This window comes from Microcebus murinus, chromosome 17, assembly GCF_040939455.1.
Source record: "Microcebus murinus isolate Inina chromosome 17, M.murinus_Inina_mat1.0, whole genome shotgun sequence".
Lineage (NCBI taxonomy): Eukaryota > Metazoa > Chordata > Mammalia > Primates > Cheirogaleidae > Microcebus > Microcebus murinus.
The window spans coordinates 9,581,806-9,725,984 of record NC_134120.1 but is presented as its reverse complement, the minus strand read 5'-3'; the positions used below and the strand labels follow the sequence as shown (position 1 = coordinate 9,725,984).

General features: G+C 31.5%; 1 protein-coding gene and 1 non-coding gene across 2 annotated transcripts; both read right to left on the bottom strand.

Annotated features, from left to right (window-relative positions):
* Positions 1-62,328: 62,328 nt before the first annotated feature.
* CDH19 (cadherin 19) lies at positions 62,329-135,546 on the bottom strand. The gene is made up of 12 exons (XM_012748393.3): positions 135,399-135,546; positions 122,201-122,504; positions 118,513-118,807; positions 109,045-109,164; positions 104,422-104,586; positions 103,152-103,336; positions 102,354-102,607; positions 93,425-93,546; positions 83,422-83,543; positions 72,062-72,179; positions 69,753-70,004; positions 62,329-66,125 (listed from the first exon to the last, which is right to left on the bottom strand). Exons 2-12 carry the CDS (start codon positions 122,390-122,392, stop codon positions 65,635-65,637), a joined length of 2,316 nt encoding a protein of 771 aa, XP_012603847.3. The 5' UTR covers positions 122,393-122,504; positions 135,399-135,546; the 3' UTR covers positions 62,329-65,634.
* On the bottom strand, positions 91,349-91,475 carry LOC142861795 (U6atac minor spliceosomal RNA). Its single transcript, XR_012912943.1, has one exon. It is a non-coding gene; the product is annotated as a U6atac minor spliceosomal RNA (small nuclear RNA).
* Positions 135,547-144,179: the final 8,633 nt, after the last annotated feature.

The window sequence follows — 144,179 nt, the reverse complement described above, 5'->3', positions numbered from 1 at the left end:
AGTATCACAAGTTACATATACATCAGGGACCTCGGGTCTGTTGATGTGACAGATTTTCTTTAGAATTTTCTTCACCAAAGACTACCACTGCTTCTTTGAAAGCTGTATGCTCACTAAAACAAAAACAGAAAAGTATCATTCATTTTTTAATACAAAATATTAAGGAAGTACAGATTTTTTAGATACATGGCTTGAGTCAGGGCTATAAATGTGCCCATCACCTGAATAGTGTTCCTTGTACCTGTTAGATGGATTTTTTTGTCGTTCCCCTTCTCCTAAATTTCCCGATTGATTTCTTTTGTGTTCAGCATTGTCCATAATATTTTTCATGATGACTCTAGAGAATAGTCTATGAGAAACAACTCCACTTGGTATAGTCCTGGTGGATTAGAAAAGAAGCCATAAGCTATTGGGAGTGGGTGGCAAACTCTGCTGCCCTGGGATACACGTGAAGACCCATTGCCACTTGGAGGGGAAAGGAGAGAAAGACTTTTACCCCTGGACAAGGGACAGAAACTATGAAAGGTCACCTATAATTAGAGTTCTCCTTTCACTGGAGGAGGAGTTGGATCACTGATATCAGTCCCAAGACCCAAAACACGTTGGCTTCCTAAGACAGGGCAACATAGAACCGCCCTCCATATAATCAGGCTAGCAAGCAACGAGCAGCAAGCATCAATAGTCTACTACTGGGAGAGAAACAAATGCATAGATAAAGACCCATTTTGAGGTTCAGGCACACAGAGAAAGTCTAAAGCAGGGAATGCCATTTAAAAAGATTCTTCAACGAACCAGCTACCACCCTAAACACAAGTTAACAGTGGAATAATTTGAAGTTGATGATGCTCTGAAACGACGACAAAACTCAAATCCAATTCACTTGCTGACTAAATTAGTTCAATTCCTCACACTTACATTCTAGCAGAATATGCATGCACATTTCCAATTCTAAAATCAAAATACAAATCATACACTAAGATATCTAGATTTTGTTAACAATCAGAAAGTTTAAATAATTATGATTAATGTATTATACTAAAGGCTCTAGTGTAAAAGTGTCAAGAATGCAAGAACAGCTGAAGAATTTCAGTAGAGAAATAGAAACTATAGAAAAAATCAAATAGAAATGCTAGAAGAATTGAAGCAGAAATGAAAAGTGGAACAGGCAGATCAATAGACTTGACACAGCTGAAGAAAGAATCAGTTAAGATAAATAAATAGAAATTACCCAAACTAAAACACAAAGAGAAAAAGAAAAAAAAATGAAACCAGCAAACAAAATGAGTCTTTAAGAACTTTGGAAAAATTTCAAACAATTTAACATACTTGTGAATAGAATTCTAGAATCAGGAGAGAGAATGTAGTAGAAAAAAACTCTGAGCATGTAAGGTTAAGAAATTTTCAAAAAGAATAAATGAAGTCAAACTGGATCCAGGAAGCCAAGCAAATTAAAGAAGACAAACATCAACATACATACACATATGTTTGGCACACACACACATAATGTTCAAACTGCTTGAAAGGCATATTATATGAAAAGGAATATATAATGTTTAAGTCATAAGGTATAATAGATGAACATTTCCAAAATGTGGAAAAATCAGTAAAGTCCCTGCCAACACAAAATTCTACATATAGTGAAACTATTTTTCACCAAAAAATAGAAACATACATTTTCAGACAAACAAAAGAGAGAATTCAGTACCAAGAGACCTGCACTACAAAAATTCTAAAAGAACATCAGGTAAAAAGAATACTAAATGGAAATATGAATCTGCAGAGAGAAATGAAGATCAATAGACATGGTTAAAATAAAGGTGAATATTAAACACATTTTCTCATTTTCAATATCTCTAAATAAAAACTGAGTATTCAAAGCAAAAACAGTACCCATGTGTTGTATGAAATATTTGAAAAGTAAAACGTATAACAGCAATAGCACAAAAGATGGGAAGAAATAAACAGAGAATATACTTTTGTAATATTTATATATTACACATGAAGAAGTATAATATTCATTGCAACCTACACTTTGACTAATTACAAAAATATATTGTAAACCCTAGGTGATGATAACTTAATAATAAAAAATCATGAAAAATCTAGAAAAAGGGAAAAGATGGAAAAAATAGTATACAACTATCAAAGTAGCAAAGTATAATCTGACTGCTTCAAAATTTCTTTAATAGGCCGGGCGCTGTGGCTCACGCCTGTAATCCTAGCTCTTGGGAGGCCGAGGCGGGCGGATTGCTCAAGGTCAGGAGTTCAAAACCAGCCTGAGCAAGAGCGAGACCCCGTCTCTACTATAAATAGAAAGAAATTAATTGGCCAACTGATATATATATAAAAAAAAAATTAGCCGGGCATGGTGGCACATGTCTGTAGTCCCAGCTACTCGGGAGGCTGAGGCAGAAGGATCACTCGAGCCCAGGAGTTTGAGGTTGCTGTGAGCTAGGCTGACGCCACGGCACTCACTCTAGCCTGGACAACAAAGCGAGACTCTGTCTCAAAAAAAAAAAAAAAAAAAAAAAATTTCTTTAATAGTAAATGATATAGTCATAAAAAATTTGCATAAGAGTAAAAAAGTAAAATATAGTACTGTCTATATTCTGTGCTAATAACTTCTCAAATATTTATAGGATACTGATATATTTTCTTCCAGTTAGTTCCATGTGCTCTAACTTGTTTTCTGCTATATCCAGATTCTTGAAGTGCCCAGAATATTACATGCATTCCATAATATTTAATGAGTAAACAAAAGAATAAGCATGTAAATGTTTTAAATAAATAATAATTTAATCTTGATAATTACTACAGAAGAAAACATTGATTGCTTTTAAAATTTATCTACTATACAAAGGTGATTGATAAATTTACATTTTGCCTATAACTGACACTTTTAATTAGCATGTGTTTTGTTGCAAAATACACAAAACAGTGGCATCACTCCAGCAAATGTATGGAAAAGGAAGCAGAACTAATATACATTTTATCTTTATAGAAGGGGTAATAGATGAGTTAGGTGAGTTAGTTAGTATAGCAATTCTTATTTATTCTGAAAATGTTTGGTTGTCATTAGAAGATAATCAAAATATTAATGTGGTATTAAGACACAAATAATATGATTCAGTGTGAGGAGTCTTAAATGCTCAAGTGGCATGAAAGCACGATATAGAAAGATGACAGTTCAGAATTGATTTTTATAACATACTGTATACCTCAGTGAAAATCCCTATTTTAATGAATCATTGTGGACTTGTTATAGTCTCACCACCTGTCTCAGTACTGGCACCTCCACCATTATTCCACAAGGTCTACGTTTCCTGCTATTGAATGAACTTTACATCCTAATTATGCACGCATGGATTTTCTTACCTCGGTTCTTTCTATAAGACTGAGGTTTGGTCAGTTTAATTTAGCCAGTAGAAACCTGATAAGACAATTGCTTTTCTTAAATCTATTTGCTGCTGTTTGCTTCTGAGCCTAAATTAGGTATTGTGTCATATTTATTAATTTAAATGTAATTAACTGTATTTTAAATCTCTCTTGAGCTGATGATATATTTATGCCACAATCCTTTATTTCTCAAGAAATAGAGAATTTTGTTATACTGAAAAAAATAGCCCTTAGTGTATGCTGATCAAAACATGTAAGCCAAAATAAGCACATTAAAGTTATTTTATATTAGAAGAAAAGTATATTGATTTTTGAAAATAATTCCTTATGTTATGCCAATTTCTAAATGATCTTTGAAAGAAATGTTACATTATGTCATTTATAAATAAGAAGGATTTGATAAAATATGTCACTGTAGTCTCTAAATATTCTGGTGTTAATAATTTGAAGTAAATCATTTTTTTCTTCTGAGTTAATAGAGATAAACAAGCAGTTGAGTAGGCAATAGAATATCATATTTCTCTAGAGAGAAAGGAGCGTGCTCATCAATGTTCAGTATTTCACAAGTTTTGGGAAAATGTGACTAGACTTTGCCTTTTCTACTGCTCAGAATATAGCTGGGAATTGGGAGTTATGCTTGGGAATAAGCTCTTAAGCACATGTTGTAGTGTGGGATAAAGTTCTTACTTGGATGAGTGATGTTCATTCAACTAGAGCTGATTTTAAAGGGATGGAATATAGGCCAACAGACTTCTGTGACACACTTGTAACCTTTCTGTAAATGTGCTGCCTTTATTTTTTCTATCAAATGAATGCTGGGGTTTCAAAAGGTATTATTCATAAATAGGATATAGTTCCTCAAAGGGGAAAAAAACTAGCACATAACATACTGACCCCCGGGGAAATAAAGCATCGAATCATTTCTCCTTTACCTCCAAAGGAAGCCTATATTTTTTTTATCAGTCACTTTTTCTAGAGGAAGAAATCGCTAGAGTTTCATCATCTATCTCTGTTTCTATTAGCTTGTCAATTTGGTTTGAGTTTTCATCAGAGTGGGATTAACAGCTGGAAGGAAGAGTTGTTTCATCCAAACATTCACCAAGGGGCAAAGGGAAAAACCTATTAAAGTTGATATAGAACAATGTACTTATTCAAGAAGACACTTTGAACATTTGTAGTGGAAACGAAACTTTCGTAAAAATTGTTAAAATAATTCTCACAAATGTAGGATTTAGGGTTCTATTTAATTGAAAAACCGTTCCAATGCATTCATAAGAGGGATAAAAATCTGTATATGTAATGTTAATTAAGGAAGTACTATTAATTAATGAGTTAATGTAAGGTCCCAAAGGAAATTGCAATAATATTTCAAAAACTATCAATGTCAGAATCTAATATTAAAAATAATACACGTAATAAAAATAATACACATAATAAAAGATACACATTATTTCTAGGTTAGTGGTAGGAATGAAAGAAAATGGTTTTAGAGATTGCTATGGCTATACCGTAAATGATTATAGAAAAAATAAATATAACTATTAGCATTTATTAATTTATCTGATTGAAACACAGTAGTATGCTATGTTAATAGCTTTAAAATATTTTATAATTTTCTTTAGTGCATAAATAATAACTATTAATAGAGAAAGAAAATCTAAATTAATGATGTCATGAAAAATAAATTTGCCAAAGAAAGCCATAATACACATTTTCTTTTGCATGGTTAAATGTCGATTATAAATTACTTTCTATTCATTTAGACTTTCTAATTAAAAGCTTAATAAATTGAACATGTAATAAATATTACACTGTCATCAATAACAAAATAAAATAAATATCTCCAGTTGTATGGGATCAAGTCGCTAACTATACAAAGAATAATTTTAAAAAATCAGTGTCATTCATTTCCACAGTGTTATAATTTTAGAGGTTGAAAATCTTAAATCAAATTGTACATGGATTAATTAATGGATTAGCATTGCATAAAGTACAATTCACAATATGTTTGATATTTGATTCCATCAATCTCATGTTGTACTGGAAAAATAAGGTCCCTATAGTTAAATCTCTCAATGCAATTCCTGGTTTATAACTAATGACAATAAAAATATGAAATAGTATTATTTTTATAAATACTTGTAATTAGAGTTATAATAGCAATAAAACAAAATAGTATTAAAATGTGTCATGTATTGATCAACCTATTCTTTCATGTATACCTGTTTATAGGATGTCTTAAGATTAAGAAATTCACTGGTTTTATTCTAAATATATTGTACTCTGTTTCCTATAAGTCAATTAAATCTCCAGGTTGCTACTCCAGTTATAAATATGCCTTTTGTCAATTGATGTTAGCATCAGATGGTGACAGGAAATTGTCCTCACTCTCATATCCACTAGGCATTAAGTATAGAAATTTTTACATAATTATAGAAAATATACACCTAGGTGCTAACAAAAATTTAATATCTGGGATAATAATAACAAAATAAAACTTGTTTGTACTGACTGGCACTTGATTTAAGTCAAGGTGCCCACCTACAAGTGGGTGAAAGTTATGATCTAAAATTCTGGCTGGATCACGTTTAGCTAGGAGATAAAGAAAAAAAAATGTGTTAAAGAAACATAGAATCACAATTTATAAATGTTAAAGATTCATAAAAATAATAAATTAGAGCACTGATTAGCCACCTAGTAGTTGTGATCTCTCCCTCTACATTTCATCATTTAAAAGAAAAACATTTATAATTTTATTTTGTATTTGAAAAATAATAATTGTGTATATTTATGAGATGCAATGTGATATGATCTATGTAACATTGTAGAAAAAAATAAGCTGATTAATATATTCATCTTAAACTAAGACTAGAAACCTAGACCTTTCAGAGAAATTGTAAACTGAGCCAGTTTTCAATCCTGTGTGCAGAGCCCTCCAATTCCACTGTTCAGCATAGTGGGTAATGAGACTTTGCTCCAGATTCATCCTTTACACATAAGCTCTTTGAGAAACAGAAGCCCAAATTCTAGTGTCACTGTAGTCATGAATACATAGCAGAATGTGGAAGTGTGGTGGATGTTTTAGTTAACAGTTTCACAAACAGGCAGAAACTACTTAAGTGAAAACTGTCCAAAGTCACAGTTTGGATTCCTCCTCACCAGAATCACTCTCTATATTTCTTTCCTTGATCTCCATGCTTATTATTGTTACAAAATTGATTGGCAGAATTTCAACCACATATTTAGAGTTGTCTTCCCAGAAGATCAATTCTGTAAACTATATGTGGAAGCTGACTGCATAAACAAAAAAATGATCTGAAAAACAAGAATTTGTAAAGGCAGCCTCAGAGAAATTGGTATAGGCATTATTTGTGTTCTGCTCCAGAAGGTCAGACTGGACAAAAATAAAAATTTATAAACTGAGCAGAAGTAAAAGAGAGGTTAAGTTGGAAGCATAACTAACATATTTGAACGCCATTTGTGATTGAAGCCACTGAAAATGCTCTCAGGTTTTAAGGGCCGTATTTATCTATGGCCTCTACTCCCAAATGCAAAAGCAATTTTAAATTGCTTTACTGAGCAGAGCTGAGCTATAGACTGCGCAGATTGAGACAAATGATTGATTACTCTGTAAGCTGCCAGTCAAAAAACAGGGAAGGTTCAGAGTTAAAACTTGTGGTCTTTAATGTAACATTCTTAAATTAAAAGAAAAAAGGAATGTAGGACCATCAAGATCAAAGGAGGCTCTATCAAAATTGTGGAAGTCAATGAAATTATAAATGGTTCATGAGATTTTCTTCTTCTTTGTGTCTAGTTTTATTGTAGGCAGTGAAGACAGTAGAAACACAGTGCTTTAATTGATGTTGTCAACCACCTTCCAAAGCACTTTTTGAAAAAAAAATATATATGTAAGACTTTGTCAGTTTTTAATACTGCTAGCACAGTCTAGAAATCAGATTTTATCTTACAGTTACCTTCAGTTGTATTACTAGAACTCAGAGCCTCTTGCTTCAGTGTGAAACACAGGTCACCAGATACACATTACACTAATGAATCTATGTTGACAATAATAATATTTGCTTTCAGGTCTCTACCTGAAATTGTTCCTGCTCATTGTAGGGAGCAAATATCTTCTCCATATGAGGCAATGTAGAGACTCATTTCAAAATAAAGTTTGTAAAGAAATCCCAAATTTCTTCCAGATTCAATCATGCTTTCTATCTATCATCACAGAGTACAGATGCAGTATCAGTAAGAAATTAAAATATAAAATTATAATATTTGTTAGATAAAGAATGTGACATTTAATAACCTGAGGCAACCTCCTTTGTGTTATTGAACATGAGGGGAAAATCCTAACAGAAAATGCTTATTTGAGCCACACAAAATCAGCATGAGAAAGATCCAGCAGATTATTCTCATGTATTCTCTTTCTATAATAGGTAATATTCAAAGTTATAAAATTAGTTTTTACTACATATGTTGTAAGTTATTGTAACATATGCATAATAAAAATCTCATTCATATACAAGAGAAACGTTTCCAGACCCCTTACTATCATTGACTATCAGCTATTTCTTTCCAAGTTAGTGAAGTTTAAATATATCTGAGGTAGTGGTAATAAAAACAGTGAGGTAATAAAAACAATTATTAATAACTGGCTCTTCTAATAAATAATGATTTTCTACTTGACTATTTTTCTTTCAGATTATTAGCTCCATATTAAGAGACTCATTCTTTTTTGATGAAATGGGAAATTACTGTATCCTTTCCCTATGTTATATCTGTTGCCATTATGAACATATTTTGTTTAATGACTTCTTACTGTTTATATTTCTCCCAGTGCTATATCTTCCTAGATGCAGATGCCTTTAGTCAAATGGTTCACCTTGACTGGCACCAAATACAGTGTTATAGTGCAATGACCATGGCTTGCCAGACTGAGGTTGTCAAGAAGTAACGTTCACATATATTACATCGCAGAGTTAATTAGTACCCTGAATGTGAGCCTGCCTGACATGTCATAAGCAGTCTTATTCTGCCTTGCAGTTTCCCAAATTCTTAATGAGTTCACTAAAATCTTCTAGGCTGAACTTTGCTAAATCAATCCATGCACCCTTCTGAAAATATCTACTAATTGAGAAAAGTATACATTGCTTTATGTTAATGAGTTTAACTTTACAGGGGAACTGATTAAAACTGATTAGAACCCACAAAAATTAGGAAAATAACCAAGCATATAATTCAAATTAAATTCTAAATCTTTCATAAATGGTTACTAGTTTGACTCAAGTCATTTCCACTCTAAAAATACAAATAAATTGCTAGAACTTTGTCCACAAAATAGCTTTCATGAAAAAAAGCCAACCTATCATCCCTATCCTAACTGGTTCATTTCTTTGGGAATAAGCTTATGTTGATGGATGTTCTAGTTTTTTAAGAAACCTAGACCTTTTGAAATAGCAGAATATCACCACTGTCATGTGCAGGGTTAATCTTAGTTGGTGCATAAGTATTGTGTACATAAAATTGCTATCTCTAGTGGTGGATTTATGGGAAAGTGGCCCAGTCTTATTGACAAAATTATTGTGACTGTGAACAACAATCTTTTAAATTTTATCTTCCAACTTTATGCCTTCGTGATTCACAATAATTCCTTCTGATATACCTTCTTGGTAGCTATTAAGCTGTTTATGATCAAATAAGTGTAAAATTTTATGCAGAAAGGCTTTCCCACCTACATTTCTCTTTAACACGAAGAACAAATACGATACATGATTTTGATTACTCATCTCTATTCATCAGTTTTTGATAAAATTATGCTATATAACAAAACATCTCCAGAGTGTTTAATTTACTCTTTCACTTGTCTGTTGGTTTGGTAGAGGAGCTTTGTTTGAGGTTTTGGGCCAACTATCCTTGGCTTTGGGCTTTGTGTCATGTTTATATTTGCTCCACATGTGTCTCCATATTCCCTTTGAATCAGCAGTTAGTTAACATGACATTCTTTTCACTGTGGTTCACACAGTATAGAAAGATAGACAGGAATACAAATAACCTCTGAGATTTTGGTTCAGAACTATGAGATTGTAATTTCTTTACCAATTCCACTGACCAAACAAATCCCACTGCTGAGCAAAACTTCAATGGATAAGGAAATATAGTCTGTCCAAGTTATTATCCTGTAAAGTAATGTGCTAGGAAGGAGTAAATTAACAACAATCACCTAATTGCTATAACAAATCTATGTACTTGGAATTGGCATTTATAACCCTCCTTAAACATGTTAAAAACCCTGGACTGTAAAAAATATCATAAAATAAAATATCGTGCCCAACTTTACATATTGTATAAAATCTAGTGACATATCTGTGATAGAACTAAGAGAAATAACAAGCAGGGCAATAGAAACTTAGGCTCCCATGAGCAAAAGAGAATCATGATTTAAAATCAAGAATAAGAATTAAAAAACAAATCCTCTTTATCCAAGGAATCTTTGAATAGCAGACACATTCCACTGCAGACAGCATGAAGACTCTTCAAGAAATTTAACACTAAAAGAAATAATCACAAAACTTGAAGAGGAATATGTGTTATAATTAAGCAAAGAAACATTTGTTATAATCAGTCTTTTGTTTCTTTACACGTCAAAACATGTACATTCAAAGCAATATAAACAAAATTTAGGCTGCTGGAAAGTATTTCAATGTTATATTAGACATATGTAAAGGCTAGAACCCATTGTCCCAATAGATAATAGAATAACAACATTATATATTGTATTTAAGAAATAAAGAATATTATACAGAAATGAATACTGTGATTAGTGAGATCTTGTAATTTTTCTTTGGAATAGGATGGGAGTGTATTTTTCATGTGTTTTTTCTTTTCTTTTTTTGTTAAATGAGTAATTGTATTATATTAGGTGGAGATATGTTATTATTGTATTTCAGAAGTTTAAACACAGAGTGATTTTATAAAGATTGACTAAAGGGTGGACCTGGACATATAATAATTATTGAATAACTCAAATCCAGTTCATCCCTCTTTTCTCTTGCAGTCTAGCTCATGGTTTTATTATGCATGAGACCTGGCTTCCACAAGCAGGTGCACCATGAGGGGATATGAAGCAAGCAGTAAGGTGAGGCTGAGAGAGTGTTTTGCTTTCCCTGTAGGATGGGACAGAGATGTGTGCTTCTTGATTGTGTGATTGCCTGGCAATAGGTCAGGCAAATCTAATTTTTTTTATGGGTGTGGAATGTAGTGGATGTATTGTGTCCTTTAGTTAGCTATTTGCTTCTCTCTGAATTGTAACCAAGACGGTGTCATTCTGAGTTAGCAGTTAGACTTCCTGGTTTTCCGTTCTCATAATTATGGCAGAAGCAGCTGTTCCCCCAGTGGACTAATTCTGTGTTTTTGTTTTTGTTTTGACAATCATTCTTTGAACTTAGACCTAAAGCAAGTTACTCCTTAATTTATATATATATATATAAATTATATATATATTAATAAATTATCTGTGTAGATATACTATTTTTATGCCTTTTGTTCTTCTCAAAGTTTAGTAGCATTTTGTAAACTAGGAAGGTCAATCTACACAGGTTTTTTATGTCTGTACACATATACATATATATATATATATATATATATATATATATATATATATATATATAGAGAGAGAGAGAGAGAGAGAGAGAGAGAGAGAAACTAGCCATTGCTGTGATATGAATCAAATATTTGCCCGTTTGTCATTTGTCTTTTGACTTTACTTTGACTTCTTGGGTAGTTTTTCTTATAGACTTGTTTTATTTTGTTTAATTTTAAGGTTACAGATTTATCAGTGGGTTCCAGTTTAAAAGTCTGTAAGGAGCATAGCTGGCACACAAAGCCCTGGTGGTGGTGAGGCAGGCATGACTCTCCCAGCTAGTGACTGATCTGCCACAACTCGGTTGTTGCTCTAGTACTACTCTTTTTCCTCTCCCTGCTAAGTAGCCTGAATACTGTGTCATACTGTGAGCATGAGAACCAGAACTAGCAGCTGAAAAGTGGCTCTTTTGGGAGAAGGCATTTTCAGAATGACTAACTTGGTTGTTTTCTTAAGGTATCATTTGGAAAATTATAAACAAATAGCAGAACAAGATTTCTTTTTTGAAAAGGATATATTTAGAAAAGATAGTAGATTAAAGATCTTTATATGTATTTGCATTCATAAAAACTTGTTAAATAAGCATCCATCCACTTCAATATTATTCATTGTTTTCATTATATATGGAGATGTTTCCCCTTAGAAAAAAACTAAATGATGAATTCATTAAAAATTGTCCAGATTTGTAATACATATGCATTTTTTACAATTAATTATATTTGGATATGGCATATTATTCTTTGATTATAACATTGGGTTCTTTTTGCTAATGCTTTATTAGGATTTCTTCAACAATATTTATAAGTGTTTGATGTTCCCTTAATATTTGTAAAAATGATTGGTTAAAATATTCTTTTTAGTCCTAGCTGTAAATGGTTCGGTATTATATGAAATGTTTACTTAATTAAAATAATGATTCCCTTATTTTTGTATATTATGAAATAATTTAAAAATTTTGAGGTCATCTTTTTATAAAAAATTTTGGAAAATCCTTCTGTAGAATTGTCTTAACCTGGTGTATTGAGAGATGCCAGAAAAATTTTTCTATTCCATCAATGGAAATTGATCTGTTTAGACTTTTCTATTATAGTCGAGATCAGTTTTGGTAAGTTATATTTTAGGCCAGATTTTCATATGTATTTGCATATACTTGTACAAACTGGAAATTTGTTACTTTTTTAAAAAAAAGTTTCACATATTTTGATTATTTTTCTCCCTTGCTATTTCTTATTTTGTGTGTTTGTACTTTCTTTCTGTATCTCCAGATTAAGTCATCATGAAATATATCTCTTACTGATTTTCCTCTAGGGGCAACCTTACTATTTATTTATGTATATGGTTTATTGATTTTTTTTTATTTTCCAACTCATTAATTACTTATTTTTCTTTAATTCTTTACTTCTTATTTCTGAGAGATTTCTTAAACATTGTCTTGCTTCAAATGTATAATTGATTTATATTTATTAAAAAGTGTTTAAAGCTATTAGTAGATATGTATATACTAAATGACATAAGTGTTCCAAGCTACTTGTTTCTGAGCATTTCTTTAGCTCTACACATAGATTATAATAAGAAATGTTCCCATTATAGCTACTTGATTTGCATTTCCCCAGATACTTGAGTTTTCTGTTTTATTTGTTTGTTGCATGTAAACATCCTCCTTCCTTCTATGCAAAAGTCCCCATTTATACAGTGTGCTGATATATTACCAAACTCAATGCGTTAGGTGATAATATACACAAAAGATCTCTGCAAACAAATGTTATTTTGCAGTAATGTCTGTAAGTTTACAAAGTATGGTCATATCCATAATCACACATTTTATCCTGTGTGATACTATGATACTATTAAATGGGCTGATAAAAGTACTAAAAACACCAAATAGGTATAAAGCAAGGAAGTTCTAAAGTCCAAGTGACATCTTATATCACTGGCATCATGTCTAGGATTAATGGGACAAGAGAATGGATGCAGAAAAAACAATAATAGTCCTGCAGTCAATTAGATTTAAAGTAACAAAAATGGTCTGGCATGGTGGAGGGCCAAAGGGAGGGGCGGGGGGGGGCGGATCACCTGAGGCCAGGAATTCAAGACCAACCTGGGCAACATAGTGAGATCCCGATTCTACAAGAAAATAAAAAAAAAAAATTAAAAATTAACCAGGTGTGGTGGCATGTAACTGTGAGGAAAATAAAATAAAATCACCTGTTTGCTTTGGTATTAAGTTTTATTTCATTGATATAAGATAACATTGTAATAGGCATTTCTAGTTTAAGCATGTATTTGAGGAGTTTTTGATGGACAAATATACATTAGGTCACTAAATATGAAATGTCTGATTTCTAATCAAAAGTTTAGTTCATTATATTTCAAAAAAGAAGCCATACAATTAATCAAAACGTGTGCCTAAACTATCAACACAGTTTTGCCATCTTAACAGTAGCTTGTTTATGCCCGCTGTAAAGAAGCCTGGAGAGCAAGTGGCAATGAAATTGTGAAAGGCGTTTTCCACAGCTTGTTAAAAATTGAATATTTTTCCTTGCAAAAAATGGTCCAAAGCCTGGAAGAAGTGGTAATCAGCTGGTGCCAGCTCTGGTGAATATGGTGAATGACAAAGAGTTTCCAAGTCCATGTTCTGTAGTTTGAGCAGTGTTGTTTTTTACAACATGTGGTCTTGCATGAGGATTGGCCTGTCTCTATTGACCAATCTCAGCTGCTTAATTGCAAGCATACTCATTATTTCATCCAAATCAGTTGCAGTAAACATCTGCTGTAATTGACTGATCAGGTTTCATGAAACTATAGTGGATGATATCAGTTCCGGATACCAAACAAACATCATTAGCTTTTTGTGATGAATATTCAGCTTTGGACTATGTTTTGGCACTCTGTCTTTGTCCAACCATTGTGCTGAATGCTTGCAATTGTCAAAAGAATCCATTTTTCATCACATGTAATGATATGGTGTAGAAATGGTTCGATTTTATGTCGTGACAGCAAAGATAGGCATGCTTTGAGAGGATTTCTCTTCTGGTGCTTGTTTAATTCACGTGGAACCCATGTATCCAGCTTCTTTACCTTGCCCATTTGTTTCCAATGGTCCAATATTGTTGGAATAGTAATGTCAATCCTTGCTACAAATTCACGCTTAGGTTGAGATGGATTCGCTTCCACTAGATCTTTCAGCAGCTCATTGTCCATCTTGGTTTCTAGTCACCCACGTGCCTCATTTTTAAGATTAATATTAGTAAGTCAAACCATTGACTTACTAATGCATTTGTTAGCCACATCTTTCCCAAACACGTTGATATTTCAAGTTATCTCTGCTACATTGGTTCCACGACAGAACTCATATTTGAAAATAACACAAATTTTTGACTTATCCATGCTTTCACAAAAATTTCTCTTAAAGAAATTGTGAAAGATAATCATAAGCCACAATGTGTGTTTGAAAGACTGACAAGGTACCTTCACAATAAAAATAAAACAAGAAGCATCAAAGTGAAATCTCAGAGATATCAACTGTCAAACTTAGTACTTAAGGAAATCAGATATTTCATACTTAATAACCTTAGTAAATGCCTACACTTCTCCACTATGCAATTCATCCATGTAACCAAAAACCACTTGTACCCACTGAGTCTATTTAAATAAAAAAAGAACAAGACAAGAGTGCCCACTCTTATCACTTCTATTCAACACAGCATGAGAAGTCCCATCCAGAGCAAAAAGAAATAAAAAGCACCAAATTGGAAAGGAAGAAGTTAAATAATTCCTATTTGCAGATGACATGGTCTTTTATGTCATTATATATATATATATATATATATATGTAATATATATGCATATATACGTATGTGTATGTACAAATATAAAACCTAAAGTCTCCAACAGAAGTCTTTTAAAATTAACAAATTCATTATAGTTGCAGCATACAAAATCAACATACAAAAATCAGTGGGCTTTTGATAGAGTAACAATGCTGTATGCAAAAGTGAAATCAACAATTAATCCTATTTTCAACAGCTACAAAAAGTAAAATAGTTAGGAATAAATTTAACCTAAGAGGTACAAAACCTCTATACTCAAAACTAGAAAACATTGATTCAACAGATGAAGAAGATGCAAAGAAGTGAAAAGATATCTCATGTTAATGGATTGAAAGAATCAATATTAGTAAAATGTCCTTACTACCCAAAGAAATCTACAGATTCAATGCAATCTCAATTAAAATTCTAATGACATTTTTCACAGAAATAGAACAAATTATGAAATTTGTATGAAGCCACAAAAGACCTCAAATAGGAAAAGACATCCTGAGAATAAAAACAAATCTGGAGATATCACAAAACCTGAATTCAAAATATACTTAAGTTTCCAACGTATTTTTGTATTGGGCATAAAATCAGACATATAAACCAATAGAATAGACAGCCCAGAAGAAACTCCACACATTTCATCAATTGATTTTGACAAAGGTGCCAAGAACACACAATGAATAAAGGATAAGCTTCAAGAAATTATCTTGAGACAATTGGATATCCATATGCAGAAGAAACTATGCCTTAATCTTATACCATATATAAAAATCAACTCAAAATGGATTAAAGACTTCAACATCAGTCCTAAAAGGATAAAAATACTAGAAGAAAACAAGAGAAATGCTTTATGACATCGATCTGAGCAATAACTTTTGTATATGTCCCCAAAAGCACAGGAAACAAAACAAAAAACAGACAATTTGGATTATATCAAACTAGAAACCTCTGCACAACCAAGAACAACTAACAGAGTGAAAATACAACTGAAATAATTGGAGAAAATATTTGCAAACCATACAGTTCATAAAGGATTATTATCTAAAATATGTAGGGGACACAAACAACTCAGTAGGAAGAAAACAAATAACCTCATTACAAAATAATCAATGGACCTGAATAGACATTTATCAAAAGAAGACATAGAAATAGCCAGCAGGCATATGAAAAAAATACTCAAAATCACTAATATTAGAAATGCAAATTAAAATCACAATGTAAGATCACCCTACCCAAATTAGAGTGGCTTTTATTAAAAAGTCCAAAAATAATAGATGGTAGTATGAATACAGAGAGAAAAGAATGCTGATACATTGTTGGTGGGACTGAAAATTAGTACATCCCATATAGAAAACCGTATGGAGGTTCTTCAAATATTTACAAATAGAACTGCCATATGATCCAACAATTCTACTGGGTATATATCCAAAGTAAATGAGATCAATATGTTAAATAGATAGCTGCACTCTCATGTTCTTTGCAGTATTCTTAACAATAGCCAAGATAGGAATTTAACCTAAGTGCCCATTTGACAAATGAGTGGATAAAGAAATACACACACACACACATACATATACACACACACAATAGAATACTATTCAATCATAAAAGCATCATGAAATCCTGTCATTTGCAACATCATGGATAAACGTGGAGGATATTAGGTGAAATAAGCCATATATAGAAAGACAAATAATGCATAATCCTACTTATATGTAGAATCCAAAAAACTTGAACTCATAAAAGTAGAGAGTAGAATGGTAGTTACTAGGGGCTGAGAATGGGGAAACATTTGGAGAGATATTCATCAAAGAATACAAAATTTCATTTATAGGAGGAATATGTTCCACAGATCTATTGTACAATATGGTGACTACAGTTAACAACGATGTACTGTATTCTTGAAAATTATTGAGAGTGGACTTTAAGTGTTCTCAAGACCAAAATGGTAGGTGAGGTGACACGTTTTGTAGACCACAATTTAGCCATTCTACAATCAATGTATATATTTCAAATCAATTTGTATACAATAAATGTATACAATTTTTTTCAAGTAAAAGAAAAGACTATAGTGATAAAACATTGGGCAGTTTTTGTAAAAGCAGAGAAATATAACATATAAGACCATATGAGAACATATCACTTTTACTTTTTATTGCCAAGAAAGAGTTTCCTTTGAGATAGAAAAAAATAACTCTTGGAAGAACTCAATAAATAAATCAATACAATTCATAAAAATACAACAAAACAAAAAATGCAAAATCTCTCCAGCTGGAGGCTGTCAACTAACTGCACTCATCACAGCTCATTGGCAAATTCTTTGTTCCATAGATATCCTGGGTGCTGCAATATTTTCCTTGAAATACGTGTATCTACTTCCCCACATACATTCAAAGAGTAGCTCCTCCAAGATTCCAGGGGGCTTCTTTTTCTGAGGGGAAACTCAGAAGATGGAGATTATTGAGAAAATCACAACCCTCATTGCTGCAGTTGGTCTTGGACTCAAATGATACTCATCCTATTCCTCCTCCATTTTTCATTCTAAATCTCCCTCTCTCTCCACCATCCTGGTAACTGAAGTTGATCTTGGATGTGCAATTCATAGCCATCATTTAAGTGTTCTGCTATTGCATCTAGATTCCCCTGAAGATGCTCAGCTATCCCAAAAGAAGGAAGTACTGTGGCATACTTTGATTTCTCTCTTCTTCCTCAGCTTCCCTACTCCTTTTGTCTAATGTTGTTATCATTTCTTTATTTGACCTTTGTTGTTGTTTTATGGAACAACTAAATTTACTAAGATTTTTTAATCATCTGTTAACTCCATATTCATCATTGCATTCCTAAGAGTTCTAATTGTTTTTATTGGACTGCTTAATCAAAGAGTGTTTTCAGATAATCTTCTTGTTATAAACCTTCTAAATGTTTGTATGAGTATTTACATGTTTATTTCTTTAAATATTATAATTGCTATAAAATTATAGGATTAAATGCTTTCTCTAATACTTTGAAAATAGACTTCACTATCTCCATCTATCCAGTAGAATGTTTGTTGTTCATCTGTTTTCTTTGTATATTGATTTTTCTCTCTCAGAGTCTTTTGAATTTTCTCATTGTCACAGATGTCATTATAGTTTATCATATTTCTAAATGCTTTCCACTGTCATGTTTGGCATTTAGTCCATCATCTTATATCATATACGGTTAGTTCTTTTTAAAAATTTCATTACCCTTTTTAAAGTTTCCAATGTCATCTTTTGAATTTATAACTCTCGGAGGACATTTAATATCTTCATGATAAATTCTTAAGTTCTTTCCTGCTTCTTTGGTTCTTCTTTATCTGTTTCTTATCTGTTTCTTTCCTATGGAAGCTATTTCCTTATGTCTTTTTTCTATTTCTTTACATTGCAAACTCCCTTGTAGGCATCAGCTATAAGGTTAACCTTTTGAGATTAGATAGTTGGCTGCTGCACCTCCAGGTGGATCCTACCTGGTCTTGAATTCTGACAGAATCTTGTTTGTCTTTTAGCAATGAGGTGTCATTGTCCTTCTGGAAACATTAATTTTTCTTTTCCTTTGAGTACTCTTCTGAGAATCCCTTCTGATCCCCCTTTCACCCTGAAGTTAACGTGACTATATTGTGCAGGGAATTAAGAAAAAGAGAATTTCAGGGGCCAGAAGCTTGCTTATACTTGCTTCGTTGCTCCCAACCTGGAGTGTTAGTTCTGACTAGACATGAGGAAAGGTGAGAAAAATCATCTGGTAAGGTCAAAACAGGTGAGAGAGGAAAAAAAGCAAGACAAAGGAAGATCTTCCACAGTAAATTCCTCTCTAGAATTAAGTCCTCTAATCCAGAGCTCCCCAACCTTTTTGGCACCAGCGACCAGTTTTATCGAAGACAATTTTTCCATTGAAGTGGGAATGTGTGTGTGTGTGTCGGGGGGTGGGGGGGCAATGGGAGGTTGGCAATGGGAAGCGGAGCTCAGGCAGTGATTCAGTTGATGGGGAGCAGCTGTAAATATGTAAATATAGATGAAGCTTCTGGGAAACTCACCTCCTACTGTGCCCCCCTTCCCTAAGTTTCATGGAGGGGGTCTGGCAGAAGGGGAGCTTTGTGGCTGGGTCCTTAATAGTGGTAGAGGACCCCAGTTCTAATCAATCTGAGGGTATCTGCTGTATCTGGTGTCCCTTAGAGTTTAAGTTTGTTTCTCAGATCTAAAGCTCCCTTTTCACATCTGAGGCATTTTAAGAATTATAATCATGGAACAAACTGAATATTGTCAGGACTATTATTTAAATGGCTCAAATTACATAATCCAGTTGATATCAATCTCTTTAAACCTGATGAAACAGTTACATCATGATTTCATCCATGGGGAGGAATAAACAAATGTTATAACCAAATGAATGAAAAATGATCTCTATAAAAAACCTCCATCCTGAAATACTCAAATTACAAGTTGATCACAAGAGAATACATTTGTCATTAAATACAAGGACAATTAATACTCCATTTTACCTCTCTTTTACAAAGGCGCACATGAGATTTGTGGTATTTATTTTCCCTGGTGCACAGAAGATTAATTAGATTACTATTGGATTTGCATTTTGTTTCAATTGATTATGTTGTAAAACTATATTGTTAAATAAATTAATTATTAATATATATAAATTATTATATAGTAATTATTTTAAGTAGGTAAAAATTTTCTGTGAAATGAGTAAATGAAAAACAAATAGCCACGATTTGTATGTTATGAAGTAGTCAAGTTAGTCTTTACTAGAACTACAGAATATGTCTGGTATATTTTTGGTCCTCAAATAAATAGTCCTGATTATATTGTCTTTCTAGTAATCATTACTGGGAACAGATCCTAATGGGTTATGGTTCTAAATATAAAGTTGGAGTAAGGCATACATAGTCAGAATAAAACTAGATATAGTAACACTTTCTTTCTAGTTATTTTTCGAGATATGCAATTATGAATATGCAGAGTAAAAGGCTTTCACACAAAATATTAAAGCCAAATATTATGAAGTAATCCCCCTATAATAAATCTGTAGCTTATACATATATTATAAAAACTGAAATTCTTGATTTATTCTGTATGATAAAGAAAAACATTTACACTTGGAATTGTTGTTAGCATAGTTAAACAGAAATGTGCTAAAAATGAAGAAAAATACATCTACTAGGATCTAGTGTAGAAGTAGTAATATCTCCAATATAATGTATTATAATAAATAAAATATTGGAATAGTAAATAAATAGTGTGAGAATAACATGAATAATTCAACAAATTTTAAATGATAATTCTAGATATTTTGAGAGGAAATTAAGATTAAAGGTTGACACTGCATCCTTTATTACTTTCCTCTTTCTCAGTCATATTATAAGACTATATATTCTAGTTTAACTTATTTTCTACTGTACACTAACAGTATGAGTTTATGTTCGATACAAAAACCTGAGATTAGCATGTATGCTTTTGAAAGAAACTTTATGAACTAAAATTTAAATAAGATAATATTTTCGGAATTATATGGAAAAAGATTCTACTAATCTGGTTCAGCAATATGTATTTAACACTTTTAAAATGCTATCTTTAGGGTATGCTAGGGCAATGTTATATAGATCTGCATCATCACTATCATAAGTTTATGCTGAGCTTTGAGATATTAACTGATTCTCAAGACCAGTATAGCATTGTCCTTCAAATCTACTTAAGCAGTAGACTTCAATTCTTGGTTTCCCAAAGAAGATTCTAAAATGGAATAAAAATGGATTTGCAGCACTACTCACTAGGATAATATGTTATTATAATTATGTACATATATTCAGAGATTGATGAATTGGAGTGAGGATTTATTTGAAGCCTGTCGTGGCCTATCTTTGGCCCTCTGTGTTGTAGTGGATATTTTATTTTCATTTATGAGTGACCTTTCTTATTAAAAGACATTATCAAGAAAGTGAAAAGACAACCTAAAAACTGGGAGAAAATATCATATATATGTTAAGAATCTAGCACACAGAATACATAGGGAATATTTATAACTCAACAAGACAAAGAACCCAATTAAAAAATATGCAAAGGACATCAGTAGAAATCATTAGGCATCCACCTCACAGTCCTAATTTAGCTCCTTCTAATTTCTTTTTGTTTTCTAATAATCTTTGAAGGGCACCCATTTTTCTTCAGTAAATAACACTAAAAAGACTACATTGACATGGTTAAATTTCCAGGACCTTTAATTCTTTGCGGATGTACTAAATAGTTGATGTCATTGCTTACAAAAGTGTCTTGAACTTAATGGAGCTTATGTTGAGAAATAAAGTTTATATGTTTTATTTTTAACTCTATTTTCCCATGAATGTTTCGAAGTCCCCTTCCAAAAGGGGACTAGAATTACTAAGGTTTGGGTAGGTAATGTTAATTTCTACCATTCAGTAGGATTAATGCCATAACTGATAATATTATGCAATATAGAGCTGGTGATTTAAATCCAAATAAAATTTATACAAATTGTAAAAATATGTAGAATGGAATGCATTGATTTAGTATTATTATTCAAGATTAAATGATACAGACAATGATGCCAAAAGGGCTAAATTAAAATTGCTGCTTGATGTATATTTCCTGAAGCTTTCTGTCTTCACTAAATTTAAAGGCAGTGGTCATTGTGCTAATGCCAAACCTTTGACAGAAAATTTGGAATCAACCTTTGCCTTTGTATTGTAATTTCAGATCTCTGACAATAATTTAATTGTATCATTGCTTTAAAAAAAGAAACCATCCACTGACTGCCTTCCAGCTGAGATTGAAACAATAGATTTTGCTGCTTTAACCTCTAGGTTAGACCATCATCATGTTCCTATTTAAATGGCCTTTTAGAAAAAAATAAAGCCGCCAAAGCTCCAACTTCAGCAAAATACTGCTGTCAAATTTTTATTCACATTAAGTGGCCTCAGCATGTCACTGCTTTCCTATGGGAACTGCAATGGCTCCCTGTCAAATACCAAATTGATTTTAAAATTGCTTGGATAGCTTCTGAAGCAGAGCAGTTGGAAGCTGTGTATTTATCTGAGTCAATGTCAGTACATGAGCCAGGGTCTCTTTTAGAGAGTATGAAACATGTTTACACCATGTTCCAAACCCAGGAGAGGTTAAAAGCCTCAGGTTCAACATTTCAACCTGTATATATGTCAATCACAGTCCTAATGTCAGTTGTACACTTGGAAAATTAATAACCTTATATAAAACACATTAAAATTTTAAAATAATTTACAAATGTGTGACCTTTTATATTTAGGTTGTGATATAGAAATATGCCATATACTATACACAATAAAGGAAAAATATAAGTTCCCAAATGCAAAGTCTTTTACATTTTGAACTTATGAAAGAACACAAAGAATAAATCAACAGAGCTTGTGAATTCTCTGAAGATTCAGTAAGCTTTAAAACAATTAATCTTTATTTTCATTGTGCCTATTAACAGTCGGTTGTTGAAAACACACAGTATGAATAATTGCAGTCAAGTATGCCTCAAGTGCACATACAAGGACAATATAGTTAATCATTTAGCTTTAGTTTGTACTGTCTACTTTTGAAAGAATATAAATGCATTATTTGGCTTTTAAAAAGTTAATTATTAGGATATTTATGGAGTATAGGAAAAGACAATAGAAATTTAAAGAAAATCAAGCCAATTTCCACCACATAAAAATTGCTATCCTTAACACAGTAGGCTACATCCTTCCTTGGAGGGATAGCAGATGGCACAGTTGGGTTGCATGCATTTCAATTTGTGTGTGTGTGTGTGTGTGTGTGTGCATGTCTCAGGGACTTCATATAGTCGCCTGGAAACACCACACAAGGATGAGTAAAACATTTATCCTACCTCCTGTGGTAAATGAGCATAAGATGTGAAGTGTAAGAAAATAAAAAGGCATTTTCAATAAAGCTATAAGAGAAGTAATATTCATTAGGAATAGCTAGGTTCAATAAGAAAAAGAATAAAACTCACTCTGAAAAAGATAAAGAATAAAAGATAAAATGAATTTTGCAAGTGACAGACTGTGAATTTGAGAGAATACACTGGAAGATTTTGAAGGGTCAGAAAGGCATTAGAGATGGTGTTGCATTGATGTATTGCCAAAAATCATGGGCATAAGTATCCATTTGATAATGAAGGAACATGGAAGCTTAGACTTTTGCTATGACAGGGTTAATATGATTTATAAGCTTTTAATGACATGCTGGGATCAATCATGATAATGACTCAGAGAGAATGTGTGGGCAGAATCAATTTTAATTTATAGGTTCTTCCTCTACCTTCCACCCCTAACCCCTGCCTAAATTTTACTTTTATATAGTTAAAATAGAGAGACAAGTGATATGTTAAAGAGAGAAGGTAGTCATAAGCGGGAAAGGTATAACAGGCTCTGGTGAGCCTCCCTGAAGTCTTCTGGTAGGTGAAGTCCTGGCTGGTGGGAAGCCCATCTATCCAAGTACCTGGAGATAGATTGGATGCCTACTCTATATCTTATTACCAGGGATACTCCTTCTAGCTAGAATACACCACTTTGAGTGTTATCTTACTACACCTTGTGTAGTAAGGTGTAGCAAGTGTACTACACCTTACTACATTCAAGAGTACTACTCTAAGTACTACTCTTGAATATAGCAAGGTGTAGATATATTCAAGAGTATGTGCATTTCTGGCATATTCTCTAAATGTTAGAGGACAATAATAAGAGGGTCTGACTCCAGTTTTTGATGTTTGGTGACAAATTTTAAGTCGCCCCTCTCTTTTCCTCTCTGTTTCACATCTGGACAAGCTGATAAGAAACTCTAGGTTATATTGGTACAGGCAGGAAATTGAAACCCAAAGCCTCTGCCTGGTTGTGGGAACCTTGATACCAGCCCCTCTCCATAACCATACTAAAACCCAAGGTAGTGTTCTTTCTTGCTCTCACTTTGCACCTGCTTTGGAGACCTGCCCTGCTATCTCCAGAGACCCCCATTGGATAAGAAATACAGTTTTTTTTCTTATCGTCTTGATGTGTGTGCGTGGCATAATCAGTCTTGACATAACCAATTTGTGGGTAAGGGTCCATCCTGCTATTCCAGGGTGGGGATAGCAAGGATACACACACACACACACACACACACACACACACACACACACACACAAACATGGCCTGACTACAGATGGAAAGAATGTAGTTTCAGCATTAAAAGGAGACATATTTTCAACCCTCAGAATTATAGTGGTTTCAATTCTGATCTAAGATAACATTGGAAAACAGGATGTTTCATCATAATTTATAAAATTGAATAGGGTTTCTTTTCCCAAGCATGCATTGTTGTCTTCTTTGTGAAAGATCAGTTGGTTGTAGGTAGATGGTTTTATATCTGAGTTCTCTGCTCTGTTCCATTGGTCTATTTCTTTATTTTTGTATGAATGCCATGCTGTTTTTATTACTAAAGCCTTGTAGAATAGTTTGAAGTCTGGTAATTTAATGGCTCCAGATTTGTTCTTTTTGCTTAAGATTGCTTTGTGCTCTTTTCTGGTTCCAAACAAACCATAGGGTTATTTTTTCTAAATCTATAAAGTATGACATTAGTAATTGAATTTGTAAATCACTTAGGTAGCATGGACATTTTAACAATATTGATTCTACCTATCCATGACATGATACGTTTTCCCATTTGTTTGTATCCTCTGCAATTTATTTCCTCAGTTTCCTGGTTCTCCTAGTAGACATCTTTCATCTCCTAGTTAAGTACATGCCTTGGTATTTTATTTCCTTTGTAGCTATTGTAGCTATTGTGAATGGTATTGAGTCTTTGATTTGACTCTCAGTTTGACTATTATTGAGGAATGCTACTGATTTATATACATTGATTTTTTTTTTTTTTTTTTTTTTTTTTTTTGAGACAGAGTCTCGCTTTGTTGTCCAGGCTAGAGTGAGTGCCATGGCGTCAGCCTAGCTCACAGCAACCTCAAACTCCTGGGCTCCAGTGATCCTTCTGCCTCAGCCTCCCGAGTAGCTGGGACTACAGGCATGCGCCACCATGCCCGGCTAATTTTATATATATATATCAGTTGGCCAATTAATTTCTTTCTATTTATAGTAGAGACGGGGTCTCGCTCTTGCTCAGGCTGGTTTTGAACTCCTGACCTTGAGCAATCCGCCCGCCTCGGCCTCCCAAGAGCTAGGATTACAGGCGTGAGCCACAGCGCCCGGCTATACATTGATTTTGTATCCAGAGACTTTGCTGAATCTGTTTATCAATTCCAAGAGACTCTTGGTGGAATATTTGGGGTTTTTAAGATACAAGATCAGATCATCAGCAAAGAGCAATAATTTGACCTCCTCTTTTCCAATTTGGAGGCCCTTTGTTTCTTTCTCTTGCTTTATTGCTCTGGCTAGGACTTCCAGCACTAAGTTGAATAGAAGTAGTGACAAAGGACATTCATGTCTTGTTTCAGTTCTTAGAAGGAATGCATTCAGCTTTTTCCCATTCGGTATGATGTTTTTTGTGGGTTTGTTATATATGGCTTTTATAATTCTTAGATGTGTTCCTTCTATGCTTAGTTTGTTGAGTTTTTTTTCTTCCTCTTTTAATAAATGATGCTGGGAAAGTGGATAGCCACGTGCAGAAGAATGAAACAGATCCCCTACCCATCACTACTCACAGCAAATAATTCAAGATGGATACAAGACTTAAATCTAAGGCATGAAACTCTAAGAATTCCAGAGGAAAATGTAGGAAAAACTCTTCTAGATATTGGCCTAGGGAAAGAATTTATGACGAAGTCCCCCAATGGCATTCATGGCAACAACAAAAGTTAATAAATGGGATTTGGTTAAACTAAAAAGCTTCTGCTCAGCTAAGGAAACAATCAACAGAGCAAATAGATAACCTACAGAATGGAGAAAATATTTGCAAGTTATACATCCAATAAAAAGCTAATACACAGAATTTACAAAGAACTCAAGCAAATCAGCAGGGGGAAAAAAACCTGTAAAAAGTGGGAAAGACATAAACAGAAGCTTCTCAAAAGAAGAAAGGCAAATGGCCAATAAACAATTGAAAAATGCTCAATATTGTTAATCATCAGGTAAATGCAATTAAAACCACAATAAGATATCACCTTACCCCAGTTAGAGTGGCTTTTATTAAAAAGTTCAAAAACCATAGATGTTGGTTGGATACAGAGAGAAAAGAATACTGATACACTGTTTGTGGGACTGCAAATTAGTACAACCCTTATGGACAATAGTATGGAGATTCTTCAAAGAACTAAAAGTAGACTTACCATCTGATCAAGCAATCCCACTATTGGGTATCTATCAAAGGAAAAGAAGACTTTTCATCAAAAAACACACACACAGTAGAATGTTTATAGCAGCACAGCTCATAATTGCAAAGAGGTGGAATCAACACAAATTCCCATCAATTCATAAGTAGATTAATAAAATGTAGTATATTATACTGGGGAGTACTACTCAGCCATTAAAAGATGAATTAATGCCTTTTGTAACAATCTGGATGGAAGTAGAGACCATTTTCCTATGTGAAATATCTCAAAACTGGAGAAACAAACACCACCATGTACCCACTGTTAAATTGAAACTAACCAATGAGCACACATGTGCAGAGAGGAAATTAAAACTCACTGGAAATAAACCAGGAAGGAGCAGGGAGGAGGGGAGTGGCAAAAACCTACCTAATGGGCACAATGAACACCATTTGGGTGATAGGCACACATGCATTTGGGACTAAAGCAAGCAATCCATGTAATCTAAAACATTTGTACTTTTTAAATATTTTGAAATAAAAACAAATAAATAATACTGATGTAAAAACATAAAGTATAGTTAAATATAACAGGATATTGAGAGTAAATGCTTTTGCAACCTTGGTAATTTGCAAATGACACCCTTGGCTGTGGAAAAATATTTTACAATCCTATATTCTATACATAGCTGCGAAGAGTTGAGGGTAAAATGTCCTCCAAGGATTATAAAACTGGTAGGACAATTCACTGTGCTACCCTGGTCATAACCCCAGCCATATGTCTGATGTAGAGTCCTTCCCCTAAACCCATACATATAAAGAGTTAATTTGCAGAAGGAAGTGATTTATCTGATGATAAATATATGGTCAGAAGCACACATTTTGGAAAAATGGGGGATATTGCAACTTTTCCAACTCTTTCACCTGTAGAATGAAAATAGAATGTTCCAAAATGTCAGGTTATAATATTATAGAATCCCCTGCAGAGACTGAGATGCTTTCAAGGGTGTTAATGTCTAGCTACATCCAGCTATAGTCTGGTTAGGCAACAGACCTAATCTCTTCTGCACTTCCCAGGTAGGAGAAGAGACATTGAAAAGAGATGAGAAAAATAACAAATGCTAGATAGATAACTAGTAATTTAATTTTTGTAGTAATAATATATGTTCTTCTTAATTCTGTTCAAATCTTGAGTTGGTAATTTCTAAATAAACACATTCAGTAATAGATAAGCATGCATAAGTCTATACATCATGTAGTGACAAATCATTTATGATGCATTTATGAATACAATTTTTTTAATAAAACATTTCCTGTGGACTCACTTTGTGAAATGGAAATTCCTAGATTACATTTTGTAAATTCTTTTAACCTACTGAACCACCTAGTTGCATATTTTATGGTGAGCTAAATGCTCCTTAGTGCAATAATGGTATTAGACATAACTGTATTTCATTTCCATCTCCTCCATTCCATTGTACTATGCATATGATAATAATTTTTGGTTATATTATCTATTAAAATTACTACTGTTAAAACATTTTGTGTAAATAAAGGGTTTCTTAATTTTTAAATTTGTATTATGGAATATTGAGACCTTTAAAACATTCTAAGAAGAGAAACTGTTATTATTTTATTGTTTTATTCTTAGAAAAGTCATTTTTCTTACATGATCCTTAAATTCCTTTTATGTAAAATGATGGGCTTGTACTAAATCAGTATGACTTTGGGAGACCTCATAGAGTAATGTTTAAATCATGGGCTCAGGGGTCAAATTAATTGGTTTTAAATTCTGATTCTGCCTTTTATTAACTGTGAATTTGACTAAGTTATTTAAACTCTCTGCCACATTCCTTTAACAATATTTGAGTGTTAAGTACTAAATGCTTATGAAAGTACTTGATACAAAGTATGTCTATATATATTATACAAATATATATTACATAATATAATGAATTATTGTGTTAATAATTAGCCTGAACATTTTAGAAGAAATAACCTGATAGATTATTTACAAGCTAAAATAATTACAAAAAGTTTGTTTCAATATATAACATGGAAATAGCACAATCTAGAGTATAAAATAAACTCATTTATTTAAGTTTCTTTAAAGTGATATAAACACACTACAGTTGCAAAGCCATTGCTTAAATCTTTACCTTTTTTTCCTTTAATGTATGAATTATATCCTGCAAAACTGTCCATTTGGTGAAGTCTATTTGCATGCATTGTTTTATTAATAGAATATCAGAGCACATTTCATTCTGTAACAATGGGAAATCGAGGAAGCAGATGAAACATGAAATTGAATATCATGAGAGAGAAAGGGAACAATTACAGTAAATTCACTTTAAGGTGGTTTCAAGGAGCCAATCCCTCAAACAGCATTAACAGAAAAATCTTAGTAGAACTATGAAAAACCATATTGACAAATAATTGATGAAAAAAATGTTATATTCAAAAACTCCTGAAGAAGTTTTTATTGTGTTTGTATTTCCTACTATGCATTTTAATGGTATCTATGTATTACTTTTCTTTTCCCCCTGAGGACTGTCAGGATTGCTATTTTTTATTTATTTACAATTAAAATACTATATATTTTCAATTCACTTGCCATACAAATTTCTTGCTTTTCTTGTTTACTCTAGGCTAAATGGAACTACCAATGTTTTAGTATCCATAGTATTCCTATAAAATATTTCCTAGCAAATATATAAAAGTATATGCGTATGATCAAGTTTTCATAAACAAATATAGACCCTGTGCTAGAGAAACTGTGCTTGATGCATGCTTGTGAGTCATCAATTCTGTCACTTAATGCGAATTTCATCTATACATTCCAATCTATGAAATTATTATGTGATATATCTATCATATAATTTACTGTTTTTCTGTTGCATTAGTGAAGGTACAATAAACTAAACTGCTATTGTGTGAGATACTGGGTGAAAATCTAGTGGCTTATTTCTCTCTCACCTAATGCTTCAGGGCAGATATTCTAAGTCTGTTTGCAACTCTTCTCTATGTGCTGATTGAGGGACTTAAAACTGTTTCATCTTGTCACTCCATGCTCTCCTACAGGTTACATACCATTGGCATGATTGAGACCTGGTTGCCATGCATAGGCTACAAAATGCCAAAAAAAAAAAAAAAAAAAAAAAAGGATGTGTGAATGTAGTATACTACTGACTAAAAAGCCCTTGGTCAGGTCTGGGACACTTATGCTCACCTTGTATTGGCTGGTCAAATGATGACACCTGAGTACAATCTAGACTGAAGAAAGAATCCTAACTCTGTGCCCATGATGAAGGGTTGGATGAAAATTTTTTGATAGACAGCTAATAGTCTCTGCCATTTCTATTCATTTTCTTAATTTTTACTATGATAAATGTCCTTATTTGGTATTTCAGGTATTAAGTGTTCTTAGAAAGGGAAATATACCATTCCAACAGCATTTTTATTTCATTAGTTACTTGATAGTATTCACGGGAAAAGGAACTGACACAGATCTTATGCATTTGTGTATTCATTCTGTTTTCCTCAATAAATGGTGATTCCTGGAGGACATGGATTGTGCCTCATAAACTCAGCATGCACTACTATAAATTATTCTATGAATGTGTCAACACCTTGGCTATGGCATAAAGAAATGAAGCTAGCCAAAATTGTTAATAGGATCTTACTACCTAAAAAGTTGAAAATGATATCAATTAACTATGCTTTGATGATGCCATGGGTAATTTGGCTTTTATTTCTGACACTGATCTTAAACAAGAATATATGCAAAAATAATATCTGAAAATTAAAAATTTAATAAGGATTGGCCCAGATGAAAAGGTAACTCGCTTCCATGTCACATGAGAACTCTTAGCTTGTATGGAAACAAAAAAGACACGTGAGGCTATGGTAGCTGTTCCCTGTGTCTCTCTTTCTGGTCCTCTAAAGAAAATTTAGATCACTTGATTGGAAGTTCTTATCTCACTTTAATAAATATACCCTATAAGTAGGTACAGTGCACAATGTAGTAGGTGAATCAGAAAGATTGACCTACTTGAAGCTGTCTTAGAATAGGCTAAATATGAGTATTTCATATAGATAGGATTTATGCATTCTATTTATGGTTGGATAATGATATCTATAGCTCATGTGGAAATCTTAAAATTCTAGATCAAGGTCAGTGTAAGGATTTAAATAGAGTTGTTCCAAAAGGGAAATTTAGTATAAATACTGTATCAATGTAAATGCTAGCTATCTAGATAATTTTTAAAAGATACATATTATTTAAATAAATATCATTTATACTTTATTTAAGTATGACTTTTCTTATTACTTTTTGGACCACCATGAATAACTGTTGTAAGAGCAGGAAAATTCTACAAATTACATGAAATGGTACTAAAGCTGTATATAAACTAAAATCTATAGTATACAACTGATTGTTTGAAATCCACAGAAAGTCCAAGAAAGAACAATATTATTCTTATTTTCCATCAAATTATCAGTGTATATAAATGTAAGGAAACAATGTTTTTGTTAGTTTCTTATGGATTTTGTTTTAAAATTTAAAATTTTTGCCTCCAGAAAAACTTTTCACTTTTCTGCCTATACTTATAAATCTGGATCCCAGTATTTGTTTTAGGGAAAAGAGAGGGGTAAAAATCTGATGTCCCAATTTTCAGAATGTAGTTTTCAGAAATATGACAACATTATACTGCACATTGTGTGCATTAGAACAGAACAGCATATCTGTGCAAACCTAGCTCTATGGGCAGAGAGATATGGCATCCCTGGACTTTGGTGGTCTCTTTTCTCTTCTGCAGGCTACACTTTTACAAAGCACAGACTGTACACATATAGGATATGTCTTGATCAATTTCCTGTTAGTGCCTTGTGTGCAGCATGGTATCCTTTCTCTCAACCATATCCAACAGCCTCCAATATAGAGGCTATCTGCTTTTCTTCATCTCCAGAGAAAAACTTTCCAGTCTTCAGACAAGGGAGAAGTGACTTCAAGGTGCAGATCAGACAATGAAATCTTCTTTCATAGATATCCACCCATCTTTTTGATTTCTGCCACATTTGGCCTTACTTTCTGGTAAATCTGAGGCCACCAACTCCTAAGTCTTTTTGGAATTTCATTGTGCAAATCAGGTAGCACCTTTACTTTTTCCACTATCAGTTTAGAATTCCTCTTTCTTGTGCTTTCTAGGTCAGTTATGATTCCTTGATTTTGACAGTGTGTTGCTGTGCTCTTCATTTATAATTTCCTTTTCTTTGTATAGTCATCTCTTAAAAATTCTTACTATTGTCATTCTAGGGAGATTTTCTGAAGCAAGGTAACTAACCCTATGTGAAGGATTGTAGGACTTTGAAAATCAATTTGATATCATTATCTATCTATCATTTGTCTCTATGTCTGAGGTGGTGAAGACTAAAAGAAGAATACATAAAAGAGTAATCATGAATGTGGATGGAAAAGCAGAATACTGCCAGTAAGGACATGGTGATATTTTAAATACAACCAAGATGATATAACACTTCTTGAAAAGGTTTCTTTCAAAACCGTTTGTTCCTCCAGTCATATTTTATTGGTCACAGATACCAAGATGATAATATAAATTTTAATTCAATCCAAACATGCTAACAAAGAAAAAATTAAAAAAAACAAAATCAGAACCAAACCAAACCCCAAATATTGTGCTACAACACATCACCTGGAACTTCTAACATTGTCAGTTTTCTATTCACTGAATATGAGCTCAACATTGGCACAGTTGCTCTGGACTCATGCTCACCGAACAAACCAAAAAGTAATCACCTGGCAGTTCTCAAATTTATTTAAATTAACTTGCTTTGTTTGAAGCTAACATTTTAAAAATTGTTTCTAGACAATTTTTGTATGGGAGGATTTATAAAAATTGATTGTGCAAGAAGCAAAATTTCAATAATTAATGTTGTAATTTGAAGGAATGTAAGTCAGTGTAAATTTGATCATTTGGAAGCATTTATCCTAATGAATAACATCACATTTTACATATGAATAATAAACTCCTGACTAAAAATTTCAAAAAATTTTATTATGTGTAAACATCTCTTCAGCTTTCCATTTGCTTACTGTGTGGGATGCAATCAAGTAGGTGTACTGAGGAGCTGGTGTTAGTAATTGCCAGTAATTTTTTTTTTTTTTGCAATTAGCAAAAACATTTAGTTGCTCGGAAGGAAGAAAGCTAATATGATAGAAAAAAGGATATAAGTATTGAACTAAGTGTCAGGGAAATCAGGACAAAATTCTGTGTAAAAGGAATTAAACATGTATACCAAAATCTCCAGTATTTCACTTTTTTTTTTCTTTCTTACCAAGAGCTAATGAGTTGAAACATCTGCTCCGTGACCTGCAGAAATTGGTACACCTTTGCTTTTCTACCAAGGCAAACATGGCCTCTGCCATTGACACATAGTCATCTAGCGTGAAAAGTAAAACTTCATAATATTTTTCCGTATGTGGATTATCAGAGAAGATTAACACACAAAAATATCACAAAATGAGGAAGGTTTCTGAGGAAGATATTAAGCTGAAAATGTAAGTCAAGAAGATAAAACATGAAGAAATATGGCACACTGAGATAGAAGAACTCTTTGGATTTCAATTTACATTTCGTACTGTCCGAACTAAATGGATATCATAACATCTAGAGAAGTTTTGTGCCTTATGCAAATGTTTTAAATAGGTACTACATTTATTAGCCTAAGACCAAATCAAATGTGATCTACATATCTTACCAATTTAACACATTGCTAAATAAGCACAAGTGACTGACACATTGACTTAAAATACAAAAATATCTATTTATTTCACAGAAGATTAATGTATTAATTTGGAATGATATATTTAAAAATTTAATTAATTGCACTATCTCCTGGAAGAAAATCAACCATGACAGAGTTCGAATTATAGACCAGGATGTTGCCTAATGAGAAAAAAATATGCAACTCAAGGAATAATTTCATGTATCAATGATATATGTATTATCTTTCTACATTTAGGCTTAATTCTGTGCTTAAAACAATCATGGAGAAACTTGTCTCTTTTATCACCTCCCAATGATTTTTAGACTTCACAAAACACATCTAAGTTTTTAAAAAGGCATTATTTCTAATAGACTGCATCTGCAGGAAATATTATGTTAATAAAAATTCTCAGTCATTTTTTAATTCTGAAGCATAAATTAGAATATTTCTAAATCTATCTCCAAATGGACTTCTATAGATGGCAAATTCCATCTTTCACATGATGATTTCTATTGGCAACATTTCAGAGGAAGAAATGTTCTGTCTTCAGGATGTAGCCCCGATTCACTGGCTATTAGTAGATAGCTCATTCCTCAGTAATGGTTAAGAAGATATGTTTTAAAAGGCTTTAACCTTGAGAATAAACCACAGACACACACACAACATGTCAATATGAGGAAAAAAGGATGAAAGAAAGGAAGGAAAGAAGGAAGAAAGAAAAGAAAAGAAATTGGATATATTCTATCACATTTAAAATATATTCTCTTCTTAGATTGTGTTACAATAAGATTAAGCCTTTCAAGATTTTTCAAATCTGTTAATACCTAAAAATTCTTAATTCTTCTGTAGGAAAATGAAACATCTGGAATGATAGAGTCAAATATGAAGGAACCATGAAGGCATAGAACAACATTTGATATGGTGAAAATGTTATCAAAATCCAGAATTCCAAATTATGTTCTTTAAAAAAAATTTGATAGCTGTATACTTTTTTTTTGCTGTTAATTATTTTTGTTTTAACTGCTGATTATCTAGATTATAACGTACAATCTGGATAAGGATATATGGAAAGAAACCATTCTGTTTTCACAATGCTACTATAACACCTTTCAAGAATTCTACAAAATGTATTAAATAATTATCTTCTCATGATATTTAATAATTTTGTGTGAGTTTAGCACTAAACAAAAACAGTCACCTTTCACAGTTACATATAATAATCAACAGAAAAAACCAAGGCAGTATAAGCAAATTATTCTTTTAAACTATTCATTATAATTATGCTTTATAGTGAATGCTTTTTTAGCCAATTTAGTCCAGGAATAGGCAAATTAAAGCCATGGGCAAAATGAGGCCTATTAGTTGTTTTTGTAAACAAAATTTTATTGGAATGAAGCCACATCCATTTGTTAACATGTTGTCTGACTGCTTTGGAGCTACAACATCAAAGTTAAGTAGTTGTGACAGAGACTACATCACCTACAAAGCCTAAATTTTTACTAGCTAGCCTGTCATAGAAAAAGTATGCTGATCCCAGCTGTACACTTTTTAATATCACTAAGTTTTGTCAAAATTAAAAAATTTTCTTATTGATAAGTAATAGAGAAGCAACATGGTACCTGGATCCAAAATTAAAGAAATTAAGTATCACATAATTAAATATCTAATTTCAATGATTGTGTATTTGACATCTTAATGATATTGATCCCTGATGCATAAAAAAAGTATATTTCTCCAATTCTTTAGATCATCTTTAAGTTTTTCTCTGCACTACTTACATTTTTCAATCTAGAGCTATTTCACATCTTTTGTCAGATTTTTCCTCAATGTTGTATATATTTTTTTTTTTTGTGACCTCATTTGGAAATAATGTTGTATATTTTTTATACTTTTATAAATGGATTATTTTCAATCATGGTTTGTTAAATACTACATAGAGAATATAGTTGTTCCTGAATATTAATCTTGAATTCTGCAGCTTTGCTAAACTTATTTATTACTTCCATTAGCTTTTCTTTGTGAATTTCATATGACTCTACACAAGCTATCACATTTTTTCAAATATGACCGACTTCCCATTTAAACTTTTATATATTATGTACTTGAAATGAAGAAGGGTTGAAGATTTTCTGAGAAGTAATCATGAGAGATAGAAATACATATTGAGCAAAATTATCGGAAAATATTTAAATTTAAAGAAATTAATAAAATTAATATGAATGACTCCTTTTAATCATGGCCCTAAAACTAAATGAAACGTGTCTTAAGTGCATTATCAATAACTACATATACCATTTTCATTTGATGTAATGCTCAAGGGGAATGATAGTAAAATTTGGCCTTAAAAATAAAATTATGTTTGCATTCATCTTTTTATTGGAATGAGGCTATTGTCATTTTCTCCCCATGCTTGTGAGATTGTACCTCTGTTAAATGTTTAGTTTTGTAGAGTACATCTTGGAGAGAGAGAAATGTAGTTCATTCACAGATCGCCAGAGTAGGGATCTAACATGGGAATGGGAGGAATAATTGGAAAAAGAGAGTTACTTAATTTGCAAAAGAGAACATTTGAAGCACATGAGAGAGAAAGGTGGGACTATGGTAGCTAATAAGGGCTTCTAAATATTTAAAAGGTCTTTACATGCTAAAAATGTACCCCCCTCCCACATAGTTTAATATGTCTTTTAGCAAATTATGTGACATTATTTTTATTCACTCACCTTCAAAATTTTAAAATTATGACATTTTGGCCATTATTACTCTTCCATTGAAAATTCCTAAATCCAAACTTCACATGTTGATCCGGGTGACAATTATTTGGCTCTATTTTTTATAATTAAAAGAAAGAGAATTATTAATATTGTTGTTTCTTGAGTTTATAAATATTTGGCACAGTTAAAGCATTTCAAACCTTTCAGCATCTTGGCAAATAAATTTGAGGCAAAGAACAATAATTGCAAGTTGGCAGTGTTTATACCTTGAATTATTTACTAGTTTTTATTAAAAATACTTGAATAACATTACCAAAATTTATCACATTCGGTGGAAGGGATTTGTGCTTGTTTAGACAATATTTTCAAAGCAGAACGCAATTAAAGGTTTACATAAAATAAATAGTAAACACATTTCTTTAAAAAGTTATTTTTTGTTGTCTTCATTTAGTTGTTATTTTCCAAACTTAAGTTCTTTAGAAAGTTTTATATTAAGTATTCTGTGCAGCTAAAAGAAATATCTTTAGGATCTGAAAAAGAAATACCATATATCATCCCCATATTTTTGTAATTCCTCCCCACCCCACATTTATTTGCACATCTCTCATTCCTAATATTATTTTCACAAGAAAGGTGAATCTTACTGGTTTTAATGTAGGCTTATTTATTTTGGTAATCATTATAAGTGATTGAAACTGAATGTGTTCTTTCAAGTACTTGTTCTCTATTAACTACATCTGATCACGTTTATGGAATAAACTCCCTTACTTAATAAATTTGAGATGGATTGTGCCTGATATCCAACAATAAAATAATAGACACAGATGTACTTATAATATAGATGAATTTAAACATAATTTATTTTTAAGACTACATTAAATAATACTTAGAAAACATGATTATGTTCCAGCATCTGTCTGAATTATTTTAGATATATTAAATCACTAAAGGATGGTGAGGTTTATTATTAGCTCCATACTACCTACGAGAAAACACAGGCATGGAGAAGCTACAATTTGCTCAAAATCACAAAGATGAAAATCGTTGAGGTGTTTTCACACTCAAGTTATAAGGTTTTATAGTGTGCTCTAGAAGTGCTTTAAATTCCCACCATATTAAAATGCTTCTTATTGAAGGTAAGAAATATATTTGTTGACTTTGCATTTTATGGTTTACATTTTATAAAATCAAAGTTGCTATTCTCATGCATAAGAATTTGATAGTAAGAAATTTGAAATGATTGACTCCATGTTTTAACTGAGGCATTTTTATATGTCACTGAACATATGAACAACTCTTAATTAAAGTAAGCCATTTCAATACCCATACTTTATCAAGGTATGAGAAATTTTCCAACCCTGCTAAATAATTCAGGTAACTCTCATTGATTTTCATTTCGTGCCTTTCATACACTTAGAATGTCACATTGAAATTTCAGTTTAAATATAAATGACCAACTCTGCAAATGTCTAGACTGGATGCTTCTTTTACAACATCTCCAAAGTCATGCTACTTTAAGTCATGGGTACAATGATGATACTTAATAAATTCTAGAAGGAATCATAGAGTAAAAGAGATATCCTTGTGGCAGTATAAGTTCATAGATTCATTCCTTTACTCAATATTTATTCAACACCTATTTTGAAACACACACCCATGTGATATGATGATCATATATGAAATAGGGTATTTAAGTCATCCACATAAGTCCACAGTCTTCTTTTAACATCTGTTTCATAGAAAAATCAACTCTATTATCAAGTGGTTCATGAATGCTTTTTCCTCCCTATCACTGACAGCTAAGTCCTGCCTAAGGGTGTTGATTCTCTGGCAGTCTCCTACACTGTATGCTGCTATTTCTCACATTGCCCTTATACTAGCTTCATTTATGAAATGGGAATTTGACTGACTGACTTCTTACTCCTCTTATTACTGTTGTGTACCAATTTTCTGTTCATTGTCCCCATTTTTCCTCACATCTTTCCCCCTACTCAAATCTTACCTTCATTATGGATAGATAAAATATTACTACAGATAATTCATCCTCCCCACTCTAACCATCCACTCATAAGATCATACCCTGAAATATGTCACTATAAATAACTGTTTTCTATGTGAAAAAGAAAATTTAGATATATCATTTTCTAACTACCACCGCATAGTCTTTCTGGGATGAACACCATCACTCTCTCCTGAGAGTTCCCAAACTCATTGGTCTCTAGAGCTCCTCCCATAAAATTTAGCACATTTTCTATATTACAGCTAGTATGATAGTTCTGAATTCTAAATATGATTATGAAAACCTTTTCATAATACTTTATTGAAATTATTGTTAAAAGTGTCCAAAATTTGTGTCCTACATCAACTAAGAAATATATTTAAAATTATAGAGATTAAAATAAGTAGTATATTAATCAGGGTTCTCAAAAAAACAGAACCAATATGACATACAAATATATGACATATATATATGTGACATATATATATGACATATATATGTGTGTGTATACATATATATATATATATAGAGAGAGAGAGAGAGAGAGAGAAAGAGAGAGAGAGAGAGACAGACAGACAGTTAGACAGAAACAGAGACTGAACGTTTTTTACTTGGAAAAACTGGCTTACCCAATTGGGCTCTGACAAGTCTGAAATTTGTAGTACAAGCCAGCCAGCTGAAAATTCAGATAAGATTTATAGTCTTGAATCTAAATTCATTCTCCTTTGGGAAACGTCAATCTTTGGTCTTAAGGCTTTCAACTGATTGTATGAGTCCCACCCCCATCTAGGATAATCTGCTTTAATCAAACTCTACAAATTTAAAAATAGCATCTAAAAAATACCTTCAAAAAACATCACAATTAGGTTTGAACAAATAGCTGGACAATGTAGCCTACCCAAGTTGGCACATAATATTAACCATCAAAAACAGCAAGAAAAAATAGAACATATAGAATATATGAATTACGGAGTTGGATAACCAATTTTGCATGCATACGGTGCAGATTTTGGTCAAAGTATATGTTGACTGTGGTGGATATGTATGGTATTTTGATATGTGAAAAAAATAAAATAATGGCAAGTTACTCAGCAGTACTATATTATTTCATATAGATAGAACTGAGAATATTACAATGTATAAAACCTGAAAATAATGTCAATATACATCTTTTGTATACGATCATATCTTTTCATACTGGTACATTTATTTATTTTGGATAAAATGCCTGAAATGTGATTTTAGGACCAAAGAATAAATATATTCTTTTTATTTAAATTAAAAAAAATGTTTGTCTAAAAATTATCAGGAAGTAGCAAGGTAGTAATCACAATGCTGTGGGTAGAGGAATGACAACAAGAAAATTAGTTACATACTTCCATGTTGAGATGAAGCATTGTCAAGATGGGATAAAGCAGTCAAGTTACCTTTTTTATTTAGTTGAACTTACTGTTATATCTCCCATAGCCATGGAATGGATATGATACACCTTAATACCAAATTATTTCTCACCATGGGAATTCAGTTGATGGGAGGTAAAGAGTTAACATTGGTATGAAAAGACACAAAATGTAGAAAATAAACAAAAAACACTAAATAGGGCTAAGTTGTGGCATTCGTCAAGTGTTTTCTAGGCCACAGGCAGATTTTTCAGAGTCATGGATAGGACTACCTTGTGGTCTGTGGGGGTTTAATTACTTGAGGCAACTGACCTCAGCAAATTGTCTGAACTTAAGAAAAGTAAATGTAAAGAAAGAATCTAACAGAACTGACAACCTTTGGAACTTGTGGTTCCAGCACTGGTTAATAGAATTATATTATGAGACACAAATGTAAGATACAAATGCAAATTTTAATTTTCCAGTAGCCATATTTTAAAAAATAAACAGGTAAAAATAATTTCAATATCATATTTTACTTAACTGAGTGTGTCTTGTGCATTATCATTTTCAAATGCAATCAATATTAAATTATTGACATGATATTATATATTGTTTTGTTTTCACATTAAGTCTTTGAAATCCTGTGTTTATTTTACCCTTATATAGCATTTTAGTCTAGAATAGCCTCGTTTCAAGTATCAAATAGTCACATCTTTCTACTAATTATCATATTGCACAGTCTAGAGTTGGTCCTTCCCACCATGTTTGAGCAATTGAATTAAATGGTTAGAACCAGTTGAATTTGCAGAATGTATCACTGGAGCATAGGTGAATAGGATCTTATGTGCCTTAAATTTGGGGTAACTGTTAGAAAATAAACAAAAGTTTTACTCTTGAGAACAGTTTTTGGAGAAAGAAATTGGGGCATCCAATGTAGGACATGAGTATAATGCTAAGAATGACTTGATGGTGAATTTTGTACATTTTGTGTGACTCCCAGACTTAAGCAGCTAAGATCTCCATTTGTTCATTCATTAATATTTATGGAGTGACCACACTGTAGAAAGCACTGGTAAAGGTACAGAGTTGCTGGTGTTTTAGAAACAGACGATGTTCAACTTAGTGCATTCAGTGGAACAGAAAATAAGTAATTTAGCAATAAAACATATAACTAAAAATTATGTCAAGTGCTATGTAACATTTTTAAAAAATATATTTGGAAAATAATAAAAGTCATGCTTTAAATAAATGTCCTTTAAATGTTCTAAAGAGATATCTAAAACAGGATTTTAAAAATAAGTCTTATAAATAGTAACATGAAAACTATTTCACAGAGGATTAATAGCATGTGCAAGAAAATATATCAAGATAATGTCAGTATGTGCAAGACAATGAAAGAAACTCGCTGGGTCTGGAACATTGTTAGTGAGAGAAGAGAGAAAGAGCTTGGAAAAATTAACAGTAGCTCTAGCACAGGAATGCAGCACAGGCCATGTCTAGTTCTCATATTGATTTGTTGAGTGGCCTTAAATAAGTTGTTTAATCAATTTTGTTTCATTTTCTCATTGATGAAAATAGAGATAATAAGAATATATACCGTCTATGGTATTTCTAATGCTTCATAAGATACCAAATAGAAAATCCTTAGTATAGTCTTGTGCAGAGTAAATACTTAATAAATGTTGAGTTTTTTATTGCTGGTCCTATTTTAAGGAGTTTGTTTTTATTTCAGTGCAGAGGAAGACAAAGTAGTTTACATAATGGCATGACATAATATAATAAGCACTTTAGAACAATGACTCTGGCAGCTTAGAAAATTTGGGGAAGACAAATCCAGTATTGGAAGTATTTAGAGACCAGCTAAGAATCATTGCAATAGTCCATGTAAGGAAGAATGTTGGCTTATAGTTGGATGATAATGCTAGACATGTAGATAAGTGAATATATTTGAGATCTGTTTAAGAAGTAGAGTCTGGGGGATGGTCATGCTGGAAACTCAGACTTGTGGGGGGAGGGGGTGAAAGGGCATTTATTGAAACCTTAAAATTTGTACCCCCATAATATGCTGAAATAAAAACACAGTAGCTAAAAAAAAAAAAAAAAAGAATCTGATAATGGATTGCAACTGGATAATAAATGGAGAAAATGGTATGTATTTCAACTAACAATCTGGCCCATTATCTCCTGGCATTCCCTGGTATCTTAGAGACAGGAAGTATTGCTAGCAAGTTTTAGGTTGAGGTTTTGCCAGTGAAAAGTTTGAAAGGCAGAGAAGTAAAGCCAATTTGGAAGGCAGAAGACAAGTAGAAACCATTAGTTCTCTTCTCAGTAACCTCAGGCATGTGCATGGTTTTTGGCAGATAGGAATTTGTGCAGCCTTTCTGATATTTCCCTAAAAACTTCCCTCTGGTTGTATAGGCACTTGAGATTATTGTCAGAAGTTTTCTTTGTTTTTGCATACTAGTGATTTCATAAAATCAAAGTATCAAATTGAAAGATAGCAGTACATTTTTTATCTTTAACTTCTCCAATACTCTAAAGGAAATTTTGGCATATCGTTTCTTGGATTAAATATCTACAGGAAACAGTGTGTTTATTTATTTATTTATTTTTCTGTCTGACTTTGGCTAAACTGTGCTTGATTTCAGAAATGGGCCGAAGTTGCCCTCCATCCTCGTTGTTTCAATTTTAACTCTACCAGTAAGAAGCAGTTATGTGAATTCTGGAAAGTGAAAGATAAAAAAATAAAAGTGATTATTCCAGTAATGTGGGCAGGCCCGTGAGTTTCTGATGAAGTAATATTCTGCAGCTCCCAGACTTTATTTTTTTTTCTGCATATTTCCTGTGAAGTGCTATAGATATATGTGATCATTAACATTTTCCTGCAAATCTGATAATTTACCAATCCCTGAAAATGAAAAGGGAACTATGTAGCAAAGTTTCTCCTGGACTTTTGCAAATCAAATCTTCCAATAATTCTCAAGCGCTTAATTTCCTAAATTAAATTTTATCTCATTTGACTTACCCAGAGTGATTAAAATCAAACTTCAATATCACTCAATCCTGTAATTTATGTTTAGCAATTATATGATTAAGGCATAGAGTAAGGAAATAATGCATCTCAATTTTAACAACAATAAAACCCTTGACAGTGTTTGTTATGACATTTTTGTAGATGCCTCAGAGAAAAATAGGTTCTATGATAGTGTTTTTAGAAAGTGTATTACATGTTAATGAAAGTACCTAAATGGAATTCACCATTTGATACCTTAAGATATTATACTAATGATCTTTGATAGAAGCCTATTGTTGAATTTTACACTTTCAAATTGTCCAAGACTTCTATTAAAAAAAAAAAGGAAGCAATGTCATCATATTATCAGATGCAATAAAAATGAGAAATTGAAAGAACAAATTATATACCATTAAAAATTCTCTTTATCTTGTGATTTTAGGCAGTTTACTAGATAAATTTATTTTGACACTTGTCAAATCCAAATCTTTACTTAATTTATTAGAAATCACGAAGAATCTTTCATCTGCTTGGCACATTTTCCAAAGTTTGACATACAATATATAAAATAATGTTGGTGTAAATTCACACAATATAAATGCATGATAACATTCAGGCTGCCTCAGCTCATTTAATTCTTATTAACTTGAAATAGAAGGCATCTATGACCCAAAAAGAGCAATCGTCTCTCTCAGCCCAGCTTTAACCATTCCTTTCTTTGGATAAATGAATTTCCTAAGGATAATTTATACCTATCTTAAGAGCCTAATTTATGATTTCATTGATCACCTATTAAGCACACAGCTCTGTATTATGCTTTGTGATTATTAAAGAGATAACTTTTTGGCATCATAAATTAGGATCAATTCAGAAAGGAGTAATAGATATGAATAAAAAAATCAAAGCCACCTATGATAAAAAAGATAAATAACCACTATATCTTCATATGTCCTGCAAAATGTCACTATGGGACTCTGCAAATGAAGTGACTTGCATTTGATCCATTTTCTAAATGTACTTCCTGATGCATTTAGAAGTCTCTGAAAAGTGCATGTGGATGGAGACAGTGCTTTAAAATTATTTCAGAATGTGCTTTCTTAGTATTAATTTTGAAATCAACTAGACTGATTCACACTGGGCTATGTTTCAAAATAAAATTGCCCATAAGAATACTGTAGTTACATCCTGACAAATTCATGTTTTAGAAAAAATTCCATAATTCTTTAGTAAAGCATTAAACCCACTTCACTGTTAAATTATATAAGAAAAAAATGATCTACAGGCTTTTGCTTTAAAGAAATGACAGGGATGGCCACTACTTTACAAAGATCTGTATCTTATGAGAAGTAATGTATATGATAATCACTTTACCGAAAGTGTCCATTCAGAGAAATGGCTGCATTGGGAGAAATTATGGATGAAATGTGGAGTCATGAGTGAAAAATCTAGGTTATTTCAAAGTCATGTACTCTTAACCAAGCCAAGTAAAAGCAGAGCAGGCTGACAAAGTGGTAGAAAAGAAGGATTTTCTTTAAGGGGTGAAAATTCCAGAGAACCCAGGATAAAAATATCATGGTTAGTCAAGGGATTGATTGATTGTAAAGTCCATTGATCCATTGGAAAATGCTTAATCAGAGGCTTAGATGACATATAGATGGATACAAAGAACATACTATGCTTACTAGTTGTAGCAGTAATAAAAAAATTACATATTAAGTATCTTATCATTTACCACATATTTTAGATACATTTTTATTAATAAATTTGGCCATCAAAACATCCCAGTTATATAAAGCAGATGTTTTTAATGAATTACTACAAAGAAACTGAAATAAGCCTAAAGAGATTATGACAACCTGATTTGTTTCTCTCAATTTCATCCCCCTCTTTCAGATAGATGTTACTACAATTGATTTTTGCATGCCAATAGACCAGAGTAGAGGATTTAAATTACCTGCCCATAGCTGATAAGATCAGTACTAAATCCTCTTCTTTGGAGCATAATCAGGCAAATTGGCATATTCCACATCATATCGTTTAACTGTCAAGACATTGAAAAGAAATCATTGTTTAAAGAACTAAAGAACTAAACAATATATGTAAATGTATTTGATCTTAAAAAAAATACCATGAGGGTTGGAAAACTATGGCTGGTGCACCAGATGCCTGATTTCATAAATAAATAAAATTTTGTTGTATAATAGTAATACCTATTAATTTATGTATTACCAATGGGTTTGTAATACCATAGAGTTTTACAGTTTCAATAGAGACCGTATGCATAGCAAGTCTAAAATATTTGCTAACTGATCCTTTAAAAATGGTTTGCTGACCATTGCCCTAGAATTCACAAAGGCCACAAAACAATTTGAAATTACAGCATAACGATCATGGCAAGCCTGTAAAAGCCAGACCAGAGAGTGTGTACATTACCTTAGGATTATACATGGTTTTTCCTGTTATACCTTCATTATTTGTAAATAATGTATTTATTTAAAATTAAACTATATATAACTTTACTCATAAATGTAATTTTAGATCAGACCTAAGTATATTAGAGAAATCATATCACTTAGAAAGATCATCATAGCGTTTAAAATTTTAGAGTATATAGTATGATTCAAATGTTTGGTAATTATACCTAAGACCTCCTTAATTTCAAGATAATAAGAAAAGAAAAAGTAATTTTCCTAATAAAAAATTCAGAGAAAGTTAAAAGTTTTGTTATATTCTTAGTTACTTCAATAGAATCTAGGTTGTACTAGTACATGTATATTAATGTATAAAGAATATAGTGTTGAATATTTTTACATGAGATAAAATATATCACATAGGTAATATTTTAAAAGCAAATTGATTTTATGTTCTTCATATTATATTATTATATAGTGATTTTCCTCTCTTACAACCCAACTACTTAGTCTATCACAATTTCATGAACACTGGCAGAAGACATGAGACTCCAAGACCAAAGACAACATACTTTGTTACTCAGGGTAAGAGCTCAGGGTAACTAGAGTGTCAGAATTTGAGCCTTTTCGCCACAGTTGCTTAGGGTGATACAAAGTGCTCTAGATGACAACCTCATTTGGTTACATTTCAGAAGAGGAAATATGGGTTTAGGAACTCAGTTTTAGCTTAGGAATTCTGAGTCTTTTAAATTAGACAGTTATTTCCTCCAATGGGAGATGCTATATTGTCTTCCAAGACTATAAGCAAACTCGATATTTGCTCTTGACTGAAACATTACGTCCATCTTCCTAAGATGTTTGCTACTTCTTTGAAAAGATATTTCAGAACAGTAAAGAATCAATGCCTCTATTCCCAAAACATACAGAAACACAAGTGGGCCAAGAATTGTTGCTCTATACTTGTTATTTATACATAAGGGTGTTTTATTTTTTGTTTGTTTGTATCATTTACTAAATATTGATGATTTTTTAATTCATGCAGCCAGGTGTTAATGCTTTTAAAACTACTCAAGGATGCTTTTTGATAATTATTATCATCAATAAATTTCTATTTCCAAAGCTTTCCAGTGATTACGTTTCATTTCTGAAATTAAAATTTTAAGGAGAGACTTCTGGCACCCACAATAAAAGGTACAGAGCTTAGAAGTTGTCACTCCCACCCTCACAAAAATAACAAGAAAAAATGAACAAACTGAATATCAATGCCTTTTATTGAACCCATCAGAGAACTGAGGTTTCAGGGCAAATTGCCACCCTGAAATTTGGAAAGAGATGTGAATCCAGAGAGTCACGGTAAAATCTGCTTACCTAGAGAAAAAGACCCAGAGCCATAATTTGGACAAATTGCAAGAGGCTGAAGTAAGATTGAGAAGTGGAGAAACTCTTGGAGACTGTAATCTTTTGTGAGTTTCACTTAAGGAACCCAGCAAGCTTCCATGGTAAAGAAGCAAATACAAAACAAAACAAGACAAATATCCTTGTGTTTCTTGCAGTGGGAGGCAAAAAGTACCTATTGTGAAAATATGTCTAGAATGTTCTCCATGGGCTGATAGAACAGCACAGCTTCACAGGCCCAGAAAATTCTTCCAAGGCCTACTCTGCATGGGAGAAGACTTTGCCAGAGATGACCTCCACCTAGGGACAAGGGCTCTAGTCTCACTAGCTTGCTGTCTCACCTGAGGGACTAGGGGAGCTAAGAAATACTTGTGAAGGTCACAACACCAGGGCACTGGGCTTCTAAAAGAGATTAATTATACACTGAGATTTACTTTATAATGTTATATAATGCTTCCCCTCCCTCTCAGCTTATTAGCACATTATCCAAGCTCCAGTAAACAGCAGTGGATTATAGATGAAAGAATTGCAAGACACAGACTCTATGTTAGGAGACAAAAAGGACACTGTAGGAATTTGAAGCAATAAATAGCAACTAAAAATAAGGTAGATACTAATCCAAATATATCAGACATCACTTTAAATATGAATGATATAAATACAATAACTAAAAACAGATTAGAACAGTGGATATAAAAAAAGATCCACCATATCCTGTATACAAGAAACTTCCTTTAAAAAAATAAAGACTTAAAAGTAAGTGGATGGGGAAAGTGTGGGTGTTTGTGATGACAGAGGGGCCAATTCTCCAAGAAGATATAACATTTCTTAATGGACATGTATCTACTAAAAGAATGTCAAAATATGTGAGGCAAAAATTGATAGACCTAAAAAATAAATAGACAAATCCACAATTTATTTTGATAGTGAAACACCCATTTTCAATAATTGACAGTTCAAGCAAGCAGAAAATCATTTATGATATAGTTGGTCTGAGTAGCACTATCAGTCAATTCAATATAATTGGCATTTATCGAATATTCCATCCAGTGACAGCAGACTATATATACATCTCAAGCTTTCAAAGACCATTCACTAAGACAGACCATATTATCAGCTATTAAAAACACATTAACAATTTTTTTTTTTTTTTGAGACAGAGTCTCGCTTTCTTGCCTAGGCTAGAGTGAGTGCCGTGGTGTCAGCCTAGCTCACAGCAACCTCAAACTCCTGGGCTCAAGCGATCCTGCTGCCTCAGCCTCCCGCGTAGCTGGGACTACAAGCACGAGCCACCATGCCCGGCTGATTTTTATATTATATATATTAGTTGGCCAATTAATTTCTTTCTATTTTTATGGTAGAGACGGGGTCTCACTCAGGCTGGTTTTGAACTCCTGACCTTGAGCAATCCGCCCCCTTGGCCTCCCAGAGTGCTAGGATTATAGGTGTGAGCCACCGCGCCCAGCCCACATTAACAAATTTTAAGAAACAGAAATTCTGCAAAGTATGTTCTCATATAGAACTGAGATTAAAAGAGAAGTCAATACAGAAAGACAACTGCAAAATTCCCAAAAGTTTGGAGAGCAAAGAACATACTTATAAATGTCATCAAAGTCAAAGTAGAAATCTCAAAAGATTAACATATATTTTGAATGAAATGAAAATAAAATTACAATTTATAAAAAAAAGGAGGAGGCAACAAAAGCAGTGTTTATAGAGTAAAATGTATGGCCTTAAATGTATATATTAGAATGGAAGACTGATGTAAAAATCAATAACCTAAGCTTCCACCTTAGGAAACTAGAGAAAGCAATTTGAGACTAAAGCAAGCAAAAGGAAAGAAATCATAAAAATCAGATCAGAAATCGTGGACTTTAAACACAAAAAAAACAGAGACAATCAATAAACCCTAATTATGGCTTCTTGAAAAGATCAATCTAATGAATAAATCTTTTGCTAGGCCAACAAAGAAAAAAAGAAAGTAAACTTGAAATACTAATATCAGGAATAAAAGAGTGATAAATACTAATGCATGGGCATTAAAATGATAAGAAGGGAATACTATGAACAACTTTACCACCACAAATTTGATAAATTAGATAAAATAGACCAATTCATTGAAACTCAAACAGGGAAAAATAGATAATCTATATAGGTTTATATCTATTAAAAAGCTAAATAAATAACTAATAGCCTTACAAATGAGAAAACACCAAGCCTAGGTGATTTCACTTATAAATTTTACCTAACTTTTAAAAAGGTGATTTCTCTACCATGTCTTTCAGAAAATAGACACAAAAGAAATACTTCCAAATTCATTCTGTGGTTACTTTATGAGACCAGTAGTATCCTAATAGTAAAAGTAGTTTAGAACTTAGCAAGAATGTAAAACTACAGATTAATATCCCTTATCAACAGAATGTGAAAATTCTAAAAAATTATATGAGCAAATCAATGTTTAAAAACAAAATCACCCTCTGTATCTGTAGATTTCACACCAGTGGATTTAACCAACTGCAAATTGAAAATATTTGGGGGAAAAGGATGGTTTTGTCTGTACTTAACATGGATAGACTTTTTTCCTAGTCATCATTCCCTAAATAATATGATAGCACAACTATTTATATAACATTTACACTCTATTAGGTAACATAAGCAATTTAGAGAAAATTTAAAGTATATGGGAAGATGTGCATAGGTTATATACCAATACCATTTCATATAAGAGATTTGAACATCTATGGATTTGGGTATCTCCTGGGAGTCCTGGAACAATCCTCTGCAGATACTGAGGGACAACTGTATTAGCAAAACAATGTGTAAAGGAATTATCTTCAGAAACAAGTCAGACTTTTTCTAAGCATGCAGTACTGGTTCAACATTTGAAAATCAATAAATGTAACCCATCAAATCAACAAGTTAAAGAATAAAAATCATGAGCATATCAGTTGTTACTGAAAAATTATTTAACAAAATTCAATCCCCATTTGTGATGAAAACTCTTAGTAAAGGAGGAATAAAGAAGAAATTCATTAGCTTGATAAAGTATATCTACAAAAACTTACAACCAATGTCATACCTAACTATGAGAAACTGAGCTCTTTCACACTAATTGCGGAAAGGTAAAGGTGTTCCCTCTCACCATTCCTATTCACCATAGTATTGTAATTCTTATCTACTATAATTATACAAGAAAAATAAGAGTACAGATTGGGAAGGAAGTAATATTTTTTTTTATTTGCTGATGACATAATTGCATACATAAGAAATCACAGGCAATTAAAAATGAACAAACCAAAAAAGAAAGAAAATGAACTAATGAGAAAATGTTACAAGGTCTAAAGATGCAAGGTTAATAATATACAAAAGCCAATTGCTTTCTTAGATAAAAGTACTGAATAATTAGAAAATAAAATTAAAATGTATTAACATTTATATGGCAACCCCCAAAATTGAAATCCTTAAGAATCTTAAAAATATGTGGAAATCTGCAAACCTGTGATAAAAGAAATTAAAAAAAGATCTAAATATGGAGAGAGATTGTGATTGTTCATGGAATGGAAGATAATATTGTTAAGAAGTCAATTCTTCCCAAATTTATCTCTACAGTCAATGAAATTTCAATCCATACCCCAGCAAGCTATTTGGTAGATATGACAAACTATTCTAAAATTTATATGGAAAGCGAAAGATCTAGAACAGCCAACACAAATGACAGAAGAATAGCTAAAGTATTAAGGACTCATGCTGTCAAATTTTAAGTCTGACTTTTAAGCTACAGTAATCAAGGGAGCATGGTATTTTCCTAGACCAATGGAACAGAATTGAAAGTCCAGAAACTGAGCCCTACACATTATCAACAAGTGATATTTGAGAAAGGATAAAAGAGACTTCAATGAATATAAAATAGCCTTTTCAACAAATGATGTTGAAACAATTGGATGTCTCTAAGTAAAAAATAAATAAATAAAAATAAACAAAGACATTGCATCATTCACAACAATTACCACAAAAATGGATCATACACCTAAATGTTATACCCAAAACTATGAGACTCCTAGAAGAAAATATTAGGTAAGAATTCTATTGTACATTTGGGAGTTTAGAAGAGTTTTTAGGTTCAACAACAAAAGCATGATGCATGAAGGAACAAAACACTAATCGGTATTTTACCAAAATAAAATATTCCATTTTGCAAAAGTGACTATTGAGAATCGAAAGAGAAACCACAAGCTGGGATAAATATTTGAAAAACATACTGATAAAAATGTTTTCCTAAAATAGACAAATAATTTTTAAAACTCAATAATAAGTAAAACAACCCAATTAAAATATAACAAAAAGTCCTGAACAGACATCTCATCAAGGAAGATATATAGATGGACAATAACCACATGAAAAATGCTCAGCATCATTCATAATTGGGAAGTGCAAATTGGAACAATAATGAGATATAACTATGCACATATTGGAATAATGAAAATTCAAAAACTTTCCAAAACCAAGTTATTAAGAAGAGATAGAGTAAGAGGAACACTCATTCACTATTGATGTGAATTTAAAATGGTACATTCACTTTGGAAGACAATTTAGCATCTTCCTAGTAAGCTAAACATAGTCTTATCATATGACAAAGCAATCTCATTTCTATATGTTGACCCAACTGATTTGAAAATTTATGTTCAGGCAGAAATATTCATAGGAGCCAGGAGCAATAGTGCATACCTGTAGTTTCAGCTATTCTGGACTCTGAGGTGGGCGGATTGCTTGTGTCCAGAAGTTCAAGGACATACTGGGCAACATAGCAAGACCCTAACCCTAAATAAATAAATCTCTAAATAAATAAATGAGTGAATAAAAAAGTAAATAAAATCTTCAGTATTCTTAGTAAAAAAAAATCCACAAAAAATCTGCATAGAAATTTTTGTATCAGATGTCCTTCAAGGGGTGAATGGATAAACAAACAGTGGCACATTCATGTAATGGAATACTATTCAACAATAAATGAAATGATTTTTTAAGCCATGAAAAGATATGGAGGCAGCTTAAATGCAATCATAGGGTTATAACATTGGACACAGGAGTTTCCAATGGCCAAAGTTGGAACAATATATCATATGATATCAGATATATCATATCTGTATAGCATATGATACTATGACTCATACATATGATACTTAGAGACATAGTATCATATCTGCCAAGATCATGCCAATGATCAACTCAAATATTACCTCCTCATAAGGCTTTTCCTCACCATACCCTCTGCTGTATCCACCACTAAGAGTCATTAGTCTGTGAGAGGCTCCCTCCTCCATATTCTCACTCACTTTGAATTGACCTCTAATAGCATCTCAATTGTGATAAATATTTTTTTTTGCATACTCATCTTTTGATATAGTTTTTTGGGGATATTGAAGAGATCTTATATTTATATTTCTTGATTTTCTCAACATCTACTAAAGTGTTTGGCATGTAAGGGGTGCTCAATAAATATTTATTGATTGGATGAATATGAGTGCTGGCCTCATGATAACTAGAAATCACTTGGGATGAAAATCTATCAGAGTGGATTCTCACTATCTTATGGTGTGTTTTCTTCCCCTTACTATGGCACACATATACACAAACACACAAATTTATCCTACTTAGTTCACAGAGTTGTGCTGAGAAAATGAGATAATGCAGTGAAAAATACTGTTAAAATATCTGTGTGTGTATGTCTCACACCTTTGTATAGAAGAACAAAATCATCCTAAAATATTGAACAGTGTAGGGATCACATCAATATCACATTTTAAAGCTATTTGTATTATTCAAATGGAACTTTTGAAGCAAATAATTGCTAAATTACAAGAGATAATCTAAAATTTGCACTAAAATTTGCTACTTGTGGTAGTTGAGGGTTACTTTGGGGAGCTTTGTCTTACAAAGTAGATTGACAGTAGTTTAACTATATGAGACTTAACTTTTGAAAATATTAAGAAAGCTAACTAAGTACACACTATATTACTCCAAAGAATACCTATTACTTGAGTATTACAAACCACATCTCTTGACATTTTTATTATTAATGCAAAGCTATAAATATATGTTATTTAAAAATTAATTATTATTCTGATCTTGTATTTGGAGCATTGTCTTAAGGCAAAGGCTAATTGTCAAAAGCACATATCGGAACATTTCTACTTGAATGAAGGAACTGCCTGGAAGTAGAGAAGCATATTGAATTGTTTTATACAGGTGATGATGATGTTGAAATCCCTATGTCTCTCAGTGGGACTGCTGCAATGCTTAACATATTTAATACATTTAAGCATTTCACCTTTCAGAAAGGCAATTAGAAATCATAATGGAATATTCTGATTTACTTAATGCTATATGCAATATGAAAATAAGTGGAAGTGATTAGGGAAGGAAATCTGGGGCTGAAATCTGCCTAGGGGAGTAGCGTACATGCCATAGAAAGTAGCATTTGGCTTTTAGAATATTGCAGCACATGGCAAAACAAGAGCCAGCCCAGAATGAATAGCTCTGCCTCCATGATGCTCTTTGAATTCAAATCCCAAGGCTACACAGGCTTTGTGCAACCAATTTTATTAGAAAAGAGAACACATTATAAGTAGCAAATGATTTACGAGGGCAGACATTCTTCCATAATCTGAAATATTAACCAGATACTCTAAGATGATTCAGTCATAAAAGCTTAAGCTATGACGTTCAATGTCAGTTATCTCTATATTTTAATAAATCTACCAATTCATGTTTATTAATGTGGCAAACATATAACAGAACAAAACCTGAAAACCATAGGAAATTTTGGTTTTTAATATAATAAACTCTATGTGGGTTAGTGCTACTTGCCTATACATGTTGAATTATATTGTCTTCCTCTGAGCTAGTAATGATAATGTTTGCCTTAGCAAAAAATACAGATGGATCCATAGTCTCCCACCTAAGCAAAAATGGGTAGAAAGCACCCCCTGCTGGGACACATGATGTCCATGCCTGTCTACTACACGTTGGCCAGAGCATGATTAAGTTGCATTCCAGCCGTACGATAGGAGCAAGACATTCTAATTAACAGGTTAGGATCATAGTAATGATTCAGTGCTAATAACTACTACCATGTTCTAATATTTTCTCCAAAAATATTACTGGGGAAGGATTTTACATTACTTGCTTTTTACTATGGAGAGCAGAATGAGTATAGAGAGCAATCATTTAACCTCATTTGCTCTTTGAAAATGTGTCTAGATATGCAGCTCCTGATGTTTTCTTTCTTTCTCATTTTTGCCCTCTGTGGGTTTATTCAGAGATCTGTATGCTCTTTGACCCAAAATTGGATCATAAGATATTTTTGCACAAGGAATTTCAAGTGAAAATCACCAATCAAATTGACTGGGATTGTTCTAAGTTGGCCACCTTAAAATTAATACCATATTTGAATATATATGTTGGAAGGTCAAAAATAAAATCAATTACAATTCAGATGTGCAAAAACAAACAAACAAAAAGCAGAGCATCAATATTTCTTTTAGCTCATCTATTTTTTCTTAAATGCCACCTTGGCAGTTTTTGGGTAATTCAAACTTGGTTGCATAGATAGAAGAGCATATTTGATTTATCCTTCCCGTCTGTTGCACTGTCTCTCAACTTCTTGGCCACCGGGCATGTGCTGGCCAGTACCTGAAGACAAATGGGCTTTGCTTAAACTCCCACTGCCACTGAGAGTGTTTTAAGATTGGGGCATGACTCCCATATAGTATCTTACCAGCCAGTAAATTGTGTAGTTACTGTGGCTATTTGTATTCGTCTGGGTTCTCCAGAGAAACAGATATACCATCTGTTCACTGGAAAACCAGGAAAGTCAGTAGTGTAATACACTCTGACTATGAAGGCCTCATAGCTGGGGTTAGGGGGAGAGCACTACAGTAAGTCCTGGAGGCCAAAGCCCCAAGGACAAAGATGTCTGATGTCTGAGGACGGGAGAATACAGATAATGTCTCAGATCAAGGAGAGAGAGAATTTGTCCTTCCTCTGTTTTTTGTTTTATTCAAGCCCTCAACATATTGGATGATGCCTGTGCACATTGCTGAGAGCGGACATTTTTTTACTCAGCTATTTATTCAGATGCTAATCTCTTCCAGAAACATCCTCATTAAGACACCTAAAACAGAAATAATGTTCCACAGCTATCTGGGAATGCCTTAATCCAGGCATGCTGACTCACAAAATTATGCTATTTATCCACACAGCATGACCACCTGGCTTCTGGATCCTTTGTGGAAAAAGAGAGTTTGCATGGATAACAAGCTCAGCCCATCTGTATAATTATCATGCCACATTGTCTCCTTTGGGCTATAGAAGGCTGTGAAGGATTGGGCCACTTTGGGTGGCAGACACCTCTCAGAGTTTCAAGAGGAAAGCAGAGCCCTGCTAACTCCCTTCCTCCTACTATATTTTCCAGAACTTTATCTTAGGGGGAGTAAGGACAAATTGGCCTGACTCCTTATACTCCTCCTTGTATTTCTTTGTTCCTTGGCACATTAAACTTTTAATCTCTATGTCTGAAACTTCTTTAAATATTAGGTCCTAGGTATTCTCTAGCCATGATATAATAATAATTAGATTTTACTCAGCCTTTGTAGATTATGAAGTATGTAAGAAATTTGAAATGCTTTTCTACTTTTATACATGGATTTTTAAGACCACCATCTTCCAAAGGACTAGATACCTCTATTTTAGTGGGGCAATTCTTTATTTGCATTTTTATTACTACAGCCCAAATTTTCTTCACCCTTTCCTTTGTGTCAATTGACTTTTTTTTTTTTTTTTTTTTTGACAGAGTCTTGCTCTTGCTCTGTTGCCTGGGCCAGAGTGCCATGGCATCAGCCTAGCTCACAGCAATTTCCAACTCCTGGGCTCAAGCAATCCTTCTGCCTCAGCCTCCCGAGTAGCTGGGACTACAGGCATGCACCACCATGCCTGGCTAATTTTTTCTATGTATTTTAGTTGGCCAATTAATTTCTTTCTATTTTTAGACAGGGTCTCAGTCTTGCTCAGGCTGGTCTCAAACTCCTGAGCTTGAGCAATCCACCCAGCCTCTCAGAGTGCTAGTATTATAGGCGTGAGACACCACGCTTGGCCTCAATTGACTTTCTTTGATCAACTAAGGTGGTAGTCACATATACAGGATACCAAAGAATTTGTTTTTATATATTTCAAAGACACAAATATACACAAACACACAAACATTCTTGTTTTGTCCAATATTTTCAAAATGTAGATGTGTATGTATACACACAAGTGTGTGTGTGTGTAGAGAGACAGAGAGACAGAGAGAAAGGAGGAAAGAATCTACTAGATTATAGGTGTTTTGCAGGAATTTAAGTAAAAAATGAATAAAACACAGTTCATGTAGTCAAATCTCCCATAGTCCAAGGACTGCGGAGAGACATAAACAAAATGTAAAGGACAAAAGAGTGTATGATCAATCTGATAACGTGGATATGCACAAGCCCTATGGAATAGGGATGGAAGTCTTCACATCCAACATGTTAATCCCAAATGACTCCCTAAAATATTTAATATTTGCCTTCATTATCAAGGAAAAGTAGGTGATGCTCAGGTAGATTAAGGAACGAAAGCTATTCTTAGATAAGAGAACATCTTACATATCAATGTGCTCTTGATATATTGGACAACTGAAATATATTTGGTATTAGCAGGGTGTAAGGTGTTTTGTGGAGAACTGCTCAGCAATAAGGCTAAAGAGCCCACCTAAAGCCAAATCATGGAAGACACATTATCATAAGCATGGCACATTCTTTTTTCATATGATATCATAACATTTTATTTTTTCTATTTTTTTTAATATTTAAGAGGAGGAGAAGACTTTTTAAGAGATACCAAACTTTCATGATTTTATAACTGAGAGCATTTGGAGTAATCATATCCCTGAAACTATATGCATTACTTTTGCAGTTTCCTTCATAAAAATTAATTTGTATACTTAGAATAACCAACACATCATTACTAGAAATATCCTCTTGGCCACCAGTTTAATAGCTTTGGACTCATTAACATTATTTTCATATAGTGTGAAAAAGAACATACTCTAGTTTGTATTCTGCTTTATGTATACTTTTATAGATATTTGCTACTGAGACAAGTAATTGGACAAGCTATTTCTTTGTATTTCAGTTGTCAAAATCATAAGAACCATTTTTATAATTTCCAGACATTATCAACATGGAAATGTAAACAAAAGAATCCTATAATATGAAAGTGTAAAGGTGATATATATAATAAATAGAACTTTCAAAATTACGAAGTATCTTGAAACAACATTAAGAACAAATCTTGCTCCTTCTGCTCAAAAAGAAACACAAGCATTTTTTATTTACCTTAAAAAGGAAATAGACTTAAGTTCTTTATTATAGTGTGTAAATGTTGAAACTATATTAAAAATTCAAGTGTTGGTGTAATAGAGCATATTATATTACTTGTAATAAAGTAATGTTAATCTAATACCTATGCCTGAAGTCTTAAAAAAACCCTGGCACTGTTTAGGATTATCAGCCCATTTTCTCAAAAATTTATAAATCAAAGTAAATATTGTATTAGAAACAGAAATTTCATAGTTTTTTAATACTACATCAAAAACATTCCTTGAAAAATTATGTGTTTCCATCACTGTAGTTGAGAAAAATATGATAGAGCTCTTAGGTTGCTAACACAACATCTTTATCTATTAGGATGAGAAAATTGTCCAAGTGTGCTATTATATTGAGATCATATTACATAAAATCAAATCCTGTGTAAGGGATATTGTGGAATATTTACCTTCATATTTGCTACTAATATATTCATTTTTTCTGTGGTCTGAATATTTGTCTCTCCTCAAAATTCATATTTGAACCTAATCACCAATGTGATAGTATTAGGAGGTGGGGTCTTGGGGAGGTGGTTAGATCATAAAGGTAGAGCCCTCCTAGATGGGATTCATCCCTTTATAAAAGAGGCCCAAGAGAGCTGCTTTTATTCTATATTGTGTGAAGACACAACTGGAACCTACCATCTATAAATCAGGAAGCAGGCCTTTACTGGACACCAAATCTGCTAGTGCCTTGGTCTTGAAATTCCCAGCCTTTGAGAACTGTGTGAAATAAATTTCTGTTATGTAAAAGCTACCCAGTCTATGGTATTTTGTCATAGCAGTCTGAACATACTAAAATATTCCTCTACCCAATTTAGAAATCTGTACTGCTCATACTTAAGAAAATTTAAAAATGTATATACATATACCCGTTGTATAATCACATATATAGTGTATTATACTGTTTCAAAAATAATAAGACCAGCTTATTTCTGGGAGAAGTCTGGTTTCTTTAGACTTCAAATGCTTTAGCAAGACATACTGAAAAAATATATATGTTCTTTCAATGGTCCTGAGAAACAGTCATAATCTCTAGCTTGTTTATGTTCAAAACTTTTCTAAAAACTATGAATTAAAAAAAATCAACATCTAAACCTGATAGGTTTAACCAAACCCAATCCCTTAAAATGGGGTGTTACTTTTACACCATTACCAAACAACCATCCTAATATACAATCACTCATTCTCGCACATGTCTCTGAACAAAATAGAATTTTCTCTGCTTTTTAATCCTGAGTGATGTAAAAATGTGTTAGACAAGTTAATGAACTTGACCTGGTGCTCAGTAGTGATGGTGCCTATTACCTTGGTATTTAGAGTCACCCATTGGTTAGTAGTTGTGTTGTTTAATCAAGAAGTGCTGTATTCTTTGATATAATAGAGGCTAGTTTAATCAAGAAGTGCTGTATTCTTTGATATAATAGAGGCTATGCAGTCCTGACACCTGCATGGCAGGAAGGGAAAGTTAAAGAAACACGTTGGACTGATTATCTTGCTGTCGTTCATAGGATACAGAATATTGCTAAAAATAACTCAGGGGATGAGGCCTGTGTATCAATGTAAGCTTACTTAGTGTTAACTGACAATATCAGCATAGCCTGTGGATTTTGGGGTCTTAGTGCTTAATTCTTAGTCTCTATGAATATTAGATATAGCTGACCTCTGTTGCTAGTTGAAGATTAAAATATGAAAAAAAGAAAAAAAAAAGCACATGCAAATATAAGTGCATATGATACGAAAAATGTGCAAATGAAAAGAAGAGCAGAGGAAGGAGGGGGAGAAAGAGCCAAAAGTATGCAAATAGAGGGCAGTTGCTCTGAATTCTCCAGTGTGAATTTAGTGCCTTTTTCATCCTCTTGCCTTAACTTTCTTCTTCTTTTTTTTTTTTTGTTCATCATTTATTTGTTACTTGAGACCATATAAAAATCACACACAAGTATTTCTTTGTGTGCCCTTTGTGAAAGAATCATTACTGTGGGGAATAAAATGAAGTATATTAAGTAAATTTATATAGTAGTTGATATGTCATTGACTACTATAATACTAATTTAAGAAAACTATTCTTGAATAAGTAATATTTTTTCTGTACTCACAGACATTCTGAGTGTGTCACTTCTATGGATATTTGAAAATAATGAATAATATATAATAATAATGGTAAAGAATATGCTTGGCACTTTAATGATAGGAACTCAGTTTTAGTAATAATAATATAAAAATGGGAAAAGGTTTTGAAAAAAGAATGTTATTCACCTATTTAACCTATCCATGTGTATACTGGTATATAACATTTATACAATGATAACATCTAAAGTAATGAAAAAAATTATCAGCATTAAATATAATAAAAGCTTCTGTGTTAATAACCAAATAGTGATGTAAACAGAGAGCTGGCATGTATTCATGGGTGAAAGCCTGGAATCTAGCACTTGCTTGCCTAAATTTAAGTTTTAGCTGTGCTCCTTCTTAGCTGTATGACCACAGGTAGGTTACTGAGTCCCTCTGTGTGCCAGTTTCCTTATTAGCATCTTGGGGGAAATAACCATACCTACCTCATTAAGTGAAATAGCACTTTGAAAACAGGTAGAATAGGGTCAGGAAGCATAACTGTTTAAAGAGAGGGAGAGATTTAGGAGATCAGATTTGTTTATCATAGTCATAAAAAATTGAGAAAATGAAAATTCTCCTATTATTAATATTATTGTCTTTTGATCTGGAGTCTAACTCCATGCGGACCCATCAGGAGTAGTGGTATCTTTGAGAAGTGTGGAGGGAGCTGAGTCTTCCCTCAGGAACAGCTTCTCACCCTGGCCACATTCTCTATTCACCTCCAAGTGTTCTTCATCATTATTGTTTCAGCCAGGACACAGATTTTCAATTTAAGATTCTCTCCAAGGTTAATTACATAGCACTCAACTTGGAGAGGGCTTAGTAGATGCTACGAGGATAGTAGACACTACTAGCATAAAATGTTTGATGTTTGTTATTTACTTAATATATTATTATCTGGGATGATTGAATACAAGCATGAGGGAATCTTAGAATTTTCACATTTTACACGTTTTCCTAGTTTGTCTTTTGGTACCAATTTCCTTTTCTGGTCTTTATGTAAAGAAAATAACAATCATGTGTATAGATAATATGTTATGAAGAGAGAGAGAGAGATTTTTGCTGTTGTCCCCCTGAAAAACTGTATTATTGGGTCACATTAATTTAATAGTCTATGATAATGGTAAGTTACCATGCATAAATATACTGTCTGATGTATCAACTTCTAATTTATCTTTATAATTATTAAAACAAACTATTTTCAATTATTAGTGAAAGCCTCTCCATATCAATTGAATATGTCAAGTGTTAACATGTGTAAGTTTTTAACAGAGTTAAAAATAGATAATTAGCTTTATAGTGGAAGCTTCCAGAATAACATAAAGGTTATTTTGGATAGGAAAGAAGTTTCTGAAAACTAAAGTGTCAGTTTTAGCTGGACAATTGCCTAGAACTTGCCTGAGACCTAAGATTGGCTCAGATATGAGAAGACAGGATGATAAAAACTTACTCATCAGAGAACATATGGCAATGTGACCGTAATGTTTGTTTTTAAAAAGAACAGGAGAAAGCAGATAGGAAAAGTCAAGGATGCAGCATTTCATTTGTATTATCAGAGGTGATGAGAACAATCTGCTGGTAATTTAATTTTTATTTCCTAATATAAAATTACAACTATGGATATGAGATGTTAAATATTAACAATATGTTTGAAAGGCTTTCTGTTGGACCCATAAGCATGTTTATTTTTTCCATGTAGTTATAATATAATGTAGAAATAATTTCTTTCCTCCATTAATTCCAAAGTGAGCAAAACCAACTCTTCCTTTTTTGGCGGTTTTTCTTGTAAAATACACCTAAAAAAACTTATCACAAAAAGTAGGTTACAACTTAACTTCCCAGATTTTTGTCCCCCAAATAAATGCCATAGAGGAGTGGCTTTCCAAATCAGAACACTTCATACATAATGTATAATTTGAGCAATTAATTTCTTCCTTTGGTAATAGAAAATCAACATGGGAGAGTCAAGGTGAAGAGGAAGCAAGTAACAGCAAGCTAATTATTATCTCGAATTAATTCCTGTTCTTCTCTCTTCATGTCTATGCTAATTCTAGTACTTGAGTAAGGAGATATGCCAATGAAGCTTTCTAAAGGTAAAATTAATATAATAATATAATGATTATCATTACTTTAACAATAATAACAATAAGTGAAAATATCAAGCATTTGCTATACATTTGACATAGTTCCATATTCTTTTTATATTATTTCAGTTATTTTCTACAGCAGCCCTATGACTTATGTACTCTTAATATCCCCATTGTACAGATGAAGGTATCAAGAGAGAAGGTTTTGAATAACTTTCCCAAGGTTAAACAAAAAAGAACATTAGCAACTGAAAAATAATTAAAATGAACTTCATAGACCGTTTGCTCTCACTAGAATACAAATGAAGTAAAGTTATGGAAAAGTTTAGCATTATCACATGTGGATACAGTACATCATCTCCACTTCCTTTTATAGATAAAACATTGTATTGATTTGTGCCTCTATAAAATCATGAAAATATTGTAGTTTCCATGTTCAGGTTTATTTGTAGCTGAGATAAATAAATCATCCCTGTGAAAATCAATAGGGCATATCATATTTTAATATTAAAATGAATAAATACAAAGGAAGCATATGGAATAAACCTGTGTAAACTATTAATACACTCTCACATGTTTTAAGGGTATTATAAATTATATTTACTTTTGTGTATTTTGCTTATGGTTTACATTAGAAAATTGAATTTTACATTATTACTTGAACTATATCAAGTGACAAATTGATTTAATATGTTAATGTATACAGTTTATTAGCTTGGAACTTGAAGGTAATCACCAGCGAAATGATTTATTTTATTCAGTTTTAGACATATTTGCATTGATCTTTTTGATGCTCACCTTGACTAAATATCAGACAGTTTCCACAGTTTCTGAAAACTTTCAAATATTAAAAACAAAATCCTTTTTTCATTTACTAGAAGACCTTATCCTCCTATCTTATCATCTCTCAATCACTCTGTTGCTTCTGGTTCTTTGGGTTCTGTATAGGAAAGGAGAGAGGAGAGAGAAGGGCCACTGTAACATGCCGGTGTCATCAGAACTTCACAGCCAGTGTCCTCTGACTTAGGCATCCAAGCCTGGCCTGCTATCCTGGGGTGTATTATCTCAAGGACTTGAGATATCTCTTGTTCCTTGAGCTATGTGACATATTTTTTTGACAACTGTTATAAGCTCCTTCTCAGCTCCATCGTAGAAATGTGCGAAGTTTCTACAGTTGCAGTTAATTAACCTATGGGAAACTCATGCACCCTCGCCCTGTCAAATGCTAGGAACTGCATTTTCCCAGCCACTGTCCTCTCTCCTTCCATGGTATTTCAAACAGTTCTGCCTGGCATCTTCGTAGCTCTCTAGGAAAAAAGGGCAACAAGAAATTCTAATAGTTCACAAGGAACTACCTTGGAGATTGAGATGGTAGTCTCTCCTCTTCCAGGAAATCAATTTCCATAGATTGATAGACAGACATATTTGAATATGTAAAATCCTACATATTCCTTTCTTCCATTTACCTCTTTAATTACTCTTCCTGTCTTTCATCTATTTTCTATCTATTACTGTTGTAGAGCATATATGAGAACTTGAAGTTACCTTGTAGGTTTTAAGTAGCCCTGGGAAAGGTACAATACACCTGTTACCAAACTGTACTGTAAAATGTGAAGCAGGGTTTTCATGTAAGGCATATATTTTCATATTCCTCATGCTTCATGGGCACATATTCATAGGAGACTTTCTACATCAATCATGAGAAGACTTATTTTGACTGAATAGTATATCATCAAACTTTTTTCTCTCTATACAATGAGTTCAAACAAGTTAAAATGGCAAGCTTATATAACATCTAGAGTTTTTGAAAAATCTTCCCTCAATCCAGTAACTACTCAGTGTTAATCTATTTTTTAAAATACATTAATTCCATATTAATATTCAATATAAACCAATGGGACTTCTATGCATGACTGAGTAAAATAGATTGGATTCGTTATTGCATTATTCATGAACTATTTATTGGTCATTTACTTTGTGCTATAAACAATTTTAGACAATAATAAAAGAACAAGATTGACAATTCTTTACCCACTAAGTGTCACATTCTATAATAACAAAGGAGCAAGGCAACAATAATCCAGGTAGATGAATGATTTGATAAAGAAAAAACAAGGCAGAAGCAAAATCCACAGAAAGTGGATGGTGGTCCTGTAGGTCTTTCTGAGAAAGTTGCAGCTGATCACACACTCGAATGAAGTAAGGGAATAAAACATTGACCTATTTGGGGAAGGTTGTTTTAGTAACTGAGGTGGAGAGAAGGAGGAGAAACTGCAGAAATAAGTAGGTATAGGAAAATGCATGGCTTATGAGTCAAGGCAGAAAGTCAATTTTTCAAATGTGCCCTGTGCCATTGGGATGATTCAGTGCTGGAAAATAAATAGATCCATGTGTTCTAGCAGAATAACATCAGCTATTATAAGGGTACAGTTATTTAATGAGCAGTTACATTTTGTTAGGTACAGTTTATGCTGCTTGTTTTCCATATCTTATTATCTATTCTTCATAACAAATATGTGAACTAGGTAGCTTGGACCTCATTTTAAAGATTAAACTGAGGTCCAAAAAGATTAGGCAGTTTGGCAAAGTTCAGACACTTATTTAAGAAGGGAACTAATTCAAACGCAGGTCTGTGAGGCTCAAGTACATACACTGAGTATTGCTGATATTTTTTGATTTCTATAAAGGATTTCCAATATCTTTTATTTCTATCATTAGTCATTTGCAGCTTGCATGTAAATCCATGAGTCAACTAAGAGGGATATTTAAGTACTGTGGATATTAATGTGAAGCTGTACTTTCTTAATAAATATCTGCATTAATTTAGACTTTATTAAAATTTACAAAAACAAATTCTTCGTGTAATGCCTTTAGCTTAGGAGACATCTGTATTCTTGCAACTTCCCTTACGAATAGAAAAAAATTAAAATAGTTATTGAAATAATACAAAGTATAAATTCTAGGAAATGGCAGTTTTTTTTTTTTTACTAGAATTGACAGTGTTTTTTGATATGGTTAAAAGAAACAATTTTAAGACTAGCAAATCAATATCCAATAATGTATGTGCTTTTCCTACATATTCTATGATTGGCAGTCTTATCATTAATTAAACCAGAATCTACTTTAACACATCTGCTTAGTGCAGACGTTAAAACACAAACGTTAACACTATTGGTACTGATTTTGCATCAACATACATTTTTATAAGTTGTTTGTTCAAATTTATAAGTTGTTTATAAGGCTTTCATCCATACAGAGTTTACTGTGATATCCAGAATACCTTATTTCGTTTTTCTAATCTATTTTCTATGGATTGCTTCATCTGTTGTTTATCATACTTTACAGTTCTTCAACCAAGATTACATAGCAGTCTTTATTAAATACAGGGAGCAATACTTCATGGAATAATTTATGCAATTTTTCCTCACTTTACTCTTTCAACTTTTATGTCATATGATAGAAACAAATATTTTCCCTCAAATTGCTCATTGCTATTTTACTTGAAAGGTTTTGATTTTTTAATTTTCTCTTGTTTAGTATTTACACTCTTTCCTAACTAAATAATGATATTAATACATAAGAACTTACTACATTTTATGTCCTTTCATCTACTTTTAATATCTTCCTAAATTGTTATATTTCAAATCAGATTTTCTCATGGTTTCATAAAGTCACAATATTTACGTCACCAATGCAATGGTGACCGGTTCAACTGATGAAAAACTTTCTTCTATTACATGATATAGATGTTTAAGTTTCTAAGTACACAGAAAAAATATTATAACCATTCAACTATTCTATCCATAGTTCAAAATTACTCAAAATATTTGATTTAAGCATATATGGCCAATTTGCTTCATCTCAGTCTCATATGCTATTAATAAAAAATGATCATATAAACCAATTTTAAGAACTTTCTAATCACTACTTCTTCTTGTTCAAACTATAAATTTTGAAGTCCACCTTCTTTGGATATAATAATAAGGATCATTCTTAAAAGGTTGACTAAAATTAAAGTGTTTTATTATATTAGTATCTACTGGTACCATAAACTTTATGTCCAACAGCTTAGCATTTATTTCCTTCATAAGGCTACAATAAAAGTAACTATTATGCCTAATTTTATATTCAGTAATAAAAAATGGCACACTGAAGGATCAGTCATATTCTAAGCTCTTAATAGAAAAAGAAATGTGGAGAATTATATCGTTTCATTCTATGAATGGTAAGAGTTAGTGCAGTTGATCATAATAGTGAGAGTGAATAATTGAAATGTGAATCCAGTATTCCTTCCACTTATCTAAATAATTTGTAGTAGAAATAAAATACACTTAAAATTTTCACAATTTCCACCAGTTTCATAAAGTTTAAATTTAATGATGAGTAAATATTGATATATATTTTGCCATTCATTTTGACATGATAAAAATATATTTTCTGTTTCATATGAAAATAATCCAGCTATAATATCAAAAATAATACAAATTTATAAACTATATAACTCTGAATAATTACTACATACCAAGTATCTGTCCAAATTTGAAATCAGTTTAAAAGAGTGGTCTTGGCAAAGATTTTAAAATACCAAACTAGAATGAATCATGGACTCCTAGTTAGAAACATGTTTATCACATAAAGTAAATGTTTTTAAACTTTTGTATAATTACCCAGATTCTCCTAGGTGTTAAAGTTTGTCTCTGTATAGTATCAGGAACTTAACACACATAAATATTTTACTGTCACTTTCTAAAAGTAAAAAAAAAAAAAAAAAAAAGACAAGATGGCCTGATTCAGTGCCTTTCCCACAGTAGCCATTCAAAAAATTTAAGAATTTACATTAAATGATATTGAAAAATCCTTGAGGAATATTTCAGTCATACGCTAGAGTTGCCTTGCACTGGCGCCTGAAAGCTGATTGTTGGCACCTCTTTCCACACTTTGTTCAATGACAACATGTGTGTAGCCTGAACAATCATGGGATATTTACTCAAAGAAAATAAGAAAACTCTATAAACTAGGGTTTTTTTTTTATCCCCTCAGAAAAGCAAAGCACACAGCTCTTTACCAAGAGACTACAATTTGGACCAAGTATATATTATTACTTCTTAACGTTTTGATGGTTAAAAGCTCTAATTATTTGACTGCATTGCAGAACCAAACATGCACGCTAATCTTTTAAAGCGAGGTCCCAACTCGTTGAGGTAATCATAGTTTTCATCCTCATCAGAGACTGCTGATCCTAAGGAGCTTAGGGATCCAGCTAAGGACCCTGTTCCCTCAAAAGCATAGGTCTGGAGGGAGTCAAAGGGAGGCGCACACGGATCAGTATTAGCTTCTTCCAGCTTTTCTAGAATGAATTTCCTGAAGATGGCACTGTCTGGGCCAACCTGCAAAGACTGCCTGTATAGGCTCCTGATCTCCGCCCTGGTGGTTTTCCGAGTCTTGCATTCCCGCATTATGGTGTTACTCCTCAGCTCTACTATATCAAACGCCTCTGTATCTTCTTCTCCACCCCCTTCATCATCATATCTGAATATATTCTCTCTGAAATCTTCACCTTTCTCAGGAAATAGAGTCTGTTTTCTTCGTTGTTTTAGACACAAGATCAAAAAAATAAACCCTGAGAGAAAAAGCATATCAGAATATTAATTAATGCATAAAGACTATTATAAACATTACAGTTCTTGATCCTGTTACAAGCTCAAGACAGATGCTTACATTTTATGGCCACAAGATAAAGACACATTTATCATTGAAAATTTACCAAAAGGACTTGCAAAATGACATAAGGAAGTATCACAATCTTTTGTCTGATGACTTAAAGGAGTAACACTAGAAAGATTTAGTGAACTGTGTTTGATGATAATCAATTTAACTTAAAAACTTAATTTTTTTCTTAAATATAAAAATAGAACAAAGTAGATAATGGAACATTTTCCAATCTGAATCCACTTGTCAATCTTAGTAACCAATCATCCACGTGAATAAAAGTTCAAAACAATGGAACAGTTAGATATTTTCATTAAGGCTAAATTCTGTAGCATAATTATCTCCTGAGTTAATATTTATTGACTACAAAGTATATATGGGGAATGGTTCTAAAAGCTTTACATTTATTTATTTATTTATTTCTTATGAAACCCTCATATTATCATATCCTATTAAAGATGGAAAAACTGAAGCACAAAGATGTTACATCACATTCCCATAAATACACAACTAGATAAAAGATACAATGGAATGCTGTTTAATGCTATTCATATATAAAACAGAATGAAATTCTGCCATTTGTGGCAACATGGATGAACCTACAGGGTATTATGTTAAGTGAAATAAGTCAGACATAAAAAGACAAGCACTGAATGATCTCATTTATATGTGGAATCTAAAAAAGTTCATGTTTTAAAAGTATAGAGTGGAATAGTGATTACCAGAAGCTGTGGGGGGTGAGGGAAAAGGGGATAGGGAAAGATTGGTCAACAGATACAAAGTTATAGTTCAACAGGAGGAATAAATTGTGGGGTTCTATCACACTTAGGGTGACTATAGGTAATAATAGTGATTGGTTTATTTTAAGATAGCCAGAAGAGAGGATTTCATATTACTATGAAGAAATGATAAATGTTTAAAGTAACGGATATGTTAGGTACCCTAATTTGATGTACAATGCACACATGTACTCAAATATCACATTGTGACTCCAAAATATATATAATTATTGTGTCAATTATAAATAAAATAAAATCTAACAATATTGACAAAAGCAGAAAGTTGGTTCAGAGCCTGTGCTCTGTGATATGACATTAATTTCAGAAATTCCAAGCCTATCAGGTATTTGAATCATATAGTTTGTCCAGAATTGATGTTTATTACATAAGATAATTTTAGAATCATGTATAAAAAGAAAATTTTCAGAACACTTCTTTTTTCTATTAAGCAAAACTGTATGTGTGTGTGTGTGTGTGTGTGTGTGTGTGTGTGTGTGTGTGAGAGAGAGAGAGAGAGAGAGAGAGAGAGAGAGAATGATAACCAACCCTTACTCAACCTTGGATCTTATGAAGCTACTCATAATTTTACACATAGTACTTGAAAGAAACATGAAGTAATATCATTAATATTATCACAAATGGAGCTATATTAGGTATGTAATATTTTTATAAAACTTACATTTTAAATACTTGAAATAATGCTCTTGAAATAAATAAGGTCACCATGTTTGATTTCATGTACTGGACTTTAAAACTCATATGATATATATGGTTGAAATGGAAAAGGTCTAATAAATAATATTCCAATCACTTTCAAAGAAAATTAATGACTATTGGTTGTCCCATATTCCCACCTGCTAAGTGTCACTCATGCCTGTCACTGTGAAGCTGCCCATAGAGTATTTGTGGGTGTTTAGGGCTTGATTTAGGTCTGTATTTGTAAGTAGTTAAATGCTTGCCGTCCTCCAAATAGTAGACTGTAATTACTGCTTCTTTCTTCTGGTACCTAGCTACGTAGCTCTGAATTCAGTTTTATGGTCAAAGACCATTAAAAATATTTGAAAAACTGAAGCAGGGCCCAAAAGAATAGTAATGTTAAGTGGTAAAAGAAGAATGATGGTTTTGGAAGCTTTGAGAAAGATGAGTAATGCAAGGCAAGTCCTGAAACGTATCTTGTGTCAGTTTAGGATTCTGGAACCAGTGGCTGATATAATTGTTCTCAATACTCAATATAGTTGCATTGGCTTGTGGTGTGAAGTTACAAGGGAAGTAAGAGCAGGATTTGGATCATATATATTGGCATTAAAAAAGGAAAATGAGAAAAGTTTATATTAGATGAATCATTTGTAATCTTGAGCCTGGGTAAGACATTGTGGGGTTCCACTGTCTCTTCTGTAAAATGGGTATAAATTATCTGCTTATGAAAACAACAATAAAAGCAACAATAACAAGCAAATAAAAACAAATGCATCTATTTTAATGAGCTTTCTGCTTAATTCTTTGATTAAATAAGACTCTTTTACATTCCTTGATCCTAACATTTAGTTTTTTTATTCACAGAAAAAAAATAATGAAAAATTGTTGTTTTTTAATTGAAAAATAGTAATTATATACTATTTATGGTATATAAATTTATGGTATTTATGGTATATAATTTGATGTTTGATATATGTACATACATTGTAGGATGATTAAATCAATTTAATTAATATGTGTATCACCTTACATACTTAATAATGAAATTAATATGGTGAAGAGAGATCTGCATTCCCATGTTTATTGTAGCATTATTCATAATAGCCAACATATGGCATCCACCTAAGTTTCCGTCAGTGGTTGAACGGATAAGGAAAACATGGTGTATATATATACACAATGCAATACTACTTAGCCTTAAAAAGAAGGAAACACTGTCATTCACAACAACATGGATGAACCTAGAGGACATTATGCTAAGTGAAATAAGCCAGGCACAGAAAGACAAATACTGCATGATGTCACTTATATGTCAAATGTAAAAAACATCTAACTCATATAGAAGTAGAAAGTAGAATGGTAGTTAGTATTAGGGGGATAGAGGAATGCAGACATGTTGGTCAAAGAACACAAAATTTAAGTTAAACTTTAAGAGAAGTTTAAGAGATCTACTATACAATGCAGTGACTACAGTTGATAATGTATTATATAATGGAAAATTGCTAAGAAAGTAGATTTTACTGCATTTTTCTCTTTGGACTCTTGCACAGTGGTATGTTGTGGTTATGAAATCTCAGCACATAATTTTCTAGCTGCATGGCCCTTGGTAAAGCATATAATTTTTTGAGTTTCAGTTTCTTCATCTATACACTGTAGGGATAAGAGTCCCTACTTCATAAGGTTATTGTGAAGATCAAATTGTATAATGCATAAAAAATACTGAAGACTGTCTCTTGATGTATAATAGGCACTCAACAGAAGCTCACCATTATTGTTACTAATTTATATATATATATTTTCCAATGCATATGTGTCAAAACATGCATAAATAGATGTGCACACACACACATACTAATACAATACAATGATCATTGATTTTCAGCTTGAAATGCATGTTTATCCACTCTATTTTTCATTTACTGCATTTAAGAATTGTATTACATTCAGAGGAATAATAAACACATACACACAAACCCACACTACACTGCTATAATAGAATTAACTATTTTATATATTATGCTGTTTTAAATAAATGAGTATATGTTCAGTTTAGCACTACTTACCAAATATTACCATAATGCAGATAAGAATAGCAGTTATAACTTTTCTCTTGAATCCCATGGAAAGCATAAATTCCTTATTCCTGCAGATCTGTGTATTCCCATTTTCATCACAATCACAGACATATATGGTAAGGGTGTTTGTACTTGTAAGTGATGGGATTCCATTGTCAGCAATTAAGATAGATATGTAGAAGACAGACTCTTCTTGTAGGCTAAATCCAGTTCTATTAGTCAAAATTGTAGCTGTGTTATCTAAAACAAAAATCCATATGCATAATTTTTCAACAACATAAAAGAAATGCATATGTCATATGTACTAGAGACAATAGTAAAGATATGATCAAATAAGCTCAAATAAAATGAAAGGACATTTCTAATAAGAAGACAACTAAAATATCTACACCAAAATCATTATTATTTTTGATATTACCAAAACATGAATTATGTAATTGAATGAATTATTTAAACCATCTAATTATTATTTAATATAATTAAATATTGAATTGACATTATTGAATAATATGATTATTTATATTACTATTTAAATTATTTCATTATTTATATTATTATTGAATTACTTAAAGCAATTCCAAAATGTCTTTGACAAAGGGAAGATATATGTGTAACACAGAAAAGAAAACAGCTTTTTAAATAGATATCAACATTTTATAGGGGGTACTAGCATTACATTTATGCTAATAGAGCCAGTTTTGTCTGGGTTAATTACACACAAATAGTGCATTTTTTCCTAATACCTGGAACCCATTGTTTTCACAAATACTGGAAATAGACAAGATTTTCAAAGTTAGCTAACATAGCACATGATTCTATTAAGACAAAATAATCTACAATTCAGAAAAGCATTGAGCTACAGTCATACTAATTCATTCATCTAGAGAGAACATTCAAAAATTAATAAAATTGAACGATATATACTTCAACAACACATATAAAATTATTCTTCCCTAAGTCCTAATATATTCTAAACAACTTTTCTCAGTGAAGTTTCTTGTGCCTCAGAACTGCATTTTTGCTTTAGCTTTTGTGTGTGAGAGTTTTTTTTTTTTTTTTTTGGATTGCCTTCCCCAAATATTTTCTGTAGCCATCAGATAAACTTTAGAAGACAATATCAGTAAAATACAAATAAATAAAAGCCTTTTAAAATGTATAAATACTTATGATTTTGCCAAATCATCTCTTCTAAGACAATTCTCTATCAAGTTCCTGCAGTCTATAAAGTCCATGTGATTTTATTTACCAGGCAGATCTAAGAGTGAGAGAAATACCTGACATTTTTAAAATATGTATTTTATTAAATTACTTGTAATTGCAAACATTAAGCCAAATGAATGTTTTATGTTTCAATATACTTATTTTCCTCAGTAATTTATTTTATATTAATATGAACAAATAAAGATAGGGCTTTTTTAATATCAATATTTGTGTTTTTTATCCTAAGTATATTCAAGTTCCTCCCTAGGGAAATTTGACAGGAACAAAATGGAGAGAAACACATTTGTATTTACTCTCCCACAAAACATCTCTGGATCAAAGCTTAACCTCAGGTGTTAGGACAGCTGGAGGTATTTGGTTACAGACACTTGAGTAATAAATCTTACAGTGTTTCTTATCCTTGAGGTATAAAGAAAAGTTAAAATTGAAATCCATATTATGGCCAAGAATCTCTTACTGAAGCAAATGTAAAATGAATAGGGTAGCTTTGTATAAAAGTTAATACACTTCTACACAGAGGGGAAAAAAAATTTCTATCTCGACACATAAAATTCATCAGAACACTTTATCCATAGATTGATAAAATCATTTAGTTTTGAAGGAAAATAACTATCTTAAATCAATTTCATGTATTTATAGCTTCTAATTAATGATCCCCAATATCTTTGGATCAATCAAGCTAACATGGCTGTAAGTTAAGTATTTATCATTTTCTCCCTCAGACATAGATTGATATTTGAGTTAGATTAGCTCATGAAAGGGACCACAGTGTCAGAACTGCAATTATATTTATAGGGTCATTTAGACTTTATAAGGGCTTACAACCACTTATAACTTTAAAAAGTGCTTCTACTTTGAAGAAATGCAGTGAGAAATAGAGCAAGTATTTTTAGTACATTATTTTGGGTTTTATTTTTCATTTTTATCGCCAACCCTTTGCTATATTTCCCAACATTACCTTGTTGTGAGAGCAGTATAAATTTCATTATAGTCCATTAAAATGCTGTAAATTCCACTGAAATCAAATATGAGTCACAAAGAACAGATCAACAATCATTATGAGTGAATGATAGTACCTTGATTATCTTTGATTGCAAAACTTGAGTTGTTTGTGTCTTCTAAAGATAGATTAAAGTAAAAATGGTGATCTTCTATGGATTCATCTCTATCTACTGCACTAATGGTCTGAATTATCTAGAAAAAGTAGACACAGATTTTTGTTACTGTTTTTTGGATTCAGGAAAAAAGATAGTTGCTGTTATCGGTTTTATCTTTGATTAAAATTGCTTTACCAAAATCATTAGGGACATTGCTTAGAATAACTGTCAAATTGGTGGCGATTATTAAAATATTTTCTCAAGTTAAAAATATGTTGACTGACTTCTTTCAAAAGAGTGCTATGACATTAGATAATAAATAAATTATTCTTGATGATTCAGGTGAATTTCATAAGCTAAATTTGTTAGAGGTTTTCAAAGCATTGCTGCTACATCTCAAGACTTCCTCCCACCCGCACTACCTACAATTCTCCTTTCTTTCATCCTTCCTCATCTAAATGCCAGGCATTACAATTTGCTAAAGTTATGTATTTCTGGCTTACACTGAGAGCAAAACTGTGGTAGAGTTATTGGTTTACTAAAGTATTTGCCAAAGTAATGAGATTTTTAATTGATTTGAGGAAATAATGCATTTAAAGCTTAGGAGCAATGTGCATAATTTCCTTTGACCTATAAAAATTATAGGAAAAGTGTTGCACATCAAATAAGTTTCTCTCTATATCTCAGATCATAAAACAGTGAAGTAATACAGATATGAATAATCAGTTCTCAATTAATTCTTTTCTTTCAAGACATGAATGTGTCAGTCAAGTAGTTCATTATTGTCAAAAAAGAGATATGCTGTCAAGATCACATAGGGAGATGGTGATTAATTCTGGAATTTAAAGTAAATTGATTACAGAAGTTATTGTTTTGAATTTTCTAGAATTAAAATGCTTTTAACAATATATCAAACAAAAATATCCTCAGATACAAGATGACAGATACAGATTTATGTTAAACTTTAAAAAATAGTTTTCTCTCTATAGGCATAAAAAGCATTCCGAAACAAATGTAATTTGTACATTATTGATTTATTTTTTCTCATAACACACTCCTAATTAAGTAAAAATCATTTATTGTTGATTAAATTATCTAATAAAACACATTTTTATTCAATTTATGCTTATAATAACAAACGTGGATGTTAGGGTAAGGCTTTGATTTTAGAATATCCTGTGATTTTTGTATAGACTGGATGAAGGGCAGGGGCTTGGAAATCTGATATTCTGAATCCAGGCTTTACTATTAATAAGTTTTTTAGCCTTGAAAAGTGAAGAATCTAATACTTACCTTTTAGAATTCATTTTTAAGACTCTGCATCTTAGCTTGTCAAGGAGATTGTTGCATGATGAGTTGTACATGCCTGTTATGTGTTCCTCACAAAAACATTCTTTGGTTCAGATTTCCATAGAATGGCATACTGAATATTGTTAGTAGTTTCATTATATACATATTTTTATGTAATATTGATAACAGAGTATAAAATTCATGTTTCTCTTATTAGCATAGACAGTTATTAGTTTTTAACAAGGAATATATTATTTTACTACCTGATGATCTATTAAACAGGAGCACCTGACTAAATGTTGAAAATGTCTCCCTATTGTGTATGAAGGCTTAAGAAGACTAGACAGACTTTGGCTTTATATATATTTTTAAAAGACTTTTAATTAATCAAACTACCTTGTAGATATGTATAAGTAAGTGGAATAAGCAGAGTTTCAACACTTTGCCCCCTTTTCAAAGAACCTCCATTTAACACTTGCTTTGTAAATGGTTACCAAAAAGATATGTTTTATTGGGCTCTATTTCTTTACAAAAATAGAAAATCACTGGCACAATAAAATCAGTCATATATCAGGTATCATTAATTATATCGAATTAACCTTGAACATGTACAGTTTACATGAAAACACAAATCTCTTACAAGGTACAAATTAGTGTACACATAAGTCTTGACTGTGGATATTCATTTTTCTTTTTAATATAGCAATGGAAAAGTTTTCATTTTAATTTTCAAATGAAATGTTATGAAAAAATCCCTATTCATTGTATTGGTTGCTATTTACTTATATCTATTTACCCGTGCCTATGGCTGGCCATATACATTTATGAAAAAAAGTAACAACTAATTAAAAAGTAAAAGTGTATTCAAAGAACAGTCATCACTTGAGGGATTGGGAAAAGAGAAAATAAGTATAATTCCAAATTATGACACATTTTGAAAGATTTTTAAAATTTTTCATTTAGGCCTCTGGATAGAATTTTGTCACAATTTCTTTGTGACAAAATACATTCAAAATACATTCAACTTTCTATCCATAGTACTTTGAAATCTATGATGGCAATGCATTGCATCAGCTTTGAGAATCTACCTTTTAATAAGAACTACATATGGGTCAGGTTCTGTTCTTTTTATCATATCTAATTTTCACAATGTTCCTTTGGAATAAATCTTATTATTGTCCCCACTTTTTAAATACTTAGATTAAGCTTCAAATAAGCTAAGTATCTTAGATAAATAAATTGGCTGAGTCAGAATTAGAATGCAAGCTGGTGCCATGGCCGATATGAAATATAAGTTGTGCATGTGGCTCCCCCCAGAGCAAGTTGTTCCTACCCTAGACCTATTCTTCTCCTTGCAGGAGAAATAATACTATAAAAGATGTGAAATACAAAAACCAAGTAAAAGCATGTCTCATAAAAGACAGAGACAGAGAAATAAGTAACATAGTTGCTAAGAATAGATACAGATAAAAAATAATGGTTAAAAAAGAAAAAAATAATCTGAGTTTTGATATGGCTGAAAGGAAAGATTTTCTAGGGTATGAGTACAGCAGATGAGCATGTTTAAAAATATGAACTAATGGGGAAAGTGTGACACAGAGGAAAGAATACCACGTAAAATACATGATGCCAGGGATATCATATAGTAAGTAGAAATGAATGAAATTAATATTTTACAGGTAAAATGTCAAATATTGGAAGTTTCATCAGTTTCAACTTAGATATTTTACAGAACTACATACAGTATTTGATTTCAAAGATAACCATGGGAAGAAGATAACCATTTTCCTGCTATTAATCATTTTGCACTGTGTGTTTTTTTCTAGAAAGAAGCACACTTGGGCCAGTTTACTAAAATGTCATTCAAGATTAATTATCACGACTCAAAAATTAGTTCAATACTCACTCTTCACAAACCATACATATGGCCTATATTAAAAATGCAATTTTTGGATAACGACTTCTAAGAACCAACCATTGTACACTATGATTTGGAGCAACCAATACATTTGTATCTTTTCCCTTATCTTCATAGCAAGTAACAATGAAACCAACTTCCAGGATTAGTAGAGGAACAAATTGTTGATTAAGATTATGAGCTAAAGATTAAATTATAAACTGTAAGTCAACATACAAATACTGAGTATTAGTTTATATAAATTGTATTTAATAATTTGATTTTTCTTTCTTAAATTAGTTTTTAAACATACTTTAAAAATCACATACAGATCAGAATATAACATGAATAAAATTAAATTATAAAAAATATCTGATTAGTATCTTAATCATATCCATTTAACACATCTTTCATTGGCACTTAGAACACTTCAAGCAATTTCAGGGCTTGGGGGTGCAATGGTGGATAAAATCCCGTGTCTCTGACATCCACGTGTTTTTCTTGCACAACTTGGTGAGCTATAATAATATTTTTACTGGGGAGACTGAAAAAAAGACAAGTTTGGGAGCAAATTTGGTATAATGACAGGACATCTGAGTGGAAATTTTCTCTAGTTAGTGGGATGTCTATCTTAAGATAGAAAAAAATGAGCAGAGATATACATCTAGAGATCTGTAGCTGAGAGGTAGAAGTGAATGAAAGAAGAAAGAGCTGAGGAAAACTAAAAAGGATAGATGTAGAGAGAAAGGAAGGTGAGAAGAAAATCAAAGATTGCAATGTGGGATCATTGAATTTTAGGCAAGAGAAAATTTTTACTTGCAGACAAGGTAAACGTCTACATTAGACAGAATATCAGTATAAAAGAATCTAAAAATCACCAATATTATACTTTTCTCTGATACTTACTATTAGTCAAGATAGTGGGAATCATTGATTTGAAAAATGATAACTATTTTCACCAAACAAGAAAGGCAAATTACTCTCATGCCGGCTCATTTATTATATTAATATTTTGCAAAGTGCTAAATGTATTCTCTCTCTTCTCCTCCCCACCTCGGCCACTGACATATTAAGAACAAAAACAAATATTCTGATTATCCACGTAGGTCATTGAGGAAATGCTTGGTTTCCTCTAGAGCAGAGTGTCACTATTCTAGCATTTTAATTTTTTGTAATTAATGTATTATCTATCCAAAAAGATAGACATAGGATGGGCATCTTTTAACCTGTCATTTTGTCCAGCTGTTTGAACCTGTGGGAAATGAGACAAAAATTATCTTTATAATATAAAAATATATGTAAAATATAAAATATTCTATTAAAGATTTTTAATTATTTTATATTAAAATGATATTTTGGATATATTGCATCAAATAGACATCATTAAAATTAATACCATCTTTTTATGGTTTTAAACGTGGCTACAAGAAAATTTAAAATTCTATCATACATCTGGCAATATTGAACTACATACTCTTATCTTTTCAAATAATTTTTCTTGTTATTTTGTTTCTTATGTAGTTTATATATTATTATATGGACCTTAGCTTTAGAACTCATTGAAATAATAGTGTAAAAGAAGGCATTTATTTCTTAATACTGTTTTAAATGATACTTCCCCATGGGTTTCAATATTACATTAGGTTTTGATTAATTAGAGTACTAGCTATAACATTTTATTATTATATTTATTATGTGTGGTTTTTTTTTTTCTTATTATAAGTTAACCCAGAATTTAGGTTTAATTTGGTTAAAGGGCTTCTTCATAACCAAAGGAAAATTTTTTGTATATATTTTACTTCTTTGACTTATTGATATAATGTAAAATATTAAGAGATTTCAAAATATTATATTTTGTCACTTCCTTTAGGTGTTTTAACATTATTTTTAATAGTATTTGTATAGCATGAGGAATAGTTGTAACTGATAATTTTTAAAGTACTCAATTATGCAAGACTTTTGACCTAAAATATTCTTTAGGAGTTTTCTATGAGAATGATACTTTTAAATAATTGATTTATAGAAAATGGTTTTAATCAATTACTTATGTGTATAGCAATTCCAAGTATGGAAAAAACTGCATGAAATATAATTTGAGTATCTAAATTATTTTACTTAATTGAGGAATAATAACCAAAGTAAACAATATTTTAGGACACTATTTACCTAATAAAACACCTTATACCCTCCAAAAAGAAAAACAATCTTTCAAAGTAGTTCCTAGATTAATAGAGCAACCAGTTTAATGAGTCTTGAAATAACACAATTTGAGGAAGTTAGATTCTATAGCAATCAATTAATCATTCTATAAAAGCAACATTTTCCCTTGTTATCTTTAACATCAAGATTATCAAATTTTTAAAACTTGTATTTACAAACAGCAAAATTCTTTAAACTGTGAAACTTTATAAATAAATAATGAATATTGTAGGGAAGAGGAAAGAATGAACTTCATGTGAGATTCTTAACATAAACAAACCCTCACCAAGTCCTGGCACAAACTCTCCCTTCAGTTTGTAATATTCAGAAACTATATTTCCTACCTCAACATTGCCTAAGTTACAAGTTCTTCATGTTTCATCCTGCCCTGTCTTCTTTTTAGCCATTCACTTTCAGGGATCTCAGGCTAAGAAGTCAAAGAAAGTTCCTCCTTTCTCTGTATTGCTTTCCTTTTGTCATTCTACATTAAAAAGGTGTCAAAGTGATTTTCCACTTTGCTTTAGCCACTGCATTCCTTGCTTGAAATCTGAGGAAGGATATATTGGTTCTGGATTTTCTCTTGACCTAGTTATGAATTTACATGATTTTGTAACATGTGACATGTATAGTTCAGAACTTATGTTCTGATGATATAGTCATGTCCTTATTTTATTGATTGTTTATTCCTTATTTTTAGGCATTTCCTTTGAAAGCTTCTAAGTAGAATGCTCTCAACAATATTTTGCTTATCAGCACCATTTAGTTTTCCTGTTCATAATATGGTGAACTTAATCAAATAACTTTTATTACCCTTTGTAATAATTTTAAAAATATTCACATAGATATTAAATTAAAATACTCATGGTTTCTTCATGTACACAATCTAGTCACACAAGTCATGCTTTATTACCTTTTAAAGCAAGTATTTTTTGAAAGCTTACTTCATAAGTTTTAATGTTCACACATTAATATTTCACTTTCAGGAATAGATTAACAGCACCTTTGAATGTTTTCAGTGGCAGTTTGGGAGGTATATATTAATTATTAGGTATTTGGTTTTAATTGTACTTGAAAAAAACCTCTCCAGTAAATTTCAAAACATAAGTATGAACCCAAGTCAGTCTGACTCTATGATTAATATCTGAGGAAACATGTGGTAGAAACAATGATAATCTTATAGATAAATAGCTATAATGCCTACATTATTGAAATAAGGCATCTCAGTGTATAAGGAAGAAAGTATCCATGATAATGGTATGTACATTGGCAGCACTCAAATCATCTGTTCACTGATTACAATTCATAAACTATAGTGTATAAGGCAGGGTGAGAGGGAATGTTTGGCTTCCCTTATTTCAAATTAACAAAACCTAATTCTATCTGCAATTACCATATGGGAACATGAACACGTTTATAAATCTATGATACATTAAAAAAAACTTAGTGATATGATTATTTTTAGATTTTGAACATTGTCAAGATATTTGTCTTACACATTGTCATATTTCAACATCCAAGGAATTATTTCATTGTTGCTCATAATTTTCTCAAATGTTTTTAAAGACTTATATAATTTGAAAACCTGTTGAATAAATAAGAAGAATAATACAATGATGAAATAAATCTTCACCATTGCATCATTATTCTTCTTTTATAAAATCTATATTGCTCAAAGTATCACATCAACGTTGAGAAATGTATAAAACAGGACTGCATGCCATCTTTTCAGTCTAATTTTAAATTTCATTGAATACAGTTGGAAATTCTGAATTTTTTCATTTTACATCTATAATGACAGAAAAACAAATTGACTGTGGAAGGCATTTCACAATTTCTAAATTAATCAGAAGATGAATACCAAAAGCAGAAACTAATGCTGTAGACTCAAGATGCTGGTAAAATTTATCATGCAAGCAAAAGTTTAGACTATGAGACTTTAGATGAAAATATACCAGATGAATTTTCTCAAATCAAGAATTAATGAATGAATGAATAATATAATTCTATGAATAAAGAGAAAATATGGTATTCATCTTATAAGTCATTCAACAGGAAGAACTTCATCAACCCATATTTTGTGACAAAAATCTGGGCCATTCTGTTTTGTTAAACATAAATATGACTGCAGTTTTTCATATTTTATGAGCTTTTTACATCAAAATGTACTTGATGTATCTTGCAAATTAAACATTGCTGGAGGCAGCATGTATCCAAATGTGACTGGAAAGGAAAAGCTACAGTGGAATTTTTCCCTTTGAAATGGAATCATCAGGAAAGATATTCCGCCCCCACCCCCCAGTCTCTGTGGGAGAGTAGAAGCCTAACATTGATGATGAGCTCCATTCAACAAACACAGACAGCCTAATCACATTGGACCAACTTTCCCATTAATGTGTCCTATAGGACTTTAGGACTTTTTCACTAATTTTCTCTAGGCTTGAAACTCTCCAACTTTTTTTTTTTTTTTTTTAACAGAGGTGAGTTTGTCTCTTCCTTATTGCACTAGTCTTGACTCTTATTGCAATAGTCTTGGACTGTCTTCCTTGCCATTGTTAACAAGTGTCCAGTGCAACGTATCTTTCACACATTTTAATAAGTTGTTTTGCACTGTTACTTTATCCATATATACATGAATTATTTGAAAAATGGTATCTATTTTTAAGAGTAAATTTGATCAGATGGCAAAGTGTAAGAACTATGATTTTCTGGAATAGTGAGAGTTCAGGCTATTCACACTTCCTCCTTCAAAAACTCTCTCTTCTGTGCATGTCCGTGTTGAAAATTTTCTTGTTTCCTCTCTATGTCACTGGTCACACCTCCTCAGTCTCCTTTGCAGTCTTTTCTTCCTTTACCCAATCCATAAATATCGATACTCTTAAAGGCTCTATACTATATCTTTCATATTCTTATTTTTCTTCCAGGATGATATGTCCTTTGTTATCTACAGACATTTTACTAGGTCTAAAAATCTCTATTGTTAAATTCAGTGGAAACTTTCCTGCTTTTACCTGAATTATAAACAGCATAGTAGCAATAGTAACTCCCTCCTCCATGGGACATTTTCTTTACTTGGTTTCAAGATGACCACACTCCTCTGGATTATTCCTTCTAATATTTTTCTAGTGTTTTCCATCCCTTGGGAACACTTGATATTGGAATATCTAGGTCTCGGTCTTTAAATTTACTCTTTCTCCATCCACACTCACTCTTTAGGGATCTCATCACACCACAGGGTTTTAAATATCACATATAAGACTGGTAAATTCAAATTTACACGTTCACCATGAACTTCTCCTAAATTCCATATTGGTATTCAGCAGTCTATATGGCATGTCCATTTTGATGGCTACTAGGCAATGGACATCTCAAACTTACTTTGAATTTATTCCTGACTCAGTTTTTCTCCTTCTACCTTAAATCCTATGTCTCAGAAAATTCTTAAACTCAGAATATATCCAGAATCTGATGACTTCTACCACCTTCTTGACTAGTTCCATGGTGTAAGATACCACTATCTCTTGACTCCATTATGGCAATAATATAATTGTCTTCCCTGCTTCCAAACTGGCTCCTCCGTAGCCCCTCACTTAAACACATGTCCAGAAAAATCATCTTAAACACTCAGGCACTCTATGCCACCTTCTTTTAATGAGCATGGTTTTCCTGCTCATTCAGAAAAAAGGCATGGTCATCAAACTGTTTTCAAACCTACCATGGTCTGGCCACTGTTACTTCTCTGGACTCCTCCATGGGACTTTTCTCCCTCCTGGCCCTCTTCCAGCCACATGGGATGGATGCCTTCCTCAGACAGGCTGTCTACACTCATGTATCAGGGAACGTTCACGGGCTTTGTCTTCCCCCAGAGTTATTCCTTACTTCAACAGCCTCACTCCTCTCTCTGTCATATTATTCAGGTCTTAATTATTAAATAAAATACCATCTTTTCAGTGAGACTTTTCCTAACATCCTGTTTAAAATATTACTAGCCCCTGATACTCTTTATTCACTAACCACTTTTTCACATTTATTTTTCAAAGTATTTAGTGTTTCCAAGCTATCGTGTGATTATTATTTTAATATTTTTGTCTTTTCCTCATTATATTGATAGATTCATGACAGCCAAGATTCCTAGTGATTTTTTTCCATAGTATCACACACACACACACACACACATACACATATACAATTATGTCAAAAGTACTCAATTCATATGATTTCATAGAAAATATACTTCACATGCAACCTAGACAAGGAATTTTACATGTTTTGTAAATATGGAAAAGGGAACAAAAATGAAAATACTAATATTACAGAGTTATATAGTTCTAAAGAAAAATAATAATAAATGCTATTTGTTAGCTATACTAAAAATGATTTTAGTAGTCAGGTAGCATCACCCTAAAATATTTATCACCTAAAATCAGTACTATAGACCTCAAGTCTCTAATTATAGAAATTTTTTGTTATCTTCATAGATCTTCTGCCCAGTAACCTCACTCAGCCCAACTTTATAGAAATAAGAATATAAAAAATGAGGTAAATTAAGTCCTTTTAAAAAAGTTTAGAAATAGGTTGTCTAATCAATGATATAATTAAATACAATCATATTTGTTTAAAGTGTATAAAATAATTTACTTCACAAAAATAATTTACTATACTAGTATTATACTCAAAATATTAAATGTGTAATTATAATAACTACTACATAATTATGCTTATGATAATTGAATTTTAAAAATAATTGGGATGATTTCTAGTATGTTACAATTGAACAATCAATAACAATTAGATTATAGCTATTTCTTAAGATATATATGTCTATTTCTTACCATATTAGGAAGTTGAACATAAAACATAATTTTGACTACTACTACTTATTGCTAAAGAAATATAATTTCTGGTTTTATAAAATCCAAATGGTCTCCAACTACCTTCATTGATAAATTCAAGGACACTTAGAATAATTTAATCATAGTATATGTATTATTATTAAACATGAAAACTAGAATATAAAATTTTTGAGATTAGTGGTCATTTCTTAAGAGAAATAGCCTATAACATTTAATAGTCATCTATATTTTCCAAGGACCCCTAATAATTATGTAAGGTTGTCATGTATTAGAACTGAGAAGTACACCAAGAACAATTCAATTTAAATTCCATATTTTACAGATAAAAAATTTAGCTTGATAAGAAAATGCATAAAAATGTGAGGTAATAATAATATATTTCAAAATAAGCATGTTCTCATAAGTATTTTACATATCTAATAATATATATAGAATTAAATTTTATTTGTGTTGCTATATCTAATGTAGTAGTTATAAGCTATGAAGGAAAATTCCAGCCTTTTCCCCCTCAATATGTTTATGATTATATATCATTTTACCTTTATCTGGAGGATGAATGAAAAAACTAAAAAGTAACTAAAATGTCATTATGTATCCTACAGAATTACAAGTCTTTATTGTATTGAGAAAGTGTAACTGATTTACTATTGAATCCCCAGTGTTAGCAGATGATGTTTTAAATATTTGAGGAATTTAGAGGTAGAATACTTGAGGTTTGCATTTTATTCCAATATTTTTTAAAAATTATATTATTATACAGAACTCACAACATAAAATCATGTAATTAATATAGTTGAAATAGTTAATTTTCTACATTTGAAAATGAGATGATTATATAATAAAAATACATGTAATATTTTATATATTAACTTATACATATATAAATTACAATATAGCATTATAAACTATTATATAATATAATTATATTATTTGAAATATAACATTAATATTATACATATTAATATATGATATTAGAATATATGAAAAATTAGAAAGCAGACTATAGAATATAATAATATTATATAATATATGAAGCAATAACACACAATATATGAAACAATTATATATTATTTGGACTTTGGTAATTTATTAGTAGTTCTTACCTGACCAGAATCTGCATTTTCACAAACATAAGTCTCATAATATTGAGAGAACTCAGGAGCATGATCATTAATATTAAGAACTTGTATATACACAGGGACTGAAGAGAACTGTTGTATGTTGTCTGCAAATTGAATACACAGAATGAAAATTTTTAAGAAATCAATGCTGTCTTTAGGGAAAAAAAATCATGACATCTCATTAGAAGCTATGTAGTATATTTTTATTTTACTTGATAAAAGCTTTTTGAGTACAGGATCCCTATATGATCAATATATTTATCAGATATACAGCTTAGAAAAAATACTGTGCTCAATGTTTTCATCTCAAGAAATATTTATTGAGTGCCTTTTATCTGCCATGGACTGTACAAGGTAGTGAGGAAAAAGTAGTAAAAAGATAGGTATATGGATAGCTTGCTAACATCTATTAAAAGTATTGAAAACATTTTAACTATTGAACTATTGAAAGAATTTGTATTAACTCATTTAATCCTGATGAATATATGTATTATTATCCTCCACAATTTTACTGATTCAAAACACTGAGAAACCATTTAGTTTAAAAAATTATAATTAAATGACTTTCATAAGGTCAGAGCTAAAGTGAAAGAAGCAATTTTAGAGGATAGTCATCGATGCTCTGAACCACTGAAATTTAGAGTGTAGCATTAAAAACAAAAATGAATATTGGATAATAATGTAAATATATTTTTAAATATAATAATTATAATAAAGTTCTGGTGAATTTCTATATAAACATTAAGTTGAGAAGATTTTCTAAGTGAGCAAAGAAATCAAGAAAACATGATGAAAGAAAGTTATGGTTAAAAATAGTTTTTAAATGACAAAATGATGTAAAAAAAAAAAAGCCAAAACAACAACAAAGATCTCAGCCTAAGGCACCATGGAAACTGAGTGCAGCAAAATCTAGCATCAGCACTGGAAGGGATTTATGGCTCCCTCTCCGATGACCAGCCCTCCTGGTCTGGAGAACCTGCCTTGACTCTTCTCCTACCAGTTTTCCTTAGAGACCACAAGGACATACACAGACGCATGAAAGGATGGAAAAATATATATTTCAAGCAAATGGAAACCAAAGAGAGCATGTGTAGCCATTCTATTATCAGATAAAATTGATTTAGAGTAAACAAAGGTAAAGAAAACAAAGAGGATTATTATGTAATGGTAAAGGAAGCTATCCAACAAGAAGACATAACAACCTTAAACATATATGCACCCAACACAGGAGCTCCCAGTTACAGAAAGCAAATCTTACCAGAGCTAAACAAAAAAATAAATGGCACCATTATGTATTCATCAGGGTCCTCAGCACTTCACTGTCAGAGCTCAACAAATCATCAAAGCAGAAAATAAATAAATAAATAAATAAATAAAGGACTTAAACCAAACTCTAAATCAAAGGGACCTAACAGATATTTACAAAACATTCTACCCAAACACTACAAAATACATATACTTCTCAGCAACATATGTCACATTCTCCAAGATTGATCATATCTTATGCCACAAAACTTGTCTCCACAAATTCAAAAAAATCAAAATTATACCATGTACCTTCTCAGACCACAGCAGAATAGCACTAGAAATCAGTCACAAAAGAAACACAAAAAACTATACAACATTATGGAAATTAAACAACCTGATGATAAATTGGGCCAAGAATGAAATTGAGATGGAAATTAAAATTTTATTGGATATGAATGACGAAGGAGGCCCAGCTATTGAAATTGAGATGGAAATTAAAATTTTATTGGATATGAATGACGAAGGAGACCCAGCTATTGAAATATTAGGGACACAACAAACTCATTAATCAGGGGAAAATTCATAACCTTAAATGCCCGAATCAAAAGGACAGATCCTAAGTTAATCTAATGTCACACCTCAAGGAACTGGAAAAGGAAGAACAAACCAAATCCAAAGCCAGTAGAAGAAAGGAAATAATGAAGGTAAAAGCAGAACTGAATGAATGTGAAAACAAAAATCAATACAAAGGATTAACAAAACAAAATGTTTCTTTGAAAAGATAAACAAAATTGACAGATCTTTTGCTAGATTAACCAAGAACAGAAGAGGAAGGACCCAAATAACCTCAATCAGAAACAAAAATAAGTGACATTACAACTAATACCACAGAAATACAAAACATCATCCATGAATATCACATAAATCTGTACATGCATAAACTAGGGAATGTAGAGGAAATGGACAAATTCCTGGAAACACACATCTTCCCAAGACTCAAGAAGGAAGAAACAGAACTCCTGAACAGATGAATAATGAATAGTGAGATTGTGAGATCAAGCCAGTAAATAAAAATCTCTTAACAACAACAAAAAAGCCCCGAACTAGATAGATTCACAGCTGAATTCTATCAAACTTACAAAGAAGACCTGATACCCATAAGACAGAAACTATTCCATAATGTTGAGAAGGAGGAAACCCTCCCAGATTCGTTCTATGAAGCCAGCATCACCTTGATACCAAAGCCAGGAAAGGGAACAATAAAAAAAAAAAAAAAAAAAAACTACAATATCCCCTATAAATATAGATGCAAAAATCCTCAATAAAATTATTAGCAAACCAAATTCAACAGCACATCAAAAAAATAATCCACCAGGATCAAGTGGGCTTCATTCCAAGGATGCAAGGATAGATCAAAATATGTAAATCAATAAATGTGATTCACAACATAAAGAAAAGTGAAAACGAAGACCACATGATCATCTCAATATATGCAGAAAAAACATTTGACAATATCCAGAACTCTTTCATGATAAAAACATTCAACAAACTAGGCATAAGGAATATATCTCAGAATTATAAAAGACATATATGGTAAACCCACACCAACATCATCCTGAATGGGAAAAAGTTGAAAGCATTTCCATTAATAACTGGAATAAGACAAGGATGTCCACTGTCACCACTTCTGTTCAACATAGTGCTGGAAGTCCTAGTCAGAGCAATTAGGCAAGAGAAGAATATTAAGGATATCCAAATTTGGGAAAAAAAGAGGTAAAAGTATAGTTTTTGCTGACAATGTGGTCCATATCTACAACACCCCAAAGATGCCACCAAGAATCTTCTGGAATTGGTAAATAAATTCAGCAAAGTCTCAGGATACAAAATCCATGTACATAAATCAGTAGCATTTCTATACACTAATAACAGTCAAGCCAAGAGTCAAATCAAAGTCTCAATACTATTCCCAATAGCAACAAAGAAAATAAAATACCTAGGAATTTGCTTAACCAAGGAGTTCAAAGATCTCTTCAAGGAGAACTCTGAAACTCTGAGGAAACAAATTGCTGATGATACAAACAAATTGAAAAATATATCATGCTCATGGATAGGTAGAATCAATGTTGCTAAAATGTCCATACTACCAAAAGTGATCTACAAATTAATGCAATCCACATAAAATTACCAAAGTCATACTTCACAGATCTTGAAAATAATTCTATGCTTTGTTTGGAACTGGAAAAGTGCCTAAATATATGAAGCAACCTTAAGAAAAAAGAACAAGTCTGGAGGCATCACATTACCAGACTTCAAACTATACTACAAGGCTATAGTAACCAAAATAGCATGGAATTAGTACAAAAACAGAGGCATAGACTAATGGAACCAAAGACAGAACCCATATATAAAACCATGTACCTACAGCCAACTGATCTTTGCCAAAGCAGACAACAAAGTACATTGAGGAAAATAAGTCCTATTCAATAAATTGTGCTTGGAGAAATGGATAGCCACATGCAGAAGAATGAAACATGACCGCTATCACCTACTACTCAAAAATTAATTTAAGATGGATAAAATACTTAGATCTATGGCATAAATATCTGTGGCATAAAGCCATATGATTTCTAGAAGTAAATGTAGGAAAAACTCTTCTAAATGTCAGCCCAGGCAAAGAGTTTATAACTAAGACCCCAGTGGCAATCATGGCAACAACAAAAATTAATAAATAGGTCTTTATTAAACTAAAAAGCTTCTACACAGCCAAGGAAATAACAGAGAAAATAGATAATCTACATAATAAGAGAAATATTCACAAGCTACACATCCAATAAAGGGGAACAATCAGAATTTACAAGAATTCGAGCAAATCAGCAAGAAAAAAACAAACAAAACTATTAAAAAATGGGCAAAAGATACAAACAGAAGCTTCTCAAAAGAAGAAAGACAAATGGCCAATAATCATATGAGAAAATGTATAACATCACTAATAGTCAGGGAGAGCAAATTAAAACCACAATGAGATATTACCTTACCCTGGTTAGAATGGCTTTTATTAAAAAGTCCAAGAACAATAGATGCTGGCATGGATGTAGAGAGAAAGAAATGCTTATACACTGTTGGTGAGACTGCAGATTAGTACAACCTCTATGGAAAACAGTATGGAGGTTCCTTAAAGAACTAAAAGTAAATATACCATTCAATCCAGTAATCCCATTATTGGGTATCTACCCAAAGAAAAAAAAAAAAAAGACTTTTCATCAAAAAGACACCTGCACTCAAATCTTTATTGCAGCACAGTTCACAATTGCAGAGATGTGGAATCAACCCAAATGCCCATCAATTCATGAATGGATTAATAAAATGTGGTATATGGATACTACAGAGTACTACTCAGCCATAAAAAAGAAAAAAAGAAAAAAAAAAGATGAAATAATACCTTTTGCAACAATCTGAATGGAACTGGAGACCATTCTCCTAAGGGAAGTATCTCAAGAATGGAAAAACAAACACATCTACTCTATTAATTTGGAATTAACTGAAGAGTACACATATGCACAGAGGGAAGTAAAATTTAGTGAAAATTAACCAGGGGAGAATAGGGGAGCAGGGGAGGGGAATAAACCAACCTAATAGGTAATATGAAAACTATTTGGGAAGTGGATATATCTATAGCCATGATTCAAACATATAAAAATGATCTATGTAACCTAAAACATTTTTGCCCCCTTAATATTTTGAAATAAAAAAGGAGTTTGCAGAAAATAATAAAACCAAACTATGACATTTTGTGGACTTACTAAAAATTAGTGACTAAATGGAACAAATTTAGCATTATTGTGCACTCTAAAACTGGACTACTTGGGTTTGAATCTTGTTTCTCAAGAAGTAATTTCTGTGTCTCTTTGAATTTTTGGTAAATCTTTTCAAATCTAAATAAGTTCCAGTAAACTTTACGACACCCAGGATTATTTTTCTCAAGTACTGGGGACCATCTCTTAAAACTTAATCAAGGAATATAGCATCTCTATAACCTAGTTTCTGTGGAAGGATAAGGGACTCATTTCTGCAAAGGTCTTGTTCCAAGTTGTGAAACTACCTCTTTTCATAAAGATATGAAAAGTTTAGGTTTTAATTTGATTAATTCAATTAGCAAACAAAAGTAGTCACTCCAACTAGACAGTGAATTTAAGATGAACTCTATGTAAAAAATGGTGCTGTTAAGTACTTTAACTTGATATTTACTTATCTTGAGTACATGTATGTAATGCATTATATCTCCTTGACTATATAAAAAGCTGAGATTTCTATCTTGTCAATTTCTAAGCAGATTTCCCATGATACACCTGACATTCTAGTTTAATGTTTTCCAATAATAAAAGCTTTCTTTTGTTTGACCTCTATGGAGAGGTTTTCTGGGTTGAGAAGAGATTTGGTTTCTAATTATATTTCCCTAACAAATATCAGTGACATCTATGAGAGAAATTGAAATTTTCAGTTAACTAAAAATTAAAATTTTTAAAATTTGTTACACATGCACAGTCCATGACCTTTAAGAAATGTATAAATGATAGGAATTATCATTTTAAGACTCCACTGTTTTGTGTCACATATGAATGAAAATAGATGAATAAAACATTTTAAAATGAAAAAAGATATTTCTAAAAATTTCAAGATGAAATTATTCAAAAAATTATTTCACACATATATTACCACAAAATATATTTTTGCATAAATAAGGAAATTGTAAAAAAAGAATTGCATATATGAATAAACTGAAGAAAAATTAAGAAATTCATTTACAGTTTTTATCTTTCCATGTGAAAATTTTGCTTCAAATTAAGTTCAAATTAAACTTTCGGCATGATTGCACATAACATGCGTATATCTTCACAGCTTCACTTTAAAGGAGTTAGTAGTTTTATTCACTTTGCTGGCATACCGATAGATAGTGTTGTGTTTAAATTGGGAAGCTTTCCAGGAAAGAGACTAAGCACAGTGAACTTCATTTGCTGGGTAAAAAACCCCCAAAAACCAAATGTTAAAATAAAACATCTCTTTCCTATAATCAGTATAATGCTATGGTGCAAGCTTTACAAGGTAGTTAACGTATGCAGTTAATACTCTTTTTATTATTATTTCAGGAAAGTATGGGGTACAAACATTTTGGTTACATGTTATGATTTTGCCACATCCCAACCTTGATTTGAGACATGTCCTTTCTCCCTCTACAATGCTCACCATGTCCATTAGTTGTGAGTTTACCCACCCTCAACCCCCCTACCTCCAAAGAATATTACTACTGTGTGAGCACCTTAGTGTTGATCAGTCAGTGCCAGTTTGATGGTGAGTACATGCTCAAGCTCTATCCAGGAGAATATAAGAGGTGCTAGATCACAGTCGTTTCTTATAATTGAGTAGTATCCCATTGTATGCATGTACCATATTTTAATCCACTCATGGATTGACTGGCCCTTGGGTTGTTTCCACATCTTTGCAATTGTGAATTGTGCTGCCATAAACATTTGAATCCAGATGTTTTTATAATAGAATGACTTTTGTTCCTTTGGGTAGATACCTAATAGTGCTATTGCTGGATCAACTGTTAGTTCTACATGTAGGTCTTTGAGGTATCTCCAAATTATTTTCCACAGAGGTTGTGCTGATTTGCAGTCCCACCAGCAGTGTAAGAGTGTTTCTCTCTCTCCACATCCTCGCCAGCATTTATTGCTTTGGGAGTTTTTGATACAGGCCAATTTTACTGGAGTTAGGTGATATCTCATTGTGGTTTTGATTTGCATTTACCTAATGATTAGAGATGTTGAGCATTTTTTTATATGTTTGCTGGCCATTATTCTGTCTTCTTTTGAAAAGTTTCCATTTATATCCTTCTCCCATTTATTGATGGTATTGTTTGATTTTATTCTTGTTAATTTTTTTGAGTTCTAGATAGATTCTTGTTATCAGCCCTTTATCAGATGTGGAGAGAGCAAATATTTTCTCCCATTCTGTAGGTTGTCTATTCACTCTAATGATAGTTTCCTTGGCTATATAAAAGCTTTTTAATTTTCCGAGGCCCCATTTATTTATTTTTGTAGCTGCTGTGATACCTCTTGGGGTCTTCTTCATAAATTCTTTGCCTAGGCCAATGTCTGAAAGAGTCTTCCCTACATTTTCTTCTAGGATTCTTAAGGTTTCATGCTTTAGGTTTAAGTCTGTTATCCATCTTGAATTGATATTTGTGAGAGGTGAGAGGTGGGAATCCAGTTTCAATCTTCTGCCTGTAGCTATCCAGTTTTCCCAGCACCATTAATTGAAAAGGGATTCTTTCCCCGAGTGTATATTTTCGTCTGCTTTGTCAAATGTTAGATGACGATATGCAAATAGTTTCACCTCTGGATTCTCTGTTCTGTTCCAAAGGTCTATGTCTCTATTCTTGTGCCAATTCCATACTGTTTTAGTTAATATAGCCTTCAGGTTCAGCTTGAAGTGTGGTAGACTGATACCTTCCAGTTTGTTCTTTCTGCTTAAGATTGCTTTGGCTATACGAGCTCTTCTCTGGTTCCATACAAAGCATACAGTTACGTTTTCTAAATCTATAAAAATGATGCTGGTACTTTGATGGGTATTGAATTAATTCTGTAAATCACTTTAGGTAGCATAAAAACGATGGTTAGATGCCACGAAGTAGATGGCAATGCCTTAACCATATGCGTGTTGTGCAGGCTGGAGAGCCTCTTCCATCCTTGTCAAGGGGAGTGCAAACTTTATCTCCTTTCATACAACACTGCAATTAATGCTTTTTAAAACAATTTTATGTGATGCCCTGTTTTCCACTGGCCAGGTGGTTTGTTTATGTTACTATTGAACTTTAAATGGCCAAACAATTATTTTTGGTACAGTGTTGATATCATGGTAGGAAGAAATTGACACTTATACTTACTTTTTACAAATAGTTCTAAAATGGGTTTAATGCTATAGGTATTTAAGAAATGCAAAAACCAGAAAAATACATAAAAATATGTTATCCAGTATTACAAAAGCTTTGAATAGCCTATTTTCCCTTTAAAAAGTTCTCAGAAATACACAGTGAATAAAAGTTTGCTTTTATAATAAATCTTTGTGTTTTCTGACATGAAAAGCCTTGACATTTCCTCTCTTGCAGCAGACATTTATTCCATTGTCATATTTGCTTCCGTCTTTTATTTATTGTTTAGTTAAACAGAAAATTCAAAATCCAGACCCAAGTTCTCCTGCAATGTTTCTATAGAGCTATTCAATGTTTCACAAAATGAAAATAAGAAAAGTGTGAGAGATGCTTTCCACTTCATCATATCACCTGCCAACTGTTCAATGAAGAGAGGAATAAGATATATATATCTTATTTTATATACAATATATATTATATATATATTTAATGCCTTTAAAAAGGCAAGAAAGCAAACAAGATTATTAAAATTCTGTGTAAAATTAGTTATAAGAAAGGATGCATCCTAGGAATATTTTATATTCACAATTTTAATTTTTTATGGTACTAAATCCATTTACTAAATAATGAGAATTATTGTGACAATCTTTTATATTGTGTTATATCTATTCCTTTTAGCTTTAATTAATATGATTGATTACATAAGGGACTGATTCATAATTTTAAGCACAATATCCATGTGGTAAATCAGAATAATTTTATCTATTTTATAACCTGAAAATGGAATCATCTGCCTATCTGAAAACAACACAAAACAAAACAAAAAATCGGATCACTACTGACTATTGAAGAAGATTTGGCTATCAGCACAGTTGAAACTATGAGTGTAATTAGAAAATGTATTATGGTTTTTGTAATGTACAATCAATTAATATTATTTGAATCCTTCATAATTCTTTACTATAATTTCATTTATACAATTGATTTTAAACATCTAAGTTTTTAACTTGAGGTATCACCTTTTCCTAGTGTGCTAGATTATCTCTAACATTTTATCCCAGAAATAGTGTAAGGCACAGTGTGTTTGACTTTTAGAATAGTCAGCAAGAACTTATAAGAATCAGTCTAACCTGATTATGGTTAAATGGGACAACATTCTTAGTCGATTTTAGATTCTTTTGAATTTAAAATTTAAATTCCCACCCAATTGTTTTACTACTATGTAAATGATAATACATTAACATTAATTAAGCCCTTCTCTAAATTGAAAATTTGCTCTAAAGGAACAATTCAGGATTAATGTATTTTTTGGAAAGCATATAAAGACTCTTTTTTTCATTAAACTCATCAATTAAAAAGGAACCCATAGAAAATATGTGTTTAAAAAAACACAAAAATGTCTATTTAGTTTAAAAAATTATATGAAAATATATATATGAAAAAGATTTTTAGGACATATAACTATATAATAAATAGGCTGTAGAATTTGAGGTGATTTTTATGTATACCTTGTATACCATGTATACCTCAAGTATAGTTTTTCTCAATTTATTTTTGTCTTAAACATTATTTATTGTCATAATAAGAAAAACAGTTTAGAAGGTATTTAGTGGTAAGCATATAAATAAGCTGTAATAGGAATAAGCAGATATTAATCTAAAATAAAATATGTGTACACAAATTTATATATAAAATATCATTTAATTCTAATTCCAACATTTTGTAGTAGCTTTGTCCCAGTGTTTAGAAATTATATAATGGTTTACATAATGTGGTGACCAACTGTATGGTTCCCCAATGAGTACTTACATCTTTCTGTGGCTGTAACACTTAGATTGTACCAAGCATTGATCTCCCTGTCAAGTGGGTTAGTTGTAATGATCGTGCCATTGTCATCAATGTTGAACATTTTGCTTCTGGTGATAGAATACCTGAACCAAAAGGAAAGTATTCCTAAATGTTATTATCTTCTCTATATAATGATGTTACATAACACTCTTTTTAAGCAATAAGACACATTATCAAGTGCATGCTGTACATACCTAATGTAATGCTGAACAATTTTTAAAATGGTGCTGCATTCATGTATTTAAGAGTCAACTCCATGGAGATAGGAAAAAAAAAAGAAAAACAAAACTAAGATGACTTCAGATTTAAATTGATGGATGTAAAATCTAAATGTATGTCACTCATCCTCATGTCCAAAAAAGAATTTCAATAAGTGAATGAGTTGCTTAAAAACGTGGCAAAATCCATTTGTGAAATGAAGAGAACTATTTACAAATAAGTAGGGGTAAAAATTAATGATTGTGAAGCTTTATTTTTTTTCCTTTGAAGTAAAAAGTAAAACATACCTTCAGCCTAGAGTAGTACTGGTCTCCTTCTTACACTACATGTGTTGCTTGCTACTCTGTGCATTATATTATAATTACTTTACCACTGATATATAAAAAACGTTTGTTTTTATTTGTTTAAAGGACACAATTTGACAAAAAATAAGTTCTCTTTATATAGAAGATAGATCTTTAATTTTTTCAGGAAATCTGAAAGATTTCTGGAATCTGAAAAATTTCTACAATCAGTAATCTGAAAGACTGCCTGTGTGTGTATATATACTATATATATATATATATATATATTATATATATACACATATAAATTTGTTAGGTAGATAGTGATGGATTATGGGTCTCCTAAAGAAGAAAGCAAGTGCTATTTTAGTTCACCCTGCAAAATTGGCTCTCAGAGAGGCTCATGGGAGATCCACCTGTGCAGTAAGACTCAGGTCATATAACTCCCAACTGTCCAATCAAAGTGGTTCCATAGTGACATCTTAGCCATGAGGCAGGTCCCAATTTGGACATTATAAAACAAGACTGATACCATAACCAAGCCCCTTTTTGCCCTCTTTTGCTACTACAGTAGCTTCTGTCATCATCTGTGGCATATGTATCTTGCTCTGTAAACTGATATCTTGCTCTTGCTCCATAATCCTTTCTCTCCTCAATAAACCTCATTTTGTGCTTGCCTTACTTTTGTGTGTCTGGTCATTCTTTGGTGATGAGCGTACCCAAAACTGACAGACTGTGACCCAACAAATTTATGTATATAAATATATATATATAAAATATAAATATATTTTTAAAAAATAAAGTATAGTAGATGCAATGTGCTGTTAGATGTTAGAGCATGCATGAAAAGAAGCCAAGTTACAAAATTCTCTCATGCAAAAGTCTGAAAAATGATCTCAAACTCCATAATGAAAGAAGCCTTTGAAGTATTCAGCATGTCTTATCTGTTTCCAAATGATTAATAATAAAAATTAAAGAATAGTAATAACTGGGGTTCAGTGATGGCTTCTCATTGCATGTATATTCCAGAAGACTTTGATGAGACATGAATGAGATTTGCCATAATTATGTGGCAAAAGATGAGACTATTTTAATCTTGAATTGAAAGGTTTCTAAAAATATTGTACTAATTTGTAGTTTGGTGTTCAGAGGAGAAGTAAAGAGGGATTACAAAGAATTAAGCTTTAGAGGAGTTCAGTTATAACTATAGTCAATTTAAAACATTTATAAGCATTTTCCTTAAATATCCTCAAGGGGTTGCATTTCCTACTTAATAGATTTGTTGGCAAAATTAAACAGTATTTTAACAGTTGCTATTTTGTATTAAACATCTAATCTTATTTCTATAAAACATCATTCCAAATAAAACCCATTAAAAGTTTGATAGGAAACTATAGTTTATTATAATTAATAGGATCTGTTAGAAATTAGGAAGAAGAGCCACAGTCATAAGAAATAAGTTCAGGTCTCATTAAAAAACTAAAACAAATAAAAACAGATGCAGCCCCTGAGGAAGAAGGGATAAGCTGGAAAACTTACTGGGATGTTAGCAGTGATGTGTAGTATATATTATTTTCCTTAACCCCATTTAGAACCATCAATTCTGGTCATATCAGTATTTTCTCCCCAACTTCAATTTCACCAGACTAAATCTCCTTGGCCTTGACATAAGTTTGAGTTAATTAAATTTTACATATATGCATATATTTATAATATATATTTATGTATTAATATATGTATATTTTTAAGATATTTATGACTATATACATATATGTGTATTTATAATATAAATGAATATATACTAGGGCTGTCCAGAAAGTATCCTACAATTGTTAATATAATGAGAATGGTTACATGGCTGAATATTTTTTGGATAGCCCTCGTATTTCCCTTCACTTTATTTTTAAAAATTAGGAGACAACAATCAGAAAATTCATAAATAGTAAGCAGCTATGATCTATTGATCTGTACCATCATCACTTTGGCAAAATTTAACACTGGTAATTTCCCCACCACAATTCAATTAAAGACATATTTTAAAATAATTTCAGACTAACAAAGATGTTGCAAGAACAGCATAGCATATTTTGAAGCCCTTCACCCAGCTTTTCCTAATGCAAAATCTTATATAAAACCTTTGTATTATTATTGTTTCAAAACTAAGAAATTAATTGCTATAATAATTAAGCAAACTATAAACTAGAGCTGGATTTCAGCAGTTTTCCCAACCATGTTGTTTTCCTTTCAAAATCTAATTTAGGATTCCATACTGTAGTTCATTTTCATGTGTCCTTAGGCTTTTCCACCGTTAATCAATGTCCTTGCTTTTCATGATCTTGATGCTACTGAAGAGTACTGGTCACTTATTTTATAGAACGTCTCTCAATTTGGGTTTGCCTTGTCTTTTTTCACAATTAGATGAAGGTTATACATTTTTGGCAGGAATAACAAAGACGTGATATACCCTTCCTAGGCTAACCTCTCAGGAGTATGTGATATTGACCCTATCTTATTCATGGTGATAGTAACCTTGATCATGTGAGTAGGTGATGTCAGCCAGGTTTCTTTACTATAAAGTTACTATTTTTTCTTTTGTACTTAATAAAGATCTCAGGAAGATATTTGAAATCATCTGATTTCTTCTCATTTACTCACTAATCTTAGTGTCCATAGATGAATAATGCCCACAATAATTATGACTTTGGTGTACTAATGATGATTTCCTATTCCTGACATCCTCTTACATTTATTAGTAACAATAATTCTATGAGAAAAATGTGTCCTTTCACTTATCTATATCAGTACTGATATAGATATAATCATAATTATATCTTATAATTTTATCTTATAATTTTTTCCAATGTTCAATAAGCCAAAAATCATCATCTTAACCAAATACTGTTATATATCTGTTGCTTAACTATTTATAGCTTTGGACATTTGGAGTAATTCCAGTACAATTTTTAGGCCCTTATGACACTCTCCTATTCCTTCATTTTTTTTTTTTTTTTGTTTAATAGTTTCTTCCTGGAACAAGATGCATCAGGACCACCTTGCATTTTCCTTGCAGCAGTTCTGGTTTCCAGTTCTCTGATGAGTCCTTGTTATCTTTAATTGGAGAATTATATTAGAAAGCAAGATCTATGTGCGAAGAGTTTTCACTGCTGCTGCTTCTGTTTCATTGCCTTTAGGCACATTCAGCAGACATCAAGAGGAAATATATGTATCTATACCCATTCATACAAACACATCTACATTTATTTCCATATCAATCTGCCTATAATATATATTAAGAAGGCATTAGTGCATAATGGTACTTCAGATACCAGTCCAACACCATAGCCTTCATGTAAGACTTATCCAGTTTCTTATTTGAGCCCTCTTCTTTGGATAATAGCAAACCCTACTCTTGTTTTCAGTATATTTACTTATGTGTTCAATTCTAGCATACATGTAGAGTAGTATTGCAATTGCTAAACAATAGCCCAGTAAAAAACGAATTCAGCATGTAGAACATATTTCTTATGTACAGCCATTTTTTCCACCAGATTTAGAATTGAAATACTATTTTCCCAAATTACTTAGGTTATATTTTTAGTCTTCCATCACTGTCATTTTGGTTACGTTGTTTATTTTAAATACAGTAAAGTACATTTGCAATAATGTACATTCCAATTTAGGAATATCGCCAACGTTCTGTTTGAATTGTTTTCAAAATTTACATTAAATAATATTTACTCTATGTAATGAAGAGTTATGTGCATTTGGAAAAATGAATAGTCTCATGTGTCCACCACCACAGTAATGATATAAAACAATTTTATCATCCTCCCCTTGCCTTTGTAATTCCTTTGTACTCAAGAGACCACAGGTTTTGTTTGTTTTTGTTTTGCTTTTTAATCCATTCATTCACTGAAGGTTATATGAGTTAATCTCAGCTTTGAGAGATCATGATAAAAGTTGCCATAAATGTCTGCATATGGGTTTTCATGTCAATATAAATGAATGAGTTTTTTAGGCCTGCTGCAACAAAATACCACAAACCAAGTGGCTGAAAACAGAAACATATCCTCTCAGAGTTCTGGAGGCTAAATCAAAGTGTCAACATGCCATGCTCCCAGTGAAACCTGTAAGGGGTATCCTTCTTTGCCTTTTCTAGGTTCTAGTGTCTTCTGGCCATCACTGCTGTTCCTTGTCTCAGAGATGCATTGCTCCAATCTCTGCTTCCCTTGTTGCATGGCTGTCTTCGCCCTGCATGTCTCTGTCTTATTATAAAAATATCAGTCATATGGTATTAAAGGCCCATACTGGAGTATGACTTTACTTTAGCTGTTTAGCTCTACAACAACTCTATGCCCAATAAGGTCACATTCAGAGGTAGTGGATGTCAGGACATGACATATCTTTTGAGGGACACACTTCAACCCATAACATAAAGTTTTTGTTTTTTTCTTTTTGCTTCTTCTCTTGAATAAATACTTTCAAGTAGGATTGATGGGTCTTATGGACAGTGTATGTTTAATTAATAATAATCTTACATATTTCTACCTTGGTAAACTCACTTTTGACTAGGCATTTTTGTAAATTTTTTGGTATTGTCAATGTAGATAATTAAGTCATCTGGAAATAAAGAAAACCATGTCCTTTCTCTCCAATTTGTATTTTTTAATTTATTTACTTTACTTATTTCATGGCTCTGACTTCCAGTATTATGGGGTATTAAACTGGTAAATGAATGTATGCCCACCTTTTTCCCCATCTTAGGGGAAAAGTACTTAATCTTTCAGTATTAAGTATAATATTAGCTTATGTGTTTTATAGCTACCCTTTATCTCATTAAGAATCTCCTATTCATAGCGTACTGATAATTTTTATCAGGAATTGATATTTTGAATATTGTCAAATTCTTTTTATTCACCTATTGACATGATCATACGACTTTTTAAATCTGTTAAAATGCAGTTAATACTGAAATGTTTTTATATATAGAAACATCTTTGCATTCCTGAGTGCACCCCAATTGGTAGTGATATACCCCTATCCTTTCCACAAATAGCTGGAGTTGCTATTGTTTTGTCAATAATTTTTGTATTTTTGGTTTATGAGGGATATTGGTCTGCAGTTTTCCTTGCTTGTAGTGTTTGGTAGAATTCATTAATGACATCTTTTCATCCTGGAAATGACCTCTTCGTTTTTAAAGATTTTTAACTGAATTTTTTATTACATATTTTTTATGCATACATATGTGTGGCTGTATATGTATATATGATTAATGAGGTTATTTATCTTTTTTATTATAAATGTTGGTGATTTATCTTAAGAAATTGGTCTGAATGTATGGGCATAGAGTTGCCAAAAGTAGTCCTAATAATCAATTTTTTTAATGTCTGTGGGATCAATATTTACACCCTTTCATTTATGGCATTTATGATAATAGTAATTTTTATCCTCTCTCCCCCCCTATCTGTGTGGTTAGAGATTGATAAATTATATCGTTGTTTTGAAGAAACAGCTTCTGGTTTTTGTTTCATTGTATTTTTATACAGCTTTTAATCCCATTGTTTATGATCTAATATTCTTATTTCATTCTTTTTTGCTTGCTTTGTTTTCACTTGTTTTTTTGTTTGTTTGTTTTTCTTAAAGAAAAGGATACACAATTTTTCTTATACTTACAAAATATTTCAAAATTTAACTTTAGGCTTAGTTAAGAAGGACTCTTCAATAATATACAAAGAATAAATTATACCCAGTGATGACAAAAAAAAGTATAACTCTCGCATCTGGAGTTTAAATAATATGGTAATTATCTTAGTCAACTTGGGCTACTATAACGAATTATCATAGACTGGGTAGCTTATAGACAACTGAAACTTATTTCTCAGAGTTTTAGAGGCAAGAAGTCCAAGATCATGAAGCCAGCGTGGTTGGTTTCTGACGAAGACCCACTTAAGGTTGTGCACTGATGACTTCTTGTTTTCTCCCGAGAAAGAGAATTGAGAGAACTCTCTGGGGTCCCTTTCATAAGAGCACTAATCCCATTCACTGGGGCTTTGCCCTTATGAGTGATTCCCCCCCCATAGTAACCACCTGCTAAAACCATTAACTTGGGGTTTAGCGTTTCAATATATGAATTTTGAGGGAAGCAAACATTGAGTCCTTTGCAGTAATACATAGTCTTAGGGATAAAAGGAAAATCTTAAGGAAAATTTGTTATGAAGTTCCTCATAATTTTATGATGGTAATTGTATTGCAGATGGTCTCTGGGCTCCTCTAATTTCTACTGTACTAGGCTCCTTAAAGCAATTCTGTCATCTCACTTTCAGGCCTAATATTGCATCCTTCCTTCATTTTTACACCCTTTTAAAAACATTTGACATATGGATTATGATTATAATTCCTATCAATGCAGATCTTACTTTACAAACTTTTCTGACCTTAACAATAATAATAATATTTTGTTAAACCAGTGTATTTATCCCACCCAAGACTAACGGACACAAGGCCAAGGAATCTCCATGCTTCACAGAAATAGCAGGTGACACTTTGTCAGTAGGAAAAACTAATGAGTTAAATGAATTGGATATAATTTACTTTGTTTACTATATGTGATTTTGTGTCTTTCCAAACAATGGAACATCCATCCCTAAGGCTAAAATCCAATATACTAATGTTTCCTTTGGTTTTCATAGCTCTTACCATGAAGTGAGTATTAAGAAAGAGATATTATCAAATTAAAATTAAAATTGAAATCATTTTGCATTTTGTATTCAAACATCTGGATCTTTTGTTTCCCCAAAAAAAGAAAAAGAGAAAAAGACAACTAAAAAGAATAAACCCCCTGAAATGTGCTCAAGTGGCTATTTTCATTCAAATCCCATTCTGTTTTCATAATATATATTGAATGTTTGCTAAATCAAGTTATACCATATGGAAAAACAGCAACCACCACAACAAAATACTTCTGTATTCTCAATGATTCTAACACATATATGAAAAGCAATCTTTTTGAAAAGACACTTCAAAATGAAAGTGTATCAAATTATTGAAATTCATTCTTTTGGATAGGCACTCACAAGTTATTTCTAAAAGCAATTATTTAAATATAAAAATGAAAATTGTTAGCTAAACTATTTTTAGGTTGAAAATTTAAGTAGCCACTAGTAGTGACACTATAGAACACATAACTTCTTAATATTTGGCTGCAGCCTACTTTTTCTAATATATAATATATGTAGTATTTTTATATGTAGTGGGCATACAATTTTTAATTTTGTATTATGCTTTGAAGATATGCCATGTTTTTATCTATGCTTCATAAGAATTATTATTAATCAAATTTATTCCCTTAATCACATTCCTGAGGTTAGTGTCCAACACTTTATTTTAAATGATAACATTGAACACCTTAAAATCAAAATAGTTTCTAAAAATTCTGCATTATTCGGTGTTCTCTGAAAAACAATTAATAGTTTAATAGATATATATTTTCAAAAATGAAATAATTGATTTACTGGGTCACATACATATATATGTGCATATACACTTATATAATTATTAAAATCACTACTAGTAAGAACTATACCTACACATTAGAAGGCAGCATTTTATGAATAGGAAGTAAAATGGAAAAGCGGAACATCCCCTAGTACCAAAAATTTAATGGAGCTTCTTCACTGTACCAGCAATGCCTCCAAAGAGCAAAGCAATAGCTAGCATGTTAATGAAAACATGGAAATTTATGTGATTCTGTAGACTGTGAATTGTGAAAAATACATGTGCAAGGAAAGACAGTGGAAATACATTTTTGTTGTTGTTGTTTTGTTTTATATCCAAACAGACAACACCTCAAATATTGAAAGAAAAAGAGAGAGAGATATCACAACACAGTAACTAAAAACAAGATTATTTTAACACACGGGAAATATTTAATTGTAACAGACATTTATTTCTAACCCGTTGGACTTATATATCATTTTACTCCTTTAAATGGTAACCTATAAAAGTGTTCTCAATTTTTCAATATCATTTCAATTAAAAAGTATTTAAATGAGCCACATTGTGATCAACTTTGCTTCAACTCTGACTTGGAATAAAAAAAGGTTTCTTTTCTCTTACCTCCTTACTTCAATGAAAAGGGAATCAATTATACTGATTTTAGTTGATGATTGCCTATTTCTTCCACATGTTTGCAATCATCTATTTCATTGCATATTAACCAACAATGAAGCTCCAGATTTTAATTTGTTTGTTTAAAGTGTTACAAATCCATTTAGTGCCATATAGAGAAATATAGACACAGATGTATCTTTGAATTTACATTCAATTTTATTTTTAGTCTAACCTGTGTTTACTTATTTATTAATGTGAAACTGACCTTACAGACATACCTGATAGGAGATTTTCTATGATCTGGGTCTGTGGCAGACACTGTGCCTACAAATGATCCATGTGGATTTTCTTCAAAAATTCCAAACACATAATATGGAAGAAGGAATATAGGAGGTTCATCCTCATCTTCTACCTGAACCTTAATGAAAGTGCTGGAAGCTTCAGCATGGTATTTCATAAGCTTCTCATCAACATGACGGTTTTTAACTTTGGCTCTAATACCATACTGGTTCTGGTGTTCAAAATCCACTTTCTACAAAGAAAGAAAGAGTACATATATGAAATGGTTTTAGTAACCGAAGATATTCCTTAGGGGGGGAAATGTTTTACTTGTTAAATTAAGCTTCAGTTGCCTTTCAGTTACACTTTCCTTTTTATGTACATGAATCCCTCTTGTATAATCATTAATCAGGCATAAAAATCTGTTTGTATTTTGTTACTTGCATCTATTATAAAATGTTTTGTAGTAGCAAATATATTTTAATTTGGGATTAAAATTGTATTTTTCTAGGCATAAATATCTTATGGAATTGAGAATTAATTTCCTCATATTTAAGAACTTTAAAAAAATTTGTCCTTTATTTGATTTTTTTAAAAACTGTTCTACATATAATTCAAGAAGCTGGATAACTCATCTCTAAACTCCATTTCTCCCTAAATCATAAATCACAGGATCTTGTTTCAATTATTTAATGAAGAAAAACAAAAAAAAAACTAACCAGATACACAAAATTATTAATGTATTTCTGATTTGATTTTGCACTATTCCACAAAGCAAATAATTTTAATATGTCTACCTTTTTTAATATAACTATTCCTTCTTGGGTCTCATTATTAGTAATGATGTCAAATGTTTGTGAATCATCCTCTTCAATGCTATAATCCATTTCTGCATTCTCTCCTAGGTCACTATCATATGCCATGATTGTGCCTATAGAAGTGCCAGTGGGTGCAGATTCAGAGACAATCAGGCGGTATAAACCTTTAAAAACAAAATTCAAGATATTTCAGACAAATACTTAACATAAGAAACTCCCAATTATAGCATCCTTTATATCCATACTTACCCTTTCCATTTACTTATTCTAAGTGTTAGTCTCAAACTCTCTCTCTCTGTCTCTCTCTCTCTCTCTCTCTCTCTCTATATATATATATATATATAAGGAGGCAAGCGTAATGTTCTCCCAAACTCAAATGTGACTGAAGGCAGTAATACAATCATCTTACCAGCGACCTCTCAGTAACTAAGAGAATTTTTTAAAAAATATTTAAAATGTTCTAATTTATTCAAAAATTTAAAAAAAATGTTAATGTTGGGAAAAAACAGAAGAAGCTAAGAAAGGTAGTAGAAACTTAAAGACATTTGTCTCAAGAAGTTTCCTTGAGAATTCTCCTGTCTTCCAGAATTTTCTACTTTCTACTTCACCATCACCTGCATAAAACTTGGAGATTATCCTGCTTTATCAAAGTGGGCTAAATCTAATTATATGAGTACTTAAAAGTGGAAGAATTGCCAAAGTTGTTGGTTAGAGAGATATCATTGTGAGAAGTATCTGACACTCTTTGCTGTTTCTGAGACAGGTTAGCTAAGTCAAGAACCATAAAAGGTCTCTAAGATTTAAGGATGTCTTCCAGGTAACAGCCATCAGGAAAAAAAGAGAACTCAATTCTACAGACACAAACAACCAAATTCCTTTAATCCTTAAATGAGCAAGGAAATGGTTTCTCCCCTAGATCCTACAGCAAGAAACACAACCCTGTAGATATCTTGAACATAGCCTGATGTTGATGATGATGATGCCAGGCTTTAACATAATAAATTTGTATTAAGCCATAAAGTTTATGACAATTTGTTATAGCAGCAATAGAAAACTAACACATTAATTACTCTTTCATTTATATTTGAATGTTTATGCTAATGAAAATATTCACAATTTAGAATAATTAACAAATTTATTTAATTCTAAGGCCAGTGCAGCACTTTCAGAATGCAAACTCTGACATCTGTGTATATTCAACACAGTTACATTTACCTTAGAATGAAGATTCAGGATGTTTTTTACTTACTTTCTTTAAATATAGGCTTATTGTCATTAACATCTGAAAGTTTAATTAATACACTTGTTGTTCCAGACAGTGCTCCAGGCTGACCAATCATGTCTTTGGCTTGAATAATTACCCAATACTCATCTTGCAGTTCTCTATCCATTTTAGAAGATATTCTTATAACTCCTTTAAAAACGTAGCAAAATTCCAATTATTATCTCATTATTAACCATTTCATAATACAGTTAACCATTTCATCATACAATCCTTCTTTTGATGTATGTTGAACTACTACAATGTGTCAGACCCTGCTCTGGTGAAAAACAATAATAATAATAAGTTAAATAGCAACTCTACCTAGAGTCTAGAGTGGTCATCACAATAATGACGACAAGGGTAGGTACTAAATAAAATACTATGTTAAGAGTAATCCACAGGTAGGAAAGAAAAATTCTTATTTTTGCCTCAACCTATTTTCTCCTATCTTCTCTAACATCATACTGGTATGCTACAATTAACTTTGACCACAAACTCTGAAATCAGCTCATTCATTATGGATAACTGTGTAAATTATAATACCAAATTTATGTAAAAAAAATTTGGGCTCTTATGATGTTATAATTTACTTAAAGTCATGTCATAGGACCTGAAGAAGGCTTTGCCGTTGATCCACAATTATTCAAAATGTAATTATATACATAATATATTCATATATATTTAAAGAGAGAGAAATGCAAATCCAAACTCAATATAGTCCATGATAAATGTAATAAATGTTCACCTTCTATAAAATAATTTAGTAAAAATCAATTATTAATAATTGTCATTGAAAAAAACCTAGGGAAAACTCAAGACAGGAGTTTTGAGATAGGAGAGGGCCAAATAATTTTAAAGATTTTGGGAACACTTAAACACAAATATAAGGAAAAAAGACAAATGACCAAAAAATATATGAAAATATGATCAACATTAATAATCATCAGGGAAATGCAAATTAAAACCACAATGTGATAACGCCTTACCCCTATCATAATGGTCATTACTAAAAAATCCAAAAATAATAGATGTTGCCATTGGTGCATTGAGAAGAAAACACTCATACACTGTTGGTGGGAGTGTAAACTAGTAAAGCCACTATGAAAAACAGTATGCAGATTCTTCAAAGAACTAAAAGTGGGCCTACCATTCAATGCAACAATTCCCTTACAGTGTATCTAGGAAAGGAAAACAAGTCATTTTATAAAAAAATACACCTGCACCTAAATGTTTATTGCAGTACAATTCATAATTTCAAATATATGGAATAAATGTAAGTGCCCAGCAACTGATAAGTGGATAAAGAAAATTTGATATATATATTCCATGGAGTACTACTCAGACATAAAAATGAATAAAATAATATCTTTTACAGCTACTTGGATGGAGCTGTAGACCATTATTCTAAGTGAAGTATTTCAGGAATGGAAGCCAAACATCACATGTTCCCACTTAAAAGTGGGAGCTAAACTAGGGATACATACACTCATAAAGTGATGTAATTGACATCAAAAACTAAGAAGGGAGATGGGGAGGATGATAGGTTAAAAACTACCTATTGAGTACCATGTACACTATTCTGGTGACAGATACATTAAAAGTCCTGACTTCAGCATTATACAATTCATCCATGTAACAAAAACCATGTGTACTACCTCAATCTATTGAAATAAAAAAAAAAATAGTCAATTCCCAAATGTGTCCAAGAAAAAGCATTTATTTAAAAAGTTGTGTTACTTATTTTTTTAAAAGAGATAAATTGGAGCATAACCTGAAAGAATTTTAATTGTGGACTAAAGTGTTTCACTAATGTAATGAATTATATAAAGCAGAGTTGAAACCACTGAATATGTTGACTAGATACTGCCCATCTCTCCATGTGCAACTCAAGGGAGGATTGTGGGCTGGGCACAGTGGCTCATGCCTGTAATCCTAGCACTATGGGAGGCCAAGGTGGAAGGATTGCTTGAACTCAAAAGTTCAAGGCCAGACTGAGCAAACGTGAGACCCTATCTCTACTAAGATTAGTCACATGTTGTGGCACATGTTTGTAGCTCCAGGTACTCAGGAGGCTGAGGAAGGAGGATCGCTTAAGCACAGGAATATGAGATTGCAGTGAGCTATATATGATGAAACCACTGCACTCTACCCAGATCCACAGAGTGATACCCTATCTCAATAAAAAAGAAATTGAACCCTTCTTCTCACTTCTTCCCCACCCTGCTTCAAAAAAAAAAAAAAAAGGATATATATATATATTTTTTTTCAAAAGTTAAAGAAAAGAAGGATTGTCTTTCATATTAACAAAAGATAATAGTATTAGAGTTTTTGATAATCTACACCCAAATCCATACAGGTTAGTCAGTCAAGCAATGGGCAAGAGAGACAGAGGCCTTTGCTTCCCTTACCATGTCTTCAGTTACCTATGCTTATTTTATTTTCGAATTTTCTTCTCAGCCTTCAGACTAAACAAAGGATATGTATTCCTAGACCCTCTTATGTACCCCAAAACTTATGACTTCAGTGTTTTAACTCATGTTTGTTGTGTTGTTCTTCCTAACTCTCCTTCATTGATGCAACTGATAGTTTGAGCTAACTTGCGCAGTATACTTAAGAAGCCAGTGTGCAGGATGGGGGAATGAAGGGTGTTAAGACAGCAGTTAACATGGTCACAAAGGTCCAGTATGACCCAGCATGTATTTATTGCCTAGACACCTCTCTTTCTACATTCTTTTGTGCTTCTCCACACTGGGTTCCAGTAGGTCTAAGAGCTTCAACTGTTTGTCCTCTCCGGAATTTTCCCTGCATTCTTCCCATAACCTGGAACACCCTTCCACTCTCTCTTCCTTTTGGCCACAGGCTCATCTCCACATCTGGTTTCAGTGTATTCTGCCTTGACCACAGAATCTACGGTCATCCTCATTTTCTTTCTCCTATTGGAACTTCTTTGTTTCATTTCATTATTACTTACAAGTTGAATGTATGTATATTAATATTCACATGTTTAACATTTATGCTAAGTTCCAAGAGAGGAGTCTATGTTTATGTCTTGTTTTTGTTATTAGTATTATTTTTGATGTTGTAATGTCATGTATATTGTATTGTAATGCCAGATACATATTCGACCTTGTATATTGTATAATGTATATTATATAAACCTTGTATATTGTATAATGCCAGATACATATTCAGTCTTTCTCAGCTAGGATTCTGTGAGGGAATTAAAGCCTAATGTCTTAAGACATTCACTGCATGTAACAAAATAACTTCTCTTCTGTGCATCCATATTAATAAAAATTATATACCATCATTGGAAGACTTAAGAACATAGCCGCTCAAATCACATTTCTTATAATCTGACTCTTTCAAGAAAGCTTTATTGAGAAATGCTGATCCACTTAATATTTGATGAATGACTGATAAATAAATAAGAAATATTTAAAGGTCCAACAAAAAGCTTTGATTCTTTAAAATTTTTCATGTAACCAACCTGTAAAAAACATTTTCCTTTTATTAACAACCATAAAATTTTACTTCTTTGGCATTTGCCACATTCTGGGTAATTAGTTATGTACTTTTTCTTTTCTTTTTTAGAGACTATAAGGTCCTAAGAGAAATATTCATATGGGATTAGTCTTTGTTTTAAATATAACAATTAATATTTGCTAAATGAATTAGTGTCATATAATTATTGTGCATTCAATAGATATGTTTAAAAGAAAAGAGAAAAATCTGTGTTCTATTTATTTTATAAAGTTTTCAATTGATTAAAGGAAATTGGTAAAGCAATAATACAGTATTCATCTAAGTAAAAAATATATAATATATACCTATAATCCTAGCACTCTGGGTGGCTAAGGTGGGAGGATTGCTTGAGGAGTTTTCAGGAGTTTGAGACCAGCCTGAGCAAGAGTGAGACCCTGTCTCTACTAAAAATAGAAAAATTAGCTAGGCATCATGACGTGCACCTATAGTCTCAGCTACTCAGGAAGCTAAGCCCAGGAATTTGAGGTTGCAGTGAGCAATGATGATGCCACTGCACTCTACTAAGGCCAAAAGAGTGAGACTCTGTCCCCTTCCCCCCAAAAAATAAAATACAGAACTTATTTTAAGTGAATGCTTCATGCCAGTTTGTATACTCAGCCTTATACTCAGACTTAATCTCAGCCATTCTGTTTGGGTATGCACGTGTATTTGTGCTTTTTATTTGTATTCTTTGATGACTAAAGAGGCTGAGCATTTTTAATATGCTTACAGGCTTTTTGTGTATTTCATTTTGTCAATTGCTTTTAAATATCTTTTCCTCATATTTTTAAATTAGGCTATTTGTCTTTTTTTTCTGATTGGTTTATAAAATCTTTACATATGTTTTATACTCCACAAAAAAGTAATTTGTGATTTGAATAAGGAAAATCCAATCTCTTAACCTTAGAAAAAGCAACTAAAAGGCTACAAGACTAACACTAATTAAATGGTTAGGAATTACAACCCATGTATTTATTGAAACATCAGGCCTACTGTAAAACAAGTTTCTAAGCAGATATTTTTGCTGACATTTGCTTACTTCAGAATCATGGAAATAGAGCACTATGTTTCATTCACAAATACCTGTTGTTGGTTCAATAGAAAAATATGGTTGGCCTTGTAATAAGCTGTATAGGAGACGAGCATGATTACCACTTGAAGGATCATCAGCATCACTTGCTGTCACCTGTATGACTAGCGTTCCTGAAGACAAAATATATGGTAACATTAAATTAAGATTGTGGTCTTATTCAAGGATGGATTCAGTTCTGTAAAGTATTCTGTCTTTACCAAAGCAAAATGATGTTATAAAATGAAAACTCAGTTCTTAATTTTAAAAGTAATATCTTCTTGTGTAGACAAAAGAATATAACCTTTTATAAAATATCCCTAATTCTCATATTCAATGTTGAATTTTAAACATGTACATTTGTGACACAGGGTGTAACTTTTAAACAATTCATTATAATTCATAATTTATAAATTCATAATCTTTCCAAGATGTGCTCTTAGGGGAGGAATGAAAAGGAACTTGGAAATGATTTTCACCAAAAATCATAGTGTAGCCTGTACCTTAAAAATTGTGAAACGTTGATAAACATTTATAAAGATTATTGAAATGAACTTGAAAGAGTATCAGTTGAGAATAGGCATAATACTTAGCTTGTTCAATTCCTTTCTGTAATATACCTACTTGTCTTGAAGAATTAAAGAAAAAGCAAAGCAAAATCTTGCATATATTGATAAGGTAAACATTCTCATTAGAGATTGGTAATAAGCAATAAAATCATGTGAAATAATTATTCGTACTTGTGAAATTAATGCTACATTTTAAAAAGTATTTATTGAAAAATATTGTGTTTTTTAATTTGCTCTCTGTAAACATAGAATTGAGCATTATGGATCTTGCTAAAAATCCATATTTGTTGAAACACTATGCACTGTGTTGATAAGAAAGGCAACACAAATGAAACAAAAATCAAATAGCCTCTGTGGTTTTCTTGACAGCTAGCATCATGAATTTTCCCATCACAATCCAATGTTATAAACTGAAACAAACTGAAACACTATAATAGGCAACCCTTCTATCCTTCACTAATTGTTGAAACTTTAACTGCTGCTCTCAATAATGTGTTTTCTTGGCTATTCTGTCTTAGCATTTTTAGGATAGTTGTTTAACGTTTTTTTAATAGAATACAGCAAATTTTACTCAAGTAGAATTTCTTATTCATATAATGTTAATAGATAACACTTAGATTCAAAAATCAAGAGCAATATAATACATGAAAAGAAAACTCTTCACCTATCCCTTCCAATACTTACTCACTTCCCCAACTATTCTTTGTGTAAACATGTTACTTTTAAGTGTTTTAAAAATCATTCTGTAGTTATTGTGGAGAGTTATTCCAATAAAATGGTTCATAGGGACCACCAATTTAATCAATCTATATTGGACAAGACTTGTTCTTTTAACTATCCTTCCATGCGCATATCCATTTACTCCTCCCACTTTTCTTCATTGTCTGTATATTCTTTCTTTCTATAGCGGTTTCCCCACTCTGGTTTCCAGAACTATACTACCTGTCTTTAGCTTCAGAAGTCATCCTAACAGTCATAGTACTGTTAGTTTTTTACCAAAATACATTTTTAGTAATCTAAGTCTTTAGAGTTCCTAACCTGGAATTACACAAATAAGAACCTGTAAGACCCAGCAAATGCAACGACCCACAGAAGATAACTGCATTTTGATGATAGAAATATAAGTCATGTAGTTAGTTTCTCTCTCCCAAGCCAGGTTTTTTTTTTTTTTTTTAGAACATTTTATATTGATAGTTTCCTTTACTTCTAACAAAAACTTACCTCTTCAGTGTCCAAATATGTCATTCCTTTGCTCTCTACATTAGGTTTCTAAATAGAAAACCTTATGTACCCTATTCATGAGTTACACAAAATAATTTCTCTATATGGAAAATCAAAAAAATAAAAATCTTAGGAACCTTAGTGGATAAAAACAGTTTGATATTATAAATATCCAGAATATCTCTCATTTGAATTTAATAGGGAATTCAATTTCTAGGGAAATACTTATTATTTTCTCTTATGAGTATTTTGGAACTTTTAAAATAACAGTACCAAACCTATAGAAGTAGGGTAATTCTATAAAGTTTTAGAGGTGTTCAGTGCTTCATAAGGACTACTGATAACTACTCAGGGATTCACTCTTTATATTTATGCATGTGAGAAAATATATATATGTATGTATATATACACATGTATATATGAATGCATATGTAAGTATATATGTATATATCTCTAATTAATATGGAAAAATATGCAGCATTTCTAAAACTTTAATGGATGTAGTTTTACTCAATTTGTACTCACGTTTTAGAAATATTGGCTATAAAAATCAGAAGGATTTTAGCGATGTTCAATTCTTATATCACCCTAATTATCTTTGTTTTATTTTATTCTGTTGTTTTCTATTTTCTCTTTTCTTTTTTCATTTATTATTGATATCACCTTTCACAGAATACAAATTAAACAATTTTAAATCCTCTTGAAATTTTTAAATATTTTCTAAAATTTGTGTTTCTTTAAAAAGCCAACAGACCAGCAGAGTTGTGCCAGAGGAAGTGTGCTGGGCCTCTGGGGGCCTGTAAAAAGCCAACCAAAGGAAGTAAACTGGTATATTTTACTGGTCAGTATTTTAAATCTTGCAGAAATCCTTAAGAAAAACTAGGACAAATGTTTCCAGGACAAAATGACGGAAAAATAAGAGTAAAGCAGAACTATACTGAGTAACACTGTAGACCTGATCACTACATGTTAGTACAATTGTGACAGTGTAAAGTGACCAACGGATTGCAGGTAAAAGGAAGTGAAAATAATCCTGAAGGGATATGCATATGTTGAACTGCCTCACCCTTAAATCTTATTATTCTACCATAAGACATCATCCAGTAATTAGAATTGGGTAGCTGATGACAATTCTTAAAAGTTTAAATCAGATCCTTGAAATCAAATTAGTAAGGGATGCAAACAGAGAGTGAGAAAATCTTTCTCTTGGGGACCGAAGGGTCGCAAGGTCAGCCTGTCTGTCAGAGTGGAATCACCATAACCTGATCAGAGATGGCAGAGCTATTTGGGAATGCAAAGAGCCAAGATGACTAGACTCTTGCAGCCTAAAGATCCTCTTAAATCAGTTTGCATTTATCATTGTAAGTGAACAAAAATGTAAATAGAAAAAAATATCTTAGAATCATATTGTAATTAGCAATTTATCAGTTTATTTATTCTAATAATAAACATCAAATATAATATTTAATATATTTCTATTATTATTATGGCATAGAAAGTTGATGTCATTTTCCTATATCACTCTGGAGAGATTTTTCATAACAAATTTAAAATATTAGTTCTCTCTTTCTAGCTAGTTTCTGAATCTTGACAACTTTCTATTGGAAAAGGTCTTTATGAAAATAAGTTTAAAACAATATTTGACTTTGCTCATTTTATCAGATACACTGTTTGCAGAAACTTATTGCTATGTAGATGACACAAGATATAAACATACTAAGTTCCTGAGGGGAATATAGTAATTTAATAGTCTCTGAAAACTGCATTTGTTGATATACTTTTTCATTTGTTATGACATGGAAATTTTAATGAAATGATAGCCTATTCACTAAGATAAAATATTTATTTTTAAGATTGAAAGCATTAAGAACAACATTGATAATAAAATTTCTCAATACATCAGAATTATTCTGCCATCATTGAGTAAAACCTAATGTAAGAATAGTGTAAATCTGTCTATATTGATTTATGTGGATTTTATTAATAACCAGTTCTACAGAAGACTGGATGTTTCTCAGTCAAATATTTAACATTAATAACAAAACTTTATTGGATGATATCATTTCATGTCATATAGAGTGTTTTATCCACTAGTGATTATGGGAGACACCCAAACATAAAACAGTGATAAATTATCATACATAGACCAATTTAGACATCATGTAGGCAATAGAGAAGTCAGCAAGCTATAGCAAAGACATTTCATAATTAAAGCTTACATTTATTAGAGAATACTGAACTATGGGTACCATACTTTATTATAGTGAATGCTAAGATTTAAACTGTAGATTTCAGAATGACTCATTTATATTAGTGTGTACTATTTTATTGGTTTTGAAGTGGTAATAAGGTTAATAGGTTTTTCTTACAATGGAGATATAAACTGTGGAATAGGAAAGCTATTTTTACATGCACTTTTAGTTAGAGTACACTTTAATTAATTTGGAACACATTTATTGAGAAGATGTTGACTATAATGGTCAACTCCAAAACAGCACAGATTAAATAACATTATTTTGACCCACACTCTGAATCTGTGATTATCATAACAACAAAGCAGATAGAAGATGAATTAGGTGATCGAGTGATCAAATTCATGGTAAAAACAATGGTTCCATCAGCACATTTCTCACTCCTTCACACTGAAACCTTATTTTATTAGTATTAGAAGCATTATTTATCTATAAGTACTGATTGTTCCACCCTAACTGTATTTATATTTGCAATGTAATAACTTTACAACCTAAAACCTGCAAGTAGAAGTTGGAAAATAGCTGGTATTTTCTCACTTGTCACCTTAAATGTGTAAAGTATTCTTCAATTTTTTTTTGTTTTGTTTTTCTGTCCACAATCACCTGAAAACTAGGTCATTCTTATTATTCATTCTTATTATTTTTGTGTGGCATTTTTAACATCTCTACATTTTTATAGTCTGAGATAATAATAAAATTTAATTCAAAACAAATTAGAGTGTATTTAATTAAAACTAACATTTGGAGGACTAAGAAGAACAATCTGTCCCAATCTCAATCATTTTCAACTTATGTGTCCAAAGGCATAAGGTTCATAGAATCTAATTTCAGATGTTAGGAATTTCAAAAAATGAGAACTTATATTTTTCGAAAAATAACTGAAATTAAATTTGTGTGTATTTTAAATTAATTGCATTTGATATCTCTTTTTATAATGGTTCTGCATTACAGCATATGTGTGCCATATTGATGAAAGAGATTATTAAAGAAAAATTTTTATCTGATTTTCAAAAAAAACTTGCAATTTAAAATACAATATTTTAAAATAATTGCAGAGTTCAGTATAACCCACTTTATTTGTATTTCCAATCTAAAATGCTATTGTAGTCTTTCTTAACTGTTAAATTAGTCTCACTCATAAATTACCTTTTTTGCTTTTAAAAGCATCCTAGTTTTGATAATAAAATGATCAACCTCAGTGTAAGGAATCTTAGACACTTGCTAATGTTAAAAATGATGCACTCAGTGACTACTGTTATAAAAAATCTGATGGAGGATACGTAAAGCTCCAAAGAGTGAGGATGGGTATATTTACTAAATAATATATTCTTCTTATTTTCTATAGATGGGAAATATATAAAACTAAATTTTAAAGGAGTCAAGTTTAAAATTTTCTTTTAACAAATACACATACAAACATATAGTAAAGTGCATTAACTCTAATGAGCATTCATATTATATAAGCCATAAATATTTCCTTCTTTTCTTTTTCTTTATATTTTTTTTACTGGGACCCAGGAATATTTCTTATTGCTATTTTTCACACAATGTGACCTAACTTGTTAAAGCATCATTCACTTTTAGTGGGATTTTGTACTGCAGAAAACAAATCTCCCAACTGCTTTTTAAGATCGTGTGAAGGAAGAGTTAGATGTTTAGCACAAATTTACTTTTAGATACAACTATGAATTGGCATTGGCATAATCAGCCAAAGCAGGCTTAATTGCTTATTAAACAACATACTATATCTATTTTAAATGCCACCTCTTTTCTTGATATGGCTAAAGTTTTATGTAAAAACTAGCAACTTTATTGAAAGGCAATATTTTGGCTTTGACACGCTGCTATTCAGTTACAACCGAAAGGACATAAAAATGAACATGCAGCTTCTGCACTGAAAAATTTTAGAATGATAAGTCACTATTTAGCAATTACCTGCAGCACCTTGGGTCACTATGTTCTTCAACCCACACTCGTGGAGTCTCTTCGGATTTTACATCTCCTGATATCCTTTATTCATATCCCAAAGCAGTCTATTCACTTATATAGCATTTTTATCCATCCATGCACCCATTCATTTATTTAGTAGATCATTCCAGACATCAGGTGCTGTGTGACTCCTGGCCTAATAGATCTTACAATTATTTGTGGAAGAAAGATAATAACTTTGCAAATCCAAAGTGACAAGTGGGAAAACATCATGGTTTACCTCAGTTTCAATTGAAAGTTCTAGTTTGAAAGTAATTGCATTTCAAATACAAATGTAATCAGTAAAAGCTGATCATTACTTGTAAATAAATGTGTGTTTAATAAACAAGTACTTTGCAATTTTCTTGATTTTTTCCAAACCAAATTCTAAGTTTAAAGTCCAGATTGAAATATGATCATAGACAGCTGATTCTAATACAACAGAAATGTATTTTTAAAAGACAACAAATAATAAAATATGTGCAATAGTTGCTTTTTGAAGAACAAAGTAGTTGGGTAAGGAATTTGGAAGCAAGGTCAATACTCAAGAATCCATTAAATGGCCATGGACATAGAAAAAAAGATGAAGAATTAAGGATATAGTTGGTAAAAAAATTCACAGTATTCATTAACTAAATATTGAGATTGAGGAAAAAAGAGAATCATATATAATTTTGTTATTTGATTTTTTAACCTCTCAACAAAGTCAACAAAAATGCAGGAATGCTTCAGAGGGAAACCATTAGTTAAAAGGCTGACAGAACATTAGGAATACTTTATTTCATATTAGACAACATTTCTGATAGCAACTGACAACTGCTCTGTTGACTCCTTCCTCTCATGGAAAGGTTTAAGAAGTGCTTGTCGATTTGTGTATGATTCCATACAAAGCTTGAACCCTAACTGGCACTCCCCCAGGAAGTATTGACTAGATAATCTGTACAAGTATCTCAAATTGCAGTGCACAAAAAGAGCTGTGATAGTGTACACCAAACCATGTTTTGTAATCTCTATTAAATCACCCACAGTGGAACTGTACTGACACTGTGATTCCAATAATGTACAAACAATAATTTCTTTGTGGGTTCACTACCCAACTCTCTAAAATGGCAGTTTTATACCTCCTCTTCTCTAAGATTATACTCCTTTGTTCTCAATTAGTATATTTGTATCATAATTCACTGATAAAATAGAAGCAAACACTTACTAACTTACTGGTTATGAACCAGTATGTCAGCCTATTTGAATCTCTCCTTTCTACTTGTGCCCTCGATTCCAAGACTCTTTCTTTTTTTAAGAATAGTTTAATATAATAGCAGCTATATTCCTTTCTTTTGCATCAAAATATTCTTCTTTTGGATCATTCCCTATAGTATATAAGTATATAAGTGTGATTAAATTTCCCATCTTAATAAATAAATAGCAATAGACCAACAAAAAATCCTCTTGACATGATCTCCCTCTAACTAGTGTCTCACATCTGTATTTTTCTCTCTGTATCATAACACTTCTTAAACACTTCTTAAAGTGTTATGCCACATTGTTGGCTGAATTCACTGTTCCTTCCTCTTCTTCCATTTATGACATAGAATAGTCTCCAGTGTGTATTTGTGCAATAGCACAAGTTAAACTAAACTCTTCTTATCAAAATCGTCAGAGATCTTCACTTTGCCAAATCAAAAGTCACTACTCTGTTTTGAGTTTCTTCAAACTCATAACAGCATTCCACACATTTAGAATATCTCTTCTTTTGCAACGTCGTTTCTCATGTTTTTCTCTTCTTCATGCTATCACTGGCCAATTCCAATTTGCCAGCCAACATCCTTTCTGCCTAACAGTCAAGTCAGGCTGGATGCTTTTCTCTTCCGTAGCTACATTCTCTGCCAAAGGGATGGCATCCATGCCATGCCTCACACACTTGCTATGTGTCAACAACTCCTTTATTGGTATATGTAATCCTGAGCACTGTGTGGAAGAATTTTCCTAGCGAATGGTGTGGCTAACCTCTTTGAATTATTCCTAAATATCACCTCCTAAAATGTCCCTCTTTCCTTCAGGCAATTAATCATCATCACACTTCACTCATACTTAACACTTAAATAACCTACCTTATCAAATATTACCCTGTTTATTTAAAATGAGTTATTCTTGTTTGTGTATTATAACTAAAATATAAGTTTCATATTAACAATTAACTCCTGCATCTCTTTTATAATTCGATCCCTAGTTCCAAGAAAGATTCCTGGCACAAATTAGGTCCATAATATACAACTGTTGAGAAAGAAAGAGGAGGAGGAAGACGGGTAGGAGAACAAAGACAGGGAATAAGGAGATAGAGGAGGAGATAATAAAGAGAAGGAGGACAAGGTGGAGATAGAGGACAATAGGAATGGAGGGAGAAGGAAGAACAACTGTGTCTTTGCCCAGCTACCAAAATAGAATAATTTTAAAGTGCTATTTACATCTAATGATAATTTGTCCTGATATATATTACACAGGCAAATTTGTTTACGCTGCAGTTAAATACCTATGTGTTCAAAACAATGTAAACCAGCATCTTTAAATTTCTACCTGAAATGTTAAAAAATGAAGAATAAGGAAAATATATGACAGAATATCTATTTTTGGAATTATTGACTAATGAATTGAATATTTAGGTAATGCAGTTTTGAAGAATGTTAGCATAATTTAAAATTACCATTATTGAATTACATTTATTTGTCACAGTAAAACAAATCTTTGAATTAAATTTTATCATGTATTATGCTATCAAAATTATTTGAGTGAATAAATGAGAGGAGAAATTTTGCATAACGATTATTCCTGCACCTCTGCCCCCCACCCAGTAAAAAATTATTTCTGACTTCTAAGGCAATCAATTCTTATATCTTATGGAAATCATTCTTTTCTGAATATATTATATTTAAAACATTAATAACATTAACATTAGGCTTTAAAAAGGAACTTGAAATGAACACAGCCACACATAGGTGTTCAACTATTTTGTTTTCTTTTCAGTCGTCTTGTTTCATGATTTTGATGCATACAGTTGTTTTCATCTTAAAAATTGGTTTCTTCTATTTCTACATGCATATCTTGCAGGATTATCATTTTTCCTTTTTTGAGATACAAAGGTATATTTTGTTTTGAAAAATAAATTCTTATATTTAAAGAACTAGTAAATAAGCATGCTAAAAAATTTTATGAATTGCTCAAATAAACATATCTAGACTTTTTCTTCTATTGCTTTGAAGATTAGATGACATTTTAATAAAACAATTTATTAATGTATATATGATTATTTTACAAAAATTTAATGCATAGTCTAAGTTTTCAAATATTTTACTTAAACACATTTGTAGAAGAAAGTACTAGTGTAGAGCTTTAAATAATTCATTTCCAAAATATATGCTTGAAATTTTAAATCTGTTTTCATTGTTAATATGTCTTTGATGTAAATAATATGCAATACCTTCTGGAGACATCTCTGGTACAATGGCCTCATAAGGTTCATCTAGGAATTTTGGTTCATTGTCATTGATATCCGAAACTCTGATGACAAACTCAGACTCAGGTTCCACAGCCCTTCCAGTAGTGATGTCTATTACCTGGGCTCTTAGGATGTACAGGGATCGTTCTTCTCTATCAAGCTTCTGTACAGCATATATGTCACCTGTTCTTTCATCAATGGTAAAAATACTTTCAGCTCCATCTCCCAAAAGTTTGTACTGGAAAGAGTTGTTTCCATTGTCTAAATCAGATCTTAGCTGCAAATGCACAGAGGGATAATTTAGTTTCTACACATCTGAAATGGACATATCAAATTTAAATTTTATTTTCATGTATGTTAATTATTCCCAAAGTTAATAATTCTGTATAATTTCCACGGTATATTAAATAAGGTTAAATATAATTTCAAAATTAAAATTTATCACCAGGCAGAGGAAAATGTCTGAATTTTCAACGTAAAGAACTGTACAAATTTTATTACTCTCAACAGATGATTCTAATTACAAACTATAATAACTGAAAAATAAAGCCTCTTTAATAAATTATGCACAACATATTTGGTTTAAGTTTGATTTATGATTACATTGTTAGTCAATAAAACCATATTCTCAAATATTTATATTAGGTTAGGACTTGAAGACAGATAAGAAAATAATAATCTAAGTGTATTTAGACAGTGACATTCTGTCCTCTGGCTGAAAATAATAGAAAACATGAAAATATTAGAAAGAAAATTAGAGAGTATAATGAGAAGATAATAATATCAACATTCTATTGGGTATTTAACATATGCCACAATATCCATAATTTGCTTTATATTAGTGTTTTCAAGTACCAGTCAAAACAATATTGTGAAATACATATTATTTCATACATGATGAATGCATATGATATACATATATGAGATAATCACTATTTCTATACAGAAGAAAATAGAGACTCTGAAAATCTTACGAGCTTTTCCAGAGTCTCTTGGTTTTTGTGTAGATTTGTGATGTAGACCACAGGGCCTTTAATTCCAGATCCTCCCCAAATAACAACTAAATAAAACATGATCGTTAGCCCTTGATTTTTAGCCAGACGATATAATCCTCTTTCTTGTCAACATATTCTACTTAATTCTCAAATATGTTTTTCCTATGCTCTTATTCTTTTATTTTTTAAAAAACAAAGTAGATTTGTTCATTATTCATAGTGTTGATTATTTATAATTTTGAATACACATGTAAAAAACAAGTATAATTTTGATGTAGTTAAATTAGTTGCATGGTTTTTCATATCTAAATTATTTCTACATAAGAGAGGATACATGCCAGGATCCTCTAATTATTGCAAATCCATGTCTTCTTGATTCACCATTTATGAATATATTCTTCTTCAAAGTTAAAAGACTCTCTGAAAGTTTACAAACCATGAAATACAGTCCTAAACAAATTCATAACTTTTCTGATGGCTCAAGTTATAACTTAGTGTTATGAACTAATTAATACATTTTAATGTGATTGTGTTTGTAATTGTGAATGTAATTAATACATTTTCTATGTGATTGTGGAAAAATTCTGAAGATACTTAATGAATTTAGCACTTTGTAATGTGTTGAATATCAGTGCTATGTAATGAAAGAAACAAATTGAGAAAAATAAAATCCAGGTTGACTTTCTGCTTATAGCTCTTTAAATTTGATAGTCCTCAATTATTCTTAAAATAAAAAGGAATTATCTATGCCATGATGTTAAGAAACTAAGGAAAACAATTCCAATCAATATATTAAATGAGCAATGAATGGTCCATATTTTAAAAATGACATCATTTCAATATATTTTGAGAATGTATTCAATAGCAGAATTAAGATATATTAAATTCAGTAATGAATAAATGTATCCCAAGCATATGCACAGTGTAATTTTCAAAGACTAGTAAGCTCAATATTTTTAAGAGCCAGATAAAAGGTGAAAAAACAACCCAAAAAAAGTGTACTTGAATACCTGTCTCTTCCTCTCACAAAACACATATGCTAAACATATTTTAATTTCATGGACCGTAGTATTACAAAATTTTCTATACTTCTACTCAAAGAATATTTTCTGAAGAAGGCGGCTACTATCAATTTTGCAAACCAGTATCACTTTACATTCTCACTTCATTATACTTTCCAATTTTCATTTCTTTTAACAAATGGATGAAAGGGAGAGTTATCTTGGACACATCAGCCACATTTTATTTTTAGTAGCTCTTTAATTACAAGCACCTAAACATTCATTATTGTTCTCTTTTAAACCAGTTATCTGTATGGTGTTTAAGCCTAATGAGTTTGTGTAGAGGGAAAACATCTGTGATAGCATTTTCATGAATATTTTTATAGAATGAAAAAATAGGTCAAACCAATCACTATGTGAAATGAAGTAGCAGGAGATTTGTGTAGGAAGTAGAAACAAACTAGAAAATGTGACAGCCCCAGAGTTAGTTTTGTCCCAATTGCGTTGATGCACTTCCCTGCAACACCTTATTTACTAAAAGTAACCAGCTCATCTTAGCCTGTCACCCCATTCAGTGATGGGAGAGCATATGGTGCTCTGTGGAGTCCATTATAAGAATGGCTGGCGAGACTCCTATTCGCCTGGCAGACACTTAACCGTGGACCTCATTGGTGCCACCCGTGCATGTGATTCACCTGCAATCATCTTAGAAAGGAATGAGAAATATCATTTATAATAGATGTGTGGTGCACACACACACTCTCTCTCATATGTTTTGAAACCTGTTTGCCTAAAATCATAACCTGAAGTATAAGGAATAATTATCTTTGTTGAATGTACACATATACATTTGGCTGATAGGATAGGTGAACTTTATGGAATCCAGACACCATTTTAACACCGTAGCTTTCCTGAAAGGGCTAGAAAAGAGAGTTAATAAATTTTGAGTGCTTCACCCTTTGGGCCCAATTAAATTTTAGTGCCAGTTAATTAGCGGTTAAACTTATTTCAGTTCATTCATCTAGAGAAAGAGCCATAGAGAAAAGGACACGATATTGTAATTACCTCCATTTAAAGAAAACCAAATAATAAAATAAAAATCAAAAACATAAATAGGGGATGTTCTGTCTCATTAAGGAATTATTCTTAAAATATATTCTTCTAAGAAAGTGAAGATAATTATTCCTTATACTTTCACTTTACTAATCAAATAAACTGTGTAGGCTTCTGAAACTACTTAACTGTGAAAAGATATGGTATTAATCTGCTTCATTAAAAATGAATGAGGGGTAAATCAACAGCTACTTAGCATAACAGAAAATCAAGTTAAATACTTTTCGTAAATGTAAATGATATTTGTCTCAGTGTGGCTGCTTTGATCCATTGCCAAAAATAACACCATCAAATTTCCAGATGTTGATAAATGAAGGCTGGATTTTCATACAGGAGCCTAAAGTGAAATTTAAAAATAGGAGCTATCCCTCTTTATCCTTCTCAAGTTTTTAGTGGATGTTTTAGGTGCTTGTGAATCTGAATCAATTAATTGTGCCGGTGTATGAGAATTTCTAATGGTTCCACTGAGAAAATTCAGAACTCATCAAATGCCAAAACTTCCCCAATGCATTTATTTACATTGTTCTGCTATTTATAGTAACACTTCTAGAAAATAAGCACCTGGCCTATGTGATGAGTTGTATTTATTTCTTCTGGCACAAAAAACTGATTCCACACCCAGCCACGCTTCACTCTCAAATGAGATCCCAATGGCTGCTTAGCTTTCTCAGTTCTCAAGTTTTCTGTTGCTATAAGGCAAGGCCATAGGAGAGTCATTTCCAACATGAAAAGTAGCAGTAAACAACTATTCATTCTGATGACTCTTTTTATTCCAATTGTTACTCTTCAGAAGAAACAGGGTGACGCAAACAAAAATCTTCTCTTCCTTTATAGTCTCTTTTGCTCTTGCATATCTTTTGTATTCCTAAAGCATAAGAAACAAGATAAAATTTGACATTTTAAAATAACATTTTCTCACATAATTACTAAGACAGGTAACAATTTTTGCATCTGAAAAAAATGGAATGAAAATATACATTTAATTTATCTACCAATTAAGCTAGTTAATTATATTTTAGGCTCAGCAATAATTTGATTAGAATAATTATAAATTTCTGCTCAGGCACTGTTCATTTTAAACTGCAGTCATAAATCTGCCTGAAGGTTGAAAAATTGCTCTGGGACTCTACTGGATTGACAACTGACATTGAGATTGAATTTTTTTTTTTTTTTATTTGACTTGCTTACTTTCTCCTTTCCATCTCAGTAAAACTCAAACTATCTTGTTAAAGCAACAGTCAAGACAGGAGGAACAAAATCACATATTTTTCCTCTTTTTATTTAGTAGAAATAAGGTTTCTCATTCGATTTCCCAAATTATAATATTTTGTATAGTTAATTAAATGGACAGCTTAAAACCTGGGGGATTTAATAACCCATAATACTTATGCTATCAAACACTCTGAATAAAAAGCCTGTGTAAGATATTTACTCTTCTGTGATTTTAAAGATATGAGAAAGAAGTGTTTTTCATCTTAACAACTACAAAAAGACCATTTTTAGATAATGAATACAAAATCATAGTGCCAGAATAAAATGACTGAGTGTTTATAATATGTAAGACGATATGAAAAATATCTTAGCTGTCTTCTGGTATTTAAATATTAAAACAAAAAACTCTGCCTACTGAGTTTTACATTTGAATCTTAACTGTTTACCTGAGCCTGACCTTACCAACTACCTCTGGTCATGATTGGTAATTCTCAACCTTATGTGTAACTCAATAGCTTTGTATTTGCCACATCTACATACAACAAAATTTGATTTATTTCTTTGGCTGCCATGGTGAGAAATAATTTTGTGAGATCCACAATGAAGTTTAAGCCACGTAATCAACACAAAAACCATAAAGTCCCATATTAGAAGTTTTTCTGCGTGATTGTGTTTTGAATCTTCTGCATGCATTCTTGAGCATCCCCATAGAGATTTTTTAGGTCTTTGGCTCTTGTTAAGAAGAGTTGTTAAAAAACACCTAATTAAGAAAGAACACAGGGATTCTGTGGTCCCTATGTAGCCCCTTCCAGCAGATATATTCCTTGTTACAAGTTTACTTAATGAAGGTCATAAAGAATTCCGCTAAGGTGAAAATTAAAGATGAATTTCATCCTAATGTTAAATATTTGAAATTCAAATAATGTCTGTTCTTTAGAAATGCTAAAATATATACTTTTGATAGCTGGTGAATAATATTTGGAGCAAGTATAATTTTCCTCATGAAAAGATATTTTGTGTAAGTTTTCAAAATTATCACCAATACTGATATGAATTGCATTTGTCATATTTTAATGACTAACATTTTTGTTAACTTTATATTATGATGTTATCATACATCTAAAAATAGATAAAATAATATAATGAATACTTATGCATCATTACTCAATTTCATTTCTTTTTCCTTTAATTATCATAGCCAACCCTATGTCATCTATACACATGCCCATTTTTTATATTAAAACAAATTTCAAGTATCATTGTACTTATATTGGTTGATTATTCTTTTATTCTTCACCTGTGTTTAACATATACTTATTAAAGCAACAACAAAAATAACTGCATTGTAATTTTAAATCAAAATGTTGGAAAAATAAGTGTTTTAATACCAGCTATTGATGTAAATTTACAAAAAGCAGAACTTTTATACGATGCTAATGAAATTGAAAATTTGGACACCATTTTGGTGAATAATTTGGCCAAATGCAATGGAGCTAAAATGTGTTTAATTTATAAAATAGCAGTTTATTTCACTGTTTTATTCATAGAGGGATGTTTAAATTTGTCTACTAGGAGGCAAGTATAAATTGAATAAATTGGAAAAATATGAAAAAAGTTTAAATTAGGATATGATATAATGCCAATTATGTAAGTGTTTCAGAAATACAAGCCAATGTCCTATAATACTCTTGACATAAAGCAATTTTGTAAAATAATAAGTCTAGACACACAAAATTTATTATAATAGTTATCATAGTAGTTGGAAGTGAAATTGGTTTAAAAGCTGAAGTTGAAAAAACACCTGACACATTTTCTCTCTAAGACAATCTAAAGTAAATATGTCAAGTAATAATACTCATTAAATCTGGGTGATTTTGCTGTTATTTTTTTCTGATTAAATATATGTTTGTAATATTTCACAATTAAATTTAAAATTCAAAGTTAAATATCATTTTATAACTCTAAAATATAACAGAGTAGACATGAAAACCCTTTAATCTGAACTTCCTAATTAAAAAAATTAAGAAAACTTAATGAAGTGATAGCCATAGTTATATCTAAATGATGAAATATTGTGGCTTTGTTTATACTCTTCTATATTCCAAACTTTCTACAATGGTCATACATTTCAGGGGAAGGAAAATGTTTCAAATAATGGTTCATTTTTGATTGAAGACTGGTGGCAGCTGTCAGCAATGCTAGACTGAAAAACACTCTGGGCTGAGTTCAGGCAAATAAGGAAAAATGCTATCAATTAGTTATGTTTGAAATGGGCTCTGGAGAAAACAGGAGTGGCAATTCTGCCCTGCATTTGCAATCCTGATTATATTTTCCAATCAGATGAATACATTAATAAAAACCTATGTAATATTTCAATATGAAAAAAATGTCAATATTGTATCTCATGTTACATTTGTTCTCTTATTCCTAGGTATTAGTACCTAGGCATATTAATAAATATATTTATTAAATAAGGCATGGATTATAGTATATTTCAAAATACACAATTCATAAAAATAAAAAGGCATTATATTAGCACAATATAGATAATAAAATAATTGTATTAATATTTAAATTACACTATCTCCAGAAGTCGGATTAACATATTATGTCCAAGCAAACTCATATGATTTTAGTATTTAAAAGTATATTTCACAGATGAAGAGACTTATATTAAGAAATTTCAAAGTTAACTGCCCAATATCAAATATCTATTTGTAAATATAAGTAGTAATGGGAACTTGTTCTTAAAGACATCAAGTGTACGATACACACCCAGGTTTACTGAAAGGAAGAAAGAAAATGCATTGGTACCTAACATCATGATATCTATCACTGGTAGTTCACTTCATTTACGTTACATGAAGATCAATGCATTTTAACAGTTGGGCCATGTTGAAATGACATATTTCTATCATCTCCTTTTAGGACGTATTTTTCCCTTGTTCTAAAGATTCTTGAGGTCAAAAATAAAAAGAGAAGAACAAGTCAAAATGATGGATTTAGTGGCTGTGTGGAGGAAGATAAATGTTGAAGTTGGGAAATATGGATGGGATAAATATAGAAACTTAATCCCATTTGTGATCTCTCGAAAATCAAAGGGAATTTGGCAGCCTTCTAGAGTGACATTATACATAAAGACTTTGAAATGGCTTTCTTAGAACCACTTAGAAAGAACTGTAGAAAGAATGTGAGAAGGAAGTGAGAAGGAAGCAATATTTGGGGCCCCAAATTGTAACAAACCATGTACCAACTCTTTCTCTTAAATCATTCATACCACAGAACCAAAAGATAAAAGATCTTTATCTGTTTCCTTTATGAACTCTCATTAAGCATATAATTTGCATAGTTACTATCACAAAAAAAGCCCTGTGAGACAGCTACAGCAATATAGAGTCAGAATTCCTGTACAAGAGTCTCTGATGTCTTCTTTGGTGTTACCTTCCCCATTCACTATTGATGTGATGCCCTAAAATGTGTAGCAATGTTTGCCATTCCATTTGTGGGCTGAATACCATGAACTCTATTCTTGAGCAGTGGCAGAGAACTGTGGATTAATGAGCAGCATATTTGTAGTGCTAAACACTGACAATATCGAGCCTGAGTGTGAAAAATATTCTAGAATGAAAAGAGATAAATTCCAGTTGATGAAATACAGGCTGGCAAAATATCATTGTTTTAAATTCAGTATTTCATTTTTTCTTCCATTCCACAAGCTACCAAATTTGACAAAATTTGTCCCACCATGATTTGTCATCATTTTGAAGCTAAATCTTTGTATGCCTCTATATTGAAGATTTGCCTAAAACACCTTAATATGTATAGATCTTATGTCTGTTATGTCTTTACCATCTTTGTAGTCTTATTTTAATTTAGCCATTGCGTATCCACAGGCTACTTCTTATTTTCCTGTGTGAATGCAGTCAACCCTGTAATATTTGTCTTTTATTGTTATTGTGAAAATGTATAACACAAATATGTTTTATTTCTAACATCTAAACAAGTATTCTATCACTTAGACTACTTCAGAAGGTAACCCCAGATATATGTCTATATTTTTAGTTTTATTGTGTAACTGAAAAACATGGTAAACTCTTTCAATACTCCAAATGTACTTATTCATTTGGAGAAAAAACATAAAATTGGTCTCACAGTTGAAGAAAAAAAACAAGCAAATAAAAACATTTAAAAATTCATATTAATGTAATATTATTCAGCCACCATTAAATTTGGTGCTGCAAAATCATTTTGTTAGGTGAAAGAAAGAAATTAAATACATGCAAAGTTATTCTTTTAATTGAAGGAAAAAATGTAGACAAATGTAGAGAGTAAGGTCTGAAAGGCTATGCCTTAAAATACAGGTGGAAATCATCTTTGAATTGAGGAATTATAATGAATTAAAATTTTCCTCATGTGTATTTGTACGTTTTAATATTTATTCCATTATTATGTATACGCATACATTTATAATAAAATATAAGCTTATTGTATATAAATAAATGACATTTGGCACCATAGTAAAAATCAAGAGATTTATTCTCTACTGACCCTGGGATTATTCTTCCAAATATGTTGAGAAGAACATGTTCTTCTAAGAGCAGTTCAGCGGAGTTAAGAATACCACATGTGGAGCAAGGATGATTTAATAACCAAACCACGTTTACCACCTACTAGTATCATGACCTTGGGCAAATGGCTTGACCTCTGGGTCCCTCCATTTCTCACGTGGAAATTGGGGATAATAATTGTGCCTATCCAAAGGGGTTGTGCTCTTGATGAAATGAGTTGCTGAACCCAGAATATATATAATAATATGCTATATTCAGTGTTCTTAGTAAACTACATGAAAATAGCTATCAATAGATAAGTGGTGGTAAAGATCTAGTGATTTCTGTATTCCTCAACTTTGAAATTTTCAGCTATTTTCATTTCTGCAAACAATATATAGATATGAATAAACTTTATAAATGACTATTACAAAAATAGTTTGGAATATATTTTTCCCTTAATGCATGTGTTACACATATATTTTCAAATGATTTGAATGTCATCATTTTTTTTCTAAGCATGGTTAAGTGACTATGACAAATAAACATCATCATGCTTGAAGTTATACATATTGCATGGGACATATATAAGCTGAAAATGATCCCAGTGTGACTCAGAACAATTATGTTTTCAAAGAAGACTAATTATGACTTAAGGGATGAAAATATTATAATCTATGCACTTATACAGTTTGAAACTGAATCTAATTAGAAATTATCTTTTCTATGAACTCTTCTTGGTTCCATAAAGCTAATTATTCCATCTGTGAAGACTTATAAAAATATAATGTATTCTGGAAGGCTTGTGGAAAGCTGAAATATTGAGCTCAACTAAGCCCAGCTTCTCATAGAGAAAAACAGATGGCAATCAATATAATGTCTCCAAATTTGGAAAACCATTGAGCAGGCTAGGAAAAAATGATATATAATCAGACTTAAAATTTCTGGTTATCAGAGTGAAATTGTTACAGAAAAAAAGAAAAACTCTTAAAATAAAGGTTTTTGTAAAGGCTTAGTGTAAAACAAACAGTAAAATGCATCTCTTAGGACCCTAAGTAGTAATTTATTACAGAGGAAGTATTAGAGACTCTTCCCCTTTCTTTCTTCTAATTTGAGGGATTCTTTATAAGAAGAAAAAAAACATGAAGCTATGAAGTCTCTATTAACAGTCTTACTCTCTTCTGTAAGCACCTCTCATAGTACCTTATACGGCAGTAACATGGATGGTCAGTAGCAGGTTTTAGACTATACATTGAAGCCTATTTTCTATGATATAAACATTGTCCCAGTATTCATTTCAAAAAGGTATTCTATATATTTTTTTATTTTATTTAAGTCCTTGTCTATTTAATTAAACAAAGAAGCAAGGAAATTAATACCAGAAAAATGTTAGGTAAAAATAAAAATTCCCTTATTGAACTGTTCTTACTGAACTATCTTTGGAAAACTATATTATCTATTGTCTTATTTCCCATTTCAATGAACTAATTCATTTGTCTTGCAATAATTCTATGGTATATGTCTTATTAATGTTTCTATTTTGTAACTGCTACAGTGATCACATAGAGAAGAAGTAACTTGACTTAGCTATAGAATAATTGATGGGGCTAGAATTAAGTTAAAGCATTTTGTTTTCTCTATAGCCAATACCTTTAACCAATGTTCTTGCAGGAACCATTTTCTGGAATATGTATGTCTTTAAAAGAAAAAAAAAATAGAGATGTGTAGAAGTTTGCCAGGGTTTATTTCTGGAAAAGTGGATTCCAAAATTTTCATATTTTATACTCCTACCAGAAAAAATGCAGAGGGTGAATTTGAAATATGTGTATGTGAATTTATATACTAATGATTCACATCCACAACTTTTACCATTATATAAAGTTTTTCCTAAAATGTGCTGAAAATTGAAATAATAGTTTCAATGTAAAATAATAGTTTAGCATAAATATAAATGGAATTTCTCATATTTTTTTACACAGCTGTTTTGTGCATCTCCTATGTCACAGAAACAATTCTTTGAAGGCTGGCCTGCAAAGTGAAGGAATATAGCATAACCCTTTTGGCTATTACACATTCCTGTCTCCTCCTTATCCTGTTTTAGGTCCATCATTTTCTCTTTCTTCAAGAGGATAAATTGATTATTACTTTATTGCTGTAATCATGCGGTAGTAAATTTCTATTTGCCAAAGTATAGCTAGAATATATGAGTATTGGGGGGGGGCAAGGGCAATATACACAGCATTTGTACCCCCATAACATGCTGAAGTAAAAATAAATAAATCAAATAAAAAATATATGGATATTATCAATAGTACAGATTGAGAATATGTGACAGCAAACAAAGATATGTCATGAAGTAAATAATTAGATCAAGTGAACTATATAATTGTAATCTTAATTTTTTCAGTATATTAACTATTAAAAGTTTCATTTTATAGCATTAAATCAGTGTTGACCATTCAGTAGAATCCATACAATATATACAGATTTGTACCTTATCTAATAATATGATACGTTCATGACACCAAAGTACTTAAACACTCTCAGACTTTCTTCAACTGCAAAATGATGTAACAAAGTGATATAACCTGTAGATCTTCTGTGATTAGTCATCAAGACAGGAGATTTGCTAGTGGCTGGGAGTTCAAGACCAGCATAGTCAACCTAACAAGACCCCCATTTCCACAAAAATTAGAAATGTTAGCTGGGCATGGTGGCACACTCCTGTAATCTCAGCTATTTAGGAGGCTGAGGCATGAGGATCACTTAAGCCCAGAAGTCTGAGATTGCAGTGATCTATGGTGATGTCACTGCACTCTACTCCAGGCAACAGAACAAGACCCCATCTCAAAAACAATTTTTTTGATTAACAAAACTGAAACTATACTTGGAACATATCAAATGTTTAATAAAAGTAGTTACTATGTCACAAAAACATGCAATTTATTTAAATATTTATAATCCTAGACTTTTTTCAGTAAATTCTTATTCATCTGTTCCCTGATTCCCCACTGCTACAAGAATCATCAAAGGATTAGCTCTCAATATAAATGTTCAAATCATGCAGGAAAGAGCTCCTGTCAGAGCAGTAGAAAACAGGAAATATTTGCTCCTGGTCATTTATAAATGATTTCAGCCTTATAGACCCAAGGCATGGTTTCTATTATGTGAACATTTAGGATTTAGCAATAGACAGAATAGAAATGTCTCATATATATGTATAAGACCTCAAAAAGTTCAGAAATATCAGAAACTTAAAACCCTTACCATGCAGTGCCACTGTCCCATCCAAATAATTTTAAAAAATTGATTTTTAACAACTTACAAATTAAACCCTATTTACGTACCTACCTTCCTGATTCTTTATTTTAAATGAAGAAATATATGTCCTTGAGTGAAAAGCCATAATGATATTCGGTGACTATTAAATCTTAGGGTTCCATTCTTAAGACCATTTTTTGCTCATTCTAAACATGAACTAATATCTCCAGATTTTATGGTTTTAATTAATATCTATGTGCTGGAGTATCACAAAACAGTCTAAACAGTCCATATTATGTCTTTAATCTCCAATCACGATGAACCACTTTCCACAAGGCATTTCAAAGTCAACATTGTAATTTTATCTTTTATCCTTGTTCTACCTCGTCACTATGTTCCTTCCTTCACTGAATAAAACCAGCATCCACTCAAGAACTCATACTTAAATAAGTTCTTCAGTGTTTTCATCATCTAACCTCCCATACATACATATTCAAGCATGAAGCTTGACATAGATGAGCTATGGCCAATTATACCTCTTAAATCTCTCACATATATTTACTTATCTCCTATTACCTCCTAGTTCCTAATTCATGGCTTCTTTTTATTTTATTTTGCTTTCACTTGACATGTAATAATTCTACATATTTATAGGGTACAGGGTGATATTTTTAAACATGTATACACAATATGTAATGATCGAATAAGGGTAATTAGGATACACATCACTTCAAACTTTTATTATTTATTTGTGTTGGTAACATTCAAAATCCTTTCTTCTAGCTTTTTAAACACATACAATAAATTATTTTTAACTATATTTACCCTACAGTACTATAAAAGACCAGAGCTTATTCCTCCTATCTAGCTGTAATTTTATTTTTTTTCATTTAAAAATCACTATTTAATTATTTTAATACCAGAATCATTCTCATTCTCTTCAATATTACCCTGTCTCGAGTCTTAACAATTTCTAGTTATGCACACATGATCTTTCTACCAAGCTGGCCTCTCTTCTAACGATCTTGTCCTCCATCTGACCTCAGCGACTTATTCCCATGGTCATAGCCTAGGCCAGCAGCTAACTGTAATTTTGGAAGCCTTCTATGCTCACCACTATATCACTAACGTTGCTCTAGCTGTAATTTTGTACCACATAATCTCATAAAAAGTATACTTATGAGCTAAGAGTCATGTGCTTTAATCATTGGTTTAAAAATTCATGCTTTCATATAAATATATGTAATATACTTATGCATATACATGTGCACAAGACAACATTGCTTTATACTTTTAAAATAGTTTAAATTAAACTTAAAATAAGTGGCTTTATTATATTGATATTCTAAAAAATATCATGACATTTTTATAAATAATTGATATGGTCTTAAAATTATCAAAGGAGTGTACACATAGATTTGCAAGTATCTGTCAATAGACAAAAATATAGACAGGTTTCTGTATATGTATGCATATGCAGATATGCTAATTTATCAACCAATAAATTTAAATTCAAATTCTCATATGCCTCTAGAGTTGGTATAGTCTGTAGACATTGAATAAAAGAGAAAAAAATAAACACAAAGAAACAATTTCTTGTATGGCCCTCAAGACAAAAGTCTTATTTAAAAGGAGGGTATTGAGATCCATCTGAAAAGTAATGTTGAAGCCCATTTACTTTTCATCAAACACTATGGGGAAAGAGTTTTATTTTGCCTTCCCAGTTCCAGAGCAATTTCAAGCACTGTCAAGAAGCATTTGCTTAGTGACAAACAACAGTACTCTGTTTAAAATTCCAACAGAGATGTATCTATATCCTTTTTTCTTTATCTTTCTTTTTAGTAATCTAGTAATATTTTATATTTATCTATTTGGTAGCATTTTCTCTTTATCAAAAAGGTCATATATTTTAGAAATAAAAGAGATGGCACACACTCTGGAACAATTTATAATACAACATAAAGGCAGAAAAATGGTGACATTTTCCTTTCCTGTGATTTATGTATGGTATGCTCATTTCCACAGGGATGACATTTCTAAATTTTGCTCATAGATAAAATTGCCTAGGTTATTTTAAGCCATGACTGATGTATCAAAATTATCCCAACTTTAATATACTATCTTGCAAGTTTGCAAATTTCATTTATTGTGTAACTTCTTAGAATGAAATAACAGAGAGGATGCCCACATCAGTGATCCTGTATGCTGATAAACCACTGTTCTAAAATAATATTGCTAATTTGACTTGACATATCAAAGCAGGTTTCTAAAAATTATGTTTTTCTCTAATCTTAAGATATATTTTGATGATTCTGAATATAATTATTGAGTAATTAATGTGACAACTTCTGACAAAAAATATTTGTGCTTTACTGATTCTAGGGAATTTTTAAAAGTGAAGCAAACATTCTCTTAATTAATTATATCAGAATATTAATAAGGTATGTACCACTGGAAAAAGAAATTGATTTGTTACACATTTTGGAAAACAGGTTTTCAAGAATTTAGTTGTAGTCTCTCAGTCAAATGGTAGTGAGTTGGATAACAAACTCTTAAGGGTATATATTTTATTTTGTTTATAAAGTGGCAAACATCTTTCTGATCACTTTGGCAAAGATAACTCATTTTGCAAATCAGTGAGCTGTCTTCTACATTTACAGAGAGAGAATTTGTGTGGAGTTATTATTGAGTTATTATTAAGTTCCAAATGTATGTATATTTCAACCTCAATCTGATATGCAAAACCAAAGATACAGATATTAGAAGATCATGGATACTAAAGGAAATCATCATGACAACAAAATATACTTTCTCTTATTCACCATCATGGTTTTGAAACAATAGGTTGTTAGTAATAATTCCTAATGTAAAGAAGGTATATGAAAAGATTGATACCTCCTTTCAACAGGTGTAACACATTTATTCCTATTCCTATTTCACTACAACTCAGTACATGTTGAAAACTACTCTATCACACTTTAAACATAGCATAATATTTAAGAGTACATATTAAGACTATGAGTGGCAAGAATATCAACTTATATTTAGTTATACATTATAATTTATCAAATTAGGTATGGCTACAGTATAAGAAATTCCTAAAAGATAAATATGATTTCTTAAGAATACATAAGTGGCTCTAGTTCTTACTTTGAAGTGGGAAGCAAACAAACAAAAAATGGAATGCATAGGTGGCATTTTTACACAACATCATAACACATCTTCAATTTATGATAATTTAATCAAATTAATTTTAAAAAATTTCCTGAGGGAAAGTACTTTGGAAAGATTCCAAAGTGAAGAACAAAACATAACAACAACAACAACAACAACAAAAATAGAAGTAATTAATGTTTGCTTTGGGGTATCTATAAATTGGATATGTTTGTGTGTGTGTGTTTATGTGTGTGTATGCATAAAAGTATAAATATTTCACTATGGCATGAGTAAAGAACTTACTAAAATAAGAGACTGTAAAATGCACACATAATTTACATAATGATCTGATACATTTCATTAGTTGTCATAAAGCCTTGATGAAGAAGAAAACACATGTAAAGAAAAGGAGATTAGGTGATTTCTAAATTGCATGAAGAGGTTGCTTAAAAAGTTTAAATAATTCTAGACTTTTAATTTGTAAATAAATGTTTATTCTTTCTAGATACTATTTATTATTTAATTTGGGAAATAGAAATGCTCACATTATACTAAAATTAAATATTTTCAAATTAAAATTATAATAATATGATACAATATATGATATGATACAATATGATAAAATTCTAGATATTTTAAATATCTAAAATTTTGAATAAATACATATAAATGAATATCATTTTACTTGATGTTGCAAATACATCCAAAATCTAAGTATATATTACTAAATTTGCAAACATTTAATCTAAATAATATGTTTCTTAGAGAATTCAGCAAATGAATTCATAGAACTAAAGTATAAATTTATGCAATCTGAAGAAAATATTTGCTATTCCACTTAGATATTTTTTGTTGCTAAGCACTTCATGTGTTTTTATATTCTAGTTATAGATTTACTAAATCTCTTTGGTAAATTGACTTTGAAATATTTTATTATAATTATTACTCCAATTAAAATGACATGTACCAAATTAGATTTGAAAAAATATTAAATGTCTTTCACATTTACAGTTTTCTTAATTTACACTATATTTGATGCAATAACCTTTTTATTATATATAATTGTTTTAATACATATGTAAACTAATATGTATGTATATGTTTGGGCATGTGTATGTTTGAATTAATAATGCTCAATATTTTACTTTTATAACTATAGCATTCTTAATTAAATGTTTTTGTATTTATTCTGTAAATAATTTTTTCTTATATACTTAAGAATGAAAACTTCATTATTGATATTACCTGATAGTACAGAGGTAAATGCATGAAAAATAAAATCCTGAACAAAGAAAAATGTGCAAAGAATGGTGATCCATTCTTTACATGAAGCCTAAGTTTTAATTGTCCTAATACATAAGCAACATTCTTCCCTTTGTTATACAGATAGAGAACTGTTCTCACAAATATTTGATTTAGAGAAAGTTCAACACACATGTCATGGCATTAAAATTTTTAGAATTTTTAGGTTTGTTTTAAATAAAGTGAAAACTGGCAATAGTTTGTCAAATATTTTTTGATCTATTTATTCTTTAAGAGATGATACATGTAATTTATAATATGCCTTATTATAACAGTCTTACCTGTGTAACTTCAAGTTCTAGGAGTTCTGTGGAAATTGAAATTCAAACTTCACATCAGACACATGAGGAACTATAGGAAAAACAGGCTTATTTTGCTCCATAGTCTTCTCAGCAAACTTTCGATGTGCCGCATTGCCCTGAATTACAGACTCTTGTGCTTTTGGTACCACAACACTGTCAGTATGTCACTGCTTACTAAATGCTATTTTGGGTTCTCTGAGCAAAGCCAAGACACTGAGCCTTTTGTGCAAAATATCATAAGGGCACTCTGATGTTCGTTCATAGTCTGGTATTAAAATGCAGAATGCTAAACAAGTAGTATGAAGTTATTTTCTTTTTCTCTCTTTTTCTAACAAGCAAAAAGAAAATAAAGTACTTATTGGCTTGAGTTGATAAGGAAGGAATTCAACTTATATAAGAGAATTTTGCAAGTGGAAAGGACGTGCCCTCTGCTTGGGGATTAGCTGATGAAACAAATGATCAATTTAAAGCAGACACAAAAGTTACTAAAAAGAGAGATTTTCCACTGTGTGTCTATGCCTTCTGGTCATTTCTTAATTCAGTCCTTTCTGCTCAGGAATCAAGTAAAATGCATAATGAGACAGCAGCACCTAAATGATAATAAATCCTCTTCTTTTCATTCCATTATTACCTAAAAATGCTTATTATTTTATTCATATTTATAATTAGATTTTGTTATAAAATAGTTATTGTTATTTATTATAAAATATATAACTTTATTCTCCATGCTATTTACTCAATCTACTTTTAAGTAAAAATCATTGTTGAACCAAATCATAGATAAGCTAAAAATAATAACAGTGTCTTTAATTAAGATTAATGACTAAAACCATATTTTAAGGTTTAATGTGCAATGATTGTGAAGAGACAACCTCCAATTTCAGAAATACACTTCAATCTAGGGACTCAAAATTCGGACTATATGCATGTTTATTGTTTTTTTTTTCTTTTAATCATAAGAAAAATTAATAGAAAAGTGATTACATTACAGCTAGTGGCTATTGAGAATGAGCAAGAAAATGTGATGTCTGATTTATGCTTATTTTACCTTTGAATAAATAAGAACCAAAGTTTATTATTTACTATCTGCCATATAAATGTTAGATACCTCTGTAACATGTAACAAAACTAAACAACAATAACTTTTGTTCATTAGCATTCTGCAAGGAGTAATTAATACTTGCTAAATCTACTCATTCAATACCCTGTTGTCCTAACTTTCTATGTGCAAGTAGTTTATTTAAATTTAACAACGTCCACAATTTGTAATCCATTTGTAGTTCAACTGGCTATAAATTTTCAGTTAAAACTGTCCAAAAGATGTGTGTGTGTGTGTGTGTGTGTGTGTGTGTATGTATATTTGTATATAACATGTAAAATTTTATATATAAAGAAGCTTTTTATAATGTAGAAAGAAGCTCACTATTTATATGTATAAAGATTATTATATATAAAGAAAGTCTATATCTATACCTATGACAGATAAGAATAGAATTTCAACTCAAAGGTCCTTAGTTCCACTGACAGCATAGTATTTATTTTTGCCCTTTTGAGGCAGCCAATTTAAAACTAAGGATTCTCTCTCTCTCCCACTTGAAGCTTTTTAAAATTTCCATGATTATTTAAATATTGCCCTGGCATCAAAGGAAGTGTTTATGTTTTAGTTCTTCCCAAACCGTTTTCTCCATTTAAGTACCAGCTCCTCATATCTATGGAACAACTTCCTATCTCTGGTCCATCTGAGTGTATGATCATGGTACTAACAACAGCTGTGATTAAAGATTTCTGTTTCTCTTCCCAAGCTCAGCTGGATTCATGGTGTTGCTTTTAGTCAGTTGTAAGCAGTTGAAAATGGGGATGGGGGAATATTTTAAGCTGATTGTTTCATGTCATACTTATGCTTCTAAATCTATTTAGCCTGGTCCTTAAAATAGCCTTATTATTCTTATACCTCATAGCTATGGTGGTGACACAACTTCACTATGTGTCTCAGTGTGTCATCATATTCTTCAAAACCAAGCAATGGCTTCTGGCTTTTCAAAAATTCTAAACGAATGTAAAGTATTGATAAGTTATCAGACAACCCTGGGACTTGGCAATGAGAGGAAGAGTTTAGGAGAAGAAAAAACAACTGCTCATCTGAGTCCTTTTTCTTCCATCTTTTCCAAGTTCTACCCGTCCCCTGGCGTAATGTGAAATCTAGTTCTGCTGTAATCATATAACATTTTTATAAACACTACATGCTATTCTCCTTTGCTCAAAGTAAAATCTAGGCCTTACAAAATTATAAACACCATACTCAACCTCCTTCAAAATTAGAAAGTAAAATAAAAATAATAATGATTATAAGATTGGTACTAATAACTTTTATTTCACAGAGCTAGGTTTTTGTAAATCAAGAGTTGGCTGTTAAAAACACCAATTTTTTCCCAACACAAAGCAATGATAAAAGTTTAAGGTTATGGATATCCCAGTTACCCTGATTTAATCATTATGTGTTGAATGCATATATCAAAATATCACATGTACCCAAGAAATTTGTAAGCCATTATATATCAATATAATATAAATTTTAATGTGCATTTAAAACATCATTTGGTAACTCAATAACTTGTTTGTTTTGGCTGCATTTACCTATCATCTAGAGTAATAAATGTAATTGATTCAGTAAATGAAAGTCATCAAGAAAAATGCAGTCATGATAAAACCTTATTATGTGAAAATATCCCCCCCCCCATTAACCTGAAAAGGGTGCACAAACTGTAAATATTCCAAGACTTTTCCATAAAGAACAATTGAGGAACATTACCTTAAAGTTCTAATGGGGCATAAATCATGAGTCATTATTCCCCAAATCTTTGCAGTCCTCTAGTTATTGTGAAAGTTATAGACATGTGCCTTTGTTATACATTATTGCTATCTAATCATGTTTGTACTTGTTTTGGTTACATTTTTGTTACTTGATTATTTTTGTTGAGATCTTGACTAGAACATTTGCTCAGAATTATCCTTAACTTTAGCAGCATCATTCTATAAATACATAGACTTGAACCCATGTCCAACTCTGCACAATGCTGATTATCTGCATTATTATTGCATGAACAGTGCTTTATGTTTTTAGTTCTGAAGCTTGCTCTTGAATTTCAATGCTCATTGCTCTATGATCTCCATTTTATTTTTCTTAGGAATGTGTATGCCTTATTTTGTTGTCACATTGGGTAAAAACATAGTGAGCAAGGAATTGTTAACTTTATCAAATATCACCTATCCACTACCTCAGCTGCTTCTGAGAAGATCCCATGGTTAATTATTTTACATACATAATAAAATAATGTTGTTCATGTGGAAATAGGATTACTCTATCTCCTACAAATTCTGATAGAGAATTTGGTCACTTTCCTCTTAGCTTCTTTACATTCTCTTTTTTGTTGAAGAGAAAAAGAACAAAAGTTATGTGAGCAATAAAGTAGTTAGATTACACAGACACACGTGCCAGTACAGACACACAACTGCACTTCTTGTGAGGCCATGTGTGTTAGGAGGATTCAATGATTTATAAGCAAATCTTAAAGTGGTGGACCTGGGATAATAGATATATGGACAGTAACAGCAGGACAGTGTAGAAAACTTTTTAGAAGTTTCTGGAAAAAGCAAGAAATCATACTAAAAACATTTGAGGAATTATTATATATTATCTTTCCCCTTTGCATTATTTAAAGTATCAGTATAGGTGGAAATACTTGTTTAAACATGCTCTTTCAACAATTCACTGGTAACCGGGATATCCATAGACTTAAACTTTTATCATTTCTTTGTGTTGGGGAAAAGTTGGTGTTTTTAACAGCCAAAATCTTGATTTACAAAAATGTAGCTCTATGAAACAAAAGTTATTAGTATTAATCTTATAATCATTATACAAAGTATTTTTCCAGGTAGAGAAGGGGAAATACTTTTCATAGTGAATGGAATTAAATACACCACTATCCATATGAGAGTCAAAGCTATCACACTAAGAATATATCTGTGATATATTCTATGATGTATGTAAGCATCTAACATTTTATGAGATGCAATTTTCTATCTTGATATTGATACAATATCCAGCTGCACTTCAGATTTCAACCACTCCTATCTTACCTGACAGTACATGTTCAACAAATGTCTCCAGGGCTTATTTTATGGTGTAAGAGAGCAAGTGTAGGTCAGCATTTACTGCATTCATTATTAAAATATCAAGAAAAGAGCAATCAGAACTATAGAAACCACACTGATGCAGGATTAAGTTTCCTAAAGAATGTACAGTTGGAAACTGTAGAGGTTGAGTAAAATAACATGAATAGCAATTTGTGATTTTATTAAATAGAAGATTTGTTATAAAACACCTACATAATCGAGGGACTATGTACTATAAATGACTTAAGAAATATTTTTCCCCCTGGAAGAGAAAATAAGTTGAACAGCAGGTAGCCTAGAATCCAGCAAGGCTCTACCACTATGCCATAACTGAGAATGTAGACTTGGTTGTATGGATGAGACTAGACATTAAATAAGCTTAGAAATTATTTCTGAATTGTCTTTATATCAGGAGAAAAATATACAAAGTATTTTTCCAGATAGAGAAGGAAAAAATAAGTTGAATAGTGAATGGAATTAAGTACACCACTATCCATATGAGAGTCAAAGCTATCATATTAAGAATTGATATTGAAACCTTAAAATCTGTACCCCCATAATATGCCAAAAAAAAAAAAAAAAAAAAAAAAAAAGAATTGAATGAAGTTTCCAAACCATGGAGTAAACATGAGGCAAGTTCCTTAAACACAAATAGGTGTTTCATAACCACACAGCAACATTCACATAAAGCAACCATCAGCTTTCACATGTAGTCTAGGAGCAAATACCATCATCCAGCTGGCTGAGGAACAGAGCTTGAAGTTGCATAATGAAGAATGGCATTATGATAACCTAGATAAGATTTTGAATTAAAATATTATTATTCATCAATGCCCTGAAAAGCCACCAATATCTTTTTTAACCAAATAATTAAGGAATGTAAATCTAATGACTAACTGCAAACAGGACAGGCTAATTAAGTTCAGAACTATATAACTTAATGGGCAGAAGTGGAAACTTAAATATTACGCATGTTATGTTCCTTTGAAAATAGACCTTTAATTAGAAAGTTTAAGTCTACCTACTTTATATCATAGACTATCCATGTGCTTTCAATTAGATATTTAGACTTAATACATTTGGCTATGGTCAGGATGACAGCATCTAAGGTCTACATTCTCATTGCATACTTGAAGCATACTTGTTGTCAAATTAAAATTATATTCATAAATTTTTTTAAAAGTGTATGATATAATACTATAGAAATTTTAAAAAATGTATTAACTGCATGATATCACTATAGAAATTAGGAACATTTTGTCTATCAAGCAGATAATAAAACCAACCATAGTAAAATCCAAAAATGGACTGAATGATGAAGAAATGCAATCCATAAGTAGAAAAAGTAGGGGTAAGAATTCATTGAATAAGCAGCTTCACATTGCAGTCAGTTGTCCAAGTTCATATGCTGTGTGTCTCATTGACTAAAATTGTAATTTGTGCATGTATGAACAAAATATGGCAACAAAAATAGATTAGAATCATTAGGCTATTCTTGAACCTGTGAGTGAGAAATACTTGGTGGAGAAACAGATTCACTTACCCAATCAGAGTGGGGTAGATAAATCTAGCTGCTAACCAACAATGTTCATTATATACACGTAAGTAAAATAGCATTTAGAAATCTGAAAATAAAAATATTTTTTTCCATAGATGATCTTTAGATGCTATTTTTTTCTAATAATTCTATTTGTTGGGTTTTCCTTTCTGTTTTCAACAGTGGGCATAGATCGCAAAAAATAAACACTGGAAAATAAAATTAAATGCATATTGAAAAAATAAATACCATTTCAATCCATATACTTCAATCAATATTAAAGTACATCATTGTTAAATTTGTCTCAGGGAAAAGAGACATTCTCTTGAATATGGCAGCTTTTTGTATGTTTTCTGAATATTTATCTTTTAAATTCTAGTTGTAGCAGCCATTTGTCTAATATAATTAAAATTTCTGGTTATATATATATTTATACATATATATACATATATATATATATATATATATGTATGTATGTTTGTGCTTTTGCCTTTGTTCTTTTGCTGTGTTTTGTTTTGGTTTGGTTTGTTTGCTTTTGTAAAGAGACCTTGCTCTGGGGCTCTGTATTCAGGCATAATTTTGTGTGACTCAATGCAACATAATTCTCATGATAGAAGAAGTCCACTATAGTAATTGGCAATGAGTAAATGCATAAATAACAAAAGTACCGATTCTATAAAAACCATATTTAGTTATTGGCTATACACAAACAATTTAAAATACTTAAGATTTAAACATATATAAGTATGTTACCTTTGACCCCTGGCTATATTTCCAGAATTCATTAGGAATATGCCAAACTAGACACTTAGCCCTCTGAAACTGTGGATTAGCTTTAACTATTTAAATCACTAAAAAATTATGAATGTTTAATTTCTGGAAGAATTTCCATGTTTTTATAAATCTATGACTACTAATAAAATTTAGAGTTTATACATCTCAACATTTAAAAATTATTCTCTCTGATGTTACTGGAAATTGTAATGACATGAAATGATATGAAGTACCAATCTATCTACCTATCTATCATCTATCATATAACTTTATGCAAGATGTGTTAGTATTTATAATGATACAAAGACAAGTAAAACTCAGACCAACTATTTGTACTCAATCAACTTTCCACAATTAACTTTTATTGAGACTTGAATCATAAGCTTATTTTAATAATGTATAAGAATTACTTAACACGGTTCCTGACATATAAAAGCTACTATATTATTATACTATCAGTACTAAATAATGATTGTTATTTTTGTTACCAAAAGTTTAGTACTTGTCCCGGAGCCCAAATCAGTAAAAATGAAGAATGAGAACAAGTGGTTTTCAGAAAAGAAAAGAGAAGTTTATTACTTTGCTAGCAAATGAGGAGGGTGTTAGACTAGTGTCTCAAAAGACTGACATCCTGCTTTTATGCAGAAATGCAGGGCTCTTTAAAAGGGAAGTATTTGTCCATTGGGCTCAGGTCTATAAGACCGCTGACATGTTATGGCTTTTGGCTATGTTTAACTTTAATTAGTGGTTCTGATAGACTGCATCTCCATTGAAAAAGATCTTGTGACCCTTGTCCAGACAATTCTGTTTAGTCATCTCTTGTGGTTTAAGATACTAGAAAACAAATAGCAAAGAACATCTTTCTGCCCCTTTGATTACTGGCCTAGGGAAGGAATTCAGGTTTCAATTCCCAAAAAGGGGGGGGGGGGAGGTTAAAAAGAAAACCTCATAGAACATTTTGTTGCCCTTTTGTCGTACCTTTATCTCTGTTACATTGTTACTATTTTAATAATAATAGAGATAGTAGTAGTTGGCAGAGAAATAACATATTTAAAATAAAAGGATATATTTAAATCAAAAGACAAAGTTAAGATGTTCTTAAAATATAAAAATACATTGTCAAAATATAAGAATTAGATATTTCAAAACATTTTTCCTCTACACTATAAAACTCATTCTAAAATAGTATATATGTATGCTCTTTATGAGATTTTCAGGTCTATGTTTAAGTCTTTAATCCATTTTGAGTTGATTTGCATATATAGGGTCTAATATTAATTTTCTGCATGTGGATATCCAGTTTGCTCAGCACCATTTATTAAAAAGACTGTTTTTCCCCATTGTGTGTTCTTGTTATCTTTGTTGAAAAATCAATTGACAGTAAATGTGTGGACTTATTAATATTTTGGGGTTCTGTATTCTGTTTTATTGATCTATGAGTCTGTTTTTAGGCCAGAACCATGTTTTAGTTAATGCTGCTTTGTACTAGATTTTGAAATCAATTAGTGTAATGCCTCTAGCTTTGTTCTTTTTGCTCAAGGTTGTTTTGACTATTTGGGGGTCTTTTGTGGTTCCATTCAAATTTTAGAGTTGTTTTTTTTCTATTTCTGTGAAAAATGTCAGTGGAATTTAATAGAGATCACATTAAACCTGTAGATTGCTTTGGGCATTATGAACATTTTACCAATCCATGAACATTATGTTGGCCAACAAGTATAGCAAAATTGCTCAACATTACTAAACATCAGGGAAATGCAAATTAAAACTATGATTAAATATTACCTCATACCTGATAAGATGGCTATTATAAAAAAGACAAAGATAACAACTGTTGGGGAGGTGCTGAATGTTTCAAACTTTTAATCACATTTGGTTTCTTAGGCTGTCCCCATCCTGAAATTATCTAGGAATTTCAGCCACCAGTCATCTCTTTAGAATATAAAAAGGCAACTCATCACTCCAAAGATGCAATGAATCTTATTAGCTCTTGTGTCAATGCCTGGAATTAAGATTAAATAAAATAAAAGATATTATTATCCCCAATACTTAAAAAGTTACAAGAATTTTAGAAACTCTGTGCCAGAAACTGAGGCAGAGATCAAATATACATTTCTTATCATATCATATTTTGGTTATTTAATAAATAATGTTTGAAAAAATTATTAGCAATCTATAAGGAGCAAATACAGTTAAATTTCTACTTCATAATAAAGAAAATTCAGGTGAATAACACTAAATGCAACAAATAAACAAATAACTTAAAGGAATATGAGTCC

Bases quoted from the DNA above. Each gene is read 5' to 3' on its own strand.
- CDH19 (XM_012748393.3), bottom strand. From the start codon at position 122,392: ATGAATAGTTGTTTACTGCTACTTTTCATGTTGGAAATGACTCTCCTA. The intron at 118,808-122,200 runs GTGCTTATTTTC...GTGCATTTGCAG, and splicing joins CAACTCATCACATAGGCCAG to CTAAGATCTGATTTAGACAA. The intron at 66,126-69,752 runs GTAAGTAGTGCT...TTTTTCTCTCAG, and splicing joins CTGCATTATGGTAATATTTG to GGTTTATTTTTTTGATCTTG.